General features: G+C 36.6%; 9 protein-coding genes and 1 non-coding gene across 13 annotated transcripts in view; 8 read left to right on the forward strand and 2 right to left on the reverse strand.

Moving 5' to 3' along the window:
- Positions 1-7192: 7192 nt before the first annotated feature.
- On the forward strand, positions 7193-11803 carry LOC118486613. The gene is made up of 2 exons (XM_035983177.1): positions 7193-7814; positions 11481-11803. The coding sequence occupies exons 1-2, from the start codon at positions 7193-7195 to the stop codon at positions 11801-11803; spliced, it is 945 nt and encodes a 314-aa protein (XP_035839070.1).
- A 16080-nt stretch (positions 11804-27883) lies between these two features.
- On the forward strand, positions 27884-28500 carry LOC110905097 (stamen-specific protein FIL1). Its single transcript, XM_022150976.2, has 2 exons — positions 27884-28181; positions 28283-28500. The coding sequence occupies exons 1-2, from the start codon at positions 27923-27925 to the stop codon at positions 28288-28290; spliced, it is 267 nt and encodes an 88-aa protein (XP_022006668.1). The 5' UTR covers positions 27884-27922; the 3' UTR covers positions 28291-28500.
- An 855-nt stretch (positions 28501-29355) lies between these two features.
- LOC110906309 lies at positions 29356-32831 on the forward strand. 4 transcript variants are annotated; one of them, XM_035983579.1, is made up of 5 exons: positions 29363-29919; positions 30695-30750; positions 31227-31269; positions 31374-31423; positions 32015-32828. In XM_035983579.1, exons 1-5 carry the CDS (start codon positions 29787-29789, stop codon positions 32033-32035), a joined length of 303 nt encoding a protein of 100 aa, XP_035839472.1. In that variant the 5' UTR covers positions 29363-29786; the 3' UTR covers positions 32036-32828. The 4 variants fall into 4 exon arrangements, with proteins under 4 accessions (XP_035839470.1, XP_035839471.1, XP_035839472.1 ...); XM_035983580.1 differs by having other exon boundaries at positions 29366-29919; positions 31384-31423; XM_035983577.1 differs by having other exon boundaries at positions 29356-29919; positions 31374-32831.
- A 2433-nt stretch (positions 32832-35264) lies between these two features.
- Positions 35265-35382, forward strand: LOC118486843. The gene has a single exon (XR_004880011.1). It is a non-coding gene; the product is annotated as a U5 spliceosomal RNA (small nuclear RNA).
- A 4362-nt stretch (positions 35383-39744) lies between these two features.
- LOC110905096 (protein IQ-DOMAIN 31) lies at positions 39745-43765 on the forward strand. Its single transcript, XM_022150975.2, has 3 exons — positions 39745-40127; positions 42823-43026; positions 43120-43765. The coding sequence occupies exons 1-3, from the start codon at positions 39807-39809 to the stop codon at positions 43606-43608; spliced, it is 1014 nt and encodes a 337-aa protein (XP_022006667.1). The 5' UTR covers positions 39745-39806; the 3' UTR covers positions 43609-43765.
- Positions 43766-44788: 1023 nt separating this feature from the next.
- On the forward strand, positions 44789-45160 carry LOC110907885 (glucosamine 6-phosphate N-acetyltransferase-like; the record flags this gene model as incomplete). The annotated part of the gene is made up of 1 exon (XM_022152805.2): positions 44789-45160. A coding segment is annotated over one exon (372 nt), but the record flags the coding sequence as incomplete, so codon positions are not given.
- Positions 45161-49453: 4293 nt separating this feature from the next.
- Positions 49454-63233, forward strand: LOC110905094 (cleavage and polyadenylation specificity factor subunit 2). Its single transcript, XM_022150974.2, has 18 exons — positions 49454-49714; positions 49895-50063; positions 52707-52803; positions 52882-53008; positions 54727-54842; positions 54971-55065; positions 55594-55745; positions 55827-55884; positions 56392-56499; positions 56590-56833; positions 59048-59229; positions 59796-59888; positions 61362-61460; positions 61547-61678; positions 61763-61807; positions 61891-62058; positions 62195-62269; positions 62913-63233. The coding sequence occupies exons 1-18, from the start codon at positions 49566-49568 to the stop codon at positions 63012-63014; spliced, it is 2211 nt and encodes a 736-aa protein (XP_022006666.1). The 5' UTR covers positions 49454-49565; the 3' UTR covers positions 63015-63233.
- A 37175-nt stretch (positions 63234-100408) lies between these two features.
- LOC110907888 (secreted RxLR effector protein 161-like) lies at positions 100409-101134 on the reverse strand. Its single transcript, XM_035983178.1, has one exon. It carries the CDS (start codon positions 101132-101134, stop codon positions 100409-100411), a length of 726 nt encoding a protein of 241 aa, XP_035839071.1.
- Positions 101135-121124: 19990 nt separating this feature from the next.
- On the forward strand, positions 121125-124969 carry LOC110907887 (homeobox-leucine zipper protein ROC4). The gene is made up of 6 exons (XM_022152807.1): positions 121125-121186; positions 122852-123353; positions 123453-123551; positions 123759-123953; positions 124018-124521; positions 124616-124969. Exons 1-6 carry the CDS (start codon positions 121125-121127, stop codon positions 124967-124969), a joined length of 1716 nt encoding a protein of 571 aa, XP_022008499.1.
- An 18598-nt stretch (positions 124970-143567) lies between these two features.
- The window catches only part of LOC110907896 (uncharacterized mitochondrial protein AtMg00810-like), a 945-nt gene continuing 333 nt past the window's right edge, over positions 143568-144179 (reverse strand). The window contains exon 1 of the mRNA XM_022152815.1: positions 143568-144179. This exon is cut by the window's right edge and continues 333 nt beyond it. Coding sequence (XP_022008507.1) covers positions 143568-144179 — 612 coding nt within the window.

The following is a 144179-nucleotide window of genomic DNA, read 5'->3' on the forward strand; positions in this document are numbered from 1 at the left end:
GTGTGTTCAATGTTTAGTTCCTTGAACCATCGTTCGAGATCATCTGCTGCAAAATTTGTGCCATTGTCGGTGATGATTCGGAGTGGAAGGCCGAAACGGCATATGATTTGTTCCCAGATAAATCGTTTAACGACTGCCGATGTGGTTGACGCAAGTGCTTTTGCTTCTACCCACTTGGTAAAGTAATCAACCGCGACGATGATGAACTTGACTGCCCCTGGTGCTTCTGGGAAGGGGCCCACCATGTCTATGCCCCATTGTTGAAAGGGCCATGCGGTTGTTACTGGCACCAACTCGTTTTTTGGACGCATGGTTTTTGGTGCATGCCGTTGGCAGCCGCTGCATTTTCTTAATTCTTTCACGGCATTGAGGTGCATTCCGGGCCAGTAGTAACCGGCGTTCATTACTTTAGCCACTACCATGCGTGGCCCGGCGTGGATGCCGCAGATGCCCTCATGTACTTCCCGGATCAGATAATTTGCGTCGTCGGCGTCGACACATCTTAGCAGAGGGCCGAGATATGACTTTCGGTACAATATCCCGTCCGCCATTTGATAATGTTCTGATTTATACTGGATTTTCCGCGCCTCGGCTTTATTTTCTGGGAGTATCCCGGACTGTAAGTACATGATGATGGGTGTCATCCAGGACGTGGCTCCTGTTTGGATTACGCTGACTTCTCGGAGTGGAACAGACGGGTTGCTTAAAACTTCTATGCGTACGTCTTTGGCTAGGTGCTGAAAACTTGTTGACGCAAGCTTGCTTAAGGCGTCTGCCGGCTTGTTTTCGCTGCGGTTTATGTGGTGCACCTTGTAAGAATAGAAAGTTTGCAGCAACGTCTTTGCTTGGTTGAGATAGAGTGCCATTATGTCGCCCTTGGCTTCGTATTGACCGTTGATTTGGCCCGCCACTAGCATGGAGTCCACATGTGCCTCAATATGTCGGACTCCCATTTTGATTGCTAAGCGCAAGCCGGCCAGGAAGGCTTCATATTCTGCTTCGTTATTTGTGCTCTTGAAGTCTAGACGTATGGCGTAGGTGAACTCGTTTTTGTCAGGGCTCACTAGCCGTAGCCCCGCGCCTGCCCCATCTTCGTTGGACGCACCGTCAGTATACAGCATCCATGGTTCTTCGGTTTGTTTTTTCTCCGCTTTCTCCATCGCCTTACACTCTCTGTCTTTGTCATCGGGGACTTCCGTCATGAAGTCTGCCAAAACTTGGCCTTTTATCGACGGTCGTGGTCTGAAGACTACGTTGTGTCCCCCTAGCTCTATCGCCCATTTGGCCAACCTTCCTGATATTTCCGGCCTTGCTAGGATATTCCCAATATTGTAATTTGTTAACACGTGGATGACGTGATTGGCGAAATATCGGCGTAGCCTTCTTGACGCGTGAATCAGTGCAAGGACAAGCTTTTCCATGATTGCGTACCTTGTTTCTGGGTCGGTTAGGGTTCTGGACACATAATACACAGGTGTTTGGACACCTTGTCGATCAACCAGCAATACGGCACCTACGGCCCTGTCGGAAGCTGAGAGGTACAAAACCAAAGGTTCTCCTTTGTTTGGTGCGGTTAGAGTTGGCAGCTTGATGAGACAGTCTTTCATCTCGCGGAACGCATTTTCTGCTTCCGGAGTCCATTGGAATTGGGTTTTCTTCATGCAGTTTCGCAAGGTCTTGATGAATGGGAAGGATTTTGCCGCGTGGTTTGCTAGGAATCGATTGAGGGCTGCCAATCGTCCTGCGAGCTTTTGCATATCTTTGATGCTTGCTGGTGAAGGCATCCTCTCTATGGCCTGGACCTTTTCTGGGTTCACCTTAAAACCATCTTTGGTGACTATGAAGCCCAGAAACTTTCCTTCCTCCATTCCAAATGAGCACTTTGCTGGATTCAGTTTGATGCTCACGCTGCGCAGCGTGTTGAGGGTTTTCTGAATATTTACCAGCATCGCGCTCTCCTCCCTGCTCATGATTACCAAATCGTCCATGTATACCTCGATGTATTTACCGATGGCGTCACTAAATGTTTCGTTCATCAACCGTTGATACGTAGCACCTGCATTCTTTAAGCCGAACGACATCTTGGTGTAGCAGTATAGCCCCGTTGGCGTGCGGAATGCGGTTTTATCCTCGTCTTGAACAGCCATCTGGACCTGGTGGTATCCCTTGTAGCAATCCAGAAAACATTTCCACCGGAACGTTGCCAAAGAATCTATTTTCTCGTCTATGTCTGGCAACGCATAGCAGTCACGGGGGCATGCTTTGTTCAGATCCTTGTAGTCGACGCACATTCGCCAACTACCATTCGGTTTCTTTACCATAACTGGGCTTGCCACCCACGTTTGGTACCGGACTTCCCTGATGATTCCTGCGTTTAGCAGTTCTAACACTTGTTCTTTCATTGCATCGTGTTTGATGTCCCCCAGGTGTCGTTTGGCATGCACTACTGGCTTCGCATCCTCTGAAACGTTTAGCCGGTGTTCCGCTATGTGCCGTGGAACACCAACCATATCGGCCGGTGTCCAGGCGAACACGTCCATGTTGTCATGCAGTAATTTCTTCAGCGCCGCACGCGTTAGGTCAGACATTGCGGGTCCCAGGGTGACCGTTTGTTCTGGGTATGCACTATTCAATACCCATTTTTCTGCCTCTCTGCGCGGTGCGGGCTTGCTTGCTTTTGCCGGACTGATTTCGTCTGTTGCTAGCACCTCCTTGCTTGCATATATCAATGCAATGCCTGTTTCGGTTGGAAAGCCTATGGCAGAATGTGGTGCGGAACAGATCATACTGAAATCTCCTTGGGATTCTCGTCCTAAGAGGATGTCGTGTCGTGAATGTGCCGGTAGCACCATGAATGTGACTTCTTCAGTTCTTGAATTTCTCCCATCAGAAAGTAATACTGGGAAAGATATTTGTCCTAGGGGAAAGACGGCCTCGTTGCAGAATCCAGTTAATGGGTAGTCAACTGGTTCCAGGCGCGCCTTATCCTCTTGGTCGAATTGGTTGAAGCACTGTTCATATATGATGTCTGCGGTGCTTCCGGGATCAATAAAGATGTAATCTGTTTGATAGTGGCCGATTACCCCTGGAATGACTATTGGCCGCTTTTCTCTTGGACCTCCCCTGACAATTGGGAACACTACTTGCTTCTCGCGCCATGAATCATCCTGCGCGCGTTTGTTATAGTTTTTTCTTGGTCGCCGTGGTCCTCCTTGCACCATATGAGTTTCTAGCTTTCTGAGCTTCTTGTTGTCTGGACCTTCATCTCTTCGTTGTATCTGGCGGTAATCGCGCTTTCCTCCTTTGACTAAGTGACCGAGCTTTCCGTCTCTTAGAGCTCTTTCAATTTCTTGCTTTAAGCTAAAGCAATCGTCGGTCAAGTGGCCCGTATCTTTGTGGAATTCACAGAAGAGATTTGGGTCTTGACCCCTTTTGTTGCGCATCTGCAAGGGTGGTTTGAATTGATGGTTCTCTGTAGCTAAGACTTCAGAAGGTGTTTTGGTTAGTGGAGTCCACTGCTTTTCTCTGTTTTCGCGCTTTACTTCTTTTCGATGGGCTATCTGATTGATCGTATGGCGCGCGTCGTCCCGCGGGGGACTTCTTTCTCTGTTCCCAGAAGCCCTCCAGGGTTGATTTCTACCCCTTCTGTTGTTTCGATCGTGATGGTTGTGTGCGCGCTGACGGTGATCGTCACCGGTCAGTTGCCTATCTGTCTGCGCAATGGTCTTGGCCGCTTCAATGAAGGTTTCCCAGTCTTTGGGTCCTCCGTCGCGCCCTTTGATTCTTTTAACCAGATCGTCGCATTTGACTGCTCGCATGAAGTGTGCGCGCATCATCTTTTCCGGTATGTCTCCGATTTCCAAACATTCTTTGTTGTACCTCGTAATAAAATCCTCTACGCTTTCGTAGTCTTTTCTGTATATGTTCAAACAATCCCCTGGGTCTCTGGCGTGTCTTCGCTGTTGAGAAAAGTGTGCTAAGAATTTTTCTCGGAAGTCGACCCATGATTTGATTTTTCCAGCTGGTAAATTGTCGAACCAGATGCGTGCCGCACCAACGAAAGTTTGAGCGAACAAGTGACACCATGTTGGTAGGTTCCAACCACCTGTTGCTCCTGCGCCTTTGAACACCTGGAGGTGATCGTCTGGGTCCGTCAGCCCGTTGTATTTACCTACGTTGTGGGGTAACTTTGTTTTATCGATGGCTGCGCACGCGATTTCTGAAATGAATTTTGAGTTTTCTGCCATGTCCTCAGGACGATAGCTCAAAGTGTAATCGTGCTCTGCTTTGGGGTTGTACCCCGCGCGCTTGGTTGGTTTGTATGCCTCGTGCTCTGGAGGAAGTCTGCTGAACACTGTGGATTCTGCCTTGTACGTTGGGTCGTCTTCCTCCTCTTCCCATTCTGTGTTCATGTTACGTGCGCCCAAACGGGTCTGGATTGGTTTTCGGTGCAGGGTGGAGTTTTGCACGAAATTACTCTCTGTTTCAGCATAAGTGTCGCGCGTGTCTTGCACACTGGGTCTTCTTATATTCTGCACTGGCCCTCTTTCTGGACGTAAGTTCCATGCGTTGGTCTGCTGAGCCGTGTGTGTGCTCAGAGACCTTGGCTGCGGAGTTGCAAATGTTGTTTGGTTGGCCTGTGCTTGGAGCAGAGCTTGCTGTGCGCTAAGTTGCGTGTAAACTAAGTTTATGGACGCCATTTGTTCGGCGTACCAGGAGGCTAGAGTTTTTCCTTCTGGTAGCCCTAAGAGTGCAGAGTAATTGAGTTGTGCTTGTTCTGATGGCACCGAAGGGCCTGGCCCATGGCTTACAGTCTGCATCGGCGGTGGGGTTTGATGTAGCATCCCCGTTGGAGGTTGGAGAGCAGCCCCGTTTGTGGTTTGAGTGATGATTCTTGTTGGTGTTTGGAAAATGGGTCCAGTTGTGGTCTGGCTAGCAGCCCTGGACGCACTTCCAAAAATGGACGGAAACTCGTTGTTCAGCTGACCTTCTTGGATGGTCTCGTTCCTTTGACCGCGTTGGACGTGTGCCGTGTCCGAAACGAGTTCAAAAGAAGAGATTTCTCCGTCAGCTGGGTGTGAATGATTCTGGTCTGCCATTTTTCACGAGTGTTTTCTAAAAGAGAGAAAGAGGTGAGAGTGGTCTTGCAAAAAAGCGGATGGCGCCAATGTTGAAACAATGGTTAACACAAGGATAACCAAGAGGGTCGTTTCACGTATGGGGTTCAACCTCTTCTCTTGCTCGTGCCAAAGGCCTAAGATCTGCAAAACAGTAAACACCGTTAGTCTCGTTAAGAGGGGAAAAGGGGGTTTTCCCTCTTAACCAGGCTCCGGCGTGAGAATAAGTACTGCTCTGAGATGAATAAAACAGTGTGTGTATAGAGTGAGTAAAGAGCTAAGATCCTTCACCTGAATGATGAAGGGTCCTATTTATAGCCGGATGGTGAAGAAGGAGGAAGCAGCTGTGCCAGCTGTGGGCGTGCGCCAGCTGTCCGACCAAGGGGAATATCCTCTTGGTCTGCTCTGTCGCGAAGGGTGTAGTGGTACACGTGGCGTCCTTCTATTCGCTTACGCTGGATACCTCGTACTGGTTGCGTCAGACTTGCTCCCTGGATTGTCGCAGGCCTATGTGGCCTTCTCTCAATGGTGACACGTGTTGTCCTTTATGTTGGACGAAGCATCTTTGATGCCAGCTATGGACCGCCTAGACATCTTCTGGAAGCTTCTAGAAGGTCTTGGTGACATGGATGCCTTGTGTGCACAAAAAGTGGTGTGGTCCCTGCCATGTAGGCAGGGAATTGGGACCATACCTCTTCATATTCTATCTATTTTCAATCTAACTTTCCATGATGCGAATATCACTTCGTTTCTCAGCTTTCATATGGCCCAACAAGAAATCGGAATAAGCGCATGGATAGATTGTTTCTTGATGGTCAACCCTATTACGGACCCGTGTGTTTTCATCAAATCTGGAAGTGGGATCCGAATACAGCCACATGAGGGATGTCACACCCATTCAAATATGTTAATTTTCTTCGAAACCCAATTATTCCATTGGAATTTATATCATTGGGTAGTAATCACATTGGAGGATAGTAATTAGTGTAATGACTACACCAAGAAATTAAATCATTTACATGGATTTGTTGGCTTCGAAGAGACGCTTCAAATTTTATAATATTAGACCCCCCCCCACCCCCGCGCGCGCGCCCATATTAAGAGGTAAGAATTCAAATCGACATCGACTGTGGTGAAGAGCCATCAACACACGGTGCCAAAGTCTGTTTTTCTCTACCTTAAATCTGTTGGCAGTAATTCCCGACTCATCACAAGTCGGTGATGTGAAAAGGGTGACAAAAGAGTTCAAGTCACAAGTCGGTGAACTTGAGGGATCAATGTTGACAAGTTGGTCATAATTGGTTAAGTTTCCTAATTATATTAGACCATGTGTAGTGGTGAACTAACATAATGCCCCCACCATGGGGCATTATCCGACACATGGCATCCTAGTCAGCGTTGGGGCATTATAGCAAAAGTGGCGTAGTGGGGCATTATCCAATAATGCCCCTTCCGATCAATAAACAATTATTTTATAGAGAAAAGAAAAAAAAATGGCACTACACTTGGAAGTCTCCCATTGGCCCATGCATTTGACCCATGCACATGCATTTGACCCATCCATATTAAAACGCCCAGCTTGCCTCCAATTTAGCGTGATTTTTAAAACGCCCGGCTTCAATTTGCTTGGGGTTCACGTACAGAAGAAGAAACATAATCTTGTGTTTTTTTAATTTTACTTTTGTGACTTTTCTCACAATTGGAGAAGGTTTCCTTTACGTGGTCACTAGAACAAAAAAGGTTTGGTTTTATATTTTATTAAGTTGAGAGAAAAAAGACAAGACTAGAGAGAAACCGAGTTATGGTTTGAGAGTCTGTAATCAATTTTGAGTTATTTTCTGATTAATAAGATTGAGAGTTATTCGATCTAAATTCTCTTCTTCATCTTTTCAGTTCGGTTTAATTATCGACTGGGACTTGAATTGGTGAAAAGAACTTAGTTGGTTTTTTTTATTATTTGGGTTGAATAAGCGGGTTCAATTCAAGTTTAATTTTTATTCGGTTTTCGAGAGGTATTCGTGACCGGGTTTCTGTGAGCAAAACGCGTTCGTTTCTGAAAAGTTGTTCAGAAATCAATGACGGACGGGAACAGACCACCACCGGTTGTGGTTAAGGATCAAAGTACCACAACTTTACAGTGTCCAATGTTAACCGAAACAAATTACAACATCTGGGCGATTCGTATCAAGGCAGTATTCAAGGTTCATGGAATACAGCAAGCTTTAGAACCAGGCGAAAAGGAGGTAGATGCCAAAAAGGATGACATGGCAGTTGCACTTCTACTTCAAGCAATACCCGAAGAGCTCGTGTTTCAAGTAGCTCAGTTTCAGACTGCAAAGGAAATCTGGGAAGCGTTGAAGACACGGTATGTTGGGGTTGAACGGGTTCGAGAGGCAAAGCTTGAGCAACTGGAAAATGAGTTCGAATCCTTGAAGATGAAAGAAACAGAGACAGTTGATTCTTTCGCGGGCATGATATGTCAGTTGGTTACCAAAGCAGCCAGTTTGGGAACCACCTATGAAAACAAAAAGCTAACCAGAAAGCTATTAGGCTCTGTTCCAACAAAGTATGTTCCAATTGTAGCTTCAATTGAACAATTTGCAGATTTGAAGACTATGACGTTTCAGGAAGCGATCGGTAGACTGAAGACATTCGAAGACAGGATTAAGGGTATCGAGTCTTTAGCAGAAAATCAAGGTAATCTAATGTTTGCCAATGGTGAGTCATCCTCGAAATCCAAATCCTATGAAAATACGCGAGGGCGTGGGCGATGCGGTTCAAGTTACCGAGGTAGACGTCAAGTGTCACACCCCGATTTCCACGTGTCTCACCGGTGGGCCCGGTGGGGGATTACCGTGACGATGTTGGCAACAATATAGTCAAACCACACAATTATATAATGCACAGCGGAAGCATAATTTAAATATATAATTTCAACCTCTGATTGTAATATCAAAATGTATTACAGAAGTTGAATATCCACAGTGGATCGTAAATACAGATAAAGTATTGTTCCATCAGATACTGCAATCAAGCTTGCGAGGCTTATCCCGACGCTAGGGAGCTAATACCAGCCAATTACGTTTAGGTACCTGCACTTAATCTTTTTGGGGAAAATACGTCAGTTTACACTGGTAAATACATTCAACTGACACATTTGAAAATGTTTATTAAAATTGATTTGAATGCACAAGGCACAAACTCTTTTATAACTTGGGAAAATTCATAATGAAATCTTGTGAACGTTTTACATGTTCTTTTATGCGTTCAGTAGCCCGGGTCGTGCCGGGTTAAAGATTTATAGACACACCACGTTTGCGTAAAACCGTAGTATGAAAACCAACGGCTACGTCTTTTAGTTTTAATGTCGACACTTTATACCGGGTGTACGCCTACACCGGGATGTCGATGGTCGTGGCCATTTCGTAAAATGATGCCGAGGATATCCGGGACAACGGTCATTAAACCCCCCAAAGGCTTATAAGCAACAAAACTGTTTAAATGAGCCGATCATATTATTTAGTTATCCACCTAAGCGATGGACGAATATAGTGCTCAATCAAGCGGTATTAATATACCGTAACCCAAGCCCATATAGGGGAAATAAGTCAAAAGTATTTACCTTTGCAAGTATTAATCCTTAATTTAGATCAAGTCACCGATAGCTTTTACTGGGGCTCCTAATCTGGAACGAAGGTTTTAATTAACCTCTTGGAATCCTAACGGTCCTTGTATTAGCCGTAGCTTAAACCGGTTGATTCCGATATATAGATATGGTTAATTCGCACGAAGAGGCGAAAACCGAGAATGGAGTATGATTTGGACCCAACAAGTTCAGAGACTTGTTTTATATGGGTTTATAGCTCATACTCTGGATTTTGGGGTTCAAATAATATAATTTGACCCATATCGGCTATTGCACGAAAGCTAGTTCCGTGGGCCGTACCGTGTGCGCAAATAGGCGAAACGGTTAACCATAAGAGTCGTACGCTTATTTCCTAAGTCAATATGCCTTAAAAGTATTTTGGTATCAGTAGGATACCTTCCGTAATGCCCGTAACGAGTTTAAGTTTATATTATGCCCCGTAGGGGCTTTTCGGTCATTTTAAAGACTTTTAAAAGGGATTTTCGAGTTCTACAGGGAATCTGAGTTTCCCGAACAGCTTATAAAGCTTAAAATACTTTATTTATTATTTAAAACCAGTGGCAATTGGATTCGGGTCAAAAGACCTTGTAGAACTCCCGTTTTGGCCAAAAAGGGCATATTCGGTATTTACCGAACCGTAGCCATAACCGCAGGTTATGAGCAAGGTAAAAATTATTAAAAATCTTTAAAATTCCCAAAATATTATTTTACCACAGTGGGTAAAAGTTTTGGTGACGAAAACTTGGTTTAGATGGGCGTTATGCTAATTGCGCCGTTAATTACAAAATTTTCTTAAAAGTGCGCCTTTTAGCATAACTCTCATTCTAGACCTCGGATTGACGTGAAACTTTAGGGACATGCTTATAATTTAATAAGCAAGTTTTTGGTCCGTTCACGTGTCCGAAATACTCGTTTTAATTTTAAAAGGCCGTTACGGTCAACTTTTAGGCGAATGACGGAATGCGCTAAAGACTCGGATAACTCATGAACCGACCACAGAGGCTTATACCAACATGTGACCTGGTCCTAAGAGAGTCCTAGGGTATATTTATACCTCACTAAAACGGGTCAGAACTGAAGTCAAAGCAAAAGTCAAACTTTTGCGACTTTCGGCTCCGAACCGGTTCTATATAGCAAATGATCGATTCAAACGAGCGCAAACAGGTTTATATACTTATTATCATGTTTTATGATTGTCAAAACAGGTTTCATAACGTATACATTACAGATTATGCATAAATCGCTAAAATAGCTTTCTGTTGACTTTTTAACCGCACGTTTGACTCGGCATTTGACATAGTTAGAGTGGTGATCAGGGGGAACCATTTTAGAGGTTTATTACCCACATAAATACCAACTCATAACCACTTTTGATTCGTCATAAGACTGAACCATTTGCAAGATATTGTAATGACAACCGCTAGTTACGACGGTTGCGTTTATGAGCCATAACTAAGGAAATGTGACACCACAAAGGGTTAGATCACTTACAGAGGTTGTGTTCTTGCTTATGGAGCAGAAGAAAAGCTAGAGAGCTCCTTAGAATGATCAGATAGTGTGTTTTGAGTGTGATGAAGGTTATGAGCCAAAGAGGCCTATTTATAGTCACACAAGACCCTCAAGATCATTACACAACATGCTAACTGATCATGGATCATGGGCAGGTGTCCCTAAGGGGTATGGGTCGTGTAGGGGGCACCCATGCTGCCATAATTGATCAAATGATCGTTCAAGAGCTCAAAAGTCAAGAAAACATCAACTTTCTGCATCTGGGCACTTTACGCGACCCGCATGGACATTCCATGCTTCTTTTACGCGGGTCGCCTAAAGTTCATATAACAGACGCGTTATTTAAGAGGCTCGCGGCCCGCCTCAACTAATGCTTAAACTTCACGCGGGTCGCCTAAGGTTAAGATTTCAGGATTTTTAAATCTTTTTGTAATGATTACAGAATCGGGCCATTAATAACGAAATCTTTCGTAATGATTCACCTGGCCTTTCGGTTCTGAAGGGGTAACTTTGCGGTTTGGCCCTCGGTTATTTACCGATAGGGGCCTCATGTTAATTACCCGCATTATTAAGTCCCCGGTTTATTTATTTAATTATTCTGAAAGCCTTAACTTTCATTGTTGACGCTTTTAACCCTTCTTCTACGAATTCGATCGTAATTTTCTCGTTTCATATCGAAACTTCGCGAAATTCATATATATTATTTTAGTGAGGGTATAATACCGTTACAAAGTCTTTGGAACGTTAAAGGGTCACTCAGAGGTATTATTAAACATGTTGACACAGTTAACCCCTGTAGTTTGTAATCTCTCACTTTCTTCCGCGTTTTGTTTTTGTACGATCTATAATTTATTCGTTTGAAGGTTTAGGCATTATTTAGGGATACTATCCAGTATATTTACCCTTGTTGACATTTATAACCCTCGAATTTATATACTTTCAAGGTTTGTCAAAATTAGTCCTTTATTTATTATAGATGCCACGTGTAAACAAATGACACGTGTTAACACATCATTGGACACAAAAATTCGAGGTGTTACATCAAGACTGGGATGATGAGGACCAAGATGGAAGTCAAAGCCGAGATGGTCAAGATCATGGGTCAAAACAAACGGGTCAAAGAAGAACCAATGATCGCCAGAAAGGAAGGAAAGATAGATCACAGGTTCAGTGTTACCGTTGTGATAAATTTGGTCACTTCGCGTCAGGATGTCCAGATCGTATGAAGAAACAAGATGAAGCTAACTTAGCTAAAAACGATGATTTTGATCCATCATTATTCATGATGAGATGTGATCAAGAGACGGTTTTTCTAAATGAAGAATGGGTGAATCCAAAGCGTTTCGAGACTGAGCCAATGGAGAAAGACACTTGGTATCTCGACAACGGAGCATCGAATCACATGACGGGTAATCGAGCTTATTTCTTTGAACTTAATGAACGTGTCACGGGAAAGGTGAAGTTTGGAGATGGATCTTGTATTGACATACGGGGAAAGGGATCGGTATTACTTGAAGGGAAAACGGGGTAGAAGCGCCTGTTAACCGATGTTTACTACATACCGAGTTTGCAAAGCAATATCATTAGTCTTGGTCAAGCAACGGAAGGTGGATGCGACATTCACATGAAACGTGATTTGCTAACCATTCATGATGATACAGGAAAGCTTATGATGAAGGTGATAAGGACCAAGAACCGTTTGTACAAGATCAACCTCAAGATAGCAAGTTCCAGTACACAAGATAACATGACTGGAATAAAGAATTTTGCGGGTAGGGATCTACAAAGAGGTGAACTGAAAGATGATACGGCAAGTACGAGTCAGAATCTTCTCAAAGATCTAAGTTTAATGAAGAAACCCAAAATTCAAAGTCCAAAGAAAAATGTTCAAGAATTCAAAGAAAAGGTTAAGCAAGGGATTCAAACCCAAGGAGATACATTTAATGATCCAAGAGAGCGGGTGTTTGCTCAAGATCGCAGCCGAGTCAATGGTGGTGCGAGTTCTTATGACCAAAGGACGAGTCTTGGAAAAAGGACTAGTCGAGTACAAGGTCGCAAGAATGTTCGAGCTAGGAAGGAGCCGAAAAACACAGCTAGAGATCAAGATGAGTTCTATGAGAATCAAGACAAAGAAGACATGTTGGAGCCTACCTATTTCGAGTCGGAAATTAAGGGGGTGATTGTTGGCGGTAATTCCCGACTCATCACAATTCGGTGATGTGAAAAGGGTGACAAAATGTAACACCTCGAAATTTTGGGTCCAATAATGTGTTAACACGTGTCATAAGTTTACACGTGGCATTAAATATTAAATAAAGGACTAAAGTTGACAAACCTTGAAAGTATGTAAATTCGAGGGTTATAAATGTCAACGAAGGGTAAATATATGGTATAGTAACCCTAAACGATGCTCGTACCTTCGAACGAATAAATCATGGATCGTACGGAAGCGAAACGCGGAAGAAAGTGAGAGATTACAAGCTGCAGGGGTTAATTGTGTCAACATGTTTAATTATACCTCTGAGTGACCCTTTGACGTACCCGAGGCTTTGTAACAGTTAAATACGCTCACTAGAATGTACTGTATAAATTCCGCGAAGTTTCGTTTTAAAACGAGAAAGTTACGATCAAATTCGTACGAGAGGGGTTAAAAGCGTCAACAATGAAAGTTAAGGCTTTCCAAATAATTAACAAACTAACCGGGGACTTAACAATGCGGGTAAATAACACGAGGCCTTAGTTGTAAATAATCGAGGGCCAAATCGCAAAGTTACCACCTAAATCGATCGCGCATGCACGAAGCATGTCTTCTAGCGTTTGGATAGTACGCTCACTTTGACCGTCCGTCTGTGGATGGTAAGCCGTACTAAAGTTTAAACGCGTGCCCAAAGATTGCTGGAAACTCTTCCAGAAGTGAGATGTGTATCTAGTATCCCTGTCGGAGATAATAGACACAGGTATGCCGTGTAAGGCTACAATCTTATCAACATAAAGTTGGGCTAACATATCGGAGCTATACGTCTCCTTGATGGGTAGAAAATGAGCTGATTTAGTCAGCCTATCGACTATGACCCATATGGTATCGTTTCCTTTCCTGGTTTTGGGTAACTTGGTTATGAAGTCCATAGTTACGCATTCCCACTTCCACTCGGGAAGTTCAGGCTGTTGTAGCAAGCCAGACGGCTTTTGGTGCTCAGCTTTGACTTGAGCACAAGTCAAGCACTTTGCTACATGGGCGGCTACAGACTTTTTCAAGCCTGTCCACCAATAATTTGCCTTTAAGTCTTGGTACATCTTATCAGCACCAGGATGGACTGAGTATTTGGAACTATGGGCTTCCTGGAGAACAACATCACGTAGTCCTCCGTAAACTGGAACCCATATACGTCCATTCAGTCTTAGGATTCCATCCTTGCTAAGAGTCAACTGCTCCTCAGTTACTCCCAGCTTTTCATTTGGATAATTAGCTTCCAACACAGCCTCTCGCTGTGCAGCCAAAATCCTTTCAATCAAATTATTTTTAACTTCAATGCTCTTGGCATTGATTCGAATGGGTTTTACCCTTTCTTTCCTGCTCAATGCATCGGCGACTACATTCGCCTTACCGGGATGGTACCTGATTTCACAGTCATAATCATTCAGGGTTTCCATCCAACGGCGTTGTCTCATGTTCAACTCCTTCTGGTTGAACAGGTGCTGAAGGCTTTTGTGATCTGAATAAATCACAAATTTAATACCATAAAGGTAGTGCCTCCACAACTTAAGTGCAAATACAACGGCACCCAACTCCAAATCATGGGTGGTGTAATTCTTTTCATGCACCTTTAATTGCCTTGAAGCATAGGCAATCACCTTGCCCTTCTGCATAAGCACACACCCCATGCCTGTATGTGATGCATCGCAGTAAACTACGAATTCATCTGTACCCTCAGGTAATGTCAACACAGGTGCGTTGCTTAGCTTTTGCTTCAGTATTTCGAAGGACTCTTGCTGCTTCGGGCCCCAAATGTACTTTTCTTTCTTCTTGGTCAAGGAAGTCAAGGGCGCAGCAATCCTTGAAAAATTTGCAATAAATCTCCGGTAATATCCTGCTAATCCCAGGAAACTACGGATTTCGGTAGGCGTCTTTGGCTCTTGCCAGTTCATGACTGCCTCCACCTTAGCGGGATCCACTTGGATACCACGCTCACTCACAACGTGTCCTAAAAATTGAACCTCTCTTAGCCAGAATTCACATTTCGAGAATTTGGCGTAGAGTTTCTCACGTTGTAGTAATTCGAGAATGCAACGAAGATGCTTCTCGTGGTCATCTTGGCTTTTAGAATAGATCAGGATATCGTCTATGAAGACTATGACGAATTTATCTAGATACGGCTTGCACACACGATTCATGAGATCCATGAACGCAGCCGGTGCATTTGTGAGCCCAAAAGGCATCACTAGGAACTCGTAATGACCATAGCGAGTCCTAAATGCAGTCTTGTGTACATCTTCATCTCTGACCCTTAATTGATGATAGCCCGACCTTAAGTCGATCTTGGAGAAGTAGCTTGCTCCTTGCAGCTGATCGAATAGATCATCGATCCTTGGTAAAGGATATCTATTCTTTATGGTAACTTTATTTAGTTCTCTATAGTTGATGCACAACCGCATCGATCCGTCCTTCTTCTTTACAAATAGGACAGGTGCTCCCCAGGGAGATGAACTAGGTCTGATAAAACCTTTCGTCAGCAGTTCATCCAACTGGCTCCTTAGTTCTTTCATTTCCGTTGGCGCTAATCTGTAAGGTGCTCTGGCTATCGGAGCTGCTCCAGGAATGATGTCAATTCTGAACTCCACTTGTCTATCTGGTGGCAAACCAGGTAGTTCTTCAGGAAAAACCTCGGGGTATTCAGAAATGACAGGAAGATCCTCGATCTTCGGCTTTGGTTCTTCAATTATCACCTGAGCCATGTAAATTACACAGCCTCTGTTCAAACACCTTGAAGCTTTCAGCATAGATACGTCTTCGGGCAATCCGTAATGCGTATCCCCACGAATGGTAAGAGATTCACCACTCGGAGTCTTTAAAACTATTTGTCTCTTGCCGCAAATGATTTGGGCCTGGTTATGGGATAACCAGTCCATGCCTAGCACGATGTCAAAACCCGCAAGTTTGAAAGGAAGTAGAGATAAAGGAAAAGAATGGTTCCTAATGGACATTTCACATCCTTCTAGTACGGTAGAGACGGTTTCTATCGTGACGTCTGCCAATTCTACTTCGTAATTTACGTCTAAGGTTTTGATTGGCATATTTAGTAGTTGGCAAAATTTCTGGTCTACAAAGGACTTGTCAGCGCCAGAATCGAACAGTACTCTTGCAAATATATTATTTACGAGAAAAGTACCTGTAAGCACATTGTCGTCCTTGACCGCTTCCTTTGCATCCAAGCGAAAAACTCTCGCATTTGTCTTCTTAGTCTCTTCCGCCTTCTTGGCATACTTCGGGCAATTACTCTTTATGTGCCCCTTCTCGTTACAATTATAGCAGGTTGCGTCCTTTATCTTTTTGCACTCCACTGTCTTATGCTCCTTGGACTTGCATAGCCCACAGGGTGGAGTTCTTTGTTGCGACTGCGAACCAGACGCAAACCTACACTTTCCGGAGTGAGGTTTCTTGCAGACCTTGCAGTGAGGTCTTCCATCAGCTTGCCCCTCTTTCTTTGCCTCCGACCCTCTTTTGCCCTCACCGTTTCCACGGTGCTTTTTACCGGACTTTCGTGAGGTCTCATCCTCACGCTTTCGCTTTTCAGCCTCCTTGCTCCTTTGTGCCCTCAGACGGACAGCATCAAGTGTAAGAGACAAGGAGAGGTCAGTAACTGACCTGAAGGTCGTTGGCCTAGAGGCCTTTACACTGGCCTTAATCGCCGGTTCTAAGCCCCCAATGAATCGGGCAATTCTTCGTGGTTCTGGTGTCACCAGATATGGCACCAGGCGTGACATAGTGTTAAAACTTGTCAGATATGCTTGACAATCCAGGTTTGTCATCACTAGTGAGACAAAATCTGCCTCAATCTTCTCAACCTCGTGCTGAGGGCAGTAGTTTTCTTTTATGAGGGTAATAAACTCCCCCCATGACATTTTGTACAAGGCAGACTTACCTGAAGCCTGCACCAGAGCTCTCCACCACGCCAGGGCCTCGCCCTTGAATGACTGGGACACAAACTTAACCACGTCCCTCTCAGCGCACCCGCTGATGTCCACAATCGTGTCCATCTCGTCCAGCCAGGTGATACAGTCAACCGCACCTTTCTCCCCTGTAAATTCACGGGGCTTACATGATACAAAGTATTTGTAGGTGCAACCCTTAGCACTGGACGCATCGGTATATTCTCTATCGCGGTGAACGCTGTGCTCAGTAGACGAGTGCTTGTCGTCATCTTTCTTGGGTTCAGAGGGTGGTTTGGAGTGTGTCTTTGGTTTAGAGGGTGGTTTTGACACAGATCTACCTTGAGACTCAGTATTTTGACGATCAATAGCTGCCTGGACAGCATTGTTGATCAGAGCCTTTAGCTGTGCGCCTGTCAAATGTACTGACGCATTGTCATAGTCATCTTCGTTTGTGTGGCTGTTCTCTCCATTGGGATCCGCCATTGTAACTTGAATCTGTTACAGAAGATAACAAAATTTTAATTTAGGAGATTATTATATGATTGTCTTTTATGACAATTTGTCAACCATGGTACAGAGACCATATTCGGTTAACTTATTAACTCATTTCATTAAATATTAGGATTTGAATAGATCCTATTTTAACTATATAAATAGTACTGGCGGCATAAAGCCTAATCATGATGATGTTTTATAATGTTAGCCGAGATTTCATAGAATCAAAGGCATAGAGAGTTGAACCGTAGTTCTTTTATCTCTTTCTGACAGAGAGTCATAGACTACTACTGCCTTTTGTCTTATAAGACAATTATTATGGCCCATAGGCACTACACCTCTAATGGATGTCTTAATATGGTTGGCCCGTAGGCACTACATCACTAATGGACGTTTTGATAATATTGGCCCGTAGGCACTACATCACTAATGGATGTTTTAATAATTCTGGCCCGTAGGCACTGCATCACTAATGGATGTTTTAATAATTCTGGCCCGTAGGCACTGCATCACTAATGGATGTTTTAATAATACTGGCCCGTAGGCACTGCATCACTAATGGATGTTTTTATAATATTGGCCCGTAGGCACTGCATCGCTAAATGGATGTCTTTATAATACTGGCCCGTAGGCATTGCATCGCTAAATGGATGTCTTTATAATACTGGCCCGTAGGCATTGCATCCCTAAATGGATGTCTTTATAGTACTGGCCCGTAGGCATTGCATCACTAAATGGATGTCTTTATAATATTGATCACCTTCATTGGTGATTTAACCCACGATTTATATATCATTTAGTTGGGTTTTGAAATCCTCAAAGGATTATTGTATAAGAATGACGTGCGTGATTTTAACGAATCACATCTGCCATGAATGTTAACATGCGTACAGAGGTTAACAGGGAATCAGAATCTTTTCAGCTAGGTCGTACCATCTTGACTGATCTTAAAAGACCCCAAGCTAGGTTTCACCCCCTTAAGATTCTTTATTTAGGCAGATCAATGTAAAAGGAATGGTTTTGATTTATTTTTATATATATTAAAACAAAACTCATAACATACATTCCGAAATTTCAAATACAATTACATATTGCCCTAAACGGGTCTTTCAAATAATACATACCTCCATAGGGGTTTTAAAATAAGTGACAAGTCCACGCAGGGACTAATACAAGGTAGGTGTCCATGCAAGGACTAAATATAAGTCCACGTAGGGACTGAAATACTATAAGTTGTCCACACAGGGACTTATTTCAAAATAGAAATTACATTCGTACTACTATTAAGGGCTAGTGGTCACGTTTCTTCTTTTTGCCCTTTAGTAGATTCGCCAAGCCCTTGAGAAATCCTCGGTGGCTTTTCTTTTCTTCCTCGAACTCTCTCTCCACACGATCTAGTCGATGGAGTATTTCTTCCTGTTCAGGAGGAGAAAATCGTGGTTGTGGCGCTTGATGCGGAACTGGAGGTCTGGGAGGTATTGGATACCCATGAGCTGAGTAATCCGGTGGTCCCATGTTTCCATGTGGCTCCGTCAGGGTAGCGCGCATTATATCTAGCCGACACCACATATGGGTCGCGCTCATAGCCGTAGTTGTATTGTGCTTGCGACGGTTCAAACGGGTTGTAAGCCGTTGGACCTGTGTAAGCTGGTATGGGTTGGTCATACCCAAATGGTGGCGAATTTCGTGCAGTAGGTGCGGAGTTCGCCTCCTGTATAGGACTTGAAGGTCCTTCTTCATGTAGTGGCGGATAGTGGCTACTACTAGAATGTCGAGGAGTGCTGAAGTGGTTACCCCCTCCTCCTCGTGTAGACATACGAGCATTGGTCCTCCTACGCCTCGGCGGATCAGGTATTAATGGTTGTGCCGGTGGCGGAGGTGGTGGCGTAACTGCCTCAAAGCGTGAATCCTCAGAGGGATCCTGTGGATGTCTCGGTTGCGATGTCTGATGAGATGGTGTGTTGTACCACTCATGTCGGTCAAACAAGGCCATAAAGCTGTCTGGGCCTTGATACTGCGGACCATGATATGAAGATCCATCAGATACTTCTATCGGATGCGTGGGCGTACCACGAGCTGGTTCAGTTGGATCCTCATCTTCCTCCATGGGATCTTCAGAAAAGTGGTCTTGTGGTCCTAGTGGAACAAAACCTGAAGGTTCCTGTATGTAGTCAGCCGGATTGAACTGACCTATGAAGTACGGACTAGGGTCGTCGTAGTTTCGGTGGGATACCGAACGTTGTAGAGGTATGAAGGAAGGTTGTGGGTTGTTGGGATTATTTTCTGAGTCTGGCCCAAAGGAGTGCCGGTAGGATGGCGTCGAGCTGTGCGAAGTGGAATGCCTCGCTGGTTCGTAAAGATCTCTTCGTCGTTGTGGCTCTTCGCTCCGTGTCATCGAAGGATGTCTTGTACCAGATGGTCCAGCTTCTTGATCGTGATGTGTCACGATTTCTCCTCGGCCTCTTCGTCCCCTTCCTCTTCCTCGGAATATAACAGGTGGCATTTTCCTGCTCCAAAACTTATCAAAAATCAATTGAAAATAAAGACAAAAAGGAGTAATAATCCGAATTTGTCCTAAGTTCTTGTCTAGACTCAAGTATGTGCAATTGTGTTATTGAGATTAAACACATTAGGGTAGTGTTTAATTCACTCAATGTTGGCTCTGATACCAACCTGTCACACCCCGATTTCCACGTGTCTCACCGGTGGGCCCGGTGGGGGATTACCGTGACGATGTTGGCAACAATATAGTCAAACCACACAATTATATAATGCACAGCGGAAGCATAATTTAAATATATAATTTCAACCTCTGATTGTAATATCAAAATGTATTACAGAAGTTGAATATCCACAGTGGATCGTAAATACAGATAAAGTATTGTTCCATCAGATACTGCAATCAAGCTTGCGAGGCTTATCCCGACGCTAGGGAGCTAATACCAGCCAATTACGTTTAGGTACCTGCACTTAATCTTTTTGGGGAAAATACGTCAGTTTACACTGGTAAATACATTCAACTGACACATTTGAAAATGTTTATTAAAATTGATTTGAATGCACAAGCACAAACTCTTTTATAACTTGGGAAAATTCATAATGAAATCTTGTGAACGTTTTACATGTTCTTTTATGCGTTCAGTAGCCCGGGTCGTGCCGGGTTAAAGATTTATAGACACACCACGTTTGCGTAAAACCGTAGTATGAAAACCAACGGCTACGTCTTTTAGTTTTAATGTCGACACTTTATACCGGGTGTACGCCTACACCGGGATGTCGATGGTCGTGGCCATTTCGTAAAATGATGCCGAGGATATCCGGGACAACGGTCATTAAACCCCCCAAAGGCTTATAAGCAACAAAACTGTTTAAATGAGCCGATCATATTATTTAGTTATCCACCTAAGCGATGGACGAATATAGTGCTCAATCAAGCGGTATTAATATACCGTAACCCAAGCCCATATAGGGGAAATAAGTCAAAAGTATTTACCTTTGCAAGTATTAATCCTTAATTTAGATCAAGTCACCGATAGCTTTTACTGGGGCTCCTAATCTGGAACGAAGGTTTTAATTAACCTCTTGGAATCCTAACGGTCCTTGTATTAGCCGTAGCTTAAACCGGTTGATTCCGATATATAGATATGGTTAATTCGCACGAAGAGGCGAAAACCGAGAATGGAGTATGATTTGGACCCAACAAGTTCAGAGACTTGTTTTATATGGGTTTATAGCTCATACTCTGGATTTTGGGGTTCAAATAATATAATTTGACCCATATCGGCTATTGCACGAAAGCTAGTTCCGTGGGCCGTACCGTGTGCGCAAATAGGCGAAACGGTTAACCATAAGAGTCGTACGCTTATTTCCTAAGTCACTATGCCTTAAAAGTATTATGGTATCAGTAGGATACCTTCCGTAATGCCCGTAACGAGTTTAAGTTTATATTATGCCCCGTAGGGGCTTTTCGGTCATTTTAAAGACTTTTAAAAGGGATTTTCGAGTTCTACAGGGAATCTGAGTTTCCCGAACAGCTTATAAAGCTTAAAATACTTTATTTATTATTTAAAACCAGTGGCAATTGGATTCGGGTCAAAAGACCTTGTAGAACTCCCGTTTTGGCCAAAAAGGGCATATTCGGTATTTACCGAACCGTAGCCATAACCGCAGGTTATGAGCAAGGTAAAAATTATTAAAAATCTTTAAAATTCCCAAAATATTATTTTACCACAGTGGGTAAAAGTTTTGGTGACGAAAACTTGGTTTAGATGGGCGTTATGCTAATTGCGCCGTTAATTACAAAATTTTCTTAAAAGTGCGCCTTTTAGCATAACTCTCATTCTAGACCTCGGATTGACGTGAAACTTTAGGGACATGCTTATAATTTAATAAGCAAGGTTTTGGTCCGTTCACGTGTCCGAAATACTCGTTTTAATTTTAAAAGGCCGTTACGGTCAACTTTTAGGCGAATGACGGAATGCGCTAAAGACTCGGATAACTCATGAACCGACCACAGAGGCTTATACCAACATGTGACCTGGTCCTAAGAGAGTCCTAGGGTATATTTATACCTCACTAAAACGGGTCAGAACTGAAGTCAAAGCAAAAGTCAAACTTTTGCGACTTTCGGCTCCGAACCGGTTCTATATAGCAAATGATCGATTCAAACGAGCGCAAACAGGTTTATATACTTATTATCATGTTTTATGATTGTCAAAACAGGTTTCATAACGTATACATTACAGATTATGCATAAATCGCTAAAATAGCTTTCTGTTGACTTTTTAACCGCACGTTTGACTCGGCATTTGACATAGTTAGAGTGGTGATCAGGGGGAACCATTTTAGAGGTTTATTACCCACATAAATACCAACTCATAACCACTTTTGATTCGTCATAAGACTGAACCATTTGCAAGATATTGTAATGACAACCGCTAGTTACGACGGTTGCGTTTATGAGCCATAACTAAGGAAATGTGACACCACAAAGGGTTAGATCACTTACAGAGGTTGTGTTCTTGCTTATGGAGCAGAAGAAAAGCTAGAGAGCTCCTTAGAATGATCAGATAGTGTGTTTTGAGTGTGATGAAGGTTATGAGCCAAAGAGGCCTATTTATAGTCACACAAGACCCTCAAGATCATTACACAACATGCTAACTGATCATGGATCATGGGCAGGTGTCCCTAAGGGGTATGGGTCGTGTAGGGGGCACCCATGCTGCCATAATTGATCAAATGATCGTTCAAGAACTCAAAAGTCAAGAAAACATCAACTTTCTGCATCTGGGCACTTTACGCGACCCGCATGGACATTCCATGCTTCTTTTACGCGGGTCGCCTAAAGTTCATATAACAGACGCGTTATTTAAGAGGCTCGCGGCCCGCCTCAACTAATGCTTAAACTTCACGCGGGTCGCCTAAGGTTAAGATTTCAGGATTTTTAAATCTTTTTGTAATGATTACAGAATCGGGCCATTAATAACGAAATCTTTCGTAATGATTCACCTGGCCTTTCGGTTCTGAAGGGGTAACTTTGCGGTTTGGCCCTCGGTTATTTACCGATAGGGGCCTCATGTTAATTACCCGCATTATTAAGTCCCCGGTTTATTTATTTAATTATTCTGAAAGCCTTAACTTTCATTGTTGACGCTTTTAACCCTTCTTCTACGAATTCGATCGTAATTTTCTCGTTTCATATCGAAACTTCGCGAAATTCATATATATTATTTTAGTGAGGGTATAATACCGTTACAAAGTCTTTGGAACGTTAAAGGGTCACTCAGAGGTATTATTAAACATGTTGACACAGTTAACCCCTGTAGTTTGTAATCTCTCACTTTCTTCCGCGTTTTGTTTTTGTACGATCTATAATTTATTCGTTTGAAGGTTTAGGCATTATTTAGGGATACTATCCAGTATATTTACCCTTGTTGACATTTATAACCCTCGAATTTATATACTTTCAAGGTTTGTCAAAATTAGTCCTTTATTTATTATAGATGCCACGTGTAAACAAATGACACGTGTTAACACATCATTGGACACAAAAATTCGAGGTGTTACATCAAGACTGGGATGATGAGGACCAAGATGGAAGTCAAAGCCGAGATGGTCAAGATCATGGGTCAAAACAAACGGGTCAAAGAAGAACCAATGATCGCCAGAAAGGAAGGAAAGATAGATCACAGGTTCAGTGTTACCGTTGTGATAAATTTGGTCACTTCGCGTCAGGATGTCCAGATCGTATGAAGAAACAAGATGAAGCTAACTTAGCTAAAAACGATGATTTTGATCCATCATTATTCATGATGAGATGTGATCAAGAGACGGTTTTTCTAAATGAAGAATGGGTGAATCCAAAGCGTTTCGAGACTGAGCCAATGGAGAAAGACACTTGGTATCTCGACAACGGAGCATCGAATCACATGACGGGTAATCGAGCTTATTTCTTTGAACTTAATGAACGTGTCACGGGAAAGGTGAAGTTTGGAGATGGATCTTGTATTGACATACGGGGAAAGGGATCGGTATTACTTGAAGGGAAAACGGGGTAGAAGCGCCTGTTAACCGATGTTTACTACATACCGAGTTTGCAAAGCAATATCATTAGTCTTGGTCAAGCAACGGAAGGTGGATGCGACATTCACATGAAACGTGATTTGCTAACCATTCATGATGATACAGGAAAGCTTATGATGAAGGTGATAAGGACCAAGAACCGTTTGTACAAGATCAACCTCAAGATAGCAAGTTCCAGTACACAAGATAACATGACTGGAATAAAGAATTTTGCGGGTAGGGATCTACAAAGAGGTGAACTGAAAGATGATACGGCAAGTACGAGTCAGAATCTTCTCAAAGATCTAAGTTTAATGAAGAAACCCAAAATTCAAAGTCCAAAGAAAAATGTTCAAGAATTCAAAGAAAAGGTTAAGCAAGGGATTCAAACCCAAGGAGATACATTTAATGATCCAAGAGAGCGGGTGTTTGCTCAAGATCGCAGCCGAGTCAATGGTGGTGCGAGTTCTTATGACCAAAGGACGAGTCTTGGAAAAAGGACTAGTCGAGTACAAGGTCGCAAGAATGTTCGAGCTAGGAAGGAGCCGAAAAACACAGCTAGAGATCAAGATGAGTTCTATGAGAATCAAGACAAAGAAGACATGTTGGAGCCTACCTATTTCGAGTCGGAAATTAAGGGGGTGATTGTTGGCGGTAATTCCCGACTCATCACAATTCGGTGATGTGAAAAGGGTGACAAAATGTAACACCTCGAAATTTTGGGTCCAATAATGTGTTAACACGTGTCATAAGTTTACACGTGGCATTAAATATTAAATAAAGGACTAAAGTTGACAAACCTTGAAAGTATGTAAATTCGAGGGTTATAAATGTCAACGAAGGGTAAATATATGGTATAGTAACCCTAAACGATGCTCGTACCTTCGAACGAATAAATCATGGATCGTACGGAAGCGAAACGCGGAAGAAAGTGAGAGATTACAAGCTGCAGGGGTTAATTGTGTCAACATGTTTAATTATACCTCTGAGTGACCCTTTGACGTACCCGAGGCTTTGTAACAGTTAAATACGCTCACTAGAATGTACTGTATAAATTCCGCGAAGTTTCGTTTTAAAACGAGAAAGTTACGATCAAATTCGTACGAGAGGGGTTAAAAGCGTCAACAATGAAAGTTAAGGCTTTCCAAATAATTAACAAACTAACCGGGGACTTAACAATGCGGGTAAATAACACGAGGCCTTAGTTGTAAATAATCGAGGGCCAAATCGCAAAGTTACCCCTTCAAAACCCGAAAGGTCAAGTTAATAATTACTAAAGATTTCATTATTAATTACTAAAGATTTTGTTAATTATTACCAAGATTTAGTCATGATTATAAAAGATTCAAAAATCTTGAAAAATAAATCTAACGCGGGCCGCGTAAAGATTGCGCATAAGTTAACGCGGGCCGCGAGCCTTCTGTAATTACGCGTTTGGTTATGAGAACTCAGGCGACCCGCGTACAAGAGGCATAAAACTTTCACGCGGGCCGCGTCAGGCGCCCAGATGCAGAAACATGCTTAACTTGGCTGTTCAGCCTTCTAAACGCCATGAGATGCATTTAAATCCTTCCAATTGACCCCTAAACAACCCCTAAGCATTAGGAACACATGTTGGAAGGTTGTGGTTAGTTGGGGGACTTGTGTGTCAAAAGTTGTGGTGAAACTTTACTATAAAAGGCCATGTTAAGTTCATAAATGAATCACAACTCAAAACACACCTCCTGATCATTCCTAGAGCTCTCAAGCTGTTCTTCTAACTTCCTAAGTCATGCATAAGCTTCTGTAAGTTGCCTAACCCTTTTGTGGTTTAGTTTTTCCATAGTTTTAGCCAAAAGTCAATCCGTCGTAACTAACGATTGACTTTGCGATAAATCACCAATGGTTCAGTAAATTGTCGAATCAAAAGTAGTTATGTGTTGGTATTTATGTGGGTAATAAACCCCTAAAAGGGTTCCCTCTGATCACCACTCTAACTAGCTCAAATGTCGAGTCAAACGCCTACTTAAAAAGTCAACGGAAAGCCGTTTTTGAGAATCTTGCATAATCTGTAATGTATATGCTATGAAACGGAAAGCCGTTTTTCTAAATAGATAACCACTTTTAGATGGTTTTAATGATCGGGCCAATTGGATATACGATTCATATTAGCCCTTATTTTAATACCCAGATATATAAAAGGTAGCACTCCCTTTGGCACTCGAGAATGGAAGGCAGATTAACCAATTCCGTGTCCGCCACCCATACTCCATATAAGCATGACTTCTTATTGTTGATTTTCAATCCAGATGCAAAGGGAAAACATCTCATAAGTCGTGAGATACTCCTTGCGTTATAAGCCAACCATTCTCCCACTATGAGCACATCGTTTGCAAACACTAGATGAGATAAACAAGGGCCGCCCTACGCCTACGGTAGGGAGATGCCATGAATAGTGCAAACATGTACCGCACTTGACACAAAGGATGAGAAAGCTTCTATTGCTAAAATAAAGACACAAGGGATCTCCAACAAAGAGCTTCTAACCTAACAATATCAAGATGTATGGGTGAGCAAATTAACTGTCATAACCGATAACCGAATCATAACCGATATTAACTGACATAACTGATAGTTATGGTTATGAAGCTTTGGTTAACTGAATCCGAAGCGAACTTGTAATGTTAAGTCTATATAATGGATCTATTTTTTATAGTAAGCATGTTGATATTTTTTTTTTACTAAGATAAAGGTATGTTAGTAACAAAATAATCTTAATGTAGATGTTCTTTATTTTGATGAAGAATTGAGGTGTTATAATCGTATAAATCATCTGTATAATAACGAGTGCATAATCAATATATTTAAGTTGATGGTTTTACACAATTTGATCAATGAGCATCACTTTCAGTTAGGGATGCAAACGAGCCGAGTAGCTCGCGAGATCGGCTCGAGAAAAAGCTCGAAACGGACTGAGTCTTATCAGCCTCAGCCGAGCTTGAGCCTAAAATAAAGCTCATTTATTTATCGAGCCCGAGCTAGAGCCTAGCCTCCGAAGTTCATCAAGCCCTATCGAGCCTTAGTGTGATATTAGTATTTATTAATATTTAATAACATTTATCCTTTATATAAAGTTGTCCGGGAAACGAGCCGAGCTTATTTAAACTTGTTTACAAGCCAAGCGCGAACCTAAAAATGAGCTTGTTTTGTAAAGCGAGCCCGAGCTTCACTTATCGAGCTCGCGGGGCTAAACGAGTCTATCATTTATATGATTTTTATTTAATGTAATAATTAATAGATAATAAATGAGCAGAGCTCGAGCTTGAGAAACTACCAACAAGCCGAGCTCGAGCTCTCCTAAGTTAATCGAGCTCGAACCTGGTCAAGCTCGGGCTCAGCTCGACTCGTTTGCACCCCCCTACTTTCAGTGCATTTGGATATGAGAGGCGGAAAACCAAAAAAGACCAAAGCTAACATGTCCAAACTGGCACACCCCTATTTACTCCAACCTTTATTGGCACACCCCTATAAAGTTAAAGACATTGAGACCAATTAAACTCAAAAACACTCGGCAGGGAAGATGTTAATGATTCAATTTGATAGTTTTATTTAAGGTCAAACTATTAGTACCGTCTTTTAAACTATCTAAACAAAAACCAAACAGTGACGAACTTGCTGCCGAACCAAACCAAACCAAACTTTATGAATGGTTCCGTTTAACAGTCTAAATTTATAGTCATTAAATAAACAAATTCAAAAAATGTAGGAGAATAATTATTTCCTAATGGAAATGGTTTTTGTATGCCTCGTTAAGACCATAATGACCCACACGTAAGTTAGGTATAGCATGAGGGCCCAAACCTGACCCATACGTATTTCTCTTAATCTTATGGGCCCACCCAAAAAGGTATGGTGCATGCATAATCAAATATGCTAATTTTCCAACATATTGTTGGTTTAGCATTAGCTAATAATCAATACGTAAGATATATTTGACCATATATATATATACTGTAAAGCAGTTTTAAAAAATATTTTGCTCATAAATTTACGTGTTAAATAGATATTTGTCGATGGCTCTTAGCTTAGTGGCACATTCTGTTTATCCTCACCCAAGTGGTGTGGGTTTGAGTCCTAAAAAATAAGTAGTAGGTGAATTCTAGAAGTATATATTACAGGGCGTGTGTATTCGCCGTTTGATTAATAACAACACCATAAGTACAAATAGTGGTCTTCCCTAAATAATGTGTGTTTAAAAATATGTGATACTTAATACTAATTTTTAACACTCAAAGGATCTTGTGGGTGAAAAACAATTTGGATCAAAGGTATGGATTAAATGACCTCCAAAATCGATTAGGTGATTCATGCAAATATGCATAATTCGGCCTATTTTCTACTATAAAATAATGGAGCAAAGGGTTAAATATAAGCAATATATATTATATAGTGTAGTTAATTAGCCATGGGTGCATCTCGGATCAGCCAAGTGATATTGGTTTCGTTAATAGTAGCTCTTGTGGCTCGAACCCATGGTCAAACATGTCCCAACCAACTCGGTACTCTGAACGTGTGTGCACCCTTTGTGGTGCCTGGTTCCACAGACGCGACCCCTAGCTCAGAGTGTTGTTTGGCTCTTCAGTCAGTTGATCGTGATTGTCTTTGTAACACCGTTCGTATTGCAACTACTCTCCCTACGCAATGCAACTTTCCGGTTACTTGCGGTAATTGTAACAATCCCTTGCCTTTAATTTGTGAATATTATGCATGTATGAAACTTGTATTCTTTTTTTATTTTTATATTATATCTTTTAATGGTATGCAGGAAATTGAAGTGGATACGAAGGGAGGAGAGGGGGCAAGAGGCCAAGAGTTGGTTATCAGCTAATTTCACTTGAGTTTTTTTAATTTGTTTTTGGTTTGTCGTTTGTAAGTTGAAAATGGGAGAATTAGTCAAGCAATGGAGGAAATTAACTAATTTAGTGTATAATGGCCCAAAAAGCAAAACCAACTATGAATAAAAAAATGTTATGGTTTGTTTTATTCTTTTTCCAATCCAACAAATCTTGTATGTATATTACCTTTATTTACAACAAATCTTGTATGTATATCACCTTTATTTATTAAGAAAAAATAAACACTTTAAACCAATTAGATAAAACTATTATAAAAGGTTGATAGAGTCGGTATTATCATTAGTATTACGAAAGTGTATTTTTAACTTACAAGTTTTATAAAAATGACTTTTTTAAATTGTTTGTAATTCACTAATTTCGTGTAATTTAAACCATTAAAAAAGTTACTTGTTATGTTCTACGAAGAATGGGTCACAATAATCACCCCTAGTTGTGAGTTTAATCCGATTGTTAGTTGTTCGTACTTGTATGTTTAAGCATGCCTGTATATGTATTATAGTTTTTGTATATTTTTTTATGTAACTTTGAACGTATAGTAATGTTCTTCTAATGTAATAGTAATGTATTTAAAATCGTATCTGTAAAATAAAACGAGTAGACATATTAAATATGCTAATTACATACAATAAAATTAGATTAGAAACTCGTGTATTACAACGGTTGAATAAAAAGATGTATTATGTAGTTAGTAAAAGATTTAAAAATTATAAATCAACATTTTGAGATAAGATATATTTACAAAGTAAGAGATAAAATACGAAGGAGTGAAATAAAAAAAATTGGTCTCATACAATTGTGACATGTTACGCAACCAGTTACTTAATTATGTATAGGTTAAACTGATTATCAAACGTTAATTTGGATAATGTGAATTTATATAGATAAAGTACCAAAAAACAAGTTGCACTTACAAACATAAGTATTTAAGTGGGAGGGTGAAAAATATATGAAAGGTTAAAATCTATTATCTATATTAAAACAATACATTTTGGTGCCACTTGGCATAATTTTAATCCTCTAATTGCCACCTGTCCTCTCTACAGCTTCTAACTTTACAAAATCCCGCTCAAACTAAAACCCTAAATCAAAACACGCGTAGATGTTTCTGTTCCTTCTCCTACAATCTTCTTTCCCCACCCCTTCATCCGCTCTTTTTGCTGAACATCAATTAATCAAAGATTGATACAAATTCTGGGCTTTCCATAATTTTCAAATCAGTTTCCTTTTAATCTTAATTCCAATTACAAACCCTATGCCAAACGATTTCACCATCAATCTTTCTATCAATTGTTTTCTTCAAACCTAGAATTGATTGTTATTTGTTGAGGCTTGATCTAGGGCTCGAATAGATGATTCAGATCTGTATTTCTCTGCTATGAAGGAACCGCAGAGTTCTACAACGAATCTTCAGGTATGTGGGAGAACATATGGGGAGAAAACATGCATCACGGATATTATAACTCCGACGACGTCGTTGAACTCTCCGATCACCGTTCTGCTCAGATCCGTATGATTGAACAAGCCCTAACGTTCGCCTCTGTTTCAGGTAGTTATCAGTTGATTTATTCTGTCATAGTTTAATTGAATCTGACGGTTTAGAACTTTTAGATTTGTATAGATGAAATTATGAAAAGCGGCTTCTGAAAGGAGTTTTTGATGTTTCGATGCGGTTTTTGAGTTTTATAGTTTGTACTCACTTTTTCTGAATGATTTTATTTCATATTAGTTTCGATGGTGCTATAGTTGATTGTGAATGATTTTATGTCCTATTAGTTTTATAGTTTGTACTCACTTTTTCTGAATGTTTTTATTTCCTATTAGTTTCGATGGTGCTATAGTTGATTATGTGCTCATTATAAGATTTGTAATTGTTACTTAGGTTTTTGAGAACTAAGTTTGAGTTATAGATGATCTACATAAAAGTGAATTACACGGGCTAAATAAATGTGAATTTATATACTAAATAATTATTACACATCTTAGTCAGAACATCATCGTTGAATACATGTTGCTTATGAAGAGATAATGTGTCTTTTGGCATATATGGATTTTCAATTTCTATTCAAGATGTGAAAGCGTGTAAAACATATATTTTCATATAACCATGTTAAACGAGCGGACATCTTTCACCCGTCAAGTAAGCAGACATGAGCAAAGGAAACAATTACTGTCATTGTCTCTATTGCCTTAACATAACTGACAAACGATCTATTTGTGTGATAGTATGCGTCATTAACTTATAATATTTATATCAATTCATATATGTGGATATTGTAATCTTTGCCTGGTGTTGATTGGCATAACTTCCGACCGTCTGATAGGGTTATTGCGGTACAAGTGGTCGGACATGGAGCAGAAGAGGGTTGAGGCAAACAAGGTAAGTTTTCATCAACGATCTTTGGAATCTCGGATTCTTGAAGCTTCTGTTTTAGTCGTATCTCCTCTGTTTTCCGTTATTATTTTAGTTAAATTTAGGTTTACATCAGATGTCCATTCAGTTATCATTTTCCTCCTAAACGGGTCGAATGAGTTAATTCTACTAAACAGGCCCAATGGGACAGTATTCTTAAACGAGTCAACTTGGTCAGCTTTAATGAGCTGATGATGTTTGATAAAAGTCTCATACATGTATTATTTTTCAATAATTTCATTACATATTGAGCTTTTTTTAACAACGTCAAGCCTTCAACAAAAGCACACATAATATAACTTTTCCTCTAATAAAATGACTTTTTAGTTGAACCATTTAGTATGCATTTTAATTATTGCTATTGCTACCCATATAAATATCTCAATCGTATGCATTGAAAATTTTGACTTGGCATGGAGACTAATAAAAAAATGTTTATGTAGTTGGCTTCAGAAAAGAAGACGAAATTCAAGTCTGAATTTAAGCGTAAGATCCCTATCTCTTATTCAGTTTTGGTGTTTAGCTTCTCATGCATATAATACGTTAAGTCTACTTCAATGTTATCATATGTGACTCTCAGTGCAACTTAGTTTTCCGCAGGTATTGTAAGCTATACTGCTACCAAGGTGCTGACAGTGAAGTATGTTCCCAATTTCATTCTGAACTCTACATCTCGACCTGTACCTCTTATGCCCAACCCTGTTATGACCATTACCAAAATGACAATTTTCTAATACAAAATGTCCTGGCTCGAACCCGTAAATATAAATTTTAGCTAACAAGTCAGAATGACCTCTTTTGGGGCAAAAACACACTATTTATTTAACGGGCCAATAGTTATTCATTTTTCGAATACTGCAACAAAACTATGAGTTAACCTTTTTAGTAAATGGGTCAAAAACAGTTCTTAGTGAATGGGTCAAAATCATCACTTTTGTCAAAGTGCTTTGTGTTTTGACCTGAACCAATAAAGCATGTACACTTTTTCTTTCGCGTCTGTACAGATTTGAGTATCAATACGGCTCAGGTCAAAACGAGTTTTAATTGGATTTGGTTACACATATGAACGGGTTCAAGTCATTATATGTTTGTGTCATAACGGGTCAACTCAAAAACGGGTTGTTTTGGTAAAGGTCGACACAGGTTTTTGGGTCGGTATTGGTCGGTCATTATCATATACTAAATATTAAACTTTGATAAAGATAAAAACTAATGAAATAAAATTGGTAAGGCTATAAAAGTTGAAGCTTAGACCAAGTGTTTGATCTTTGTCATCAACTGGTCACTGTATTTCCAAGAAGTCAATTTGCAACCAACAAGAAATTCATGAAGATCCACGTTTACTTTTTATCTATTGGTTGAGTATTTTTTTATTATTTTTTACTGTACTTTTTTTCTTTATATAAAAAATGTAAGGATTTTTATGGGATGAAATGATCATTTAGAAAAAGTTTGTGGGAAAGTTTGTAAGCATTGCTAATGTGTGAGATAACTATGAATCCACGTTTACTTTTTATCTATTGGTTGAGTATTTTTTTATTATTTTTTACTGTACTTTTTTTCTTTATATAAAAAATGTAAGGATTTTTATGGGATGAAATGATCATTTAGAAAAAGTTTGTGGGAAAGTTTGTAAGCATTGCTAATGTGTGAGATAACTATGGAGGTTTAGTTGGGTGCATCTGAGATGTTCCAAGGGTTTTTAGCAGGACTCTAAATTATATTTTTGAAACTGACCATATAAGGTGGTAATGTTTTGCACTTAGTATATATATTCACTCAAGTGTTTAGCTAAGCAGTCAATAGCGGTGCTATAGCGGTTAGCGGACCTCAAGGTGTGTAGCGGTCCAAATAGCGGTGGCCTATAGCGGTTCCACTATTAGCGGCGCTAAATACCGCTATAGCGGTGCTGTGGCGGTACTATAGCGGTGCTATAGCGGTGGCCTATAGCGGTTATAGCAGTAACAGTATTTGATTGTGTTAATTCTTAAATTAAATACTTCAAAGTTACTATTAATATTTGATTTGCAACAGGTTTTTTATAATAGAATGATATTACTATGAATTTTGATGTTACTATTAATATTTTTCAAAGATATATTTATATATATATAAAAATACATAAATTATGCATGGTATAAAAATTATCGCTATATCACCGCTATACCACCGCTATAACCTATATATCATATAGCGGACCTTGACCGCTATTCGATTTTGGATCACTATAACTGCATAGGTGTTTAGTTTGTTTTTTAAACATTTTTGTTAAGTATATTGATAAGTTAAAAATTGCATTGATATGATTAACAATATTCTAAATATGAAACGCAGATTGAAAGTGAACTCAAAGTGTATATTAATACATAAAACTTCCAAATATTTGACCTTTTTTTCCCATTATGTCTCACCTGAAGGCCACCTTCTGATAGTGAGTTACTATGAACCAATATCGATATATATTTAACTAATACAGATTACTTTTAGTGTCTTATTTTCTACTCTTTGTAGTTAGCTTTAGCTCTATTTAAGCCGTATTTATTTTGTAGTTCGTTTATATACCGCCATCAGCCCGATGGCAATGGGTAGTTTAATCATCAGAACTTCGAAGAACCTTCGCACCCTTAAAAAACCTAAATGCATCAGGTGTGGCAACGACACTGTTCCAGGAGGTCCAGTTCGTTATCTTTGAATTCAATTAGTAAATTTGGTTTTAGATGTAATTTTTTTATGAGTTTAGCTCTTAGTCTTTGAACTATGTAGAGGGTGATGAATATTTGTTAAAAGTTCCTCTCATCTAGAAAAAAATTGAAGAAAATTCTCAGGCTTCAAATTTAGTGGAAGGTGATGGTGATACTAATGGTATAAATGCAGTTTCTTTTAAAAGCAAGTTGAAGAAACGAGCCTCGACTGTCACTGTCTCAGTTGCAGAAAACAATCGTGTACATGGTTGAACCCGAGCCCATATAACAAAGTGCTAAAAGGAGCGTGCATTGGTAACAAACTTATTTTTTGTGGACTTTTTATACAGGTACTACTTCAACAACTTTTGCAAGAGAATAGGCACGAGCCGAAGTGAGATATATATTACATGCATCCTTGGGTGTTTAACCAATCCGATTAGCTTCTTTTGATACATCAAAGCTATATATTTAATTAGTTTCCATTTTAGTTTAAGCATTCTTAATGTTTTCCACATTAGCCAAAAGGTGTTGTTAGACGTCTAGGTTAAATCTCAAATGATAAAAACAAACTTTATTGATTTAGCTGAAATACGAGATGGTTATTTTTTGTAGTTTTTAAATATATGCTACTTTTTCTTCCGGCGACTTGACGAGTGACTACGTTTGGTTGGATTTTTAGCTCACAAAGATCGTTTATTAATAAAACGAGTCTGAGTAATCATGATATAGAGAAAGAAGATGCAAGACATGGGGATAAGAAACACGTGGTGTATTTAAAAAATCTTTAATGATTTTTAATTTTTTTTTGTATTTCTTTTTTGGTTCATTGTTATTTAACTTATGACTACACTAAGAAAATGAAATTCCCTGCAACTCAAGGATCAATGGAATGGCATCTGTAGCACCAACCTTCAGACTAATCACTAATGTGCATAGGCACCATTATTAGGGGTGAGCATGGTGCGGTTCGGTTATTACCTATAACCGAAACCATAACCGCACATTGCGGTTATCAAAAAATCATAACCGTTCGGTTTCGGTTAATGCAGTTTCGGTTAATCGGTTATTGCGGTTAATGCGGTTTCGGTTCGGTTATAGGTCGGTTATTTTCATTGTTTCTAGTGTTGAACTTTAAATGGGCCAATAAGGTTGGGTCATGGTTAGTGTAAAATGTAATGGGCCAATAAGGTTGGGTCATGGTTAAAAGTTAAAACATTCAAATACTTCACCAAAGATACATATAGATTAGGCCATGGTTAAGCATTTAAATACAAACTTAAAGACTTATGGTGCTACGGATTTGGCTATTTTAAAATATTCGGTTCGGTTCGGTTATGAAAATAAGAATAACCATAACCGAACCGCAAAAATCGGTTATTAAAAATATAAATAACCAACCCTTCGGTTATTTCGGTTATCGGTTATTTCGGTTCGGTTTTTTCGGTTATTTCGGTTACGGTTCGGTTAATTCGGTTGTATGCTCACCCCTAACCATTATTATAACATAGAAGCTCATGATTTTTTTGAGCATCTTACAGTGTTATTTTTAGCTACATGTATCACTTATGTTATCATCTGATTATGCCATGATGTACAGGGTTGAAAAGAACAACAAAGAGGCTGCTATCAAAGTTATTGATTTGGAAGAATCATGAGTGAAGAAAGGTAGAGGCCTGGAGGCTTGAAAACCGGAAAAATTAGTATTTGTTGTTTATCCCTCATAGGTTGGTTGGATACTAAACTTAGAAGTGAAACCCAATATGTAAGACAAACAGGTAGGGGTCTTGAAAAGCAAGCAGCCACGCAGTGAGCACAAAACGAACTATTCTTTCGCCTTTTGCTATAGAATACCGTGTGCTCGCTACTTCAAGTGACATGCACCTACTTTTGGGAGTCCCTTCTTTTATTAGAAGGCTTCAACTAGAGATGCGTAATGGTTCCGGATACCGGTTCAGAACCAATACTAAATTTACCGAACCGACCTGATTTTTGGTACTGGTTTTTACATCAAATGTGGTGTATAAAGAAATCTCTAATTACTTGTGATTTTTGCGTTGCTTTCTTTTTTCATTTCATTGTAGTTTACTAATTTCATTAGTACTTAAACGTTTATTTCTGTCAAAGGATTATTTCAACAATTTTAAATTATATATTTGTATGTTAGTCCACCCGCAAAATTCGCGGGTTCTAAAACTATTAAGTGTATTACAAATTCAGCTAAATAATGTTTACAAATGTCTCCTTAAATTGGAATGGGATGGTAACTTATTGCATATTAGGCAACTTATATGTATATTTTAGCATAAATAAATCTAATTTTAAGTTGATACACCATGAGTTTTCATATATTCAAGCGTAAAATATAGTGGTATGTTGTGATTTAGGTTCGACATGCTTCATCAATGCTTTATGTTACCTTTTCATTCTAAAGTTTTGTTTGGTGCTTTAATATTTGGTCTAGAAGGTATCAATCTGGCGACCCTTAGACGTGAAGCCTAACTTTGGAAAGACCTAGAACAAAAATGATGATCTACATGGGCTTCAATGCCAGTAGATATTATATGTTTTTGTTAAGCCACCCGCGAAACTCGCGGGATCTTAGGCTAGTAAGATCATATATATATATGAAGGCAGATATGACATTAGGGGATGGATCATGAGAAAACTAATTTAAATGAGAAAACCAAAAAACTAATTCAAAAAGCCTAAAAACATACCAATTTTTTTACATTTGTTTTATAAAAAATCGCTATATTTTATGCATGGAAAAAAAATTTCAAAAAAAAAAATAAAAAAAATATTTTTTTTGTTGTATTACACGTGCACTATTACGGATATAGTGCACATGTGTAGTATACATATAATGCACATGTGGAGTACAACAATTTTTTTTTTTAAATTTTTTTATATATAAAAAATAGCGATTTTTTATAAAAAAATTGTAAAAAAATGGTATGTTTTTTAGCTTTTTTTAGGCTTTTTTAGTTAGTTTTCTAGTTTTCTCGTTTACATGTAGTTTTCTCATGATCCTCTCCCTATGACATTATACTATCATTTGTTGGACCGCTACTCTTCAGCGTCGCGGTTAAAAGATTATTAACAAAAAGGGTGGATCATAGCAACAATTTCATCATGGACTGGTGCAAATGGCTTCCTCTTAAATACAATATTGATGAATCTCCGGGATGGGTAGAAATAGAAAGGGATTCTCAATGCGTGGTGCGCAGAGTTGGGGAGGATTCCTACGGCGTCAGCTCTAAGTTATAGAGACATTGCTATTGAAGACTTGGCTTGCCCGTTGTGTGGTTGCGGTGATAAAAATATTGAACATCTTTTCACAGCTTGTTTGTTTGCTTCTATTCTTTGGCAGCATATTAGTTCGTGGTGCCGGGTTACGAATTTTTTCGTGTTCCCCTTCAGGGACGTTCTCGAGCTTCATAATCATGTGGGATTGTCCGAGCTGGCGAAAGGCGTGTTCCAAGGGATTGTTGTTTTAGGGTGTTGGAGTTTATGGCGCGCTAGGAACAAGTTAAAGTTCAAAGATAAGACCCTAGAAAATGTTGTAAAAATCGCGACTAGTCGGCGATTAATCGCTAGTCGGCCAGTAACTGATTAATTTTTTGTTAATCAGTCAATTAATCGCTAGTCAGCCTAGTCGGCCAGCCAAAAATCAGCGATTTCGGCCAGCGGCAAAAAACCTGTATATTCCGGCCAGTTTCCAAACAATCCATGTGAATTTAAACAATTAATCTTGTATACTTAAAAAATGAATTGAGTAAGAGTTAAAACCGAACTACTTAAAATATTTACCTAAAAAATGTGTATATGTATACATAAAACTAAAAATTACATATAAAAAAACCCGATCCGATTAATTCCGATTAATGCTGAGTAGTCGCCAGCCCCCCACCTCACCGGCCGACTAGCGACTAGCGAGTTCTCCAACATCGGCCTATACAAGACATTATTGTCGAAGTGAAGTCGTTAGGGGTATTTATGGGTGAATAATAGATCGATTCTAAAGTCCTTGTCATGGTCGAATTGGTGTAATTTTGTAATTATGTAGTTATGCTCTTGTGGCCGCCCCGGTTTGTGGGTTAGATGGTTCTAACGAAGGTTACGTTAAAAAAAAAAAAAAAAAAAAGCTCTCTGTAAGACAACATTAATTTTATGTAATCATTAAAGATAGTTAATGAATGTGTTCATAAGTCTTTGACTTTTGCTTATATGCCGATGTGAAACATTTCCGATTCTTTTGGTCAATGGTCCATCCAAGATGAACACAAAGTCTAAATTCGATAGATCATGTACACATATGCTTTACACATGGGTAAAACTAGACCGGTCGGACAAATTTTTCAACGTCGTCGTTTTATATATTAATAAGTGGGTTGCGATTTGTGTTGGGTGTGGCAGACAACAAATGAACAAATCTTGGAGGTGGTTATGTCACAACAGACTAGTAGACGATGGAACCTTAGGCAGCAGTAGGCTACCATGGACAACAGGTTACACACAGCCAGGGGCGTACCCACCCCAAGCCTCGGGTGGACGGACGCACCCTTTAATAAAATAATTTTTAGTGTTATTTTTTGCGAGAAATTTCGACCGCACCCATTGGAAATTTTCACCCGCACCCCTTAAAATAGCTAGTGGCAAAGCAAATACGACTATCTGTCGGTTTTGTACATGTCGGGTTAGAAAGGTAACACTTTATGGCCTAAAAACTTGGATTACCAAGACCTTGATGCAAAAATACCATCTTTATATGCAAATATAAAACATTGTTGTGACAAACATGTGTAATCCAAGGAGGGACTTTAACAAGAGAAACTTGACTATACGAGTCGAGAACTATCATCAGTGGCGGTGCCGAGGGTGTGCGGAGAGGACCACCGCACAAGGCCAGTGATTTCGAGGGGTAGGTGTTTAGAAAAAATCCGATATTTATATGCTATTTTTTTAAATACTATACACATATCAACTTCAAGATAGGCTCATTTACAAAACATTTTTTATGGTTTAGAAGTTAGTCCGTTGGCATTAGGTTTAGTGAGCCCAATAACCATTTGATTTTAAAAAATATTAATAATAAAACATCACGGAATGACACATTTTTTCGAGTTCGAACATGGTACATGAATTCTTAGAGCCGTCACTGTTTCTAAGAGAACTTTTTCAGCAATGAAATTTGAACGTGTAATTATGTCGGTAAAAGTATTGTTTTGTAGAACTTGGTATAATGGAATTGAGGAGTGTATGAAAAACGTGATCAAGATTCAAGTAAAAGAAGAATCTGGTTTTGTAAAATCATGGTCCGTGGATTTGTGGGAAGGAATCACAACATTATGTTAAATTACGGAAAAGAGAAGAAGGTAAAGTTAGGGATAATTTGTGTGAAACATGACAAAGTATCAAAATTTAAGAAAAAAAAAATTAACTCGATAAAACATACTGAAAGGTTTAATAAGATGAAACTTGAAAGCCACTTAAATATCTTACGATTATTTATTTAACAAGTTATATTATTATTGTATTCCTATAATATTTGTAAGCACCTAAAATAATTTTTTTTTTTATCAATTTAGAGAAAACAAAATAAAAAATTAATCCAACTCATCACCTGCATTCAATTTATAATCGGGTCCTACTGTTGACTTAATTATTTTTTTTTCATATCTTTACGATAGTGACTCAAAAAATTAGTTTATTTCTGTTTTTTTTTATGTAATTAACTATTTTAAAAATGAAATCTGAATACTACACCTTCTAGATAAAAGCATTAAATCCAAATGTCATTAAATTTATAAATTCTATTATTTTACTCATAATAAAATAAACATAGATAATACAAACAATGACAAAATTATTAAAGCCATTAGTTTACTGAAATTAACCACTACTTATTTATTTTTTCCATTATAAAATCCATTATAAAAATATGACGTTTTTTTGATTTCATTACCCTTTTTATTGAAACGTTAGCCCTATATATGGTAGTCTAACATTTCAGTTTCTTTAAACAGTCAAAGAGTAACTAATGTTGCAAACTTTGCCATTAAGTGTTTTGAGTCGGTGGCAATGAAACAAAACATTTACAAAAACAAATGTTTTTAACTTTAATACTTTTGTTAGGTTTTTTTAAGCCGTGTGGACCCACATTTCATCTGTCAAAAGTCATCCTTTTTTTTAAACAAAAAACTGGGCCCCAAAATTTGAACTACCGCCCAAAAACTTCATTGTACGAGTGCGCGTTTAAAAGCCGCCTCAATGCTCCCCTCACTCCTATTTTTCTGTACTTTTGTTAACCAAACATATTGAAGCCGCCGGTGATGATAAATGGGTAAAACAACGAGGTGGCTCCGCTCTCTTTTCGCCGGTAAAAAGTCTGTTTCCAGAAAACAACTACCGGAAAACCAACCATCATGTGCTGGTGTGGGTTTGTATTCAAAATCAGGAGATGACAACAAACATGCTATAGCAGTGGCGGCTGCCACGGCTGCGGTAGCCGAGGCGGCGCTGGCGGCGGCTCATGCGGCAGCGGAGGTTGTAAGACTGACAAGTGGTGGTGGTGTTGGTGGTAACAGGGGGTTTTACGACGCTGAGCGGCTGAAGGGTGTGGCGGCTGTGAAGATACAAGCGGCATTTCGGGCTTACTTGGTAAATGTTTTAATTTAATTTTATTATTTATTCATTTTTAAACTAAGTCCCTATAGTTCTACTTTTACTTTATAAGTTAGACCGAGTGTTGTCGATTAACGTCTTTATGCCAAATCTGCATAAGGTGGTTAAAAACCCGAGCGTCATGTCAATGGGGACGCTATTAATATCCACCGCTTTAATTAGAAAGAAAGCGAGGAAGAAGGCGAGACCCACTCAAATTTAACCAATTACATTGTTCTTTTTTAATATGATTGTTTTAATAAATGCATTACACCTATTTATCGGGTGTTTAGTTACTGCTTAAATTTCTATGTGGCAGTAACGTGACGGTGATGTGACAGTGGTTTACTTAATCGACAACACATAGGCTAACCGGAATCGAACCTTGTTCTTCTCCCAATCTGATTTTACTTAATTATCCTTGTAAAGTTTGAATTTTTCAATAAAGTTGAAAACGAAAGGATGTGGTCCAACTTAGCTTTAATAAATTTTGTAATTAACACGAAGAATCTGCATTGATTTTACACATTGGTCCCGCCACTTCACTCATTGGTGGTAGAGCCCCTCTGGCATTTTTTTAATTTCTATTTTGGACACATTCTTATATAAACTACTTTCTATGTATTTGTAGACATACTAATCTGACATAGTGACACACTCACACCCACTAAAATATTTCAATTACTTTATTTTATAATATATGCTACATGACAAAGGATAGTAATTTATTTTATAACAGTCTCTTACAATTTTAGGAGTTAGGATTCCCGTGTAAAATTAAGAAACAAATTCTAAAATGGTATTTTTTATAAAAAAAAATAAGAAGTTAATAATTTTTATACTTTTATTATATGGACGTGCATGTAAATGCTTATAACAACTTTTGAATATTTTAGTAGTTCACTTTATTGGTAACGGGAGTACTAGCAAACCTTGACCAAGAAAGTTGCTTTGCTTATACATAAGAGAAGTAGTTGCTAAAGCAATTCTTAATTATTACGGGTTTTTTTAGCTTTTTACAGTTTCTTTTTCAAAATTGTTTTTTAGTACTTTTATATATTGTATGTTAATAATTTTTCAAGGTTGAGCTACATTTAATTATTATTTATTTATTATAATATTATATATAATAGTATTTATCTTGCAATCATATAATTTATATATTAAACAAAGATTATTACTTTTATGTTCTATGTAGTTAATATTGGTGATATATCGGTTACCAGTCCCATATAAACATCGGTGTCAAAGATCCATACCGATATTATCGGCTATATGATATTGACTGATATAACCGATATTTGACTGATATATCACCGATATTTGACTGAATTGTTAGTGTTAAATTGCACGATATTAAAATTACCAATATCTCACTGAGATAACCTATATCTCAAATATCGGCCCTTGACCGATATCCGATATTTTACCGCATTAACTGCATAGCTGTTTTGTCCTGCGAGTACAATCAAGCTCGGTATGTGAAGGTGAAGTTCATGCTCGAGTTTGTTTAAGCCTCACTTCCTTCGAGCTTTTAGAGAGCCGATCTTGAATTGTTCATGAGCGGCTTGGAGTGTTTACACCTCTAATTTTAGTAAAGTTCATATTAAAATATTAGCATGTACAATTTGTTACATTTTTTAAATATGTTTTTTTTGCATATATCTGTCTTTTGATAAATGACCTTTATGTACTGTTTTTACATTTTACTGCTCGTTTGCTCATGTTTAAGGTAAAAACACTTGGATAAAAATAAGCCAGGAAGACAAAAAAATCAAAACCATTTTAAAAAGTATACAAAATATAAATATTTAAAACGACAAAAATGTTATCTTTTAAAAAGATAAGAAGACAAAATTAAAAAGATTAAACCAATTTTATAAAGACAAAGAAAAGATAAAACCAATTTTGAAATATCTTTTCATGATATAAAAGATTAAAAAGTATAATTAGAATAGAATGATTGAAATGAAAAGAGGATTAGAACCCTTTATGCTTTAACTTGTGGGCCACTTATATAATCCATTTACCAAACTATTGTCTCACACAATTCTTTTTGAGAAAATTATGAAAATAGCCAAAGGTCAGGGTTGACTTACGAAAATAGTCACCTCATGCGTCTTTGGAGTGGCGCATCACGGATTCAAATGCGTGGGATGCGTCTGGAAACAATGGGATGCGTCTTTGGAGCGAAACCCAATAGAAAATGGACATGTGGCGGCATACTCCTCCAAGGGGTCAGACAGACTCCTCTAAGGGGTCAGACAGACTCCTCCAATGAGTCAGGCAGACTCCTCCGAGTGTGAGATCTAAGGCGTCAGGCCTGACCCCTTGGAAGAGTCTGCCTGACCCCTTGGAAGAGTCTGCCGCCATGTGTCCATTTTCTATTGGGTTTCGCTCCAAAGACGCATCCCAAGACTTCCAGATGCATCCCACGCATTTGAATCCGTGATGCGCCACTCCAATGACGAATGAGGTGGCTATTTTCGTAATTCAACCCTGGTCTTGGCAATTTCGTAATTTTCTCATTCTTTTTCCTAGCCTAACTTCAAACTCATTGACCCTTTAATCTCTTTTTTGAACCTCCAACTTTTTATACTAATCACCTTCATAGTTAAATTGTAAAACCATATTTATTACATTCTTTGACATGTTAATTATTACATATACCTGTTACATATGTAATCTGTAGGCTAGGAAAGCATTGAGGGCACTTAAAGCATTGGTGAAACTTCAAGCACTTGTACGAGGACACATTGTGCGAAAACAGAGCGCAGACATGCTTCGACGAATGCAAGCCATGGCCCGTCTCCAGGCTCAGGCACTCGCTAACCGGGCTTACTTGTCATCGTCACCACATTCAAGCATCAAGTCCTCTCGGTCCCACCGCCATCCTGTGAGTAAAATATTTAACAAGCTTGATTTTGTAACATATATCCGAGTTTTATACTTTTATATATTCTTACTTGAGTATAATGTGAATACGCAGCGATCTATTTCGATGTCAAACTTTAAAGATTCTTTTGGCCAAGAACGACAGCATCGTAACGGGCCAAACTGGTTAGAGAACTGGATGGAAGATAACTCTTGGACGAGTAACTGTGACGATAAAAGTGATAAGATTCTTGAAGTGGATACTTGGAAGCCAAGAAATAGCTCCACTCCAACTAAACCAATTAAACATAAAAAACCGAGTGTGGCCCGAGTTGCAAGCGACATCTCCTCATTTGAGTCAGATTGGGGGAGAGAGAAACCAGCCCGACCAAAGTCTGCATCCTCCAGGCGTAGCCGAAGCCCATTTGCTCCATCTGATCGGGCTGAATACCCACAGGCCCCATTGGGCTACTACCCGAGCCACCCTAACTACATGGCCAACACAGAGTCATCTCAAGCGAGGGTGCGGTCATTCAGTGCTCCAAGGCAGAGACGATATTCGGGTCATTCAGATACCAAGTCTGAGAGAAGTTTCCGTAAGTAGGGTGGTTAACGGTTAACCAAAATGGCGTGCGTTGGTTTGGTTTTGACATTATGGTTGGTGTCTTGTATAGTAACCTTAATTGTGATATGGGTTTAACGTGTTTGTTTTATTGTTTTTGATTTGGGTGATGTAAATAGACGGTATATTTATTAACTAAGTGTTGTTTTGATAACGTCAACTAGTATTATTTTGATTACAAATGTTAGCTAACTACACAAACGAGTTAAGGACAGTTTATGGAGACCGGGCTTAGAACTAGGGCTGTTCATGAGCTGAGCCGAGCCGAGCCAGGCCAAGCTCGGGCTCGGCTCGATTATAAACCGAGCTGGCTCGGCTCGGCTCGGATTTGAAACCAAGCTGAAAATCTAAGCTCGGGCTCGGCTCGGCTTGGTTTGGCTTGATTTTATAAAAAAACTAATATATACCTCTTAAAATTTAATAGCCTAAAATATTATTCAATAATTTAAAAGAATATATTCAAAATAAGTTCAACATAATACAATTCAAACCAAAATCAAGTTTAACAACGTAAAATAAGTTTTAATTTCAATAAAATACAATATTAGTTCATTAGTATGGTAATCAATCTTCAAATATGCCATAAATATCAAATTACAAACCTATATACATGTAAATAATGATCAGTTTTTTGTAATATATTATAATATATTACAAACCTATATACATGTAAATAATAATCAGTTTTTTGTAAGATATGTTAAAAATAATTCGAGCTAAACCGAGCCGAGCTACAAAGCGAGCCGAACCGAGCCAGCTCGGCTCGTTACGAGCCGAGCCGAGCCGAGCTAGGCTCACTTTCTAACCGAGCCGAGCCGGCTCGGCTCACTTTTAAACCGAGCCAAATCGAGCGAGCTTTTTCCGAGCTAAATCCGAGCGAGCTTCGAGCGAGCTCCGAGCCGCGAGCTTTTTGAACAGCCCTATTTAGAATTTTTTAAACCTTCATCCTTTACCATCTCTTATAACCTTAGGGCCGGTTTAACCTAGAGATGGTTCAATATGTAGGGGGGGGGGTAGTTGCACGGACCTCCCATCCGCCGGAGTATTGCAACTCCGCAAGCTAGCATCACCAGAAGAACATTCCAGTCCATTAATAATCTGTAAAAGTTCATATTATACCATTAAGCGCTAAACAGCAAAATAGTAAAACTAGCATGAATGATTTGAAAAACGATTCGAAGAATTCAAATCATACGGTGATGATCATGTCATATGTGTGATTGAAGACGTCGCGTCATCAAAGATTGTTGCAACTGGAAGTGTGTTCATAGAAAAGAAATTTGTAAGAAACTGTGGGAAAGTTGGACATATCGAAGATGTTGTGGTTGATTCGAGTGCTAGAGGGTTGCAGTTAGGGAAAAAAGTTGTCGGTTTTCTTGCTGATCATGCTCGTTTGACGGGTTGCTATAAAATTTTTGTTATGTTGATTTATATTATCGTTCACCTTTGTTTTCTTACAAGTGTCATCAAACAGGGTTCGAGGTTTTATTGTTTTATCGGTTCATCCATCTTAAAACTTCATGTTAAAAATTAAAATTAGTTTAATAATTAACAAACATATAAATCGTAGAAAAATACACAAAAACAAAACTGTGCACAAAACATTTTAAGTTTGAACTAGAAGACTGTTTTCACTTTTGACCCACTTGAACTGTTTTCACTTCACATTAATAAATACTTTATTTAAGCAGTTTTTTGCATAAATAGGGGAGTTGAACCCCATAAATAGGGGAGTTGAACCCCAAAGGATAGGTCAGGAAAATAAATATGCAACCTTATATGTATATGGGATAGTTCAGGAAAATAAATATCAACCTTATATGTATACGGCAATAAAAATAAAGTAGAACTACCCCTGTTCAAATTCTATCAAACTTTTATGTCCATGTGGTTTGCACCGTTCGTTACGGACCTACGCGCGTTACGGACGACTTCGACTAATAATAAAAATATTATATGTTTACGACTTCTTACGTTTCGACGCTCGTTACGGACCTACGCGCGTTACGGACGACTTCAACTAATATTAGTCGGAGTCGTCCGGTCGAAGTCGTCTGTAACGCGCGTAGGTCCGTAACGAGCGTCGAGAAACGTAAGAAGTCGTAAATATGTAATATTTTTATTATTAGTCGAAGTCGTCCGTAACGCGCGTAGGTCCGTAACGAGCGTCGAGAAACGTAAGAAGTCGTAAATATATAATATTTTTATTATTAGTCGAAGTCGTCCGTAACGCACGTAGGTCCGTAACGAGCGTCGAGCAACGTAAGAAGTCGTAAATATATAATATTTTTATTATTAGTCGAAGTCGTCCGTAACGCGCGTAGGTCCGTAACGAGCGTCAAGCGTAAGAAGTCGTAAATATATAATATTTTTACTATTAGTCGAAGTCGTCCATAACGCGCGTAGGTCCGTAACGAGCGTCGAAACGTAAGAATCGTAAATATATAATATTTTTATTATTAGTGGAAGTCGTCCGTAATGCGCGTAGGTCCGTAACGAGCGTCGATTCCGTAACAAGTCGTAAATAGATAATATTTTTATTATTAGTCGAAGTCGTCCGTAACGCGCGTAGTTCCGTAACGAGCGTCGAAACGTAAGAAGTCGTAAATATATAATATTTTTATTATTAGTCGAAGTCGTCCGTAACGCGCATAGGTCCGTAACGAGCGTCGATTCCGTAACAAGTCATAAATATATAATATTTTTATTATTAGTCGAAGTCGTCCGTAATGCGCGTAGGTCCGTAACGATCGTCGAAAAGTAAGAAGTCGTAAATATATAATAGTTTTTTTATTAAGTCGAAGTCGCCCGTAACGCGCGTAGGTCCGTAACGAGCGTCGAAATGTAACAAGTCGTAAATATATAATAGTTTTTTTTTAATTTAGTCGAAGTTGTCCGTAACGCGCGTACGTACGTAATGAGCGTCGAAACGTAAGAAGTCGTAGATATATAATAGTTTTTTATCTAGTCAAAGTCGTCCGTAACACGCGTAGGTCCGTAACGAGCGTCGAAACATAACACGTCGTAAATATATAATATTTTTATTATTAGTCGAAGTCGTCCGTAACGCGCGTAGGTCCGTAACGAGTGTTGATTCCGTAACAAGTCGTAAATATATAATATTTTTATTATTAGTCGAAGTCGTCCGTTACGCGCGTAGGTCCGTAACGAGCGCCGATTCCGTAACAAGTCGTAAATATATAATATTTTTATTATTAGTCGAAGTCGTCCGTAACGCGCGTAGGTCCGTAACGAGCGTCGAAACGTAAGAAGTCGTAAATATATAATATTTTTTTATTATTTGTCGAAGTTGTCCGTAACGCGCGTAGGTCCGTAACGAGCGTCGAAACGTAAGAAGTCGTAAATATATGATATTTTTATTATTAGTCGAAGTTGTCTGTATTTAAGGTATTGGATGCAAACAGCGAACTTTTATACTTCTTACTTTGAAACAGCGGACTTTTATACATCTTACTTTGAAACAGCGGACTTATATAACGTATTGGATCCAAACAGCGAACTTAAATAATGTGTTAGTTTGAAACAGCGGTCTTCAGATAACAGCGAGAACAAACAGAAATCAGAATTGTCCTAGGGGTATATCTATATATGTACATAGTGATGCAGGCTCGATTACGTACGTACGTATATGGCTATCTTTTTACTCGGTGGAAAGAGTGGAGGTATTAAACTTGTTCCTTGGGCTTTGACTTTATGATCAGGTCAACTTTTTCTGCATTTATCCCAAGTATCATATATGTGTCGGGTACAGCCTGAGATTTGAAGTAACGTCTTTTTTTTTGTAATTCATATTTAATGATATGTTATAAATCACGAGAGACGTCTACCATTAAACTAATACGCTTGGCAGTGTCTGAACCAGTGGAATAACACTCCAAGATGTACAACAGCTAGAATCAGTTTAAAAAGAAAATGCGTTGTCACCTGTAAAAAAACAAAACATTAAGGCTATCGCTACATTTTAGAAGACGTTTGACCCGTTTGGCCTCTTAAGACCTGTTTCCTTTCAACTGTTTTCTTAAATGCTAACCATGGCCCTACGGGCAATGGTTATTGGTTAACACTAATTTTTACAACAACAAAAAAAAAATCTCTTTTAAATTTATAATAATAATTATTCAACCATGGTCAGCAACTCATATAAACTTTTATTAACCATCAAAAGTCATTTTTTTTACCCAGCCACCTATAATTGGTTATCATAAGTTAGTTGTTAACCACAGCCCTTAGAGCTATTATAGCCTAGTGGTATCTTGGTGGTGGGATAAGGCTTATGACCATTAGGTCATGGGTTCGATTCCCACAAAGGGGGTTTTTCCTATTTATTGGGTTTCCTTCTGAATTGGTGTATAGGCATTACTAGGTTATTTCCCGTGTGACACACGGGTGTAACAAATAAAACTTGTATAAACTTTAAAGCTATAAGTAATTGAGTTTACACATAAATTCAATAACTGAGATACATAAAAATTATTAAAATTAAGGCACGGACTCAATAAGAATATAAATATATTAAGATAATATACAACGAACTCATAAATTTATAAATATTGTTTTACTGGTAAATGGTGTTGCCCCGTGTTTTATTTTGTAGATCATACGTAACAGATTTCGAAAAATTTGATGATGATATCTTGTTAGAATTTGTTGTTTTAGGTATCATATATTAGATCTATGACAATCCAATAATAGCTTTTTAAATTTAGGCATCTCGATAGCGTTGGTATAAGCATTGTCAGGGGTATAAACTACAAGAAATAAGTTCTTCTTTTGAAAAATAGTCATAATAACTATTTATTTAGGCGGGAAAAGACAATTGAGATCGCCCCATAAACCGTTTTACTTTGTTATACATATATATATTATTAATATTAATAGAAAACATTATAAATTCTTTCATAACATATACATCCGAAAAAAGTTTCCAAGTCTTCTAAATATTGAAATAATATACATCCGAAAAAAGTTTCCAAGTCTTCTAAATATTAAAATAAATAAAAATAATATGATATTATCGGTAAACTTTAATTTCTAATTGAACATGAATATTAAGTCTTCTAAATGTTGAATAAATGGGTAAATTCAAAATAATCGACTTTCAATAATACATATTTTTTAATTTAATATAATCAATAATTTTAGTATTATATAATAATGATTAGATTTGATTTAATATTATCTTTTAGTTGAGAATTGATAATCAACATTTATCCTCAAAATTGTAAATTATTTAATTTAATAAGAAAACAAAAATATAGATAGTCTCAATGAATGACAAGTGTCCCATAATTGGTTTCTTTTATTATATAGTATAGATTGCCTAGTGGAGATGGATATGATCGGGTGGTTCTGCTGGTGGCACGATGATACTCCAGTGGTCCGTCAGTGATCCAAATTTGCCGTTAAAAAAAAAAAAAGAGCTATTGTTAGCAATTCTATGCTATTTTGTTAACATAGCCAACTTTGGTTCCACAACTTGGCTCCTCAACTTTAGTAATAACATATTTAGCCACTCAACCTTAATAATGATATGTTTAGTCCCTCAACCTTAATAATGATATGTTTAGCCCCTCAACTTTGGTAATGAGATACTTAGCCCTTCAACTTTAATAACTACATATTTAGCCCCTCAACTTTAATAAGATTTCCTTTTTTTGATTTTCATTATTTACCCTTACACTTTATTATAGTTACTATTTAGACATATGCTTATTTTTATCTATTTAAACGTCATAAAAAAAATTTAAATATCAAGAAAGAGTAAGTTATTATAAATTATAAAGTTATTTAATTTATACACTGTGCCGAGCCTTCTAAACAACTTCAGGTTTCCTTTATCTGCGATTTTGATACAAAAGAAAACCTAAACAGAGGGAGCCTCTAAAACCCTCCTCTTGTTGCTCCGGCCGGTGAATGCGATGGGAACTTCCGTTCAGGTGACCCCACTGTGTGGAGTATACAATGAAAACCCTTTATCATACCTTGTCTCCATTGATTCCTTCAACATTCTTATCGATTGTGGCTGGAACGATCACTTCGATCCCTCCCTCCTTCAACCTCTCTCCAGGTACATTTCTCTCTCTAAAATTATACTTATATGATGATTTATCTAGGGTTTAGTACTTGAGAATTGAGCAGGCTCTCCCAACCAAAAATGTATTCTTGTAGAAAAAAGAGACTCATTATCGTATTGTGGTGGTGTTTAAACTTACTTACACATAGATTGTATGGTTGATTTATGTTGCAGGGTTGCTTCGACAATAGATGCTGTGTTGTTGTCACATTCAGATACACTGCATCTTGGTGCTTTACCCTATGCCATGAAACAGTTTGGACTTTCTGCTCCTGTTTATGCTACAGAACCGGTTTTCAGATTAGGGCTTTTAACTATGTATGATCACTATCTTTCCCGCAAGGTGAAACATCGCTCCCTTCACTTTTATATTTTATTTTTTTACTAATGGTGTCCAACTCACACATATAACAAAGTAATGTCATGATTCATGAACATCTTCCTGATCTGCAAGTTATTGCAACATACTGTTTATTACTTTTAACTAGAGGTGGCAAAATGGGCGGGTTGGTTGTCGGATCAGAACGGGTTTGGGTTAGGATGGACAGATTAGAAAAGGATCAGGATGAGTTTGGGTTAGGATGGGTTGGGTTATTCATAAAACAAAGTAGCTTGTCATTAATGGTTGTAGCTTATCGCTGAAGTGATGATTTATGAGTCTCCGTCTCAAAAAACAAATTTCAAACCAGAGCTTGTCTGCCATTTCCAGTCACCAAAATCTTATTAGCTGTAAACACACCACACGCATTCATGGTGATCTTCTTCCTTTTCCCCTTCTTTTTTACAAACTCCGGCAACACCGCCGCCGTCGGACGCTGCACCAATCGTTCTTCTCATTGGACTCACCCGCTGTACCTCCGTCGTCATCATCTAAGATATCGTTTACCCCTAACCCAACCACCACCGCATCCCCGCCGGCTGACCAGCCATTTTCTCTCAAACTTCCATCTCCGCCGTCGTCTTCTTTCCCTGCCTATGCAGTTAATGCGGAAAAATATCGGTTATCGGTCAAGGACTGATATATGAGATATCGTTTATCGCGGTGAGATATCGGTGAGATATCGGTAATTTCTAATATCATGCATAAATATATATATTTATATTTATATTCATATCTAGAGCCTATATATATACTAGAAGTCTAATATCATGCATAAATATATATATTTATATATATACAAGAGGTGGTAGAAAGTCTAGGTGTGGGAATGAAAGTCTCAAAAGGTGGTAAATACTTTGTCCCACATTGGTGTGGGAACAAAGTGAGTGGGTGTTTATAAGGTAAAGCATTTACTACTCCATTGTAGCTTTATGACATGTTTTACCACAAGTCCTACCCGCGCGCGCAGGGTGGGGGGGGGGGTGCAAAAAAATGGGTTTCTGAGCTGGAAATTTGGTTGAACTCGTGCGTGCCCGCGCATCCTGCGGACACGAATGCCAGCTCCGAGGCAGTTTTTACACCATATTTAACTTCGTTTTTTTTGCTGAAATCCAAAATTTTTATACAAAATTGGCCCCGCCGAGATATCGCCGAGACAACCGATACGGTTTTGCAAGATATCGGCCGATATTTCGGTGTTGACCACCGATATTATGGTTGACCGATATATGACCGATATCGTTGACCGATATTTTGGTGAGGGGCCGATAACCGAGATATCGCCGAGATTAACTGCATAGTTCCCTGCTAATATTCCTTCCATCAATCGTCCCAATTCTTCATAATCAAAACCGGTTTCATCTAAATTAACTGCGACTGGGGTTACTCTGATTATTGCTCCCGGAATAGACAAATAGTAGTGACAGTTCGTTGTTTATTTGAAAATTCAGAAGCGGAGAAGGTGTGATCTGGTTCTACCGATTTTAGCAATGAAAACCCATCCTGACCCATTGTGTAAAATATTACAGCCCATCCTGACCCGTTTAATTCTTTTCTCACTTTTAAAGTTGCCTACTTTAACCCATTTAAGAATACCCATCAAATTTTATAATCCACCCATATAGACCATAGTTATCAAAAGCGTGCGCTTTTGGCGCCTAGGCGTTTTTTCTGGGCGATTCCCAGTAATTGCGCCTTTGATTCCTAGCTAATTATAGCGCAGCCTAAATCCTATTGATATTTAATATTTTTCTTTATTAAGTCGTAATATCCCCTTTTTCTGCAGTATTTATAGGGATTTTACTAACAAATGATATCACTAAAGATCAAAATCTCGTTTAGTAATATTCAGTTTGTATTAATTCGTAAATTCCACTTTTTCTGCAGTATTTATAGGGCTTTACTGCAGTAATTTTTGCTTACTCTTTTATTACTTTAATGAACTATTTGTTTTCGAATATTAACATGTTGGTTTTGAGTATTTTGTTATCTGAAACTTTTTAAATGGAGTATGAACATTTTTGTTTTGGTTTTGAGTACTTTATTGCTTTAATGAACTTTTTTATTTTTTTTTATTTAAGTGCGCTTTTTTCTTCTCATGCCCATGCTTTTTTTGCGCCTATCGCCTAGGCCCTAAGCGGAGCCTAAGCGCCTTGAGACCTTGAGTGCGCTTCACGCCTTTGATAACTATGATATAGACCCAATAGTAGATGTTTGGGTTTACTTTGCCAGGCATACTTTTAACTACAAGCAGATCTGCAGCTTATCGCCGCTGCTGTTGTTCCGATTCTGTTCAGCAGCCTGTCACATCTGCAGTTCTGATTGGAACAATGCTTCAGTCACTGTCGGAGATTATTTTTTGGACTTTGTTTAATATAATTTTATTTTTAATATTATTTTTTTTTGCCGTACCCGTATCTTGTATTTTTGAATTTTGCCGTTTCCCGTACCCGTATCGTCCCCGTACCCCAATTCCGTACCCGTATCCATGCTACATAGGTAGTAACACATTCTATTACGATTATGTCTCACCTTATAGAAATAACTGATTGATATAAACGTAAACTATGATAACTGTGTTTCTAACTGTATCCATAATATCTGCAGCAAGTATCCGAGTTTGATTTGTTCACATTGGATGATATTGATTCTGCTTTCCAAAATATGACGAGATTAACCTACTCTCAGAATTGTCATTTATCCGGTGAGAATTTTTCTTACTCATCATTCAGTTTTAAGTCCACCTTACATTTATTTTATTGATTCAGTGAACTTATTTCAGGAAAAGGGGAGGGTATTGTGATTGCACCTCATGTTGCTGGTCATCTTTTGGGCGGTACCGTTTGGAAAATAACGAAAGATGGAGAAGATGTTATATATGCTGTTGACTTTAATCATCGCAAAGAGAGGTATTCCCTATACCAACTGCAAATATATTGAACTAGTGGGATTTTCCGCCGCAAACGATATTAGTTTGATTCGTTATGGTATCAACACCCTCTGTAGCTTGGTTTAAAAAAGCGCGAAGCGCTCCGAAGCGTTTTGGTTCCAAAAGCTTTAAGCGAAGCTTCAAGCGCGAAGCGAGAGCTTCACGTATACGAAGCGCTCAAAATTAAAATAAAAAAAAATAAGTATTGTACACATCAATATGACCTATTCTACTTGTTAATCAATAACAAACACAAAAACATGATTAAGAAACACACTTAACACATAAAAAACATAGTTAAAACATAAATTAAAGTCGAAACACACTTAGGGTAAAGAAACAGGCCTCATTTAACCCTAGTTAAAGACTGTTGGGCTTAAAAAATGGCCCAAATGTGACCTGATTGGGCTGAAGCGTCGCTTCAAACCATCATCGCTTCGCGCTTAAAGCTCGCTTCACAGCGCTTCACGTAATGTAACGCTTCAGACCAAAAAAAGCGATGTTTCCAGCGCTTCAGCGCTTCACGCTTAAAGCTCGCTTTAAGCGCGCTTTTTTAAACACAGCTCTGTAGTTTCCGAATAACTGTATCATTGTATAGCTTTAACTCACTTTTTGATGCACTGAATAATTACCTATACGGCTATACCCAAGTTAAAGTTGTAATGCCTCCTGTATCTTTTTAAGCATCTTACCAATGTCAGGTTGTTAATCTGTCTGCAATTGTGTAGTTAGATGTGTTCATAATGGGGAAAAAATATAAAAAAACTTTGTATGTTAATCCTATTTTTTATTTATATTTTTTAACATAAACATTTGATTATCTATAATACTATAACCCACTTTTAAACCACATGTTCAATACATAGATATTTGCATTTTCATTTTCATTTTCATTTCAAACCTTAAATTGACACATTAACCCATCATCTTGTCCTTATCCCACCGGAGACAGAAAGATTAGAAGCTTATGGTTCTCAGGCGAGATCAACAATCGTCGGACGGCTACCGGCGACGGCAATACTCTTACCGAGCTCCACTGACAGCGGTTATACCCTCACCACTGCTCGCCTCGGGACTCCTCCACTCGTCTTCATCACGATCGGCGACAACAGTGGACCAGTGGTGACTAACAGGCACAGCCCAGCTCCAGGGTGAGACATCGCCAAGCCCAGGTTCTCTGTTTACCAAAATTATCGCATTACCAAGCATCTGTCATCCTCCGCCGCACTTCCATCTCGCTCCATATTCCTCCTCGTATCACATTACTAACTGTTCACCAAAATCATAGCATTACCAAGCATCTGTCATCCTCCGCCGCACTTCCATCTCGCTCCATATTCCTCCTCGTATCACATTACTAACTGTTTCCGCTTCTAAAAAACTTGACCGTCTCAACATCTGAAACGTCCTGTCGGACTCCAACCCCAACCCACCTTCAGCTTCGGTTGTTGCCGGGCAGAAAGATAGAGACGTGGTGGCTGGATGTTCGTTCCCCCATGTCTAGGCCCCGTAACCCCAAAACGGAGAATCATCTTGTCGTAAAAAAATGGAATACCATGTGCTTAAGTTATGACTGACAGATGTAGGTCATAAAACTTGGAAACTTGAACTGTAGCTAAGAGCAGACGTAAATTTTATATATTGTATAATTACATTTCCCGATGCATAATGTTCTTACTTGCTGATTTTTTTTTTCAGGCATTTAAATGGAACAGTTTTGGAGTCTTTTGTTCGTCCTGCAGTTCTTATAACAGATGCATATAATGCTTTGAGTAATCAGCCTTCTAGACGTCAAAGAGATCAGGAATTTTTAGGTATTTTTTTTTACTGAAATATGCAGTCTGAAAAAATATGTTTCATTTAGGTATTTGTGTGCACCGAAATTTGCAAGCCGATTCTTATAACATTAACAGTCATATTTTTGCGTGTCTTGAAAATTTAGAGGCTATATTAAACACTCTACGAGGCAACGGGAATGTCTTGTTGCCTGTGGATACTGCTGGACGAGTACTGGAACTGCTTTTGATACTCGAACAGGTTAGTCTGCATAAAAAGTTACATGTTTTCACTCATGGGTACTTTGAAGATTTTAATATCTATTTTACTTGTTATTTTTAAATAGAGTAAACTGCCATTTTGGTCCCTGAGGTTTGGTCACTTTTGCCATTTTAGTCCAAAACTCAAATATTTTGCATCTGGGTCCCTGTGGTTTAAGTTCTATTGCCATTTTGGTCCAAAAATGAAATCAGGTCATATCTGTCTTATAAAATCCTGCAATTTTGTCCTTTTCCTCAGGGGCAAATCAGGTCATATTTGTCTTATAAAATATGGTATTTATTTATTAAAAAGAAATGATCATTTTGCCCCTGCGGAAAAGGACACAATAGCAGGATTTTATAAGACAAATATGACCTGATTTCATTTTGGACCAAAATGGCAATAAAACTGAAACCACAGGGACCCAGATGCAAAAAGTTTGAGTTTTGGACTAAAGTGGAAAAAGTGACCAAACCACAGAGACCAAAATGGCACTTTACTCTTTTAAATACTTTTTTATTGTTGCAGTACTGGGAACAACATCATTTGACCTTTCCCATCTTCTTTCTCACGTACGTGTCATCAAGCACAATTGATTACGTCAAGAGTTTCCTTGAATGGATGAGTGATTCAATAGCAAAGTCCTTTGAGCACACTCGCGATAACGCTTTTCTTCTAAAGTAATAGCTTTTTTTCCGGTGTAATATTTCTACCAGCTTATATCGATATGAAGTTAATGGAGTTTATATATTTGTTTGCAGACATGTTACTCTTTTGATCAACAAGAGTGAACTAGAAAATGCGCCAGAGGGCCCAAAGGTAACAAGTTTAATCCACTTTCATTATTTAGGGAAAATTACAAGTTTTGTCCTTTATCTTAATACCACTTATCAGACGTTGTCCTTTTTAACGAATTTTGACAAGTTTTGCCATTTACAAGGAATTTTGTTGCACGTTTTGTCCTTTAGGCTTAACACAATTTGATTTTCTTGTTAAATCTTGTCACCCAAGAGTATTTTAGTCTTTTTACCCATTTATTTCAAGAGTCAACCCTAAAATATTTCGTTTTATTCTTTTAAATAATATTAAATAAATGTGTAAAAAGACTAAAATACCCTTGGGTGACAAGATTTAACAAGAAAATCTAACTGAGTTAAGCCTAAAGGACAAAACGTGCAACAAAATTCCTTGTAAAGGGCAAAACTTATCAAAATTCGTTAAAAAGGACACCGCCTGATAAGTGGTATCAAGATAAAGGACAAAACTTGTAATTTTTCCCATTATTTAATTACATTTACGGCGATATTGACTGCATTACTTTTTTAGATTGTTCTAGCTTCAATGGCCAGTTTAGAAGTGGGATTTTCACATGACATATTTGTGGAATGGGCTGCTGATGTAAGAAATCTCGTTCTTTTTACCGAAAGGGGCCAGGTACGTTCTGCACTGCATAGTAACTTTTATCTTTTGTGTTTTACGTTGTACAAGAAACATGATTTTATCACTTACAGTTGTATTTTTTAGTTTGGTACTCGTGCAAGAATGCTTCAATCAGATCCACCTCCCAAAGCGGTAAAAGTTACCCTATCGAAAAGAGTGCCGTTGGTTGGGGAGGAGTTAGCTGCATATGAAGAAGAGCAAGAAAAGATTAAAAAAGAGGAGGCTTTAAAAGCCACTCTTGTCAAAGAAGAGGAATCGAAAGCTGTGGTTGGTGCTGATGTCAGTAAATCCGACCCAATGCTCATTGATGGCCATGCAAAAGTCGATGGTAATTTTATCTCTCTCTCTCTCTCTTTTTTTTTTTTTTTTTAATATTTTGTTCTATTGAGTTTGTGTTACCATTTTGAGGTCTTTGTTTGAAGATAATCGATGGATAAAACGTTAAATATGAGATTATGACCTAGGGGCTAGGGTTAAGCGCAAGACATCGAAACGAACTTTGTACTTTTTCTGTATTTTAGCAATTTTAGCAACCGACCTTACATTAGGTACAAAGGGAAAAGATCAAATAGGAAGTTAATTTTGGCTAGGAAGGATAGGAAGCCATAGGATTATGACATGTGGCAAATTTTAAAATAAAGAGAAAGGGTATTTTAGTCAATCTCATCATTTCTTCTTCCTTCTTCTCCCCAGTTACTTCAAAACCCACCATTTTCAAAACCCACTATCTCCAACCTTTTCTTCACTTGCTATCTCAATAATCACTACATTATAGTGTGATTTTCGTCATCAATCAATGATTCAACCACCCGATCAACGTGTTCTTCAGCTTTTTTCGAAGAAAACCCAGTTAAATTTCATTCAGAATCTCGTTTTTTCTGGTGATTTTGAAGATAATCACTCGATTTGTTCGATTCAATTACTGATAAGTGTTTCTATCATTCAAATTTCGTCAATTGACGAAGAAACCGGCTTCGATCCATGTAAGAAATTCTTTAATTTCATTTTCATGATCTGGGTTTTTATTTAGTCATTGCGTTTTACGATCTTGGCGGCGGCAGCCCCTGGTGGCGGGGTCCCAGGGGCGGCAGCCCCTGGCGGGTCCAAGGGGCAGAGCGTACTAAAAACGCATCAGAAAAATTAATTTTCCAGAAATTGGCTCATTTCGAAGACAGTAATTCGTAGACAATTCAGACAGTTCACAGTCACAGACAGTTCCCAGACAGTTTTATGTGTCCATTGCGTTTTAGAAAAAAACACATTTTTAAGTGTTTTTAGTCATTGCGTTTTAGGTAAAACATATTTTTTAGGTGTTTTCAGTCCATTGCGTTTTAGAATGAGTCATTTTTAAGTGTTTTCTGGCCATTGCGTTTTACAAATAAGACATTTCTTTGTGTTTTTGGTGCATTGCGTTTTAGGTAAAACACTTTTTTATGTGTTTTCAGTCCATTGCGTTTTAGAAAACAGACATTTTAAGTGTTTTCTGGCCATTGCGTTTTACAAATAAGACATTTCTTTGTGTTTTTGGTGCATTGCGTTTTAGGTAAAACACATTTTTATGTGTTTTCTGGCCATTGCGTTTTACAAATAAGACATTTCTTTGTGTTTTCTGGCCATTGCGTTTTACAAATAAGTCATTTCTTTGTGTTTTTGGTGCATTGCGTTTTAGAAAAATGTCATTTTTTAGTTTTTTTTTTCATTGCGTTTTACGTAACTGATGGTTTTTTCTATTGCGTTTTACGCAACTGGGTTTTAATTTTTTTTTTTTAAATATAGCAATAGTATACTCGTTTTAAAGATAAAAAAACGCTCGTTTTTTTGGTGCAATTTTTATAAAAAAATAATGTCGTATGAAAGAGTTATTAACGTTTAAAAAATGGGGGGAAATTGGAGGAGAGAGAAACTATTGGCTTGGATTGACTAGAAGGCCCTTGAACAAACTCACGCGCCTCTTTTCTTCCTTTCAATTTCCCTGATTTAATCTTAGCCCTTGATTAACTTAATGGATGGTCAAGATCACTTCCTAGCCAAATAAACTTCCTATTGTATCTCCACCCTAGGTACAAATTAGAAACCAAATTTTCTTTTATTACTCATTTTAGCAACAAAGTTACATTAAATTACCGGTTGTACCATTGTAGCAACGAGTAACCTGCTCAGCGGGTAGAAAGTCATTGTTTTGCTGTTTATTTTTCAAAAAAAAAAAGATGAGGTATCTTATTTGTCATATTAGTGTATATGTATATGCCACATGGCATTGTATTCAGCATTTTTGTATACATTCAACCAGTGCTAATATACATGTAAGCATTAAACGTAAGTTCGGTTTCTAAATTGTCTAATGTTTAACATGATTAGTAAACCATATCGTTGAGATATTAATCCGGTTTTTTGAATAAGACATTTTAGGAGGTTGTTAGCATTTGAATAAAGCTATTATAGTTTCAGATTTGGTATCGTCTTTCCTTTCGAATTCGAATTACTGCAAACGTGATTTATTTTTATTCAATTTTATTTATTGGATGGCAATTGGTTATCGCAGCTGGCGGGGTGCGCGGGGAAGCATATCGTGATGTATTAGTAGATGGATTTGTTCCACCCTCGAGTGTTGCCCCAATGTTCCCGTTTTATGATAACACTTCGGAATGGGATGATTTTGGTGAAGTAATTAATCCAGATGATTATGTAATCAAGGATGAAGATATGGACATGGGATCTATGCCTGTAAGTTTAGTTTCATTTCATTTCATGTAAAGTTTTACCTAGGCGTGCAAACGAGCCGAGCCGAGCCCGAGCTCGACCAGGTCGAGCTCGAGCTCGTTTAACATATGCTCGGCTCGATTCGAGCTTTATTTCTAAAGCTTGAGCTCGGCTCGCAGGTAATTTTTCAAGCTCGAGCTCAGCTCGGGCTCGACTCGTTTAGTATTTATTAATTAATTTTTATTAATTATAATTATTGTTTTACATATAATTTAGTTATTTTTTATATTTATATAAATGGTATGTTTAATATATTAATACAAAATATATAAAAAGAAAGCTCGTTAAGGCTCGCGAGCCGGCTCGAGCTCGATAAGCGAAGCTCGGGCTCGGGCTCGTTTACTAAACGAGCTTGTTTTTAGGCTCGGGCTCGAGCTCGAGCTTGTTTAAGCTCGGCTCGTTCGAGCTTTTTTTCGAGCCGAGCTCGAGTAGCTCGCGAGTAGCTCGGCTCATTTGCACCCCTAGTACTTTTACCCCTTTTATGTATATATAGAAGTGTTTGTAATATACATTTACTTTGATGAGATTAGGTGGGTGGAGATCTTGATGGAAAACTCGATGAAAACACTGCTAGTTTGATGCTTGATACAACCCCATCAAAAGTTGTATCTTCTGAACTTACCGTAAGTTCTTTCACATGAATTTTACCAGCAAGAAATTATTTTGCAGGCAATGATAAGTTGACTTTTGCCATTAATTATTATTCAACTTACGTTTATTATCTTATACTAGGTTTAAACAAATTCGCCGCAATGCGGCGAATTTTTTTTAATTTAGTATGTGTTTACATGTGTTTTGAAATCACTACGAGCGCGTTGCGAACGGAACCACTGACAAGAATAAAAAGAAAATGTAGAAAAAAACACTAAAAGATAACCGAAAGAAAATCAACCAAAAAAGTTGTATGGTAACGATGTTGTTGTTCGTATGAAACCCGTGATCAGAGATGAGCAAATGATACTGGGTACTGGCACCGAATTTCCCGAACCAAAAGATCTTAAGTACCAATTCGGTACCGACTTTTGGCGTTCTTGGTACCGGTTCGCTACTGTTTTTTACTTTCATATACTGGTACCGTAACCGGTATTTTCGGTATCGGTTGGCACCGAGCTCATCCCTACCATTGGAAAAAAAGAAATCATAAAAAGTTGAAGAAAATCAACCAAAAAAGTTGTACGATACCGTTGTTCGTACGTTACCCGTGATCAGGGATGAGCAAATGGTACCGCGTAGCAGTACCGACTTTTCCGAACTAAAAGATTTTCAATATCAATTCTGTACCAACTTTTGGCGTTTTCTGTACCAAGCTAGTGCCGGTTTTTACCTTCATGTACAGACACCGGACAGGACCGTACCGGTATATTTTATACCGGTTGACACCAAGCTTATCCCAACCCTAATACAAAAAAAAATTAAAGTTAAGAAATATATGAAAATTAGGGGTGCAAACGAGCCGAGCCGAGCCCGAGCTCGACCAGGCTCGAGCTCGAGCTCGTTTGTATTTTCTCAAGCTCGAGCTCGGCTCGTTTATTATCTATTAATTAGTATTTTAAATAAAAATAATATAAGTAATAGACTTTTTAGGCTCACGAGCTCGATAAGTGAAGCTCGGGCTCGGGCTCGTATACTAAATAAGCTTATTTTTAGGTTCGAGGTTGGCTTGTAAACAAGTTTAAATAAGCTCGGCTCGACTCGGCTTGTTTACACCAAGGCTCGATAAGGCTCAACGAGCCTAACGAGCTTCACATGCGAGGCTCGAGCTCGGGCTCGATAAACAAACGAGCTTTGTTTTAGGCTCAAGCTCGGCTCGGGCTCGATAAGGCTCGGCTCGTTTCGAGCTTTTTCTCGAGCCGATCTCGAGTAGCTCGCGAGCCGCTCGGCCCGTTTGCACCCCTAATGAAAATGTATTTAATTTAAAAAGTAAGAAAATAGTTATTGGTACAATAGTAAAATAATAAAAGTATTTAAAAAACTATATATTACTATTATTATAATAATAAAGCACTATTCATTACGTTATGTTTTTAATATATGTATAATGTATAATATATGTATAATATAATATAAATGTATAATTAGTATTTTGTCTGCCTCAGGTCCAAGTCAAATGCTCATTGGTTTACATGGATTTTGAAGGGCGGTCTGACGGTCGATCGATCAAATCAATTCTTTCTCATGTTGCCCCTTTGAAACTTGTATGAGTTTTTTTCTTTTTTTTTCTAGCAAATTATTTTCTGCAATTGTTGTTGAACTGTTAAGATATTAACGTCTTCTTTATTAGGTGCTGGTGCATGGATCCGCAGAGGCTACGGAACATCTGAAGCAACACTGTCTGAAACATGTCTGTCCTCATGTATATGCTCCTCAGATCGAAGAAACAATTGACGTCACATCAGATTTGTGTGCATATAAGGTACGTAAAAAGTTCGATAGCATATTGTTTTGCACAATTTATCGTCGAATCGACATTTGATTGGTTTGTTGTTGTCGAAAATAGGTGCAACTCTCTGAGAAACTGATGAGCAATGTTCTTTTTAAGAAGGTTAGGCTATTATTAGAATAATATAGTTTTTATGATCATTTCAGATAATAAAAACTATGCATTTTGACCCGTTTTCACTACAGCTTGGAGATTATGAAATAGCATGGATTGATTCTGAGATCGAGAAAACAGAGAGTGGCACGTTGTCTTCACTTCCCCTTTCAACAACAGCTCCTCCTCACAAATCGGTACTTGTCGGTGATCTAAAAATGGCGGACTTTAAGCAGTTTCTCTCCGGAAAGGGTATTCAGGTAATTTCTTCTCTTTCGCTTGCAGTACAATCATCCGCATCTTACGAGTTATGACATCTTTCAAACTTACAGTTTATGACCATCCATAATGGTGGCTGATAACTCATATTATGCATGTATCGATAAACCATTTCAGGTTGAATTTTCGGGCGGGGCCCTACGATGTGGGGAGTATGTGACACTGAGGAAAGTCGGCGATGCTAGTCAAAAGGTGTGTATTAAGAATATTAATTAAAGTTTTATGTTTTAGTTATATATCATAGGCAAATTGGAAAATAATAATCCCATCTTTCTGAAATTGGCTGATAATAATCCCAAGTCAGTTATTAGCCAATAATAATCCGACCTTGTCTAATTTTTTTGTAAAATAGACCGCCGTAAAATAAGCTTAAAGGAGTGAAGTTTTTTTTCCAAATTACAAACCGATGTTTTAGGGCTTTTGATCAGAACGAGGATGCGAGTCGATTGATGTAAAACTTACCTCGAAATTGTGTTCGAAATGGCTTGAATTTTGTTAATTGGAAGTTAAACACCCGAATTGAAGCACCGTTTTCGTGGGTTGGGGGCAGTATTTTGAGGTAAGTTTTACATCAATCGACTCGTATCCTCGTTCTGATCAAAAGCCCTAAAACATCGGTTTGTAATTCAAAAAAAAAAAAAAAAAAACTTAACTCCGTTAAGCTATTTTAACGGCGGAGTATTTTACAAAAAAATTGGACGAGGTCGGATTATTATTGGCTAATAACTGACTTTGGATTATTATCGGCCAATTTCAGAAAGATGGGATTATTATTTTCCAATTTGCCTATATCATAAACCCGTTCACTTTCTTAATTGTCAATTCTGTGGAGTAGGGTGGTGCTGCTGCGATCCAACAAATAGTTATCGAAGGTCCGTTATGTGAGGAGTATTACAAGATTAGAGAATACCTCTATTCACAGTTTTACTCGCTTTAAGTTAGAATTAAGGGTTTATGTTGTAATTGGCTCGTGGGGCCTTGTAACATTTTAATGACACTGCAAACAGCATCTTGAAGTTGAGCCTCTTTTCGGCTTCGAGCCCTGGTTGGTAATTTACATTGGCCAGTTGGCCCGAACTGGTCTGTTTAGCTAGACCCGTTTGCGGGTTCAACAAGAAATGGTTTAGTATCATATTATTATTACTTTTACATTTTATGTTCTTTAAAGATTTAAATTTTCAGGGTGTTACGTATCCTCGAATTTTCTTTCAATTGTTCAAATATATAAAAGAGTAAACTGCCAAAATCGTCCCTGAGGTTCGGGCATGTTTGCCTTTTTTTATCAAAAAAAACTTTTTTTGTACAATTGTCTTCACTTTTGGGATTTTTTGTCATTTTCATCTAAACATCTAATTTGCTTTATTTTTCTATCAAATATTTGGATGAAAATAGCAAAAAATCCTAAAAATGAAGAACTATATGGTACAAAAAAGATTTTTTTAATGTAAATGACAAACATGCCTAAATCTTAGGGATGATTTTGGTAATTTACTCTATATAAAAAAAAAAAAGAAAAAAAAGTGAATAATTTGAGGAGATATATAGAACATGATGTTAATTTTGAAATGTAAAAGTAATAGATATTTTTTTTTTTTTTTTGAACGGCCAACAAACTCAATCCCGAGTACTCTCGGGGCACCCACTGGACAAACGGAGTACTCCGAGAGTAACCCGAGTCCACCACCAATTCCGGGGAAAACCCGGTAACCCACCCGCCCGTAGGCACGACGGTGAAATTACCAGTAAAACCCGTTTGGCTCAAGGATCCAACCCAGGTTTCCCTGGGTCTCCTATCATTGCCCACCAATGCCTCACTCTGCACCAAGTGGGAGTCGAACTTGCATCTCTCAAGAGAAATGCAAGCCCTCCACCACTTGATCTAGAGATCATTGGCAAAAGTAATAGATATTTAAATGAAAATAACAAGGAGACCGTTAAAAGCCGGCTGCCTTAGTTATTGAGAGAATCAGAAGAAACTGATCTTGCAAGATTTTGCTTCATCTTTAACCCGTTTAGAAATGTATCAAACCCAATGTTTTAAATACCGGTATGAACCGGCCGGTTATACCAGTTAAACCGGATATCAGATACGAGTTCGGTACGATAAAGGCCGGTATGTCTTATGTATCTGCGGTAAATCCGGTTCTACTGGTTCAAACCATTGAACCGGTTTGCATTATCTTAAAATTTGATTTCTTAATTTTAATAAAATACAATATTAAAGTAATATTGATCTTCCATATTTCCGATAATTAACCTAGTGTCTTATATTCCAATATTTCGTCGTCGTTGAAATTGTAATTCACCTCGTACAATGCAACATTGTTTATAACAAATAAAAATATTATTAAAATGCTTAGTAATTTACAATAGAAATAGTTGTTTTTAGATAAAACTATGACCAGTTACATAAATCCTACTTGAGATTGGATTGTTTTTTAGATGAATTTGTATTTTATGAAATTTATAGGGTTAACTAGTAACCCGATTCAATCGCCTGATACAACCCGGTTCAACCGGTTGAACTATTTTAGAGCACAACCTGGTATGACTTAAAAATCGGTTTTTAAAACATTGATCAAACCACCTCTTCGTACAAATTGCACTAGAGGGAGTTTTAAATTAATTTGTACTTTAACCTTCTAATTCCAATTACATATGAACTTATATTAACACATGTTTTAATTCAGATTTAGGGCCCTCTAGTAGACCACTCTATGTTAACAAGCACCCATATTTTGAGTCGAGTGTTAAGCTAAGTCTATTGAGCGGTAGTACAATATCCCAACATTTACATAAACATAAGGTAATAAAAAGTTACATGGTCACAATTATGATTCAATTCAGATTAGCACATGTGTTATTTTAGATTAACACATGTGTTAATATAGTTCACCATATGTGTTAATATAGACGTTAATATGTGTTAATATAAACTAACACATGTGTTGGTAAAAATTGTACTAGAGGGACTTTTAAGTTAAGTCTATTGAGGGTAGTTCAATGTTACACAAAAAACATAAACATAAAAAAATCACATATTAATTTGCACTTTAACTTCTAATTTCAATTAAATGTGAATGTATACATTAACACATGTTTTAATTTAGATTTAACAATTTCGAGTGGTAGACCACTATATGTTAATTACTAACACCAGTAAAAATAAATTGAGTTTAGGTAAAGGACATAACATGTTAGAGTTTCTAAACATAAAGTAGATTTTATGTAATTTTCAAAGACAAAGTACATATTTTGCAATATGATGTAAAGATAAAGGACGATTTTTGTAATTTACTCTTTAAACAAAGTCCATCAAGGGGTACTGCAATATTCTTGCATAAGAAAATCTTCTCATTCATACTTTGCCAAATTACATGAAAACATAAGGTAGACAGACAACAAGCTGCGTCACCACCCCTTTCTGAATTGCAAACTCTAATCTACCAAAGACAAATCCCTGCCCCTTTGAGGCTGAACAATTGCTGTGGATGACCCGTTGGACCCTGGTCAAGAATTGGATAGCTTCTGCCGCTAGTGAGCCAAATGTGTCAAAGGCAAAAGGAAACATGATGGTTCTCTACACAAGCTTTAGCGTGCTTATCAACTTTCTTCGATTCTGCCTTTCTTGCTGCTTGTCCAGCTACAAACCCATTTTCCCTTAAACCAACCAGAGGGGAAACCCCCGTGAGGTCCACACAAGCATGTTTCCCCTAGCCCAACGAAGACAAACAGATCCACTGGTCGCAGAGTAGACCTCCCTTCCATAGGGTCCGTAAGGAAATTCACAGGAGCCTCTTTCTTAGCCGAAATCCCAGCTCTTCTCATGATGTCCTACAAAACATCCCGCACCCATTCATGCCGATATTTGAGCCCCGGGAGGTCTTTACAATGCACTGCATGCTCTCCGTATTTATCCATACAAACTTTACGGCATATCGGGCAGGTTTCATCTTCTGGGTACATAGGGATCATCAGCCGGTATTTAAGGATGGCTCTGTATTCTACTGCTGACATATATTGTCCTAGCCCCTCAATTGGGATAACGGTAAAAAAATCCTGAGCATGGGAACCCTTTAGGCACTCCAACACCGGGTTCTGGCGAGATGACAAATAAAAAGTTTCTCCCAGTCTTTGAGCGATTTTGCTAAACACAGCATTCACCAAAGTTTTTTACGCGTTCGAGCGCCTGCAGATAATCCCAGTCGAGCCCGACAACCCCATTGTTTCGAAGGATATGATCCTGTAGTTCCCAAGACTGAGCTCTGGACGCCACAAAAGCATAAATCCCAACATCTCGAGCTGAGATGAGGCCCAAACCACCTAGACGCATTGGCAGAGATGCCAGACGCCATTGGAGGTCACCAAAGAAGGGGCCACCACCCACGACTATGTCTTCTATAGCCTCCCGGATGCCATTATCAAACCGAGATGCCGCATCCACTATCAAATGGGGTTGACAAGTCCGCAACCCAAAAAGTATCACCTTAGCAGAAGGAGTTCACATTGGGGGTGCCTAAGACAGGGCAAGAGTTTCTTGAGGTCAACTGCCCCCGAGGCCCGCCACCTTGCCAACTCACCAATAAAGCTATGGTCACGGCTAACAGCTCCACCAAGGAGCTTAACCCCCCTCTCTGGTGTGCCAATCCCTCTTGGGAAAATCCCGTCCTGAACTTTCCGCCCATCACATGTCGACCAAAAAACCTCTGTTTTCTTAATGTTGAAGTAAAGCCCTAGAGATGGCCCCTCCTCGTTGATGATGTCTAAGGCTATAGCAACCTCAGTCGCATTGCCCATAATCGTCTTATCATCCAAGTACCAAGCATGAAACGAGAGGTTACAGCGGTCCTGCACCCGGAGAATTAGGGGGTGTAAGGCAAGGGCAAAGAGAAGGGGCCCCAAGGGATCCCCTTGTTACACTCCGGTAGTAGCCTCAATACACTCATTACCAAGATACAACCGAGCAGGCTAGGCGTAAAAGAATTGGACCCACCGATAGATTGATGGGCATTACTGATGAACCTTTTTAAGGAAGGTTGTGAGGTCGACCGTGTTGAATGCATTGGAGAAGTCCACAGTAAGCAAGGCCAAGGAACCATCCTCGGGTTTGCTAAAGACCATTACTGAAGTTGTCAACCTATGACTTGGAGGATCCTGCCTTAAGGTGTTGACTAAGTTTGTTGCCTCGACCTCCTTACCCCTTTATTGAAACGCGATAAAAGAATTCGACCTATTGCTGTGGGGGTATCTGACGAAGGTTGGTTTCCTAGGTGACAATGAAGAAGGTTGGGAAAAACATGGCCAGTACTTGAGGGACTTTCAATTTACATAAACATAAGGAAATCAAAATCAACTCGGTCACAATCATGTTTTAATTCAGACTAACACATGTGTTAACCCAAATTATACTAGAGGGAGTCTTAAGTTTAGTCAATTGAAGGGTGTTTCAATGTCTCACCATCAACTTTCATAAAAGAAAATCTAAAATTAATTTGTACTCAACCAAATTTCAATTACATATGAATTATACATTAACATATATTTTAATTCATATTTAACGCCTTCAAGTAGACAACCCTATGTTAACAAACAAACACATTTTCGAGTGGAGTTTTTAAGTTAAGTCCATCAAAGGGTAGTACAATGTCCCAACATTTACATAAACGTAAGCTAATAAAAGCTACTTTGTCACAATTATGTTTTAATTTAAATTAACACATGTGTTAATATAGACTAACACGTGTTAATCCAAATTGTACTAGAGGGAGTTTTTAGGTTAAGTGAGTTAAGTCCATAGAAGGGTAGTTTAATGTCCCACCATCAATATAAACATAAGAGATTCACAAATTAGCTTGTAGTTTAACCTTATAATTCCAATTACATGTGAACATATACATTAACACATGCTTTAATTCAGATTTAACACCCTCAAGCAGAGCACTCTATGTTACTTAACACCCACATTTTGATTGGAGTTTTAAGCTAAGTCCATCGAGGGGTAGTACAATATCCCAACATAGCACATGTTTTAATTTAGATTAACACATGTGTTACTATAGAGTAACAGTAACACATGTGTTACTGTGTTACATGTGTTATTTTTATATTGAGTAAAATGCCCGGATAGTCCTGTGGTTTTGTAAAATAACACATATAGTCCAAAACTTTTGGAAATTACACCGGTGCTCCCTATGGTTTAACAGTTTGTTACTCGGATAGTCCCTAGAGTGGATGTCTGTTAGTTTTTCTCCGTTAAGTCTATCTGAAATTACTTATTTACCCCTCTCTTTAAAAAATAAAAAAAAAACAAATATGGATTATTAAAAGTCTGGGGTCCACCTTATTCACCCCTCCCTTATTCAATCACCGCCTCCACTGCCTCCAACCACCGTCTCCACTACCTCCAACCACCGCCTGCATCCCCCACCATCTCCACCACCACTCACTTCCACCCACCATTACAAATATAAATCACCATTAAAAACCTACCCCATCTTCAACCTCACCCACCTTCTTAATCAACAACCACAGAATCCAAATTACTTTTATCAGCTGCAACTACATTATCAACATATGAAGAAAAACCATTTTCATTACCTGAATTTGACGAAACAAGAACCCTAGACCTCTTCTTCGGTCCTCTCCCAACCCTAGATGGCTTCAGATACGAAGACTGATCCACCGTACGGACTCCATCTGCATCCACAAGAGTAACAGTCAACTCCGACAAATCAATTTCTTCAAAATCATCGTCGTCGTAACCGATCTTGAACAATCCCGATTCGGAATCGTATGATTTCACAACTCCCGAAAAAACCCAAATCCTTCGAACTCTTTCCTCACGGTTCGTCCGACAAACTCCATTTCTTCCAAGAATCAACCCTCATAGGTTCACAATTCTAGCTATTCGGAACAGTCCCGATTCGAAATCGTATGATTTGTACTATCAACAAGTTTCTCTCTCTAGAAGTGGATGAATAAAGAATTCTCACTCTAGAAACTGGAAAGGGGAAATCACGATTTAGCTATATTTTTTAAAGGGATGGGTAAATAAGTAATTTCAGATGGACTTAATGGAGAAAACTAATGGACATCCACCCCCGGGACTATCCGAGTAACAAACTGTCCAAAAAAACCCCAAATCCTTCGAACTCTTTCCTCACGGTTCGTCCAACAAACTCCATTTCTTCCAAGAATCAACCCTCATAGGTTCACAATTCTAGCTATCTGGAACAGTCCCGATGATCGTATGATTTGTACTATCAACAAGTTTCTCTCTCTAGAAGTGGATGAATACAGAATTCTCGCTCTAGAAACTGGAAGGGGGAAATCGCGATTTAGCTATATTTTTTAAAGGGAGGGGTAAATAAGTAATTTTAGACGGACTTAACGGAGAAAACTAATGGACATCAACTGCAGGGACTATCCGAGTAACAAATTGTCAAACCACAGGGAGCATTGGTGTAATTTCCAAAAGTTGGGGACTATAGGTGTTATTTTACATAACCACAGAGACTATCCGGGCATTCTACTCTTTTATATTTATTTTTTATAATTCTCATTCTTAGGGATCAAATCTAATCTGTAAAATAGAACAATTTATATATGATAAAATTTAAACTGAATGAACAGTAATTTATAATTAAATTAAAATTAGAATTAGAATTAGAATTAGATTAGAATTAATTAAAATTAGAATGGAATGAATAGTAACATAATTAAGAGATGAGCAAATGCTATCGGGTATAGGTACCGGTCTCAAATTTACCAAACCGGTGTATTTTCGGTACCGGTTCTGCATAGGTATTCACCGGTTTTTACCTTCAAATATCGGTGCCGTACCAGTGCCGACCGGTACCGAACCGTACCATACTAGGTATATTCGGTACCGGTACCCACTTTCGGGGATTTCGGTAATGGTATTTTCGGTACCGGTTGGTACCGAGCTCATCAAATCATGTACCAACGCATCAATGCAAGTAATTGCACCGTTTAAATTACTTTTCATACACACAGTAAGTAAACTGTATTTCATTTGAATGAGGTTTTATATACACAACAACTTATTTTGCTTTCTTTTTTGTCTTTTTCTGTAATGAATGAATTGTAGCATGTAAAATTAACTTGGATATTTAGAATATTGATGAGCAAATCGTATCAAATCCTGTAAACGAACCGGTATCGTATCGGTACCAAATTTACTATACCATATCATTTTCGGTACCAATTTGGTACCCACCTTTTGGCGTTTTCAGAATCGTTACTTTCGGTTCAACACCGGTCTAGCACCATACCTGTATTTATTGATTTTTACCTTCAAATACCATACCGTATTGTACCGAGCATTTTCGGTGCCGGTACCTAATTTTGATGATTTTCCGAATCGGTACTTTCACTGCCGTTACCGGTACCGAGCTCATCCATATTTTAACGTGTTAGCACCGTAACTGAACTGAAAACAACCGAATTTCCAACGTGTAGGACGTGTGGGTCCTATTATTATATATTAGGTTATTTAAAATCGTTTTTTTATGACGGAGTGACTATCCTTACCACATCATTTTATTTATGTTTTGATATTCGGTATCTGTTTGCCGTTGCTGAGATGCCTTTTGTAGTCATTGGGTCCCGCCGCAACGCGCGGGCAGAAAATAACTAGTTTATATATAAAAATACACTATACGATTTATAATGTAATTTTTTCTCTAGATATTTTAATCAAATCATACCGAATAAAACTATGATATCTAAGCATTTAATACACCACAATATACCGCACACACAGAAGATAATAACCCTCTCTATATATTAACATCAATCCTTAAACGGACAATATTAAATACCGAGTCTCCTTACCCTAAAAGCAAAGTGCATTTCGTCGCCGACTATTCCATAACATTCCCCCAATTTTAACCGAGTTCTTTTTTCTTTTCGCATAACTCGTTACCCTAACAACAACGTTCCTTTCGCCGTCACCCATTCCATAACATTCCACCATCTTTTACTAAGTTCTTTTTTCTTCTAACAAACACAATCATCCAACAATGGGTTCCTTAAGCAAATGTGGTAATTCACGATCGGGTACTCCGGATAATTTCCCAATCAGGTTATCGATCTCCTCTTCCCATATAATTCTATATGTATATTGTTCACTGATTAATAGATTAACATTTTGGCTTTGATTCATTGTTAGTAACATATCAAAGTTACCTTGAATTTCTTTGCTGATTAATAGATTAACTCACGGTTTGTTTGAAGCTCGCTTGAAAAAAACTTGAAAAAAGCTCAGTTGTAAATTAGTTGGCTCAGCTCATGAATTTGCGAGCTGACTCGAATTATTTTATTTTATAAAAATTAATTTAATTTAAATGTGTTAAAATAAAAAAATATGCGAGAGGGGTTGAAGTGTTAACATTTAAAATTTAGTTAATCAATAACATATAAAAATATAAAAAAATAAACAAAAACTATACATGTAATACTTTTAATGCACTATGCCTTTAGGTCTTTAAATTATTAGAAAAATGATATTAATTTTTTTATGTTATCAATATTTGTAAAAAAAATAATATGAAAAAAAATAAAAAAATTAATGAGCCGCCTCGATTTTGTCTCGAGCAAGCTCGAACATTTTACAAGTCGAGCTCGACTTTTCAGCTCGATTAAATAAACAAGTCAAGCCGAGCCAACTCGTTTAAACTCGAGATCAACCTGGCTCGGCTCGACTTGGCTCGATTACAACCTATCTAAATGTGCAAAAAGTATATTATATATATATTTTTTGAACGGTGAACGTTATGTATAAGGTTACCATACTCTCTAAATCAGAGAGCCCCGTATTACCCCATTTTGGTCAGACTATGTTGGCTTAACCCACGCTGGCTTCAAAGTTTGGTTTTTTTGGGTGTTCCCCCGGGAAACCATACCACCAGCTGCCACTTGACAGTTGTTGTGCCACCACAAGAGTAGAACTCTCTGGCGTAACACACAGTGGGACGAAAACCCGGCTGTGCTCGGGAATCGAACTGACAACCTCACACAAGGCCTAGTCCAAATCCTTCGTTGCCTATATCCACCCCAATACAACACAAGTGAGAATTAAACTTTTGAGTGTACATAAAAAAACCCAAACCTATATATGTTTTTGGAGATCTAATCAATGCTTTATTTTCATGTTTTTAACCTCATCATCACCATAAATAGATCTCCGATAAGAGTTGCAACTTTAAATTTGACCATACAATAACTGAATAACAACTGGTCATAAATTACTTTGAACGAATTTAAGAGATATTAACACAACATCATTAATAAAGTTAAAAAAAAATTAATAAAGTTAAAAATATAAGAAACGATCACATTTTGCTATATTTTATTGATTCCATTAAGAAAAAGTTTTTTTTAGTTGTTTATTACTTACTTCGTTATGATATCTTCAAAACCACAACTCCTTTTAACAAAATTTATTCATAGTATTATTTTACTTTCCAAAAAAAAATTAAAAATAACATTTTTTTTTTGTTTTATTACAATTTATAAGGGCCAATGAAGAAGTAATTGCACAACAAGAGCAAGAGCGCCATGAAAATGAGATTCTAAAGCAACAAAATGAAGAACTCAGGCTTCAGAATTTGGCAATGAAAGAATTTCTAAAGAACCCACACAAATCCATTTTTGAACACAAAATCTGTATCGAGAATGCGCGATTGAAAGAGAAGATTCGTGCCATGACTATTCAATATAATCAATCTTATGGGCTAAACGAGACCCGAATGGGCATAGACATGGCCATTCAAACCAAAAGTTATCTTAAGCTAGCACCATATGCAATGGATGAGCTCTTTAAGCTTGGCGCGCTCAATGATCCACTTTGGAATAAAAGCACCCACGGCCAAGGAGAAACACTTGATTTTAATTTATATGAATGGGCTTTTCCGTCTTGTCTTGGCCCGAAACCACATGGATTTGTATCCGAGGCTTCACGGGCTAAAGGGGTCATACCCATGGCTACTTCAGACTTTGTTGAAGCATTATTCAATGTGGTAACTATTCCTTAAGTCTTTCTTAGAAGATTAAACAAAGTTTTCTTTAACTTATATGAAAACTAACACAACATGATTTGGTATATTAATTATTTACAGGATCGATGGCGAGACATGTTTGGGGGAATGATCGGAAGGTGTACTACGAAAGTGATTTCTAATGGCGCTAGAGGTTCAAGAAATGGTGCTCTACTGCTTGTAAGCCTTGTTTTATCCCCTCAAAACAAATAAATAAATGTACCCATTAAAATCTCACTCGTAACAAAAGCTACTAGTGGATAAATAAAAAAATTGGTCCCATTAAGAGTGACCCTAACTTTAAAACCCCCATGCATTTTTTTTTACATTTATGCCCTCAATGTTATTGAAATAAGCAAATGCTTAAAGATCAAAATTTTATGCAGATGAAAGTTGAAATTCAAGTCATTTCTTCCTTCGTGCCGGTTCGAGTCCTAAATTTTATTCGATACATCAACAAACACGCAGAGGGGCTATGGGCTGTGGTTGATTACTCCGTTGATTTTGGAACGGACAGACGGTTAACAAGAAGGTGTCCATCTGGTTGTATTCTACAAGCTATGCCAAATGGGTTCACAAAGGTATAGTCATTTATATTGCATAGTTATGTCTAACTATGTGTTGAAAGATGTTGGACTTTTCATTCATTTGGGTTATGTTATTTATTCTGTTGGGCCGCTTGCTATAATATTGTAAGTGGGCCTGTTCATGTGGGCTTATTGTTACTAATCATTGAGTTTGTTTGGTTTGTTATATGATCAGATATTTTGGAGGGTGCTAATTGTAAGTTGCAGGGGTTTAGATGGATATCTTGATTCTTCATGGTGCAAAGTGTATCTGTTGATCAACTGGGATATAAAAGCTACTCTCTCTCTCATTCGTTCATTATTCACCTCCAATTATTGTTACAACTTCTCTGTATAGATCTAGGGTTTGTTCGTTCTTTCTTCGTTGTATCCTGGCTTCTCTCATCTGTTGGAGAGATTTGTGAAGATTGTTGGTATAGATGATCATCTGTGGATGATCATCAACATTGGTTGTATCGTTCCATCTGTTTAGATCTTACATTTGTAAGATCACTGGGTTATTGGGGGGGCAAAGTTTTGGTTTGGGTTAAATAAGAGTTTTGTCACCGTTTTGTCGCTAGATCTGTGTTTATATTCTTTTTGTTGTTATATTCATCTTCAACCATGATTGTTAACATGGTATCAGAGCTTGAAGGCTCTTTTACCCAGATCTAAGTCTTCCGCTGTTAGATCTTGTATAGATTTGTGCTGATTTTTTGTTTTTTGTTTGTGTAGATCTGTGTTGCTTTGTTGTCTGATCTTGGGAGTTTAAAGGTGTGGATCTTGACACTGTTCTTGGGATTCGTGTGAAGGCTGTGTTGGTCTTTGAAACCCTAGAAGGTTTCAAGGCAAACTAACCAGTGTTTACTCTCTTGTTCTTGGTGTTGACTTGTAACCCTAGAAGGTTACAGTCTTCATCGTGTGTGAAGATTTTGCACCCACTGTGAGATCTTTCTTTTCTCTGTAGTTAGTTTACTGCTTTTGTTGGTTGATTAGTTGAAGTCGGGGTAGTGAGGACCGGCACCATTGTTGCTTGTTATTGTTTGTTCATTGTTTGTCTGTCGTGTGGTTTTCTCTCTTAGGGTTTGGCTCCTGTATTAAGACTTGTTCAGGCACTATAAGTGATGAACCTGAAATCTGGACACTGATACAGCTTCGCCATAGTGTGTTGTATATCTGTTTTGTCTGTTGCTTTGGTTGTGTGTATTATCTGTCTTCTTGATTGTGTGTGTTATCATGGTTCAGCCAGAACCAAGTGCTAGCACATCTCAGACCTTGATAGGTAAACTGGATATTGGAGATCCTCTTTATCTACATCCAAGTGATTCTAGTGCTCTTACTATTGTTAGTGTTAAATTGAAGGGTACTGAAAATTATGCTGTGTGGTCTGCATCTATGAAACTTGCTTTAGAAGCAAAAAATAAGTTTGGTTTTATAAATGGAAAGTGTGAAAAATCCACTGAGGATTCTGTGCTTGCTAGTCAGTGGGATAGATGTAATTCTGTGGTGTTAACTTGGCTTTTAAACTCTGTGTCTGAGGAACTTTTCTTAGGTCAAGTTTTTTCTAGTTTAGCTTCAGAGGTTTGGGAGGATTTGAAAGAGACCTATGACAAGATAGATGGTTCTGTGGTTTCTAGGGAGGAATCACATAGGTTAACTAGTAGTGGATCTAAGAGTCAAAGTGTTTCTTATGTGGCTAGGTCTAATCAATCTAATCAAAACACATCTAGGAAAAACTTTAGAGGACCTAATTCAAGTTTAAAATGTACCCATTCTAACATGATAGGTCATACAGTTGATAGGTGTTTTGAAATAATTGGTTATCCTCCTGGGATGAAAAAGAGAAGTAATGGGTCTTTTGGTAGAAACAGTGGTAATAATACTAGTAGGTCTAGTATGTCTTCTGGTCCTTCTAGTTCTGCTATGTCTGCATTACCTTTTACTCCAGAACAGATTGCAAAGTTGATGAGTTTAGTTGGTGAAAAACCTGATGGGGATCAGGAGAAGTCCAATATGGGAGGTATGTCTGCTTGTGTATCTGGGTTTCTTAGTTGTTCTAGCAGTGTGTGTTTTGATCATGAGTATAATTGGGTTGTTGATTCGGGTGCTAATCAACACATGATTAAAAATGACAAGGATATGTTTAATTGTATTGATGTGTCTGAGTGTGGGTTAAAGGTTGGTCATCCTAATGGGACAAGTGTTAGTGTGTTAAAAATTGGAGATCTTAGGCTGATTAACAATGTCATTATAAAAGATGTGTTTTATGTTCCTGGATATAGTGTCAATCTTTTGTCTGTACATAAGCTAGCCAAAGATAATAAAATAGCTGTCTTGTTTAATGAGGATAACTGTATGTTACAGGATTTGAGGTCAAAGAAAATTCTGGTGATTGGTAGACAAGAGAACGGGTTATATTTTGTTGGTAAAAATGGTAATTTTGCTAACTTGTGTTTTAATAGTTCTATTAGGTCTGATCTTTGGCATAGTAGGTTGGGTCACCCTTCTGATCAGGTTTTGGCTGTGTTAAAAGATAGTTTGGATGTTAAAAGTGTTGAGCATAGTCCTTGTGAGGTTTGTCACAGGTCAAAACAAGTTAGAGTCCCTTTTCCTTTGAGTGAACATAAATCAAAGGAATTAGGGGATCTAATACATTTGGACTTGTGGGGACCTTATAAGGTGTCTAGCTATGAAGGTTATAAATATTTTTTAACTGTTGTTGATGATTTTACTAGAACTGTTTGGTGTTATATGCTTAAAAATAAAGTTGAAGTTTTTGAAAACTTGAAGTATTTTTATGAACTTGTGTTAACACAGTTTAAAAAGAAAGTTAAGATGTTTAGAAGTGATAATGGTACGGAGTTTATAAATAGTCAAATGAATATGTTTTGTAAACAGAAGGGTATTATTCATTAGACTTCATGCTCATATACCCCACAACAAAATGGGGTAGTTGAGCGTAAGCACAGACATCTTTTAAATATAGCCAGAACTTTAATGTTTCAGAGTGGCCTACCTTTGAGATTTTGGAGTGATTGTGTTCTAACTGCTGTATATATCATTAACAGGCTGCCATCTTCTGTGTTAAGTGGGAAAAGTCCTTATGAGCTTATGTTTGGTTTTAGACCCTCTCTGTCTCATTTTAGGAATTTTGGGTGTCTTTGTTTCAGTACTATTTTAAATGAACCTGATAAATTTGCTTATCATGCTGATAAGTGTGTTTTAATAGGGTATTCTAATGTGAAAAAAGGTTATAAACTTTGGAGTATAGATGAGAAAAAGGTTTTTTTCTCTAGAGATGTCAAATTTTATGAACATGTGTATCCTTTTAAGTCTAAACAGATTAATGATGATGTTATTGTTGATAACAGTTTAAACTTGATAAATTTTTTTGATCAAAATGAAACAAATTCACCTGAGTTTTCTTTAACTCCCAGTGATGAAGAGGGTACTACTGATTCTCACGACACAGTCAGTGATGATCAGCAGCCAGGTCCCTCTACATCTGGCACTCCTGGTCTAAGTAGTTCAGGTCATAACTTAGGTTCTAGTGTAGAAGGTAGTAGTAGAAGGGAATCTGGCAGGGCAGAGGACACTGCTGTGTCGACTGATGAGATCAGCCCATCTGAGGGAAATCTAGAAGGTCTTAGACGATCTTCTAGAAATGTGTCTATACCTAAAAAATTCCAGGATTTTGTGTTGAATAGTAATGTAAAACATGATATTAATAAAGTTGTGAATTATGCTTGTCTATCTGCTGACAATGTGAGCTTTATTAGTAAACTAAGTAAGTCAACTGAACCCAGCTGTTATAATGAGGCTTCAAAGGATTCTAAGTGGGTTGAGGCAATGAACCTTGAAATGGAAGCCTTAATGCGGAATAACACTTGGGAACTTGTTGATTTACCTAGTGGTAGGAAACCCATTGGTTGTAAATGGGTTTACAAGATTAAGTACAGGTCTAATGGTGAGATTGAGCGCTATAAAGCGAGGTTAGTTGCTAAAGGGTATAACCAACGAGAAGGGATTGACTTTGGTGAAACCTTTTCACCAGTTGTCAAGATGGTTACTATAAGGTGTGTTTTGAGCTTGGCTGTTCAGTATAGTTGGTCATTATACCAATTAGATATAAATAATGCGTTCTTATATGGCTCAATTTCAGAAGATGTATATATGTCTCTTCCTGAAGGTTATTATAGCAAAAATGAGTCTAAGGTTTGTAAACTAGTTAAATCTTTGTATGGGCTGAAACAGGCCCCTAGAAAGTGGAATGAAAAGCTAACTGATATTTTGCTTGGTATAGGGTTTGTTCAAAGTTCTTGTGATCATTCATTGTATGTTTTATCTAAGCCCTCTGTGTTTGTTGTGTTGCTTGTGTATGTTGATGACATTATTGTAACTGGTAATGATGATTTGGAGATTAGCAAAGTAAAAACTTTACTTAGTAATAATTTTCAAATTAAAGACCTGGGAATACTTAAGTATTTTCTTGGTTTAGAGGTTGTGTATGATAAAAGTGGGCTGTGTTTGAATCAGCGTAAATACTGTTTGGAACTGTTAGCTGAATTTGGGTATCTTGGTTGCAAACCTGTAAATACTCCAATAGAGTTGAGTCATATTGTGAATAAAAGGGCTGATAGTGATAGGACTGAGTTGGTAGATGTTACCAATTATCAAAAATTGATTGGTAAGTTAATCTATTTGTCTATTACTCGTCCTGACATTAGTTATGCTGTGCAGTACTTAAGTCAATTTATGCATAAACCATTGACTGCTCATCTGAAAATTGCTTTAAGACTGTTACGATATCTAAAGCTTAGTCCAGGAAGTGGTTTAGTGTTCAAAAAGAGTAGTGTTTTTGATCTGTCATGTTATGCGGATTCTGATTGGGCTAAGTGTGTAGATACACGTAAGTCTGTCACTGGTTTCTGCATATTTTTGGGTGAAAACCTTGTTTCGTGGAAAAGCAAAAAGCAATCCACTGTTTCAAGGTCAACCGGAGAGGCTGAGTATCGTGCCATGTGCTCAGCCACATGTGAACTTGTGTGGATTGTGAATGTGTTAAATGAGTTGAATGTTAAGTGTAGACTTCCAATTCAGCTGTTTTGTGATAGTAATGCAGCTATGTCAATAGCTGCAAATCCTGTGTTTCATGAGCGTACAAAGCACTTTGAGATTGATTTATATTTTCTGAGAGAAAAGGTATCAAATGGTTTCATTGTTACAAATAAATTTGAGTCTGAGGATCAACTGGCAGACATCTTTACAAAGGGGTTAAGTGTTACCCAACATAATGACTTTTGTGTTAAGTTGGGGATGTTAGACTTGTTTAAACCCAATTGAATGAAGGGGGAGTGTTGAAAGATGTTGGACTTTTCATTCATTTGGGTTATGTTATTTATTCTGTTGGGCCGCTTGCTATAATATTGTAAGTGGGCCTGTTCATGTGGGCTTATTGTTACTAATCATTGAGTTTGTTTGGTTTGTTATATGATCAGATATTTTGGAGGGTGCTAATTGTAAGTTGCAGGGGTTTAGATGGATATCTTGATTCTTCATGGTGCAAAGTGTATCTGTTGATCAACTGGGATATAAAAGCTACTCTCTCTCTCATTCGTTCATTATTCACCTCCAATTATTGTTACAACTTCTCTGTATAGATCTAGGGTTTGTTCGTTCTTTCTTCGTTGTATCCTGGCTTCTCTCATCTGTTGGAGAGATTTGTGAAGATTGTTGGTATAGATGATCATCTGTGGATGATCATCAACATTGGTTGTATCGTTCCATCTGTTTAGATCTTACATTTGTAAGATCACTGGGTTATTGGGGGGCAAAGTTTTGGTCTGGGTTAAATAAGAGTTTTGTCACCGTTTTGTCGCTAGATCTGTGTTTATATTCTTGTTTGTTGTTATATTCATCTTCAACCATGATTGTTAACACTATGATTTAACTTGTAACGAATATGTGTAGGTTACATGGATTGAACATACAGAATACGACGAACAACTGATCCACGAAAACTATCGTGGGTTAATTAGATCAGGCGTGGGCTTTGGTGCACAAAGATGGGTTAGTGCACTTTTGGGGCAATGTAAATGCATAGCTCCCAACCTGTTTGAAAGTACAACACGATGCTTACGAAGTCTAGCACAGCGCATGAGGCGTATGTTCTGTGCTACTGTTTGTTTGACTGGCTGGGAACGATGGAATTTGGTTGCGAATGTACCAGGAATACCAAGGATCATGGCGCGCATGTACAATGATTTTCAGGGAGTATCGGGAGTAGTCATGAGTGCCACCCATTCGGTATGGATAGCAGCAAATCATCGACACTTGTTTGAAATGATGTTGATAAAAGAGTTGAGGAGCGTGTGGGACGGGTTATGCCATACGATTGCTACTCGGGACATGTATAGTTTCCCTTTGAGCCAAGATGAAGCCAACTTTAACTGCGTCTCGATTCTAGATTCGAATGTGAGTTTACAAAGTTACTTTCTATTTAGTCTTAAGTATTATATATAATGATATAATGAAATGCTTATGTTTGTTCAAACTTTTGCCTGTATAGACACTACAGGCTGGAGTGAATCAACCGCTTAAGGTATTGCAAGAGGCTTCGAGTGATACGACGGGATCACTCATTGTTTACGCAATTGTGGATACCCCCACCGTAGCTCTAGTGATGCACGGGGGAGATTCGTCGCGAGTGGGTCTCTTGCCAATAGGGTTGAGTATAGTCCCTTACCATGGGGAAAGTGGTGAAGGTGGATCCATGGTGACTGTGGGGTTCCATAGGTTGCTACGAAATCAAGTTCTCTCAAACATCACAGTGGAAAATATCAACACATTGAACAGATTGGTGGCAGAGACAGTTCAGGGATTAAAAATGTTGGTTGATCCACTCAATGAGGAGGGTATGTGAGTGGTTGAATCCAGGATTAGGATTTAGGGTGTAGGGTTAGTGTCGGGTTCATACACCATTGCTTAGAGTCGGTTCGGGCATCCGCTGTTGTGTCATTTGTACTTGGGCTCTATAGATTTTTAATTTCCAACTTTAAATTAAATCTGGCTAGTTGTTTTATACTTTTATGTTGTATGAGATCGAGTTTTTATTTTCATTTCAAAGGATTGACTTTTACATCACATATGCAAGTTTTGATATTAATGCGTAAATGAATTTAGCTTTTAGCAAAACAAGGCTTGTTGAAGTCGTCCGTTGCGGCGAAACGAAACAAATAATAATGTAAAACAAACATTATTTTAAAATGAATGTTGTTTGAAAGTTAAACCGTCATAATCGATTCAGTTCATTATTGTACCATTTTACAATTCCATTTATACTGAAAGGTCGAGAGAAAAAAAGAAGAAATACGTACTTAAGTTCATTGAAAAAGTTAACGAGCTTAGCTTATTAAATAAACTAGTTTTCTACTATCGCCGCGTTGCGGCGAATGTCTTTTGTTATTTAGTCTGTGTTTACATGTGTTTTAAAATCACTACGAACGGGTTGCGCATGGAAACCACTGACAAGAACAAAAAGAAAATATAGAAAAAAACACTAAAAGATAACCAAAAGAAAATCAACCAAAAAGTTGTAAGGTAATAATGTTGTTCGTATGAAACCTGCGGTCAGAGATGAGCAAATGATACTGGGTACCGGTACCGAATTTCCCGAACCGAAAGATCTTAAGTACCAATTCGGTACGACTTTTGGCGTTCTGGTACCGGTTTGCTACCGTTTTTTACCTTCATATACCGGTACCGTAACTGGTATTTTCGGTACCAGTACCGATTCGGTATTGGTTGGCACCGAGCTCATCCCTACCCCTGAAACTAAAAAAAGAAATCATTAAAAGTTGAAGAAAATAAACAAAAAAAGTTGCATGATACCGTTGTTGTTCGTACGACACCCATTATCAGGGATGAGCAAATGGTACCGGGTAGTAGTACCGAATTTCCCGAAATAAAAGATTTTCAAAATCAATTCGATACCGACTTTTGGTATTTTCTGTACCAGACTGGTGTCGGCTTTTACCTTCATGTACCGATAACCGTACTGGTTTTCAACACCAGTACCGATTAACACAAACTTATCTAACTTAAAAAGTAAAAAGATAATAAAAACATTAAAAAAAAACTATATATTAATATAGTCTTGTCTACTTTTGTACTGTTCAAAAGATCCTTTTATACTGTTCAAAAGATCCTTTTATTAATATATAGGTCAATATCAAATTAAATTAAATGATAAAGGTAGGTCAATATCAAATTAAATTAAATGATAAAGGTGATATGGTTTAAAAAAGGAAAAAATGATTTGAAAAAAAAAAGAAATATTAAATATGAAGGAAATATAACTAAAATAAAAAAAGAAAAACCATAATCTAAAAAAAAAAAATTAAAAAATGTGAAGGGCCATGTACTATTCATGGCCCTTTACCAATAATATATACTAAGTTTGTTGATGTCATATATTGCAACGAAAAGAGCAAATTATAATGTAAAACAATGTTATTTGAAAAGTTTGAAAATGAAACATTTGTTTAGTAAGTTTAGCTGTCAGAACTGGTTCAGTTTATCATCGTTCCGTAAAACGATACCAACTAAATATTCTATTTTGAATACAATTTCATTTTTATCAAAACTCATACCGAAATGTCGCGAGAAAAAAATTAAAAAACTATGTACTTAAGTTTTTAGAGAAAAAAACTAATTAATGTAAGCTATTAAAGAAATATTAAATTAATTAATAAAGAAAATATGATTTAATAAAAGACAAATATCATTCAAAGTATAAAATAAATGATAAAGGAAATATAGATATAAAAAAGGAAAAAAAATAAAAATATTGTAGAAAGTAAAAGTAAATACAATAATAAATTATTACAATATTTAAGTAAAAGATATTTAAAAACAACTGTATATTATTGTAAATTTAAAATCACTATTCATGTTTTTTCATAAATTAAAATCACTATTCATGTTTTTCGCAAATAATACATAATATATAATAGGTTTGTGGTCGTCGCGCGTTGCGGTGAAACATAGAAAATGATAATGTAAAACAAATGTAATTTGAAAATGAAACATGTTGTTTACAAAGTCAAACCGTTAGAATTAGTTCAGTTTATCATCGTACCGTAAAACGATACCAACTAAATACTCTATTTTGAATACAACTTCATTTTTTACAAAACTTAATACTCTATTTTGAATATAACTTCATTTTTAACAAACTTATACAGGAATGTCACGAGAAAAAAATAAACACAACTACGTACTTAATTTTTTAGAGAAAAAAATTAACTAACATAAGCAAAATCAATTTAATAAATACCGGTATTGATATATATATATATATATATATATATTGTTTGGTCTCGGTTCGGTTTGGTTTTGTATGAAGTGACACAATATCCGTCTTCTATAAAATTTATATCACAATGTTGAAAAAACATAAACATAGAACATATCTTATTAGAAAAAATATCAAATACATGATGAATAAAGTGCTATAAAAATTAAGATGATTACTTAAAAAATACATTCACTATTCATGGACACTTTATATTTATTTGGTGAAAAAAATAATATAAAAAAATTAAAACAATTACTTAAAAATTTGCATTCACTATTTATACCCATTTTCAAATTATATTAAATAAATAAATAAATAAATAAATAATATATAATAATAAAATAATAATATAATATAATATAATATAATATAATATAATATAATATAATATAATATAATATAATATAATATAATATAATATAATATAATATAATATAATATAATATAATATAATATAATATAATATAATATAATATAATATAATATAATATAATATAATATAATATAATATAATATAATATAATATAATATAATATAATATAATATAATATAATATAATATAATATAATATAATATAATATAATATAATATAATATAATATAATATAATATAATATAATATAATATAATATAATATAATATAATATAGAGTAAACTTCCGTTTTGCTCCCTGTGGTTTGGTCACTTTAACGGTTTTGCCCCAAACCTTTAAAAATAGTCATTTTCCTCCAATAGTTTGCTAATGTTTTTTCTATTTTGCTCCCCGCCTCTAACTCCATCCAAATTGTATGTTTTTCCATTTAATAGTCATTTTCCTCTAATAGTTTGCTATGGTTTTTCTATTTTGTTCCCTACGGGGAGCAAAATGGAAAAACATACAATTTGGATGGAGTTAGAGGCGGGGAGCAAAATGGAAAAAACCATAGCAAACTATTGGAGGAAAATGGCTATTTTTAAATGTTTTGGGCAAAATCGTTAAAGTGACCAAACCACAGGGAGCAAAACGAAAGTTTACTCTATAATATAGGTAAGGTTACTGTAAAAATGACATATTTTGTACAAAGTGTAAGAATTTAATGTAAGCATGGTGTTTTATATTTTAGGTATGGTGTTTATATTCTTTTGATATGGTATAATATAGAAAAACATTAAACACAACAATTTATAACACAACCATATGTATTCAAGGCATTTAATTTAAAACACATTACTTTAATTCTTTGTATGGTCTTTTAGATTTCATGCCTATAATACATTTAATTGTGCTTTAAATTGTCAATGATCTCTAGATCAAGTGGTGGAGGGCTTGCATTTCTCTTGAGAGTTGCAGGTTCGACTCCCACTTGGTGCAGAGTGAGGCACTGGTGGGCAATGATAGGAGACCCAGGGAAACCTGGGTTGGATCCTTGAGCCAAACGGGTTTTACCGGTAATTTCACTGTCGTGCCTACGGGCGGGTGGGTTACCGGGTTTTCCCCGGAATTGGTGGTGGACTCGGGTTACTCTCGGAGTACTCCGTTTGTCCAGTGGGTGCCCCGAGAGTGCTCGGGATTGAGTTTGTTGGCCGTTCAAAAAAAAAAATTGTGCTTTAATTTGTTATGTTTGGTGTTTTTCTATATAATACCATACCAAAAGAATATAAAACATTATATCTAAAATTTAAAACACCATGCCTATACAAACTTCTTACACTTTATACGAAAAAATGTCCGTCACACAATGTGTGTTCAGTTTAAGTAAATATCATTTTACAAATTTAAAACTCGATCTCATGTTATCAATGATCACCTAAATACAAGGTTGTACAAGTCTCACCTAGGCTCCGAGTACTCCCTGAGTACTCGCTACAAGGTTGGCTGCCGAGGCCCGAATACTGTTCACCTAAGCTGATTACTCCCCAAGTAATCTCCTCCTAAGCCGAGTACTTCCCGAGTACTCTCAAATCCGACTAGTGAGTGCCTAGCGACTTTTGCAACTATGCCTAAATATCACTTCAAAAATACCACACATCAGGTAGCCTTCATATCCATGCCATCCTACATCTGGAGCATACCTAAAGTTAACATGATTTACATATTAAAAGTTTCTAATTGAGTGACTTTTAGTTTGATAGGCATCTTTACAACTTTAACATGCATTATAACCTATCATTTCCTAACATGATGTGACATAACATAGCATAACATATCGTAATGTAACCTAACAATATATCATCATTCCATTTCATTAGCCAAAGTTATGGTGTTCATAGGTGATCGTCATCAGTCCCTTCCCTTAGCGCGAAGCTGCCCTGTTTATGAGCGATCAAATCACTTCATTTCGTTAGTCGAAGCTATCGTCCATTATAAGTGTCGTCATCATTCCATTCTGTTGGTCAACGTTATTATGTTCAATCGTAACATAAATAACACATATCCTGATACCATCAACCACCATTAACGTCTGTCCATACATAACATAACATAGCATAGCATAGCATAGCATAGCATAGCATAGCATAGCATAGCATAGCATAGCATAGCATAGCATAGCATAGCATAGCATAGCATAGCATAGCATAGCATAACATAACATAACATAACATAACATAACATGAATTTCATCTACTTTAATTACCACCCACGGTACTGTCAACCCGACTTGTGGTCATGTTACTACTCACAATGTAGTAACAAATTTTGTATATAAAACCCCAACATACCGACGATAATTGTAGAATACAAATACTCAATCACTGTTTAATATAATGTTAATCATATGAGGTTTTGTAAAAACAGTTGCAAAAAGGTTTACAAAAAGGAGATTACTCACATTGCTGTCTTAGGGTTTCCTTTAAGAGTTCCTGGTGATTATCTATTAATTACACAAATGCACACGCGTTAGTATAATAACCCAATATTTACATTAGTAATACCCTCCCCGAGACGGTATTCCAACGACTACGTCGGGCAGAACCTCGACAGCCGTTACGAAACCCTGGATCAATCGGGCAGCGTATCTAATACGTAACCGTGGTTATGATACTTACAACGAGGCAGGGTTTCGTTAATTAGGGGGGGGGGTATTATACCCGGAAATTACTTCAACTATTCAGAATTTTAGAGAGAAAGTTGATTGTGGGACGACCTCTATATATAATGCTGATCTCGGACTCCTTCGCAGCCCGCATAAGCCGAAGGATGATCCTTCATGGCCCGTGACGTAGGTCTGTAGGGCCTAGTTTCGTCGAATCACCTAACCTAGCTTCTTCGGGTGTCCTGCCACGTGGCGGGCTAGGGTTTCGTCGTTTGGCCTCTCGCTCGCGCCCCGCGTAGACCTAGGGGTGGTCTTACACGGCCCGCCAGAGACCATTTATTTCTGTTTTTATTTAATTTTAATAAAAATAACAGTATTATACGGGGTGTAATTTAGGACGTATTGGGATATTTTAATTATTTTTAGGGTGTCGAAAATATTTTGAGGGTTGTTATAACAACCGAGTCTTTTGACCATTAACCCACGTCCCCTTTTCTCGGTTAGCGCACTTATATGAAATCATACCCATTACCCGGTTATAATACCGTCGCCACTACTTATGCAACCATTCCGTATTAACATAAATCCTCATTTTGACCCGTTTTGTCTACTTAGCGGAAACCTTCACTTCTATATAACCAAACCTTATTAGACTTCGATTATCATACTTAAATAACTAGCACTTAACCTTGCTTAAATAAACTAAGAAGTGATTCGGAAATCACTTACTTAATACTACTTACTTGATATCATCATCAGTAATACATTTCATCACAACTTCTAACAATTATCATACAATTAATCTCTTTTCCTACTAAAGAGGGAGTCCGGAAGTTTACTTACCTCGTGCGTCCGAGTTCGTGCATAGCTTCCGTGTTTACCTTTGACCCGTTGCCCTTCCATGCTTGTGTCCATGTTGACATGACTCCTAACCGTACATGTCGTCACATTCATAACACAATTAGCATACATACACTCATTCATTCGGCTTTCAGATCATGCAATGTTTGACTTTCGTTAGTCTATTAGCGCATAAATAAGATATGTATCATCATACTTCATTACCATCATGCATGACACATAAATTGGCTAGTACATAACACATAAGTTCTTGCATACAAATTTTACCTTCTAACTTCACTTAGACATTTCATCATACACTTGGTGTGCATACTACTTTCTAAGCACATAGTACAAGTAGTTTAAGCATGTTCTTCCCAATTTCATCTCATGAACCGTTTTATTCAAGCAAGATCACATTGTCATCAATTCTACTTCATGTTTACTATCAAAACCTATCACATAACATCTTGTGCATCAACATAATCATAATATCAACATTCACATGCTCATCATAATCATTCTCATACTCATACACATGGGTTTCATTCTAAATCACCAAGATAACTAAAATTCAGCCATGATTCAACTTAAACATGATAACATTAGCAAGCATACAACTCATACCCACTCTACTCTACGTGGGTTTTCACTTCCAACATTGATTAGTCGATTTTTTAGCTTACATAATGTCCTAGATGGTGATCCTAGTTCAATATCATTCTAATTCCATATAAACTCATGGATTTTCTTGAACCCTAACATATTCAAGTTCATCAAAATGTCAAATTCTTCGTACCTTAAGCTTTAGTAAGTCTAGATGATCAAGAAATCACTAACATGCATGAGCAATGGCCATGATTAGGGCTTCAATTGGCTGAATTTGTGTGATTAGAAGGGTTCCCCTTCTTCTCTGGCTCTGGCGTCGAACACATACACACACACACACCTGATGTGTGTGTGTTTTATTTTTTATTTCATTTTTATTAATTTAACTTTCCTGACATGTCACCTTTAGCCCCTTAAGTTTAGTGTAGTAATTGTTTAGTCACAAAACTTTACTACTATTATCTAACTTGTATTGGTAACCAAGTTAAATAACATAGTTGTCACATTTTATTTCATATTCCATGAAATCATATTAGTGAGTTAAACATTTGGGTTTTTGGGCGTTACAAAGATAAATAATTTGGATCCTTTACACATTTTTATATTCGGAAACATTTATAACATCTAACTCGGACCCTATGTAATCAATCACACATGGGAAACTCGGACAACACTAACTAAATCCAAACATATACTCGGATAATTATCAATACTTCGGACTCATATATACATACAAACTCAGAATTATGAATATCATATATGTAAGCTCGGACACCCGTTTTCATTTACATAAACTCGGGACTTGTCAACAAAACTCAGACTCATCAAGTCCACTTAAACTTAGATTCATATCAACACAAGAACTCGGGCTCACATCAAGTAAATCCATACCATTTAATATCGACTTAAACCCGACCCACTTATAATGACATAAACCCAGACCCCCCTTTCTTTTTATAAGGAACTCGGATATAAAAAGAATATTATTTACATAATTCGGCAATAACATGTTACCTCCTAAGCTCGGAAACATCATACACTACGCATAGCTTCAGAAGAATCCATTTAAACCTCTTAAACTCGGAAAATATGTCATAACTCAGAAACATGTATTTGTTAATAAGTTTAGAACATACACTTGTTACTAACTCGGAACATGTAATTTTCAATACCACGGACTTTGTGAACAAAGTCAGACCAAACCCTATTCGCACAGAAGCACGAAACGAACAAATAATAATGTAACCGTTACAGATGATCAACCAAAACTTAATCTCAACAATCAACAGTGCTACGAATCAAAACAACAATATGCAGTTTAACCTGTCAATAACATTCTAAAATCAGACAAACAACCACCCATTCACCAGGCATGATTTTACATTCATCAGGTATGATCAACTTAATCACAGAACAATTATTTTGATCACTAGGGTTTGCATGAAATCAAAAGAACAAAGATACAACGTATAACATAAACACTTACCTTAGTTTGATTTTAGAGTTTGTTCTTGAAGAATTGAAAGATCAAGGATTGCTGATGGTGTGTGAACTTATGTTGCCAGAAATAATTAGAGAGATGATTAGAGAGTTGCAACTGCCTTGCAGTGAGATTGTGAAGGATGTTTAGGGTTTTGTGTTTTATTATAAATTCCCTAATATCCATAAGACACCCTTAATTATATAATTTTTCACATAAAGGACACCACATCTAGTAATCTACAATTAAAGCATATAATTCACGTATTTGTCATGCAACGCAAGTTTCGTATAACCCGTTCGTTTATAATTGTTATTCGAGTCAGTCACCAACGTTCGAGAATGAACTTGTATGTGTATTTCGGTAATTCCCCGAATTACCAATGTAGACTCATTTAACTAACTATAGTTAAATGTTGTGTGTTCCGGTAATTCCCCGAGTTACCAAAGTAGACTCATTTAACTAACCATAGTTAAATGTAGTGCTATGAATGTATGACTAAACTAACTGTGGTTAGGTTAAAGTATTAACCTGAAATTAGGGGTTATCACATCTAAGCATATCAAAATACAAGTGTCGTCACCGAATAGCCAACAAGTGTTAGGGTTAGAATATCACCGGCGTTAATCACATATCACGGGATTCTACCCCTAACACTTGTAGTTAGAGAGTTTAACGTACTAGTCTGCGGTGCAGGTGTTGAGAGATCGCCGACAATCAGAGATATTTGTAGGGAAAGCGGTAACTGCAAGACATTCAGAAAAATAACGGAGAAAAATAAATATGAAGGAACAAAGAACCCTTTACAGTTTCCGGTATTAAAAAACCTCATTATTGGGATCTTTTAAGCAACATGGTCCGAGTATCAGTTGAACTTCAATCGCCATTCAAGAGTCTCAATTAAAGTCTCTAAACTTCTTAAATACTGATGATGATGGCGATGAATTGGAGCAGGGTGAAATCCCTAAATTAACCCTAAAGCGTTTTAAAACTTTACACAATGTCTCAGTTTAGCCCCTCTAACATGGCTTGCTCTCTCTTGTACATGGTGCTTCAAAATTTATACGCGTGGTATACGGGTAGAAAACCTAGTTTCTTTAATAAAGTAGTATAGATATAGATATAATACTAATATAATTTCCGTTAGACTTTTAGAGCATTACTTGTACACTGAAAATACAACAAAACATTTATATTGTGTAATGTTTACCGAATATTATAATTAAAAAACACTAAAATCAAAGTATGATTTTTTTCCTCTAGTGTTTCAATATACTATGGTATACCGCGCTCACAGCAGATTATAACCTAAACATAAACGCTCTGTATATTAGTGTCAGTCAGCAAATGAAAAATGCATCTGATTGTGAGTCTCGTTACCTCAAGAACAAAGTTTCTTTCATTGTTATTTATTCTATAACATTCCACTCATTGTAATGCAATCAAATTGATCTTTTGTCTTCTCTCAAACACATTAGGTGATATCTTTCTTCTCATAAACGTTACCAAAGCCCTTTGACATCCTAATGGAGAGTTTAACAAAGGCTTTTCTATCTCAATATGGTATTTCACATTGAAATACTTGGGTTCATCTCTTCAGGTTATCGATCTCATTCTTCACGTATCATTTACATATATATATATATATATATATATATATATATATATATTGATGCAAGACGACTATCATAATCTAGATTTACATTTTGGCTTCCATTTATTGTTAATAACAAATCAAAGTTATAACTACTTTCCTGGATTACCTGTTGATAACATATCAAAGTTATCTAATAGCGGATCTGTAGAACATGTGTTATATTTCACATTTTATATATCACAAAAAGTGTATTGTTATGCTTGTTGCTAATAAATATTGATCTTCACATGAAGTTAATATCAAAGTTATATAAAAATTTAAGAATCAAGAAACCTTAAAATTTGTAATACAAACTAAATTAATAAATTCTATGATGACTCATAACATCTCAAATTATTTTAATCTTTTACCAAATCTTTAAAATTAAGTTTTAGTTCATTGTAAATTTGTTAAATCTTTGGGCTAACATTATTCACATTATTTAGTTGTTGTTATTACATTTAATATATTTATCTACATTTTAATATTGTATTTGATTCATATTGAAAATTTTAAAACTTCTAGAAAAATTATTTCTTATTAAGATTACAAATGTAAAACCAATGGTATATATTATTATGGGCCAACTTTATATATATAAAAGTAATCAAGGAAAAAATTAGGTTTCAACAACTTTTATGAAAATGAATTATTTTGATAAGATGATAGAAAGACAAATTTAAATCCAATTTACGTTTTTTTTTCTTTACAAGTAATAACTAAACATTACAATATAGACATAGTATTGTACATGGTTAATGAAAAAAGGATATAATATAATGAATTTAATAGTTAATTATAAATGTTCTAAATTTTTATTATAATTCATTGATTTATGCTATAGTAATATCATTATTAGTTATATTTTTCTAAATTTTATGTGTTGATATTGATTTTTTTTTCTTTAGCATCTTAACAAATTGGGTTTTTCTTTAAAACTTATTACAACATAGCGTTTTTGAATCAAAAATTTATGTACAGGTTGAAACATGATAATTGACTTGTACATCAATATATAAAAGTAGTTGATTATGTTATGAGAACTATAAAGAAGATAAATAATTTTAATAAAATGATAAAGGAAAAATAATCAAAATCAGCATGCAATAAATTAGAAAATTTTGTAAAGATATGTAATAATGGGATTTCCATGACATAAACAAATGACGAATAGTCGAAATTAGAACGATTATAGTCAATCAAATTCCTTTTATATTTTATTTTTTCTATTAACTACATGATAATATATTTTTTTTTATTTTAATGAATTACCATTTTAACTGCAAAATTTTATTTTCAACTACTTTAATAAATTACTATTTTAATTGCAAATTTTCATTTATTTGTAGGAACACAAAAGATTAAGTTGTTTATACATTAAAGTTAAATTTAACAAAAAATACCCAAAATAAAGTAAATATGACCACATACATGAATTCAATTTTGAGTAAGATGATTAATTATACAATAAAAGTAAATGCAACACGATATACTTTGAATTTATCTCATAATGTTTTCTAAGATTTAATTATTGTAATGTTTTTATTATTTGTATCAACTACATCCATTATACATATATACATACATTATACATATATAAATATGAATTTATCACATAATGTTTTCAGAGATTTAATCAATGTTTTATTTTTTATTGTTTGTATCAACTACATACATTATACTTACAAATATAATTTTCTAAAAATTACTGCATTTGAATTGGTCAATTATATATATAAATGAAAAAAATGAATTTATACATGATTAACTTTAAATCATATAATAGTATTAGATAGTATCATTAACACTAAAAAAAATAAAAATATAGACTTTATTTTATTTCTCCTAAAAGATTCATGGTAACTATTATATGAGATTTGTTTTACACTTACATGTTTGACTAATTGGGTTGGGTCAAATGCAATGATATTATGAAACGGGATCTATTTTCATAGTGAGGGAGTTGTTAGAATTTCATTTTTGTGTGAAAATCATGAAAAAAAAAATCTCAATTTTAAAATTGGAAAAAAAGAATTGAAAGATGATTTATTACATGTTTTTATAATCACCCCTAAAGATACAACAATGTTCCATTTCGTTCCTCTTCCCTTGCTTATATATAGGTCTTTCATTCACATCACTAACACACAATTCATCCTAGAGTCTCACTTGTTGGTTAATAGGTTTTTAGGAGACAACTCCTTCCTTGATCGACTAATCCCAACAAGTGATAAAGTACCCTCTATGTATGTGTTTTATTTTGTATTTTGTAATTCTTCTTTTAGATTTGTTTGTTAACTATAAATTTGAGTTTGCCTTTGAGCATACCATTATACGTATTTCTATTTCAACTTTGATGCAATGATTGACTATAGTCAATCGTTTTTTAACTGTATTGAAATTGCATAAGTTAACTATAAAAGTTGACTACATTTTTTTTTTGTTATAAAACATATAGAATAATTTATTATTTCACAAGCGATGTTAAGCTTTTTTGAGCATACCATTGTTCGTATTTTAATTTCAACTTTGATGCAATGATTGACTATAGTCAGTCGTTTCTGTATTGAAATTGCATAAGTTAACTATAAAAGTTGACTACATTTAAAAAAACACATGACATAATTTACTATGTCACAAGGGGTGTTAAGCTTTTTTGCATTGAAATCGGAAAATAGAGAGACATAAGAATTCAGGCTGCTTTTTTCGAATCAAGTTACGGGTTGTTGGGTTTCAAACTCAACCAGTTCTAAAATTCAAATAAGGAATACTCGAAATAAAACTCTAATCCTCTTCGGTCTCGCTGCTACATTTTACGTTTTTTTTTCCTCATAATTTGCTCCGTTCGAATTAACATGAATCAAGTTTGTTTTGCAATCTAAATTGTGCTCATTCCAAATTCTTGAATTGGAAACACATATTCGGTTAACCCAAGGAACCCAAAATCCGATTTGACAAACACCCGACTTATTACTTTTTGTTGTTAAATTGAATACCCCATGATAAAAAAATGAGGTTTAATTATAATATGTTTGGAATTAGTTTCGTATAGATTTGAAATGATATATATATATATATATATATATATATATATTATATAATTTGTTTTCATTCTATAACTGAAAAGGAAATACCATTAAGTCTGAGTTATTTATTATAAGATCTTCAAAAAAATAAATTCTTTTACAATATTATATATATAATGTGTTTTCACATTTTTTACATTTATCCCCTCAATGTTATTGAAATAAGAAAATGCTTAGAGATCAAAATTTCAGGCAGATGAAAGCTGAAATTCAAGTCATTTCTTCCACTGTGCCGGTTCGAGTCCTAAATTGTATTTGATATGCCAAACAACAAGCAGAGGGGCTATGGGTTGTGGTTGATTACTCTGTTGATTTTGGAATGGACAGACGGTTAATAAGAAGGTGTCCTTCTGGTTGTATTCTACATGCTATGCCAAATGGGTTCACAAAGGTATAGTCATAAGCAATTCATTATATCATTATATATAATAGTTAAGACTAAATAGAAAGTAACTTTGTAAACTCACATCCGAATCTAGAATCGAGACGCAGTTAAAGTTGGCTTCATCATGGCTCAAAGGGAAACAGAACATGTCCCGAGTAGCAATCGTGTTGCAAAACAAGTCCCACACGCTCCTCAACTCTTTTATCAACATTATTTCAAACAAGTGTCGATGATTTGCTGCTATCCATACCAAATGGGAGGCACTCATGACTACTCCTTATAGTTCCAGAAAACCATTTCACATGTGCGCCATGATCCTTGGTCTTCCTGGTGCATTCGTAACCAAATTCCATCGTTCCCCACCAGTCAAACAAACAGTAGCACATAACATACGCCGCATGCCCTGTGCTAGACTTCGTAAGCATCGTCTTATACTTGCAAACAGGTTGGGACTAGGTGATGTCATGGAAACTATGCATTTACATTGCCCCAAAAGTGCACTAACCCATCTTTGTGCACCAAAGCCCACGCCTGATCTAATTATCCACGATAGTTTTCGTGGATCAGTTGTCCGTCGTATTCTGTATGTTCAATCCACGTAACATACACATATTTGTTACAAGTTAAATAATAGTTAGACGAATATGTGTAGGTTACGTGGATTGAACATACAGAATAAGACGAACAACTTATCCACAATTGTGGGTTAATTAGATCAGGTGTGGGCTTTGGTGCACAAAGATGGATTAGTGCACTTTTGGGGCAATGTAAATGCATAGTTTCCATGATATCACCTAGTCCCAACCTGTTTGCAAGTATAAGACGATGCTTACGAAGTCTAGCACAGGGCATGCGGCGTATGTCCTGTGCTATTGTTTGTTTGACTGGTGGGGAACGATGGAAATTGGTTACGAATGCACCAGGAAGACCAAGGATCATGGCGCGCATGTGCACTGATTTTCTGGAACTATCAGGAGTAGTCATGAGTGCCACCCATTCGGTATGGATAGCAGAAAATCATCGAACCTTGTTTGAAATGATGTTGATAAAAGAGTTGAGGAGCGTGTGGGACTTGTTATGCAATACGATTGCTACTCGGGACATGTTCTGTTTCCCTTTGAGCCAAGATGAAGCCAACTTTAACTGCGTCTCGATTCTAGATTTGGATGTGAGTTTACAAAGTTACTTTCTATTTAGTCTTAACTATTATATATAATGATATAATGAAATGCTTATGACTATACCTTTGTGAACCCATTTGGCATACCATGTAGAATACAACCAGATGGACACCTTCTTGTTAACCGTCTGTCCATTCCAAAATCAATGGAGTAATCAACCACAACCCATAGCCCCTCTGCTTGTTGTTTGGCATATCGAATACAATTTAAGACTCGAACCGGCACGGAGGAAGAAATGACTTGATTTCAGCTTTCATCTGCCTGAAATTTTGATCTTTAAGCATTTGCTTATTTCAATAACATTGAGGGGATAAATGTAAAAAAAATGTGAAAACACATTATATATATAATATTGTAAAAGAATTTATATTTTTGAAGATTTTATAATAAATAACTCAGACCTTAATGGTAGTTCCTTTTCAGTTATAGAATGAAAACAAGTTATATATATATATATATATATATATATATATATATATATATATATATATATCATTTCAAATCTATACGCAACTAGTTCCAAACATATTATAATTAAACCTCATTTTTTTATCATGGGGTATTCAATTTAACAACAAAAAGTTATAAGTCGGGTGTTTATCAAATTCGTCTAACTATTATTTAACTTGTAACTAATATGTGTATGTTACGTGGATTGAAATATGTGTATGTTACGTGGATTGAACATACAGAATACGACGGACAACTGATCCACGAAAACTATCATGGGTAAATTAGATCAGGTGTGGGCTTTGGTGCACAAAAATGGGTTAGTGCACTTTTGGGGCAATGGGAATGCATAGTTTCCATGACATCACCTAGTCCCAACATCTTTGCAAGTACAAGACGATGCTTACGAAGTCTAGCACAACGCATGAGGCGTATGTTATGTGCTACTGTTTGTTTGACTGGTGGGAACGATGGAATTTGGTTGCCAATGCACCAGGAAGACCAAGGATCATGGTGCGCATGTGCACTGATTTTCAGGAACTATCAGGAGTAGTCATGAGTGCCACCCATTCGGTATGGATAACAGCAAATCATCAACACTTGTTTGAAATGATGTTGATAAAAGAGTTGAGGAGCGTGTGGGACTTGTTATGCCATATGATTGCTACTCGGGATATGTTCTCTTTCCCTTTGAGCCAAGATGAAGCCAACTTTAACTACGTCTCGATTCTAAATTCGGATGTGAGTTTACAAAGTTACTTTCTATTTAGTCTTAACTAATATACCATGAAATGCTTATGTTTCTTCAAACTTTTGCATGTAGAGACACTACATGCTGGAGAGAATCAACCAGTTATGGTATTGCAAGAGGCTTCGAGTGATACGCCTGGGTCACTCATTGTTTACTCAACTATTAATACCCCGACCGTAGCGCTGGTGATGCACGGGGGAGATTCGTCGAGAGTGGGTCTCTTGACAACATGGTTGAGTATTGTCCCTTACCATGGGGAAAGTGGTCAAAGTGGATCCATGGTGGGGTTCCATATGTTGCTACCAAATCAAGTTATCTCAAACATCACAATGGAAAATATCAGCATATTAAATAGATTGGTAGCCCGGACAGTTGACAGTTTGGGGATTAAAAATGTTGGTTGATCCACTCAATGATGAGGGTATGTGAGTGGTTGAATCCTGGATTAAGATTTATGGTCTAGGGTTAGTGTCAGGTTCCAGAACCGACAATATACACCATTGCTTAGAGTCGGTTCAGGCATCCACTGTTGTGTCATTTGTACTTGGCTCTATAGATTTTTATTTTCCAACTTTAAATCTTGCTAGTTGTTTTACATTTTTTTGTGTTGTATGATAGTTTTTATTTTCATTTCAAATGATTGACTTTTACATCACATATACGAGTTTTGATATTAATGCGTAAATGAACTTAGTTTTAAAAAAAACTAGGCTCGTTGAAGTTGTGCGTTGAGACGAAACGAAGCAAGTGATAATGTAAAGTAAACGTTATTTTAAAATGAATGTTGTTGTTTTGTTACAAATAATATAATATATGCTATATTATAAGGTCATTCATATAATATACTTTTTTATTTATTATTCTCATATATTGTTGAGTGTTGTAACAGGTAGGGCTTATATACAACTTGTTCTGTACTTTGAGGACTGCGATCATTTCTGTTGGTTGTTGGAGGGCTTGAGTGAAACTTTTCACTCCAACTTGTATAAAAAGAGTGAACCAGTGTTCACTGTGCATTATTGTTAGTTGTTAGTCTGTTCATTCTCTCTTTTTTGTTGGTTAGGGTTTGTTAGAGATTTCTTGGTGTTGATCCTGCGAGATCTGTATTTCTTCTTCGTTGTTGTTGTATTCAATTGATGGTTTGATTAGTTGATTGTATTGAACATTTGTTCATAAAGATCTTACTGATTCACAGTAAGATCTTGGGTATTCGGGGGTATTTTTTGGTTTGAGTTAAATAACATTTTACGTCACGTTTTGTTGCTGTTTCTTGTTGTCCTGGGTTGATTATACCATTCTTAACATGTTTGAAAGTTAAACCATCATAATCGATTCAGTTCATTATTGTACCATTTTACAATTCCAAATAAATACTCTATTCTGAATACAAATTCGATTTTAGCAATATTTATACTGAAATGTTGAGAGAGGAAAAAAGAAGCAAAACTATGTACTTAAGTTTATTGAAAAAGTTAATGAACTTAAGTTATTAGATAAATATCAAATTAAATGATAAAGGTGATATGGTTTAAAAAAAGGAAAAAATGATATGAAAAAAAAGAAGGAAATATAAATTATGAAGGAAATATAACTAAAATAAAAAAGAAAAACCATAATTTAATCATGGCCCTTCACAAGTAATATATATAGGTTTGTTGTTGTCGCAAGTTGTAGTGAAACATAGCAAATCATAATGTAAACAGGGGCGGACCCAAAGTCAGCCCAAGGTGGGCGGGCGCACCCCCGGGGAAAAAAAAAATTAGTGCTAAGTTCCGTCGAAAATCTCGTCCGCACCCCTTGGAATTTTTCGACCGCACCCCTTGAAATTTTTCTTCCGCACCCCTTAGGTAAAAGGTGTTATCAATTTATATTTTAAATTTTTTTAGTAAACTTTTATTTAAAAAAAAAATACTACCTAAATTATACAACTTTTAATACCTAACTAACTAAACCCAAATACTCATACCTTTACCCACTTATAATTCCTAACTAGCTAGCCCACTAAGTCTTAGCCCATTAACCAAACCTAACAATATTTCAAACTATAATAAAATAATTAAAGCCCAAAACCTTTAGAAATTCTCTCCCGTTCTCTCTCTCTCTTGCGTCCCTGCACTGCCAATGAACAACATCGCCCAGCGACAACAGTCCAGCAGCTGGCGACCACCGTAATCAGCCAACATACCACCGTCGTTCGACACCAAATCTAACCGGAATCCGAACACGGGTAAGTTTCTTTCTTATTTTGATGATTTTGGTTGATACTATAAGAGAAAAAAGGGTAATAAAGTTGTTAAATAGGTTTGAAATTTTGTGTGTTTTGACGTTGTTTATGGTTGTTTAGATGATTTTTAGATTGATTATGTTATTTATATATTTTTAGGGGGATTACAACTTACATTATGATTTCTATGGCTTGAATAGTTAAAAATTAAAATTGAAACTTTATGTTATGGAGCGATGAACTTATGTTATCTAGAGAAAGAATTGCTTAAGAAATTAGCTTTAAATGATGTTTTGGAAAGATTTCAAAAAATGAAAACCCGTAGGGCGTTGTCGTTTTAATTATGTTTGTAACAAGGTTTGACATGTTTTTTTATTATTATATAAATTTAGTTTAATATTCGTTTGTTTTACATGACCCGACCCGACCCGATACGAACCGATTTTTTTACTTATATACCTACGGGCCTAAAATTTTTAAATATGTGCCGCACCCCCATGAAAAAATTCCTGGGTCCGCCACTGAATGTAAAACAAATGTTATTTGAAAATTTTGAAAATGAAGCATTTGTTTAGAAAGTCAAACTGTCATAATTGATGCACTTTATCATCGTACCGTAGATACCAACTAAGTACTCTATTTTGAATACAACTTCATTTTTAACAAAACTTATACCTGAATGTCACGAGAAAAAAAAATAAAAACAACTATGTACTTAAGTTTTTAAAGAAAAACATCTACAAATGTAAGCTATTAAAGAAATATTAAATTAATTAATAAAGAAAATATGATTTAATAAAAGAAAAAAATTTATAAAAAGATAAAATAAATTATAAAAGAAATATAGATTTAAAAAAGGAAAAAAATATGTTAAAAAGTAAAAGTAAATATAATAATAAAGTATTACAATATTTAAGCAAAAATATTAAAAAAAAACTATATATTATTATAAATTTAAGATCACTATTCATGTTTCTTCGTAAATAATGTATACTAGGTTTGTGGTCGTCGCGCGTTTCGATGAAATATAGCAAATGATAATGTAAAACAAATGTAATTTGGAAATGAAACATGTTGTTTACAAAGTCAAACCGTCAGAATTGTTTAGTTTATCATCATACTGTAACATGATACAAACTGAATACTCTATTTTGAATACAACTTTAATTTTTAACAAAACTTATCCAGGAATGTCACGAGAAAAAAATAACTAACATAAGCTATTCAAAGAAATATTAAACTAAATTGATAAAGGAAACATGATTTAAAAAGAAAAAAAATATTAAATACTGAAAATAAATCATAAAGAAAATATAGGTTTAAAAAAGGAAAAAAAATGAAAATACGTTAAAAGGTAAAAGTAAATATAATAAAAAGTACTATAATATTTAAAAAAAAAACTATATAATATTGTAAATTTAAAATCACTATTCATGTTCCTTCATAGACAATATATACTAGGTTTGTTTACGTCACGCGTTGCAGCGAAACGAAGCAAATGATAATGTTAAACAAACGTTATTTGAAAATGAAGCATGTTGTTTAGTAAAGCCAAATCGTCATAATCGGTTCAGATCATCATTGTCCCGTTGTAAAAGGATACCAAATAAATACTCTATTGTGAATAAACTTCATTTTTAACAACACTTTATATTAGAATGTCCAGGGAAAAAACTAAGCAAAGCTACGTACTTAGGTTTTTAGAAAACAAATTTTACTGGGTGTTGCCCTTTGGGAGAAACCAATGTCTTCTAGAAGTTTCCTGATCCAAAGAACTTCGCTTAACCCTCGAGCTACGCCTCTGAACTCTGCTTCTGCACTCGACAGAGCGACCACCTTCTGTTTCTTACTCCTCCAGGTAACAAGGTTTCCACCAACCAAGGAGAAGTACCCTGATGTTGACCTTCGATTTCCCTTATCTCCTGCCCAGTCGATGTCAGTGTAGAGCTCAACATTTAAATTTCCATTTGCTTTGAACAACACTCCATGGCCTGCGGTTCCCTTTAGATACCTTAGAATTCTCTGAGCAGCTTCCATGTGAGCAACTTGCGGTTGGTGCATAAACTGACTTACCACTCCAACAGCATAAGCTATATCAGGGCGAGTGTGGGAGAGATAAATTAATTTGCCCACGAGCCGTTGATATCTCTCTTTGTCTGCAAGCTCGCCATTAAGTTCCATGTAAAGATTGTGGTTCACCACCATTGGCATATCTACTGGTTTACAATCAATTAAACCAGTTTCCGCCAGGAGATCAAGGACATACTTCTTTTGGCAGATGAAAATCCCCCGTTTAGACCTGAGAACTTCTATTCCGAGGAAATACTTAAGATTCCCAAGGTATTTCATTTCAAAATTTGAAAACAAATTCTTTTCCAGCCGTGCTATCTCTTCCACATCATTTTCGGTGACAATCATGTCGTCTACATATATGACCAGGCAAGTTACGAGGCCGTTTCTTCTTTTGAGGAACAGGGTATGATCAACGTTACTTTGGTAATACCCGTATTCTTTCATGGCCAAGTGAACTTTCCAAACCAGGCCCGAGGTGACTGTTTTAGCCCGTATAGAGACTTTTTCAACCGACAAACCACCCCATCTTTAACATCCCCTGAAAAACCTGGAGGTGCTTCCATGTAGACTTCTTCCGCTAGGTCTCCATGGAAAATGCATTTGTAACATCAAACTGATGGAGAGGCCAATTCTTATTTGCTACCACGGAGGAGAGGACTCTGATGGTGTCCATTTTTACAACCGGAGAAAACGTCTCAGAGTAATCGATCCCATACGTCTGAGTGTACTGTACCCTTTGGCTACAAGTCAAGCTTTGTATCTTCCAATAGACCCATCTGGTTTATACTTAATTGAATACACCCAACGACAGCCAACTGTTTTCTTTCCTTTTGGGAGAATACACTTTTCCCACGTATTGTTTTTCATAAGAGCTTGCATCTCTATTTCCATTGCTTCTTTCCAGTTCTTCTTACCTTGTGCTTCCTTTACAGAGCCAGGTATTTGTTTGGAGTATAGAGAGGTGACAAATGCTTTCAAACTGTTAGATAAGTTCCCATTAACTATATTAGCTACAGGATACCTTGAGGTTCTGGTTTCCCTCTCTGGCGAGTACCATTTTGGAGGGACCCCTCTATTGGCTCTAGGAGGGAGAGGGTATCTTCCGGTTGTCTCTACTGCAACTGATTCCACATGTTCAACGTGTCACACCCCTATTTTCCACGTGTCACCGGTGGGCCCGGTGGGGAGTATCGTGACGTAGTTGATATCATCATAGTCAAACAACACAAATTTAAAATGCACAGCGGAAGCAAAAAGATAGATTTATTTCAATCGAATAATTATTGTAATATTAAGTATCACAACAGTTGAAATAGATCCACAGGCGGATCAAAAGAAAAGGAAACTTGTTCAACAGATTTATTGCATCCAAGCTTGCGAGACTCTAAGAGATGCTAAGGAGAGGCCAACCTATTACGCGTAATACCTGCACTTAACCTTTTTGGGAAAATACGTCAGTTTACACTGGTAAATACAATTTAACTGACTCATTTTGAAAATGTTTAAAATTGATTTGAATGCACATGGCACAAAAAGATTTTTATAACTTGGGATAATTATTTGAATATAATACTTGTAAAGAATTACATGTTTGTTATGAGTTCAGTTTGCCCGGTTCGTGCCGGGTTAAAGATTAATAGACACACCACATGATATAGTCCCGCGGCGGGAAACCAGCGGTTATACCTTAATAAATGTAAATGCACTGACGGGTGTACGCCTACACCAGTGTGCTAAGGTCGTGGCCATTCTATGAATGATGCCAAAGATATCCGGGACATGGTCATTAAACTCCCAAAGGCGTAAAACAAACCAAACAAATTTTTAAACGGGTCATCTTGATAATACTTAACCCCCAATCGATTAAGGTCAAATGCCCGACCAAGCTGTATTTTATATACCGTACCCCAAGCCCGTATAAGGGAAAATAAGTTAAAAGTATTTACCTGAGGAAGTATAGTCACAATAAGCAAGTGCAAATATATTTTACTGGATCTCCTATTCTGGAACGAAGGTTTATAATAACCTATTAGAATCCTAACGGGTCTTTAATTTAGCCTAAGCTTAGACCGGTTAGTTTTAAAGCAAGAATACGGTTCAAACGCATAATAAAGCGAAGACCGGTTTAGAATGTGGTTTTGACCCGACAAGCTTTCATGCTTGTTTAATATGGGTAACTTAAACACATTCTAGATTTTGAGACAATAATGATATGGTTTGACCTGTTTCGGCTAAAATGTGTAAACTAGTTACATAAGCCGATCCGAACGCGGAAAGTGCGTAACGAGTAACCATATGAATCATATACAAGTTCCCTGAGTTAATATGCACTAAAATATGTTGTGACATCAGTAAGATATCTCCTATTATGCCCAAAATGATGTAAAACTCAAACTATGCCTTATAAGGGCATTTTGGTCATTTTAAAGGGTATAAAAGAGTTTAATTAGTAACCTGAGTTACAGGTCTGAATAAATCAGTAAATATACTCATTTTAATGGGTTATAACAGTAAGGTATCATGTATATGTGAAATTTATTAATTATAACCATACTATGCACCGAAGGGGCATTTTGGTAATTTCACATAAGCCTAAAAGGTCAAAACTGGAAATCTGAGTTTAAAACCTTTGTTTACTGTTATAATATAAAAATTTACTGAATATATCAGTAGGTATCAAACCTTATATATATAAACTAGTTTTGATACATACTATGTCGTTAAAACGCTTAAAAAGGCGATTTAGTGCCATTTCCGGGTTTTGTATAGAAAGCTGATATTTTTAAAATTTCAGAAGGCTCAAAATAAGTTATTTACTATATTAGATCAGTAGAAAAAGGTTTGAGGTCAAAAGGATTTATAAAACTCATTTTATAGCCCAAAAGAGCAAAACCGACAATAACCGAAATAAGCTTAAAACTATAAGTTATGCTCAGCCTAAAAATAAATAAAAATCTCCAAAAATCCCAAAATATTATTTTATATTAGTAGGCAAAAAGTTTTGTATAAAAATATGGGTTTAGTTAGGCTATATGCTAATTATGCCATTTATTTACTAAAAAGGCTTCTAATTACGCTAATGAGCATAACTCTAAATCTAGACCTCAAACTGATATCAAATTTTGGGTACAAGTTTATAAATCAGTAGCAAATGTTCCTACTCTTTTACTTTTTCAAAAATCACATTTTAAGGTGACAAGGGCATAATAGTCAACAAATGAGGCAATTAGCGGAAACATGCATATGATTCGGATATCTAATGAACCAAGTTGTATAATCACATAGGGTTATACTAACATATAAATAGGTCCAAAAGAAGCTCTAAGGCAATCCTAAACTTGGCTTAAGCGGGTCAGAACTGAAAGTCAAAGCATAAGTCAAACTATGCGACTTTCGGTTCCAAACCGAGCCTAAACTGAAAATTGTCGAGTTGAACATGTTTAGACATGTTCTTATATTAATTACCAAGTTATATTAATGATAAAACAGGTTGCATGAATCCTACATTGCTAATTATGCATTAATTTGAAAATAAGCATTCTGTTGACTTTTTAAAGTAAGCTTTGACCCGACAATTGACATAGCTAGAGTGGGAATCAGAAGGTACCCTTTTAAGGGTTTATTACCCACATAATTACCTACTTATAGGTATTTTTAATTCGAGATTTGACTGGATAATTATAGCTTAATCTCAAAGTCAAACCTTAATTACGACGGTTTGACTTTTAGCTAATTAACTAAGCTAAACTAAATTAAAAAGGATTAGGAACACTTACAACGGTCCTAAGTATGATTAGGGACTTTAGGAAAATTGATTGCTGTCCAGAGAGCTCCAGAGCAATGTTGCATTTGTGTTTGAATGAGCAAGTGAAAGTTGCAACATGAAGAACCCTTTATATAGTGAACAACATTGCATGATCTTCTTACACATAAGTCTAGGACCGAAACCAGATGTTTCCATGTGTCCCTAAAATGCCAAAATACCAGTTACAAGTCCCTGAATTTGAAAACCACTTAAGTTAGGCGGTGGAACTGGCTGAACAGGCAGCTGTCCATTTTCTGCTGCCAGCGACAGGCTTACGGACCGTAAGCGAAAATCCTTGCGGTCCGTATCCACCTCTTACGAACCGTAAGCCTAGGTGGTTGCGGTCCGTAACCGAACCTGGTCTGATGCGCCCAAACATGATTCTTGCGGACCGTATGCTTAACCGGATGCGGTCCGTAACCGATCCTTGCGGACCGTAAGCTTTAAGCCATACGGTCCGTAACCAATGACCAGAATCTAAAATTTTGCAAACTTTCAAGTTTTGACCATGCAACTTTGTAAACTCCGAATCTCATGCTATCCTTTTCAGTTGAGGGTCCCTTTGCTCAGCCCTTGCATGCTTTGCATGCACTTACATGTTTTGGATCTTGTAGGAGGTTTGAAATTGTCGGAAAACAACAAGAATTCATAATAGACATGAATTTATTCAAGTTCAATTCTTTCTAATCAAGAATCTAAACTCCGAATGTTATAGTAATATTTTTAAGGATCCAATTTTCCATATAAAAATGGAATTTTATTTATTTAGGAATAACCGGCTAATATATATTAGATGTTTATCATAATGATTTAAGGATCTTGGGATTTATAACTTGGATCGCTCAGAGGTATTTTAATAACATGTCGCCCTTCATAAATCCTACCATACATCTTTTATTTGATCCGGGTTCCTGACACGTTTGTCTTACATGACACGTGTCTTTATTTTATTGGGTATGATTTTGCGAGGTGTTACATCCTCACCCCCTTAAAAGAAATCTCGACCTCGAGATTTACTGAAACAATTGAGGGTATTTTTCTTTCATTGTGGACTCTAACTCCCATGTATATTCGGGACCTCTACGGGCATCCCACTTCACCTTGACAATAGGCACATGCTTCATTTGAAGCTTCTTTACCTGTGGATCCTCAATCGACAAAGGTTTTTCCACAAATTTCAAGCTCTCATCTATGTGCACATCCGTGTGTGGTATGACTAGCGATTCATCAGCTAGACATTTCTTCAGATTGCAGACGTGGAACACATTGTAAATACCACTGAGCTCTTTAGGTAAGTTTAACTTATAAGCCACTGTTCCTACACATTCGATGACCTCGAATGGTCCTATATATCTTGGGCTTAACTTACCTTTCCTACCAAATCGCATCACCCCTTTCCAGGGTGATACCTTAAGCAGAACTTTATCACCAACCTCGAACTTCAGAGGTTTTCGCCTTTTATTCGCATAACTTTTCTGCCTATCCCTGGCAGCTTTCAGGCGGTCACGAATCTGGACAATCTTGTCCGTCGTTTCAAAGACTAGGTCAGGACCTGATAACTGAGCTTCTCCTACTTCTGCCCAACAAATAGGCGTTCTGCATTTTCTACCATATAATGCCTCAAAAGGCGCAGCCTGAATGCTGGTATGATAGTTATCATTATAGGAGAACTCAACCAAGGGTAGATGCTTATCCCAACTACCACCTAAATCAATCACACATGCACAAAGCATGTCTTCCTGGGTTTGAACGGTACGCTCGCTCTGCCCATCCGTCTGAGGATGGTAAGCCGTACTGAAGTTTAAGCGCGTGCCCAAGGACTGTTGGAAACTTTTCCAAAAGTGTGACGTGTATCTGGTATCTCTGTCAGAGATAATAGCCATTGGTACTCCATGCAGGGATACAATCTTATCAACATACAGTTGGGCTAACATGTCAGAACTATAAGTTTCCTTAATAGGTAGGAAATGTGCTGACTTAGTCAGTCTATCTACTATCACCCATATAGTATCATTTCCTTTCTTTGTCTTAGGTAACTTGGTGATGAAATCCATCGTCACCATTTCCCATTTCCAAGTGGGAATTTCAGGCTGTTGTAGCAAACCTGACGGCTTCTGATGTTCAGCTTTGACTTGCGCAGACGTCAAACATTTAGCCACATAGGCAGCTATAGACTTCTTCAAGCCTATCCACCAATAGTTCGCCTTCAAATCCTGGTACATCTTATTAGCTCCAGGATGAACGGAATATTTGGAGCTGTGGGCTTCCTGAAGGATGACGTCCCCAAGTCCTCCATAAACAGGAACCCATATTCTTCCATTTAATCTCAGGATTTCGTCCTTGCCATAGGATAACTGTTCTTCAGTTACTCCTAGCTTTTCATCAGGATAGTTAGCTTCCAACACAGCTTCCTTCTGTGCAGCTAACAACCTTTCATTCAAACTGTTTTTGATCTTAATGCTCTTGGCATTGATTCTTATTGGCTTCACTCTTTCCTTTCTACTTAAGGCATCAGCGACTACATTTGCCTTGCCTGGATGGTATCTTATTTCACAATCATAATCATTCAAAGTTTCGATCCAACGTCGCTGCCTCATGTTTAAATCCTTCTGATTAAACAGATTCTGAAGGCTTTTGTGATCAGAATAGATTACACACTTAGTTCCATACAGGTAATGCCTCCACAGCTTTAGTGCGAATACAACGGCACCCAGCTCCAAGTCATGGGTGGTGTAGTTCTTCTCGTGCACCTTTAACTGGCGCGAAGCATAGGCAATGACCTTGCCTTTCTGCATAAGCACACATCCCATCCCGGTGTGTGATGCATCACAATAAACTACAAACTCATCAATTCCTTCAGGCAATGTCAGCACTGGCGCGTTGCTTAACTTCTGCTTCAAAATATCGAAGGATTCTTGCTGCTTAGGCCCCCAATCAAACTTGCTATTCTTGCGAGTGAGTAAAGTCAGGGGTGCTGCAATTCTTGAGAAGTTTTCAATGAATCGCCTGTAGTATCCTGCTAGTCCTAAGAAACTGCGAATCTCCGTAGGCGTCTTCGGCTCTTGCCAGTTCATGATAGCTTCAATCTTGGCGAGATCTAATTGGATACCACGCTCACTCACAACATGTCCAAGGAATTGGACTTCTCGAAGCCAGAATTCACACTTAGAAAATTTGGCATAGAGCTTTTCTTGATGGAGCAGTTTCAGAATACAATGGAGATGATTCTCGTGGTCAGCTTGGCTCTTTGAGTAAATGAGGATGTCATCGATGAAGACGATGACAAATTTATCCAGATAAGGCTTGCAGACGCGATTCATGAGATCCATGAATGCGGCAGGTGCATTAGTGAGCCCAATAGGCATCACTAGGAACTCGTAATTGCCATAGCGAGTCCTAAATGCAGTCTTGTGTACATCATCATCTTTAACCTTCAATTGATGATAGCCCGCCCTCAGATCAATCTTGGAAAAGTAGCTTGCTCCTTGTAACTGATCGAATATGTCATCGATCCTGGGTAAAGGATACCTATTCTTGATAGTGACCTTATTAAGCTCACGGTAATCGATACACAAACGCATCGACCCATCTTTCTTCTTGACAAACAAGATTGGCGCTCCCCATGGAGACGAGCTAGGTCTAATGAAACCTTTGGCTAGCAAATCATCTAACTGCGTCCTCAATTCCTTCATTTATGTTGGTGCCAACCTATAAGGTGCTCTTGCAATCGGCGCTGCTCCTGGGATGATGTCGATTCTGAACTCTACTTGTCTATCTGGTGGCAAACCAGGTAGTTCTTCCGGGAAAACTTCGGTGTATTCAGAAATGACTGGAATATCTTCAATCTTGGGTTTCTGCTCATCAATGGTCACTTGTGCCATATAAATGACACAACCTTTCTTCAGGCACCTAGATGCCTTGAGCATGGACACTTGCTCTGGTAACCCGTACTGGGTATCTCCCTGAATGGTAAGTGGCTCTCCAGACGGTGTCTTGATCACCACATGCTTCCTATTGCATACAATCTGGGCTTGGTTATACGATAACCAATCCATGCCTATTACTATATCGAAACTGGCTAGTTTAAACGGAAGCAGGGACAAAGGAAAAGAATGGTTCCTAATGGATATGAAACATCCATCTAAAACGGTTGATGCGGTTTCTATGGTTCCATCAGCTAATTCCACTTCATATTTCACATTTAATGCTTTAACAGGCAATTTTAATAATTCACAAAACTTATTATCTACGAACGACTTATCAGCTCCTGAATCAAAAAGTACTCTTGCGTAGACATCATTAATTAGGAAGGTACCTGTTATCACATTGTCGTCCTGAACAGCTTCCTTCGCATCCATGCGGAAGACCCTTGCATTGGTCTTCTTTCCTTCCTCAGCTTTCTTTGCAAACTTTGGGCAATTTGTCTTAATGTGCCCTTTTTCATTGTAACTATAGCACGTTGCATCTTTGATCTTCTTACAATCTAGGGTCCTGTGCTCAGAAGATTTGCAAATCCCACATGTCTTTGACTGAGACTGGGATTTCGACTCAAACCTGCACCTCCCAAAATGGTGCTTCTTACAAACTTTACATTTGGGCTTATCACCCGATTGATGACCGTCTTTCTTAGATCCGGACCCCTTCTTGTGGTCATTGTTTCCCTTGTGCTTCTTATCTGATCGTCGTGAGTTGTCATCCTCACGCTTCCTTTTCTCAGTGTTAGTGTTCCTCAGCGATCTCCGCCTGACCGCGTCCAGTGTGAGAGACAAGGATATATCAGCTACGGACCTGAAAGTAGCTGGTCTTGAGGCCTTCATGCTTGCCTTTATCTCTAGGGCTAAACCCCCAATGAAACGAGCTATTCTTTTGGGTTATGGGGTCACCAGGTATGGAACCAATCTTGACATAGTATTAAAGCTCTTAAGGTAAGCTTGACAGTCAAGGTTCTTCATAACCAACGATAAGAAATCAGACTCGATCTTTTCCACCTCATGTTGTGGGCAGTAGTTTTCCTTGATAAGAGTGACAAATTGATCCCATGTCATATTATACAGTGAAATCTTCCTGGTAGCTTGAATCAACGATCTCCACCAGGCTAGGGCCTCACCCTTGAAAGACTGGGATACAAACTTCATGATATCCCTTTCAGCACATCCACTAATATCTACCACAGTGTCCATCTCATCCAACCAAGTCATGCAATCCACTGCCCCTTTCTCCCCAGTGAAATCCCAGGGTTTGCACGAAATAAAGTATTTATATGTGCAACCTTTGGCACGTGGTGCATTATCAAATATTATCTTCTTGGAGGGAATACTGTTTTGGTTTGAAGAATGTCGATCATCATCATTCTTCGATTCCTCTTTCTTAGGCTTAGGTTGGATAGAGGGTGGCTTGCTGTGAGCTTCAGAATGAGTCTTAGGCTTGGAATGTGGTGTAGATAGGGTCCTACTTCGAGTCCCACTAGACTCACTGTTCTGCCGATCTAAAGCCCTTGTAACAGCATTATCAACTAGTGCTTGCAGCTCTGCACCAGTCAGCTGTATCCTAGCATTCTCGTGGTTTTCCACCGGATGACTGTTTACCTCATCCGACCCAGCCATGTAGCTTCAATTGCTATATATAGGAAATAATGGACAAGGTTTTATTTAGAAGCTTTTACAGTATTTTATGATTTATTTAACCATGGTTTTAATAGCCATTTTGGTTAATTTGTTAATTATTCATGTATTCAGGACCTTTATTATAATCCTATATTTTAATTTAATAATAGCACAAAAGGGCATAGTCATAGAGACAAATTTAATATATAAACCAAGACTTTTACGGAGTCAAGGTATTAAGGCTTTAATCAAAGTTTATTGCCTTATTCTAGACAGGGAGTTATAAGCTACCACTGTCTTTAGTCCAAAAAGGACATTAGTTTTAGCCCGTAGGCACTTCATCCTTAAGGGATGGTTATATAATTAAGGGAATTTAAAATAACCCAATTAAAAGATGACCTATGTGATTTTATCGTATCACAGTTTGTCAGAAATGTTAACATGCATTCAGATGTTAACAAGAATTGGAATCTTTTGTGTAGGTTCTACCGTCTTGGCCATATCTGCAACGATATATAGGCTAGGTTTTACCTTTAAGATTCTTTTAATAATTTACGCAGAACAATCCTAAATTGAGATGTTAATATGGATCTGAATCTAATTATGGAACTACTATCTTGGCTCTGTCTTATGACGACACATGGCTAGGTTTTGTCCTTTTTAGATTTTGCCATTTTAATATAATGGTAGATCTTTTAATAATAAAAATATTTTCATTTATTTTATGTTTTATGTTTTTGCACATAATTTTAATAATAAGCAAAATGAAAATTTAAATTAAACATCTCATTAATAATCCAACAAGTACATTTTTGCCCTAAACGGGACTTCTACAAAATAACATGCCCACGCAGGGGCGAAACAAACAACAAACCCACGCAGGGGTTAACAAAAGACATGCCCACGCAGGGGCAGAGTACAAAAAGACAAGCCCACACAGGGGCTGAATACTGAAACAAAAGTCCACGCAGGGACTTGATTACAACTAAATAAAATAAATAAACAAAGGTCTTCAATGACCCCTTCTTTTGGACTTCCCCTTGAGTAGGTCTGACAGACCCTTGAAGAAGCCTTGACGTTCCCTGCGGTCTTCTCGAACTTCTTGCTCAACTTGGTTCAACCTATCGAGAACCTCTTGTTGGCGTTCTGGCGGGATCAGTTGCGGCTGCGGCGGCTGATACAGAGGTTGAGGAGGTGGCGGACGCTGGTACCCATAAGTTGGGTAACCAGTGGTCCAAAGACCACCATAGGGTCCCTCTGGGTGACGAGCATTGTAGTCCCACGCCTCCTGGTACGGGTCCACATTGGCATAATTGTAGCTGTTGTGGCCTGGTAGCTCGAACGGGTTATATGCCGCCGAACCGGCATATGCAGGGATTGGGTTATCAAAACCCAATGGTGGCACCGCAGGTGCAGAGTTTGCTTCTGAGACGGGGTTTGATGGTCCCCCCATCTGCGGGTCTTCTTCTTCTTGGAGTGGCGGATAGTGGCTGCCACTCGAGGGCTGAGGAGTGCTGATGCAGACTCCTCCTCGCACGGACATCCGCGCGTTTGATCTTCTCCGCCTCGGTGGTTCCGGAAGCGGCTGCTCCACTGGTGGTAGTGGTGGCGGAGTGACTGCCACAAATCAGGAATCCTCGGAAGGATCCTGCTGCTGCTGCTGCTGTTGCTGGTACAGAGACGAGTGTTCAGAGGGCGTAAAATACCAGTCCCACTAGTTAAACCTCGCCTGGTAGCTATCCGGATCGCGGTAAGGCGATCCATGAAACGAGGACCCATCCGAGATCTCGATGGGATGGTTTGGGGTCCCGGTTGCAGGCTCCACGGGATCCGTATCTTCATCCATGTCGTTATCACCCGAAAAATGATCTTCGGGTCCTAGTGGGTTGAAACCCACAGGTTCTTGAATATAATTAGCCGGGTTGAACCGGCTCTGAAAAGCAGGGGTAGGATCACCGAACGAATGGTGCGAGTTTGATCGCTGCAGTGGTATGAAGGATGCTTGGGGGTTGTTGGGCTCGTTTTCAGACTGAGGCCCAAATGAGTGAAAGTAGGATGGTGAGGAGCTTAGGGAGACAGATCGCCTCCCGGGCTCGATATATGTCCTCCAGGGCTCCTGAGGACTCGTGCTCATGGTGATCGAAGGTGTACGCCGGTGAGAAGGCCCTCATGGTCATGGCTAGTGAATGGAGCCTTACCTCGTCCTCGTCTCATCCTGGGCGGCATTCTTAAATCTGCAAATATAATTAAAGATAACAACAGGAATATACAAAATAAAAGACAAAATAAAACAAAAACAGAATTTGTCCTATGTTCTTTGTCTAGACTCGGAACTCGAGGAATGTGCAATTTGTGCACTGAGATTAAACACAAAAGGCTAGTGTTTAATTCACTCAGTGTTGGCTCTGATACCAACATATCACACCCCTATTTTCCACGTGTCACCGGTGGGCCCGGTGGAGAGTATCGTGACGTAGTTGATATCATCATAGTCAAACAACACAAATTTAAAATGCACAGCGGAAGCAAAAAGATAGATTTATTTCAACCGAATAATTATTGTAATATTAAGTATCACAACAGTTGAAATAGATCCACAGGCGGAGCAAAAGAAAAGGAAACTTGTTCAACAGATTTATTGCATCCAAGCTTGCGAGACTCTAAGAGATGCTAAGGAGAGGCCAGCCTATTACGCGTAGTACCTGCACTAAACCTTTTTGGGAAAATACGTCAGTTTAAACTGGTAAATACAATTTAACTGACTCATTTTGAAAATGTTTAAAATTGATTTGAATGCACATGGAACAAAAAGATTTTTATAACTTGGGATAATTATTTGAATATAATACTTGTAAAGAATTACATGTTTGTTATGCGTTCAGTTTGCCCGGTTCGTGCCGGGTTAAAGATTAATAGACACACCACATGATATAGTCCCGCGGCGGGAAACCAGCGGTTATACCTTAATAAATGTAAATGCACTGACGGGTGTACGCCTACACCAGTGTGCTAAGGTCGTGGCCATTCTATGAATGATGCCAAGGATATCCGGGACATGGTCATTAAACTCCCAAAGGCGTAAAACAAACAAAACAAATTTTTAAACGGGTCATCTTGATAATACTTAACCACCAATCGATTAAGGTCAAACGCCCGACCAAGCGGTATTTTATATACCGTACCCCAAGCCCGTATAAGGGAAAATAAGTTAAAAGTATTTACCTGAGCAAGCATAGTCACAATAAGCAAGTGCAAATATCTTTTACTGGATCTCCTATTCTGAAACGAAGGTTTATAATAACCTATTAGAATCTTAACGGGTCTTTAATTTAGCCTAAGCTTAGACCGGTTAGTTTTAAAGAAAGAATACGGTTCAAACGCATAATACAGCGAAGACCGGTTTAGAATGTGGTTTTGACCCGACAAGCTTGCATGCTTGTTTAATATGGGTAACTTAAACACATTCTGGATTTTGAGACAATAATGATATGGTTTGACCCGTTTCGCCTAAAATGTGTAAACTAGTTACATAAGCCGATCCGAACACGGAAAGTGCGTAACGAGTAACCATGTGAATCATATACAAGTTCCCTGAGTTAATATGCACTAAAATATGTTGTGACATCAGTAAGATATCTCCTATTATGCCCAAAAGGATTTAAAACTCAAACTATGCCTTATAAGGGCATTTTGGTCATTTTAAAGGGTATAAAAGAGTTTAATTAGTCACCTGAGTTACAGGTCTGAATAAATCAGTAAATATACTCATTTTAATGGGTTGCAACAGTAAGGTATCATATATATGTGAAATTTATTAATTATAACCATACTATGCACCGAAGGGGCATTTTGGTAATTTCAGATAAGCCTAAAAGGTCAAAACTGGAAATCTGAGTTTAAAACCTTTGTTTACTGTTATAATATAAAAATTTACTGAATATATCAGTAGGTATCAAACCTTATATATATAAACTAGTTTTGATACATACTATGTCGTTAAAACGCTTAAAAAGGCGATTTAGAGCCATTTCCGAGTTTTGTATAGAAAGCTGATATTTTTAAAATTCTAGAAGGCTCAAAATAAGTTATTTACTATATTAGATCAGTAGAAAAAAGTTTGAGGTCAAAAGGATTTATAAAACTCATTTTATAGCCCAAAAGGGCAAAACCGACAATAACCGAAATAAGCTTAAAACTCTAAGTTATGCTCAGCCTAAAAATAAATAAAAATCTCCAAAAATCCCAAAATATTATTTTATATCAGTAGGCAAAAAGTTTTGTATAAAAATTTGGGTTTAGTTAGGCTATATGCTAATTATGCCATTTATTTACTAAAAAGGCTTCTAATTACGCTAATGAGCATAACTCTAAATCTAGACCTCAAACTGATATCAAATTTTGGGTATAAGTTTATAAATCAGTAGCAAATGTTCCTACTCTTTTACTTTTTCAAAAATCACATTTTAAGGTGACAAGGGCATAATAGCCAACAATTAGGCAATTAGCGGAAACATGCATATGATTCGGATATCTAATGAACCAAGTTGTATAATCACATAGGTTTATACTAACATATAAATAGGTCCAAAAGAAGCTCTAAGGCAATCCTAAACTTGGCTTAAACGGGTCAGAACTGAAAGTCAAAGCATAAGTCAAACTATGCGACTTTCGGTTCCAAACCGAGCCTAAACTGAAAATTGTCGAGTTGAACATGTTTAGACATGTTCTTATATTAATTACCAAGTTATATTAATGATAAAACAGGTTGCATGAATCCTACATTGCTAATTATGCATTAATTTGAAAATAAGCATTATGTTGACTTTTTAAAGTAAGCTTTGACCCGACAATTGACATAGCTAGAATGGGAATCAGAAGGTACCCTTTTAAGGGTTTATTATCCACATAATTACCTACTTATAGGTATTTTTAATTCGAGATTTGACTGGATAATTATAGCTTAATCTCGAAGTCAAACGTTAATTACGACGGTTTGACTTTTAGCTAATTAACTAAGCTAAACTAAATTAAAAAGGATTAGGAACACTTACAATGGTCCTAAGTATGATTAGGGACTTTAGGAAAATTGATTGTTGTCCAGAGAGCTCCAGAGCAATGTTGCAATTGTGTTTGAATGAGCAAGTGAAAGTTGCAACATGAAGAACCTTTTATATAGTGAACAACATTGCATGATCTTCTTACACATAAGTGTAGGACCAAAACCAGATGTTTCCTTGTGTCCCTAAAATGCCAAAATACCAGTTACAAGTATCTGAATTCGAAAACCACTTAAGTAAGGCGGTGGAACTGGCTGAACAGGCAGCTGCCCATTTTCTGCTGCCAGTGACAGGCTTACGGACCGTAAGCGAAAAGCCTTGCGGTCCGTATCCACCTCTTACGGACCGTAAGCCTAGGTGGTTGCGGTCCGTAACCGAACCTAGTCTGATGCGCCCAGACATGATTCTTGCGGACCGTATGCTTAACCGGATGCGGTCCGTAACCGATCCTTGCGGACCGTAAGCTTTAAGCCATACGGTTCGTAACCGATGACCAGAATCCAAAATTTTGCCAACTTTCAAGTTTTGACCATGCAACTTTGTAAACTCCGAATCTCATGCTATCCTTTTCAGTTGAGGATCCCTTTGCTCAGCCCTTGCATGCTTTGCATGCACTTACATGTTTTGGATCTTGTGGGAGGTTTGAAATTGTCAGAAAACAACAAGAATTCATAATGGACATGAATTTATTCAAGTTCAATTCTTTCTAATCAAGAATCTAAACTCCGAATGTTATAGTAATATTTTTAAGGATCCAATTTTCCATATAAAAATGGAATTTTATTTATTTAGGAATAACCGGCTAAATATATATTAGATGTTTATCATAATGATTTAAGGATCTTGGGATTTATAACTTGGGTCGCTCAGAGGTATTTTAATAACATGTCGCCCTTCATAAATCCTACCATACATCTTTTATTTGATCCGGGTTCCTGACACGTTTGTCTTACATGACACGTGTCTTTATTTTATTGGGTATGATTTTGCAGGTGTTACACAACGACTTGTTCAACCTCTTCCAAGTCTGGTTCGCCCTGTTCCACATCTGGTTCAGCCTGTGGAGTAGGTTCTGTTGTTGTTGGTTCTATGTGTTCCCATGTTGTCTCATGGTTATAAAATGTAGAACCTCTAGGGTCCTCAGTATTTCTTACCTCAGGTATCACGTTGGATGGACTTTCTTCAGTGGTATTGTGCTCCGCAGATTGTGTGGCTGTGTTTGAAGGACCCGCAGTACTGTGATGATTTTCTGTTATTACTTCTTTAGATGAGGGAAGTTGGGTAAGCCAACTCAGGGTGTCTATAGCTTCGTTCTCCCCCTGACCACTGAGTTGGGTGTCATAAAAGTATTTTGTTTCAAGAAAGTCAACGTTCATTATGGTGAACATTTGATGAGTTTTTGGATTATAACACCGGTAACCTATTTGGTCGATCCCATAGCCGACAAATACACATTTCTCAGCACATGGGCCGAGCTTGTTCCGGTTGATTTTGGGTATGTGGACAAATGCGGTACACCCGAAGATTCGAGGTTCAAGCGTAAGAGGATGGGGAATACTGGCAAACTTAGACAGACAATCTAAAGGAGTTTTAAATTTAAGAGCTTTTGTGGGAAGCCGATTCAGGAGACACACAGAGGTTGCAACTGCCTCCGGCCAGAAAGATTTAGGAACCTGGGATTCGATTAAAAGGGCTCGAGTCATTTCAAGAATAATATAGTTTTTCCGTTCGGAAACACCGTTTTGTTCGGGGGTATGAGAACAAGAGGTTTGATGAATTAATCCTTTGGTTTTAAAGAATTGTTTCATGGGTGTATTGATTAACTCTCCCCCATTGTCGGATCGAAGGATTTGAATTTGAGTTCGAAATTGAGTTTGAATCATAACATAAAACGTGATAAATTTTTCGTAAACTTCGGATTTGTTTTCTAAAAAATATACCCATGTCATGCGAGTGCAATCATCCACGAATAGTATGAAGTACCGTAGACCCTGCCCCCCATCACAGGAGCAGGAGCCCACAATCAGAATGGATTAGTGAAAATGGTGAAGCAACTTTCGTATTGCTAGGTTTAAATGGTTGTCGATGGATTTTGGCACGAAGACATGTTTCACAATCTATTTTCCCATTTGAAGGGAAGAGTTTTGGAAACAAAAGGTGCGAATAACCATTGGATGGGTGTCCCAGACGTCTGTGCCATAGCGAGGCTTCTCGATTTTCGGTTCCATGTGCCAACATCACAGTACCCTGTTGAGCCACTTCATCCACGTAGTACAATCCTTGGCGCTCAGTACCACGTCCAATAATCACACCCGTCCTGATATCCTATAGAAGGCAGAAAGTAGGATGCATTAGTACCATGCAATTTAACTCTTTGGTAATATGACTAATTGAGAGCAGTTTGTGCGATAATGATGGAACATAAAGACAATTTGATAATTTCATAGTTGGTGAAATCTCAATTGTTCCTCCTCCTTTCACTTGCATCGTTCCATTGTTTGCAGTATGGATTTGGGTTTTTTGAGGATTGCACATTGACCGTATGTCTAACGGTTCAAACGTCATGGTGTCAGTGGCACCAGAATCGAATATCCAAGAACTGTTTTTTCCATGGTTGATTTCCATTTTTTTGAGCTTTGGCGAAAAAGGAATTGACGAAGAAAAGAGCCGAGAAAACCTAGCCGAGGAACCAACTCTATATAAGGTTAATAGGATTCAATCAGTCAAGCTGCACTATAATGATAGCCGCGACCAATATCAGACCTACTAAGCAATCGAGAAGAGGAACCGGCTCGCAACAGATCCAAAGGGCCAAACAGAACCGAATCCCAGAAGCGAATGGAAGGATTGAAATATTGACTTAGGGTGAGAGGTCAAGCTGGGAGAGATAGCAACCTCGCACACTAAGCCTGTCTTCTCCTCTTCGTCGAGCCACCGGCGACCGGAGAAAGGAATGTTTGTGGGAATGAATGTTCGTGGGAATGTGGAATAGTCGTGGATAAAAGGAACAGGTGGTACCAAGGAATTGTTCGTGTATGATTCTTCGTAATAGGATTGATTAAGGTTTTTTTATTATAACCTAACATTGGTTAACATGGCTCAAAGTCAAGACTCCTGTAAAACTTGGTAGGCTTTAATGCTTTTCACGGCCCAAAGTTAAAATTCACAAAATTTCGCTGGGCTTATGATCTTTGCAAAAAAAAAAAAAAAAATGCTCCAAACTTTGTCCAAAGTTTTGTGGTCACGTGTCTGATGTATGCTTTCTTTACTATTCATTTTTTATTTGTTCACTTCCCCCACACAATATTATAGCAACTTTCGTCTATGATCCAAACACTGACGAAGAATCAAAGGTTCGTGGTCGCTATACACTGACGAAGAATCAAAGGCTCGTGGTCGCTTTACACTGACGAAGAATCAAACAAGGGCGAAGAATCAAACAGAAGGTTCGTGGTCAACGCTGGGCGAAGAATCAAACAAGAAAAATTGTAGATGATGAGTCGTGTTTCTGGTGTGCGGTTGGTTTTAGGGCTTTGCGGATAAGGATGGATGTGGCGGCTGCTGCTGTTGTTGTTTTTTGATACGGATTGGGCGAAGAATCAAAGGCGACAGGTTTGATGTTCAATTTCGGTTTTGGTTTTTTTCTGGTTTGATTTTGATTTTTGTTGTGATTGATTGTAGAAGATGAACAAGATGTTTCACGGATCAAAACTCTGCTCTGATACCATGTTGTTTGGTATAGAGAAAAATACTGTGGTTGGGAATTTTTGTATTGAATTGAATGTACCAAATTAGGGTTATACAAAGATGGTGTTTATATAGTCCACCATATTACACATTAGCCCCTATACTATTTGTTTCCTTCTTTCCGACATTAATGTTGGTGGCTGCTTGTTTGTTTAGAGAGAGAGAGAGAGAGATCAAAGTTTATGAGAGAGAGAGAGTCAAAGAGAAAGGAAAAAGGTATTTATATTTGATCTTATTTTCTTTTATTTATATTATAAATATAAATAATTAAGTAAAAAGACTAAACTGCCCTTAAGTGAATAAAGTTAACTGAAAATTCTAACCTTGTTAGTGCTAAAGGACGTAGGTTGTAATGGGTTTTCCAAATAAAGGATTGTGACTATAATTATCGAAGTTAAAGGTTATCCATTGCAATATGATACAAACATAAAGGACGAAAACTGTAATTTACCCTATGGATTATTAAAAGTGTGGGGCCTACCTTATTCACCCCTCCCTTATTCAACCACCGCCTCCACTGCCTCCAACCACCGTCTCCACTGCCTCCAACCACCGCCTGCATCCCCCATCGTCTCCACCACCACCACTTCCACCCACCATTACAAATATAAATCACCATTAAAAACCTACCCCACCCTCAACCTCACCCACTTTCTTAATCAATAACCACAGAATCCAAATTACTTTTATCAGCTACAACTACATTACCAACAGATGAAGAAAACCCATTTTCATTACCTGAATTTGAGGAAACAAGAACCCTAGACCTCTTCTTCGGTCTTCTCCCAACCCTAGATGGCTTCAGATACAAAGACTTATCCACCGTACGGACTCCATCTGCATCCACAAGAGTAACAGTCAACTCCGACAAATCAATTTCTTCAGAATCACTGTCGTCGTAACCGATCTGGAACAATCCCGATTCGGAATCGTATGATTTCACAACTCCCGAAAAAACCCCAAATCCATCGAACTCTTTCCTCTCGGTTCGTCCGACAAACTCCATTTCTTCCAAGAATCAACCCTCATAGGTTCATAATTCTAGCTATCCGGAACAGTCCCGATTCAGAATCGTATGATTTGTACTATCAACAAGTTTCTCTCTCTAGAAGTGGATGAATACAGAATTCTCGCTCTAGAAACTGGAAGGGGGAAATCGCGATTTAGCTATATTTTTTAAAGGGAGGGGTAAATAAGTAATTTCAGATGGACTGAACGGAGAAAACTAACGGACATCCACTCTAGGGACTATCCGAGTAATAAACTGTCCCAAAAAACCCCAAATCCTTCGAACTATTTCCTCACGGTTCGTCCAACAAACTCCATTTCTTCCGAGAATCAACCCTCATAGGTTCACAATTCTAGCTATCCGGAACAGTCCCGATGATCGTATGATTTGTACTATCAACAAGTTTCTCTCTCTAGAAGCGGATGAATACAGAATTCTCGCTCTAGAAACTGGAAGGGGGAAATCGCGATTTATCTATATTTTTTAAAGGGAGAGGTAAATAAGTAATTTCAGATGGACTTAACAGAGAAAACTAACGGACATCGACTCAAGGGACTATCCGAGTAACAAATTGTCAAACCATAGGGAGCACCGGTGTAATTTCCAAAAGTTGGGGACTATAGGTGTTATTTTTTACAAAACCACAGAGACTATCCGGGCATTTTACTCTTTTATATTTGTTTTTTTATAATTCTCATTCTTAGGGATCAAATCTGTAAAATAGAACAATTTATATATAAAATACACTATACGATTTATAATGTAATTTTTTTCTCTAGATATTTTAATCAAATCATACCGAATAAAACTATGATATCTAATCATTTAATACACTACAATATACCGCGCACACAGAAGATAATAACCCTCTCTATATATTAACATCAATCCTTAAACGGACAATATTAAATACCGAGTCTCCTTACCCAAAAAGCAAAGTGCATTTCGTCGCCGACTATTCCATAACATTCCCCCAATTTTAACCGAGTTATTTTTTCTTTTCGCACAACTCGTTACCCTAACAACAACGTTCCTTTCACCGCCGTCCATTCCATAACATTCCACCATCTTTTACTAAGTTCTTTTTTCTTCTAACAAACACAATCATCCAACAATGGGTTCCTTAAGCAAATGTGGTAATTCACGATCGGGTACTCCAGATAATTTCCCAATCAGGTTATCGATCTCTTCTTCCCATATAATTCTATATGTATATTGTTCACTGATTAATAGATTAACATTTTGGCTTTGATTCATTGTTAGTAACATATCAAAGTTACCTTGAATTTCTTTGCTGATTAATAGATTAACTCATGGTTTGTTTGAAACTTGCTTGAAAAAAACTTGAAAAAAGCTCAGTTGTAAATTAGTCGGCTCAGCTCATGGATTTGCGAGCCGACTCAAATTATTATTTTTTTTTTTATAAAAATTAATTTAATTTAAATGTGTTAAAATAAAAAATATGTGAGAAGAGTTGAAGTGTTAGCATTTTAAATTTAGTTAATCAATAACATATAAAAATATAAAAAAATAAACAAAAAATATACATATAATACTTTTAATGCATTATGTCTTTAGGACTTTAAAATATTAGAAAAATGATATTAATTTTTTTATGTTATCTATATTCGTAAAAAATAATAAGAAAAATAAAAAAATTAATGAGCCGCCTCGATTTGTCTCGAGCTAGCACAAACATTTTACAAGTCGAGCTCGATTTTTCAGCTCGATTAAATAAACAAGCCAAGCCGAGTCAACTCGTTTAAACTCGAGATCAACCTGGCTCGGCTCGACTTGGCTCGATTACAACTTATCTAAATGTGCAAAAAGTATATTATATATATATATATATATATTTTTTGAATGGTGAACTTTATGTATAAGGTTACCATACTCTTCAAATCGGAGAGCCCCATATTGCTCCACTTTGGTCAGACTATGTTGGCTTAACCGGGCCCACTCTGGCTTCAAAGTTTGGCTTTTTTGGGCGTTCCCCCGGGAAACCATACCACCAGTTGCCACTTGACAGTCGTTGTGCCACCACAAGAGGAGAACTCTCTGGCGTAACACACAGTGGGACGAAAACCCGGTTGGGCTCGGGAATCAAACTGACAACCTCACACAAGGCCTAGTCCAAATCCTTCATTACCTATATCCAACCCAATACAATCCAAATGAAAATTGAACATGAGTCTCCATTAGAAAACCCAACCCAATATATGTTTATGGAGATCTAAGCGATGCTTTATTTTCATGTTTTTAACCTCATCATCACCATAAATAGATCTCCGATAAGAGTTGCAACTTAAAATTTTTTTAGTGAACGGTGACTTTCTTTTTTGAGTGATTCAATGTCACACCGCCTAAATGGCAGGCCTAGTCAAGATCTGTCCAGACTACGTTGTCTTAATCGGACCCGCACTGGTTTAATCAGACTTGGTTACGAAGTTAAAAAGAGATATTACTTTGAACTGGTCATAAATTACTTTGAACGCATTTAAGAGATATTAACACAACATCATTAATAAAGTTAAAAATCTTTCAACTTTGAACGCATTTAAGAGATATTAACACAACATCATTAATAAAGTTAAAAATCTTTCAAAAAAAAAATTAATAAAGTTAAAAAAATTAATAAAGTTAAAAATATAAGAAACGATCACATTTTGCTATATTTTATTGATTCCCTTAAGAAAAAGTGTTTTTTTTTTTAGTGTTATGATATCTTCAAAACCACAACTCCTTTTTATAAAATTTATTCATAGTATTATTTTACTTTCCAAAAAAAAAAATAAAAAATAACATTACTTTTTCTTTTTTTGTTTTATAACAATTTATAAGGGCCAATGAAGAAGTAGTTGCACAACAAGAGCAAGAGCGCCATGAAAATGAGATTCTGAAGCAACAAAATGAAGAACTCAGGCTTCAGAATTTGGCAATGAAAGAATTTCTAAAGAACCCACACAAATCCATTTTTGAACACAAAATCTGTATCGAGAATGCGCGATTGAAAGAGAAGATTCATGCCATGACTATTCAATATAATCAATCTTATGGGCTAAACGAGACCCGAATGGGCATAGACATGGCCATTCAAACCAAAAGTTATCTTAAGCTAGCACCATATGCAATGGATGAGCTCTTTAAGCTTGGCGCGCTCAATGATCCACTTTGGAATAAAAGCACCCACGGCCAAGGAGAAACACTTGATTTTAAGTTATATGAATGGGCTTTTCCGCCTTGTCTTGGCCCGAAACCACATGGATTTGTATCCGAGGCTTCACGGGCTAAAGGGGTCATACCCATGGCTACTTCAGACTTTGTAGAAGCATTATTCAATGCGGTAACTATTCCTTGAGTCTTTGTTAGAAGATTAAACAAAGTTTTCTTTAACTTATATGAAAACTAACACAACATGATTTGGTATATTAATTATTTACAGGATCGATGGCGAGACATGTTTGGGGGAATGATCGGAAGGTGTACTACGAAAGTGATTTCTAATGGCGCTAGAGGTTCAAGAAATGGTGCTCTACTGCTTGTAAGCCTTGTTTTATCCCTCAAAACAAATAAATAAATGTACCCATTAAAATCTCACTCGTAACAAAAGCTACTAGTGGATAAATAAAAAAATTGGTCCCATTAAGAGTGACCCTAACTTTAAAACCCCCATGCATTTTTTTTTTTACATTTATGCCCTCAATGTTATTGAAATAAGCAAATGCTTAAAGATCAAAATTTTATGCAGATGAAAGCTGAAATTCAAGTCTTTTCTTCCTTCGTGCCGGTTCGAGTCCTAAATTTTATTCGATACGTCAACAAACACGCAGAGGGGCTATGGGTTGTGGTTGATTACTCCGTTGATTTTGGAACGGACAGACGGTTAACAAGAAGGTGTCCATCTGGCTGTATTCTACAATCTATGCCAAATGGGTGCACAAAGGTATAGTCATTTGTATTGCATAGTTATGTCTAACTATGATTTAACTTGTAACGAACATGTGTAGGTTACGTGGATTGAACATACAGAATATGACGAACAACTGATCCACGAAAACTATCGTGGGTTAATTAGATCAGGCGTGGGCTTTGGTGCACAAAGATGGGTTAGTGCACTTTTGGGGCAATGTAAATGCATAGCTCCCAACCTGTTTGAAAGTACAACACGATGCTTACGAAGTCTAGCACAGCGCATGAGGCGTATGTTCTGTGCTACTGTTTGTTTGACTGGCTGGGAACGATGGAATTTGGTTGCGAATGTACCAGGAAGACCAAGGATAATGGCGCGCATGTACAATAATTTTCAGGGAGTATCAGGAGTAGTCATGAGTGCCACCCATTCGGTATGGATAGCAGCAAATCATCGACACTTGTTTGAAATGATGTTGATAAAAGATTTGAGGAGCGTGTGGGACGTGTTATGCCATACGATTGCTACCCGGGACATGTATAGTTTCCCTTTGAGCCAAGATGAAGCCAACTTTAACTGCGTCTCGATTCTAGATTCGAATGTGAGTTTACAAAGTTACTTTCTATTTAGTCTTAAGTATTATATATAATGATATAATGAAATGCTTATGTTTGTTCAAACTTTTGCATGTATAGACACTACAGGCTGGAGTGAATCAACCGCTTAAGGTATTGCAAGAGGCTTCGAGTGATACGACGGGATCACTCATTGTTTACGCAATTGTGGATACCCCCACCGTAGCTCTAGTGATGCAGGGGGGAGATTCGTCGCGAGTGGGTCTCTTGCCAATAGGGTTGAGTATAGTCCCTTACCATGGGGAAAGTGGTGAAAGTGGATCCATGGTGACTGTGGGGTTCCATAGGTTGCTACGAAATCAAGTTATCTCAAACATCACAGTGGAAAATATCAACACATTGAACAGATTGGTGGCACAGACAGTTCAGGGATTAAAAATGTTGGTTGATCCACTCAATGAGGAGGGTATGTGAGTGGTTGAATCCAGGATTAGGATTTAGGGTGTAGGGTTAGTGTCGGGTTCATACACCATTGCTTAGAGTCGGTTCGGGCATCCGCTGTTGTGTCATTTGTACTTGGGCCCTATAGATTTTTATTTTCCAACTTTAAATTAAATCTGGCTAGTTGTTTTATACTTTTATGTTGTATGAGATCGAGTTTTTATTTTCATTTCAAAGGATTGACTTTTACATCACATATGCAAGTTTTGATATTAATGCGTAAATGAATTTAGCTTTTAGCAAAACAAGGCTTGTTGAAGTCGTCCGTTGCGGCGAAACGAAACAAATGATAATGTAAAACAAACATTATAATGTTGTTTGAAAGTTAAACCGTCATAATCGATTCAGTTCATTATTGTACCATTTTACAATTCCATTTATACTGAAAGGTCGAGAGAAAAAAAGAAGAAATACGTACTTAAGTTCATTGAAAAAGTTAACGAGCTTAGCTTATTAAATAAACTAGTTTTCAACTATCGCCGCGTTGCGGCGAATGTCTTTTGTTATTTAGTCTGTGTTTACATGTGTTTTAAAATCACTACGAACGGGTTGCGCATGGAAACCACTGACAAGAATAAAAAGAAAATATAGAAAAAAAACACTAAAAGATAACCAAAAGAAAATCAACCAAAAAGTTGTAAGGTAATAATGTTGTTCGTATGAAACCTGCGGTCAGAGATGAGCAAATGATACTGGGTACCGGTACCGAATTTCCCGAACCGAAAGATCTTAAGTACCAATTCGGTACGACTTTTGGCGTTCTGATACCGGTTTGCTACCGTTTTTTACCTTCATATACCGGTACCGTAACTGGTATTTTCGGTACCAGTACCGATTCGGTATTGGTTGGCACCGAGCTCATCCCTACCCCTGAAACTAAAAAAAGAAATCATTAAAAGTTGAAGAAAATAAACAAAAAAAGTTGCATGATACCGTTGTTGTTCGTACGACACCCGTTATCAGGGATGAGCAAATGGTACCGGGTAGTAGTACCGAATTTCCCGAAATAAAAGATTTTCAAAATCAATTCGATACCGACTTTTGGTGTTTTCTGTACCAGACTGGTGTCGCCTTTTACCTTCATGTACCGATAACCGTACTGGTTTTCAACACCAGTACCGATTAACACAAACTTATCTAACTTAAAAAGTAAAAAGATAATAAAAACATTAAAAAAAACTATATATTAATATAGTCTTGTCTACTTTTGTACTGTTCAAAAGATCCTTTTATACTGTTCAAAAGATCCTTTTATACTGTTCAAAAGATCCTTTTATTAATATATAGGTCAATATCAAATTAAATTAAATGATAAAGGTGATATGGTTTAAAAAAGGAAAAAATGATTTGAAAAAAAAGAAATATTAAATATGAAGCAAATATAACTAAAATAAAAAAAGAAAAACCATAATCTAAAAAAAAAATTAAAAAATGTGAAGGGCCATGTACTATTCATGGCCCTTTACCAATAATATATACTAAGTTTGTTGATGTCATATATTGCAACGAAACAGAGCAAATTATAATGTAAAACAATGTTATTTGAAAAGTTTGAAAATGAAACATTTGTTTAGTAAGTTTAGCTGTTAGAACTGGTTCAGTTTATCATCGTTCCGTAAAACGATACCAACTAAATATTCTATTTTGAATACAATTTCATTTTTAACAAAACTCATACCGAAATGTCGCGAGAAAAAAATTAAAAAACTATGTACTTAAGTTTTTAGAGAAAAAAACCAATTAATGTAAGCTATTAAAGAAATATTAAATTAATTAATAGAGAAAATATGATTTAATAAAAGACAAAAATCATTCAAAGTATAAAATAAATGATAAAGGAAATATAGATATAAAAAAGGAAAAAAAATAAAAATATTGTAGAAAGTAAAAGTAAATACAATAATAAATTATTACAATATTTAAGTAAAAGATATTTAAAAACAACTGTATATTATTGTAAATTTAAAATCATTATTCATGTTTTTTCATAAATTAAAATCACTATTCATGTTTTTCGCAAATAATACATAATATATAATAGGTTTGTGGTCGTCGCGCGTTGTGGTGAAACATAGAAAATGATAATGTAAAACAAATGTAATTTGAAAATGAAACATGTTGTTTACAAAGTCAAACCGTTAGAATTGGTTCAGTTTATCATCGTACCGTAAAACGATACCAACTAAATACTCTATTTTGAATACAACTTCATTTTTTACAAAACTTAATACTCTATTTTGAATATAACTTCATTTTTAACAAACTTATACAGGAATGTCACGAGAAAAAAATAAACACAACTACGTACTTAATTTTTTAGAGAAAAAAATTAACTAACATAAGCAAAATCAATTTAATAAATACCGGTATTGATATATATATATATATATATATATATATATATATATATATATATTGTTTGGTCTCGGTTCGGTTTGGTTTTGTATGAAGTGACACAATATCCGTCTTCTATAAAATTTATATCACAATGTTGAAAAAACATAAACATAGAACATATCTTATTAGAAAAAATATCAAATACATGATGAATAAAGTGCTATTAAAATTAAGATGATTACTTAAAAAGTACATTCACTATTCATGGACACTTTATATTTATTTGGTGAAAAAAATAATATAAAAAAAATTAAAACAATTACTTAAAAATTTGCATTCACTATTTATACCCATTTTCAAATTATATTAAATAAATAAATAAATAAATAAATAATATATAATAATAAAATAATAAAATAATATAATAAATATAATAAATATAATATAATATAATATAATATAATATAATATAATATAATATAATATAATATAATATAATATAATATAATATAATATAATATAATATAATATAATATAATATAATATAATATAATATAATATAATATAATATAATATAATATAATATAATATAATATAATATAATATAATATAATATAATATAATATAATATAATATAATATAATATAATATAATATAATATAATATAATATAATATAGAGTAAACTTCCGTTTTGCTCCCTGTGGTTTGGTCACTTTAACGGTTTTGCCCCAAACCTTTAAAAATAGTCATTTTCCTCCAATAGTTTGCTATGGTTTTTTCTATTTTGCTCCCCGCCTCTAACTCCATCCAAATTGTATGTTTTTCCATTTAATAGTCATTTTCCTCTAATAGTTTGCTATGGTTTTTCTATTTTGTTCCCTACGGGGAGCAAAATGGAAAAACATACAATTTGGATGGAGTTAGAGGCGGGGAGCAAAATGGAAAAAACCATAGCAAACTATTGGAGGAAAATGGCTATTTTTAAATGTTTTGGGCAAAATCGTTAAAGTGACCAAACCACAGCAAAACGAAAGTTTACTCTATAATATAGGTAAGGTTACTGTAAAAATGACATATTTTGTACAAAGTGTAAGAATTTAATGTAAGCATGGTGTTTTATATTTTAGGTATGGTGTTTATATTCTTTTGATATGGTATAATATAGAAAAACATTAAACACAACAATTTATAACACAATCATATGTATTCAAGGCATTTAATTTAAAACACATTACTTTAATTCTTTGTATGGTCTTTTAGATTTCATGCCTATAATACATTTAATTGTGCTTTAAATTATCAATGATCTCTAGATCAAGTGGTGGAGGGCTTGCATTTCTCTTGAGAGTTGCAGGTTCGACTCCCACTTGGTGCAGAGTTAGGCACTGGTGGGCAATGATAGAAGACACAGGGAAACCTGGGTTGGATCCTTGAGCCAAACAGGTTTTACCGGTAATTTCACTGTCGTGCCTACGGGCGGGTGGGTTACCGGGTTTTCCCCGGAATTGGTGGTGGACTCGGGTTACTCTCGGAGTACTCCGTTTGTCCAGTGGGTGCCCCGAGAGTGCTCGGGATTGAGTTTGTTGGCCGTTCAAAAAAAAATTGTGCTTTAAATTGTTATGTTTGGTGTTTTTCTATATAATACCATACCAAAAGAATATAAAACATTATATCTAAAATTTAAAACACCATGCCTATACAAACTTCTTACACTTTATACGAAAAAATGTCCGTCACACAATGTGTGTTCAGTTTAAGTAAATATCATTTTACAAATTTAAAACTCGATCTCATGTTATCAATGATCACCTAAATACAAGGTTGTACAAGTCTCACCTAGGCTCCGAGTACTCCCTGAGTACTCACTACAAGGTTGGCTGCCGAGGCCCGAATACTGTTCACCTAGGCTGATTACTCCCCAAGTAATCTCCTCCTAAGCCGAGTACTTTCCGAGTACTCTCAAATCCGACTAGTGAGTGCCTAGCGACTTTTGCAACTATGCCTAAATATCACTTCAAAAATACCACACATCAGGTAGCCTTCATATCCATGCCATCCTACATTTGGAGCATACCTAAAGTTAACATGATTTACATATTAAAAGTTTCTAATTGAGTGACTTTTAGTTTGATAGGCATCTTTACAACTTTAACATGCATTATAACCTATCATTTCCTAACATGATGTGACATAACATAGCATAACATATCGTAATGTAACCTAACAATATATCATCATTCCATTTCATTAGCCAAAGTTATGGTGTTCATAGGTGATCGTCATCAGTCCCTTCCCTTAGCGCGAAGCTGCCCTGTTTATGAGCGATCAAATCACTTCATTTCGTTAGTCGAAGCTATCGTCCATTATAAGTGTCGTCATCATTCCATTCTGTTGGTCAACGTTATTATGTTCAATCGTAACATAAATAACACATATCCTGATACCATCAACCACCATTAACGTCTGTCCATACATAACATAACATAACATAGCATAGCATAGCATAGCATAGCATAGCATAGCATAGCATAGCATAGCATAGCATAGCATAGCATAGCATAGCATAGCATAACATAACATAACATAACATAACATAACATGAATTTCATCTACTTTAATTACCACCCACGGTACTGTCAACCCGACTTGTGGTCATGTTACTACTCACAATGTAGTAACAAATTTTTTATATAAAACCCCAACATACAGACGATAATTGTAGAATACAAATACTCAATCACTGTTTAATATAATGTTAATCATATGAGGTTTTGTAAAAACAGTTGCAAAAAGGTTTACAAAAAGGAGATTACTCACATTGCTATCTTAGGGTTTCCTTTAAGAGTTCCTGGTGATTATCTATTAATCACACAAATGCACACGCGTTAGTATAATAACCCAATATTTACATTAGTAATACCCTCCCCGAGACGGTATTCCAACGACTACGTCGGGCAGAACCTCGACAGCCGTTACGGAACCCTGGATCAATCGGGCAGCGTATCTAATACGTAACCGGGGTTATGATACTTACAACGAGCCAGGGTTTCGTTAATTAGGGGGGGGGTATTATACCCGGAAATTACTTCAACTATTCAGAATTTTAGAGAGAAAGTTGATTGTGGGATGGCCTCTATATATAATGCTGATCTCGGACTCCTTCGCAGCCCGCATAAGCCGAAGGATGATCCTTCATGGCCCGCGACGTAGGTCTGTAGGGCCTAGTTTCGTCGAATCACCTAACCTAGCTTCTTCGGGTGTCCTGCCACGTGGCGGGCTAGGGTTTCGCCGTTTGGCCTCTCGCTCGCGCCCCGCGTAGACCTAGGGGTGGTCTTACGCGGCCCGCCAGAGACCATTTATTTCTGTTTTTATTTAATTTTAATATAAATAACAGTATTATACGGGGTGTAATTTAGGACGTATTGGGATATTTTAATTATTTTTAGGGTGTCGAAAAAATTTTGAGGGTTGTTATAACAACCGAGTCTTTTGACCATTAACCCACGTCCCCTTTTCTCGGTTAGCGCACTTATATGAAATCCTACCCATTACCCGGTTATAATACCGTCGCCACTACTTATGCAACCATTCCGTATTAACATAAATCCTCATTTTGACCCGTTTTGTCTACTTAGCAGAAACCTTCACTTCTATATAACCAAACCTTATTAGACTTCGATTATCATACTTAAATAACTAGCACTTAACCTTGCTTAAATAAACTAAGAAGTGATTCGGAAATCACTTACTTAATACTACTTACTTGATATCATCATCAGTAATACATTTCATCACAACTTCTAACAATTATCATACAATTAATCTCTTTTCCTACTAAAGAGGGAGTCCGGGAGTTTACTTACCTCGTGCGTCCGAGTTCGTGCATAGCTTCCGTGTTTACCTTTGACCCGTTGCCCTTCCATGCTTGTGTCCATGTTGACATGACTCCTAACCGTACATGTCGTCACATTCATAACACAATTAGCATACATACACTCATTCATTCGGCTTTCAGATCATGCAATGTTTGACTTTCGTTAGTCTATTAGCGCATAAATAAGATATGTATCATCATACTTCATTACCATCATGCATGACACATAAATTGGCTAGTACATAACACATAAGTTCTTGCATACAAATTTTACCTTCTAACTTCACTTAGACATTTCATCATACACTTGGTGTGCATACTACTTTCTAAGCACATAGTACAAGTAGTTTAAGCATGTTCTTCCCAATTTCATCTCATGAACCGTTTTATTCAAGCAAGATCACATTGTCATCAATTCTACTTCATGTTTACTATCAAAACCTATCACATAACATCTTGTGCATCAACATAATCATAATATCAACATTCACATGCTCATCATAATCATTCTCATACTCATACACATGGGTTTCATTCTAAATCACCAAGATAACTAAAATTCAGCCATGATTCAACTTAAACATGATAACATTAGCAAGCATACAACTCATACCCACTCTACTCTACGTGGGTTTTCACTTCCAACATTGATTAGTCGATTTTTTAGCGTACATAATGTTCTAGATGGTGATCCTAGTTCAATATCATTCTAATTCCATATAAACTCACGGATTTTCTTGAACCCTAACATATTCAAGTTCATCAAAATGTCAAATTCTTCGTACCTTAAGCTTTAGTAAGTCTAGATGATCAAGAAATCACTAACATGCATGAGCAATGGCCATGATTAGGGCTTCAATTGGCTGAATTTGTGTGATTAGAAGGGTTCCCCTTCTTCTCTGGCTCTGGCGTCGAACACACACACACACACCTGATGTGTGTGTGTTTTATTTTTTATTTCATTTTTATTAATTTAACTTTCCTGACATGTCACCTTTAGCCCCTTAAGTTTAGTGTAGTAATTGTTTAGTCACAAAACTTTACTACTATTATCTAACTTGTATTGGTAACCAAGTTAAATAACATAGTTGTCACATTTTATTTCATATTCCATGAAATCATATTAGTGAGTTAAACATTTGGGTTTTTGGGCGTTACAAAGATAAATAATTTGGATCCTTTACACATTTTTATATTCGGAAACATTTATAACACCTAACTCGGATCCCATGTAATCAATCACACATGGGAAACTCGGACAACACTAACTAAATCCAAACATATACTCGGATAATTATGAATACTTCGGACTCATATATACATACAAACTCAGAATTATGAATATCATATATGTAAGCTCGGACACCCCTTTTCATTTACATAAACTCGGGACTTGTCAACAAAACTCGGACTCATCAAGTCCACTTAAACTTAGATTCATATCAACACAAGAACTCAGGCTCACATCAAGTAAATCCATACCATTTAATATCGACTTAAACCCGACCCACTTATAATAACATAAACCCAGACCCCCCTTTCTTTTTATAAGGAACTCGGATATAAAAAGAATATTATTTACATAATTCGGCAATAACATGTTACCTCCTAAGCTCGGAAACATCATACACTCCGCATAGCTTCAGAAGAATCCATTTAAACCTCTTAAACTCGGAAAATATGTCATAACTCAGAAACATGTATTTGTTAATAAGTTTAGAACATACACTTGTTACTAACTCGGAACATGTAATTTTCAATACCACGGACTTTGTGAACAAAGTCAGACCAAACCCTATTCGCACAGAAGCACGAAACGAACAAATAATAATGTAACCGTTACAGATGATCAACCAAAACTTAATCTCAACAATCAACAGTGCTACGAATCAAAACAACAATATGCAGTTTAACCTGTCAATAACATTCTAAAATCAGACAAACAACCACCCATTCACCAGGCATGATTTTACATTCATCAGGCATGATCAACTTAATCACAGAACAATTATTTTGATCACTAGGGTTTGCATAAAATCAAAAGAACAAAGATACAACGTATAACATAAACACTTACCTTAGTTTGATTTTAGAGTTTGTTCTTGAAGAATTGAAAGATCAAGGATTGCTGATGGTGTGTGAACTTATGTTGCCAGAAATAATTAGAGAGATGATTAGAGAGTTGCAACTGCCTTGCAGTGAGATTGTGAAGGATGTTTAGGGTTTTGTGTTTTATTATAAATTCCCTAATATCCATAAGACACCCTTAATTATATAATTTTTCACATAAAGGACACCACATCTAGTAATCTACAATTAAAGCATATAATTCACGTATTTGTCATGCAACGCAAGTTTCGTATAACCCGTTCGTTTATAATTATTATTATTCGAGTTAGTCACCAACGTTCGAGAATGAACTTGTATGTGTATTTCGGTAATTCCCCGAATTACCAATGTAGACTCATTTAACTAACTATAGTTAAATGTTGTGTGTTCCGGTAATTCCCCGAGTTACCAAAGTAGACTCATTTAACTAAACCATAGTTAAATGTAGTGCTATGAATGTATGACTAAACTAACTGTGGTTAGGTTAAAGTATTAACCTGAAATTAGGGGTTATCACATCTAAGCATATCAAAATACAAGTGTCGTCACCGAATAGCCAACAAGTGTTAGGGTTAGAATATCACCGGCGTTAATCACATATCACGGGATTCTACCCCTAACACTTGTAGTTAGAGAGTTTAACGTACTAGTCTGGGGTGCAGGTGTTGAGAGATCGCCGACAATCAGAGATATTTGTAGGGAAAGCGGTAACTGCAAGACATTCAGAAAAATAACGGAGAAAAATAAATATGAAGGAACAAAGAACCCTTTACAGTTTCCGGTATTAAAAAACCTCATTATTGGGATCTTTTAAGCAACATGGTCCGAGTATCAGTTGAACTTCAATCGCCATTCAAGAGTCTCAATTAAAGTCTCTAAACTTCTTAAATACTGATGATGATGGCGATGAATTGGAGCAGGGTGAAATCCCTAAATTAACCCTAAAGCGTTTTAAAACTTTACACAATGTCTCAGTTTAGCCCCTCTAACATGGCTTGCTCTCTCTTGTACATGTTGCTTCAAAATTTATACGCGTGGTATACGGGTAGAAAACCTAGTTTCTTTAATAAAGTAGTATAGATATAGATATAATACTAATATAATTTCCGTTAGACTTTTAGAGCATTACTTGTACACTGAAAATACAACAAAACATTTATATTGTGTAATGTTTACCGAATATTATAATTAAAAAACACTAAAATCAAAGTATGATTTTTTTCCTCTAGTGTTTCAATATACTATGGTATACCGCGCTCACAGCAGATTATAACCTAAACATAAACGCTCTGTATATTAGTGTCAGTCAGCAAATGAAAAATGCATCCGATTGTGAGTCTCGTTACCTCAAGAACAAAGTTTCTTTCATTGTTATTTATTCTATAACATTCCACTGATTGTAATGCAATCAAATTGATCTTTTGTCTTCTCTCAAACACATTAGGTGATATCTTTCTTCTCATAAACGTTATCAAAGCCCTTTGACATCCTAATGGAGAGTTTAACAAAGGCTTTTCTATCTCAATATGGTATTTCACATTGAAATACTTGGGTTCATCTCTTCAGGTTATCGATCTCATTCTTCACGTATCATTTACATATATATATATATATATATATATATATATATATATATATTGATGCATGACGACTATCATAATCTAGATTTACATTTTGGCTTCCATTTATTGTTAATAACAAATCAAAGTTATAACTACTTTCCTGGATTACCCGTTGATAACATATCAAAGTTATCTAATAGCGGATCTGTAGAACATGTGTTATATTTCACATTTTATATATCACAAAAAGTGTATTGTTATGCTTGTTGCTAATAAATATTGATCTTCACATGAAGTTAATATCAAAGTTACATAAAAATTTAAGAATCCAGAAACCTTAAAATTTGTAATACAAACTAAATTAATAAATTCTATGATGACTCATAACATCTCAAATTATTTTAATCTTTTACCAAATCTTTAAAATTAAGTTTTAGTTCATTGTAAATTTGTTAAATCTTTGGGCTAACATTATTCACATTATTTAGTTGTTGTTATTACATTTAATATATTTATCTACATTTTAATATTGTATTTGATTCATATTGAAAATTTTAAAAATTCTAGGAAAATTATTTCTTATTAAGATTACAAATGTAAAACCAATGGTATATATTATTATGGGCCAACTTTATATATATAAAAGTAATCAAGGAAAAAATTAGGTTTCAACAACTTTTAACTTTTATGAAAATGAATTATTTTGATAAGATGATAGAAAGACAAATTTAAATCCAATTTACGTTTTTTTTTTCTTTACAAGTAATAACTAAACATTACAATATAGTATTGTACATGGTTAATGAAAAAAGGATATAATATAATGAATTTAATAGTTAATTATAAATGTTCTAAATTTTTATTATAATTCATTGATTTATGCTATAGTAATATCATTATTAGTTATATTTTTCTAAATTTTATGTGTTGATATTGATTTTTTTTTCTTTAGCATCTTAACAAATTGGGCTTTTCTTTAAAACTTATTACAACATAGCGTTTTTGAATCAAAAATTTATGTACAGGTTGAAACATGATAATTGACTTGTACATCAATATATAAAAGTAGTTGATTATGTTATGAGAACTATAAAGAAGATAAATAATTTTAATAAAATGATAAAGGGAAAATAATCAAAATCAGCATGCAATAAATTAGAAAATTTTGTAAAGATATGTAATAATGGGATTTCCATGACATAAACAAATAACGAATAGTCAAAATTAGAACGATTATAGTCAATCAAATTCCTTTTATATTTTATTTTTTCTATTAACTACATGATAATATATTTTTCAATTATTTTAATGAATTACCATTTTAACTGCAAATTTTTATTTTCAACTACTTTAATAAATTACCATTTTAATTGCAAATTTTCATTTATTTGTAGGAACACAAAAGATTAAGTTGTTTATACATTAAAGTTAAATTTAACAAAAAATACCCAAAATAAAGTAAATATGACCACATACATGAATTCAATTTTGAGTAAGATGATTAATTATACAAAAAAAGTAAATGCAATACGATATACTTTGAATTTATCTCATAATGTTTTCTAAGATTTAATTAATGTAATGTTTTTATTATTTGTATCAACTACATACATTATACATATATACATACATTATACATATATAAATATGAATTTATCACATAATGTTTTCAGAGATTTAATCAATGTTTTGTTTTTTATTGTTTGTATCAACTACATACATTATACTTACAAATATAATTTTCTAAAAATTACTGCATTTGAATTGGTCAATTATATATATAAATGAAAAAAATGAATTTGTACATGATTAACTTTAAATCATATAATAGTATTAGATAGTATCATTAACACTAAAAAAAATAAAAATATAGACTTTATTTTATTTCTCCTAAAAGATTCATGGTAACTATTATATGAGATTTGTTTTACACTTACATGTTTGACTAATTGGGTTGGGTCAAATGCAATGATATTATGAAACGGGATCTATTTTCATAGTGAGGGAGTTGTTAGAATTTCATTTTTGTGTGAAAATCATGAAAAAAAAATCTCAATTTTAAAATTGGAAAAAAAGAATTGAAAGATGATTTATTACATGTTTTTATAATCACCCCTAAAGATACAACAATGTTCCATTTCGTTCCTCTTCCCTTGCTTATATATAGGTCTTTCATTCACATCACTAACACACAATTCATCCTAGAGTCTCACTTGTTGGTTAAAAGGTTTTTAGGAGACAACTCCTTCCTTGATCGACTAATCCCAACAAGTGATAAAGTACCCTCTATGTATGTGTTTTATTCTGTATTTTGTAATTCTTCTTTTAGATTTGTTTGTTAACTATAAATTTGAGTTTGCCTTTGAGCATACCATTATACGTATTTCTATTTCAACTTTGATGCAATGATTGACTATAGTCAATCGTTTTTTAACTGTATTGAAATTGCATAAGTTAACTATAAAAGTTGACTACATTTTTTTTTGTTATAAAACATATAGAATAATTTATTATTTCACAAGCGATGTTAAGCTTTTTTGAGCATACCATTGTTCGTATTTTAATTTCAACTTTGATGCAATGATTGACTATAGTCAGTCGTTTCTGTATTGAAATTGCATAAGTTAACTATAAAAGTTGACTACATTTAAAAAAACACATGACATAATTTACTATGTCACAAGGGGTGTTAAGCTTTTTTGCATTGAAATCGGAAAATAGAGAGACATAAGAATTCAGGCTGCTTTTTTCGAATCAAGTTACGGGTTGTTGGGTTTCAAAGTCAACCAGTTCTAAAATTCAAATAAGGAATACTCGAAATAAAACTCTAACCCTCTTTGGTCTCGCTGCTACATTTTACGTTTTTTTTTTCCTCTTAATTTGCTCCGTTCGAATTAACATGAATCAAGTTTGTTTTGCAATCTAAATTGTGCTCATTCCAAATTCTTGAATTGGAAACACATATTCGGTTAACCCAAGGAACCCAAAATCTGATTTGACAAACACCCGACTTATTACTTTTTGTTGTTAAATTGAATACCCCATGATAAAAAAAATGAGGTTTAATTATAATATGTTTGGAATTAGTTTCGTATAGATTTGAAATGATATATATATATATATATATATTATATATAATTTGTTTTCATTCTATAACTGAAAAGGAAATACCATTAAGTCTGAGTTATTTATTATAAGATCTTCAAAAAAATAAATTCTTTTACAATATTATATATATAATGTGTTTTCACATTTTTTACATTTATCCCCTCAATGTTATTAAAATAAGAAAATGCTTAGAGATCAAAATTTCAGGCAGATGAAAGCTGAAATTTCCACTGTGCCGGTTCGAGTCCTAAATTGTATTTGATATGCCAAACAACAAGCAGAGGGGCTATGGGTTGTGGTTGATTACTCCGTTGATTTTGGAATGGACAGACGGTTAATAAGAAGGTGTCCTTCTGGTTGTATTCTACATGCTATGCCAAATGGGTTCACAAAGGTATAGTCATAAGCAATTCATTATATCATTATCTATAATAGTTAAGACTAAATAGAAAGTAACTTTGTAAACTCACATCCGAATCTAGAATCGAGACGCAGTTAAAGTTGGCTTCATCTTGGCTCAAAGGGAAACAGAACATGTCCCGAGTAGCAATCGTGTTGCAAAACAAGTCCCACACGCTCCTCAACTCTTTTATCAACATTATTTCAAACAAGTGTCGATGATTTGCTGCTATCCATACCAAATGGGAGGCACTCATGACTACTCCTTATAGTTCCAGAAAACCATTTCACATGTGCGCCATGATCCTTGGTCTTCCTGGTGCATTCGTAACCAAATTCCATCGTTCCCCACCAGTCAAACAAACAGTAGCACATAACATACGCCGCATGCCCTGTGCTAGACTTCGTAAGCATCGTCTTATACTTGCAAACAGGTTGGGACTAGGTGATGTCATGGAAACTATGCATTTACATTGCCCCAAAAGTGCACTAACCCATCTTTGTGCACCAAAGCCCACGCCTGATCTAATTATCCACGATAGTTTTCGTGGATCAGTTGTCCGTCGTATTCTGTATGTTCAATCCACGTAACATACACATATTTGTTACAAGTTAAATAATAGTTAGACGAATATGTGTAGGTTACGTGGATTGAACATACAGAATAAGACGAACAACTTATCCACAATTGTGGGTTAATTAGATCAGGTGTGGGCTTTGGTGCACAAAGATGGATTAGTGCACTTTTGGGGCAATGTAAATGCATAGTTTCCATGACATCACCTAGTCCCAACCTGTTTGCAAGTATAAGACGATGCTTACGAAGTCTAGCACAGGGCATGCGGCGTATGTCCTGTGCTATTGTTTGTTTGACTGGTGGGGAACGATGGAAATTGGTTACGAATGCACCAGGAAGACCAAGTATCATGGCGCGCATGTGCACTGATTTTCTGGAACTATCAGGAGTAGTCATGAGTGCCACCCATTCGGTATGGATAGCAGAAAATCATCGAACCTTGTTTGAAATGATGTTGATAAATGAGATGAGGAGCGTGTGGGACTTGTTATGCAATACGATTGCTACTCGGGACATGTTCTATTTCCCTTTGAGCCAAGATGAAGCCAACTTTAACTGCGTCTCGATTCTAGATTCGGATGTGAGTTTACAAAGTTACTTTCTATTTAGTCTTAACTATTATATATAATGATATAATGAAATGCTTATGACTATACCTTTGTGAACCCATTTGGCATACCATGTAGAATACAACCAGATGGACACCTTCTTGTTAACCGTCTGTCCATTCCAAAATCAATGGAGTAATCAACCACAACCCATAGCCCCTCTGCTTGTTGTTTGGCATATCGAATACAATTTAAGACTCGAACCGGCACGGAGGAAGAAATGACTTGATTTCAGCTTTCATCTGCCTGAAATTTTGATCTTTAAGCATTTGCTTATTTCAATAACATTGAGGGGATAAATGTAAAAAAAATGTGAAAACACATTATATATATAATATTGTAAAAGAATTTATATTTTTGAAGATTTTATAATAAATAACTCAGACTTAATGGTAGTTCCTTTTCAGTTATAGAATGAAAACAAGTTATATATATATATCATTTCAAATCTATACGCAACTAGTTCCAAACATATTATAATTAAACCTCATTTTTTATCATGGGGTATTCAATTTAACAACAAAAAGTTTTAAGTCGGGTGTTTATCAAATTCGTCTAACTATTATTTAACTTGTAACTAATATGTGTATGTTACGTGGATTGAAATATGTGTATGTTACGTGGATTGAACATACAGAATACGACGGACAACTGATCCACGAAAACTATCATGGGTAAATTGGATCAGGTGTGGGCTTTGGTGCACAAAAATGGGTTAGTGCACTTTTGGGGCAATGGGAATGCATAGTTTCCATGACATCACCTAGTCCCAACATCTTTGCAAGTACAAGACGATGCTTACGAAGTCTAGCACAACGCATGAGGCGTATGTTATGTGCTACTGTTTGTTTGACTGGTGGGAACGATGGAATTTGGTTGCCAATGCACCAGGAAGACCAAGGATCATGGTGCGCATGTGCACTGATTTTCAGGAACTATCAGGAGTAGTCATGAGTGCCACCCATTCGGTATGGATAACAGCAAATCATCAACACTTGTTTGAAATGATGTTGATAAAAGAGTTGAGGAGCGTGTGGGACTTGTTATGCCATATGATTGCTACTCGGGATATGTTCTCTTTCCCTTTGAGCCAAGATGAAGCCAACTTTAACTACGTCTCGATTCTAAATTCGGATGTGAGTTTACAAAGTTACTTTCTATTTAGTCTTAACTAATATACCATGAAATGCTTATGTTTCTCTAAACTTTTGCATGTAGAGACACTACATGCTGGAGAGAATCAACCAGTTATGGTATTGCAAGAGGCTTCGAGTGATACGCCTGGGTCACTCATTGTTTACTCAACTATTAATACCCCGACCGTAGCTCTGGTGATGCACGGGGGAGATTCGTCGAGAGTGGGTCTCTTGCCAACATGGTTGAGTATTGTCCCTTACCATGGGGAAAGTGGTCAAAGTGGATCCATGGTGGGGTTCCATATGTTGCTACCAAATCAAGTTATCTCAAACATCACAATGGAAAATATCAGCATATTAAACAGATTGGTAGCCCGGACAGTTGACAGTTTGGGGATTAAAAATGTTGGTTGATCCACTCAATGATGAGGGTATGTGAGTGGTTGAATCCTGGATTAAGATTTATGGTCTAGGGTTAGTGTCAGGTTCCAGAACCGACAATATACACCATTGCTTAGAGTCGGTTCGGGCATCCACTGTTGTGTCATTTGTACTTGGCTCTATAGATTTTTATTTTCCAACTTTAAATCTTGCTAGTTGTTTTATACTTTTATGTTGTATGATAGTTTTTATTTTCATTTCAAATGATTGACTTTTACATCACATATACGAGTTTTGATATTAATGCGTAAATGAACTTAGTTTTAAAAAAAACTAGGCTCGTTGAAGTTGTGCGTTGAGACGGAAACGAAGCAAGTGATAATGTAAAGTAAACGTTATTTTAAAATGAATGTTGTTGTTTTGTTACAAATAATATAATATATGCTATATTATAAGGTCATTCATATAATATACTTTTTTATTTATTATTCTCATATATTGTTGAGTGTTGTAACAGGTAGGGCTTATATACAACTTGTTCTGTACTTTGAGGACTGCGATCATTTCTGTTGGTTGTTGGAGGGCTTGAGTGAAACTTTTCACTCCAACTTGTATAAAAAGAGTGAACCAGTGTTCACTGTGCATTATTGTTAGTTGTTAGTCTGTTCATTCTCTCTTTTTTGTTGGTTAGGGTTTGTTAGAGATTTCTTGGTGTTGATCCTGCGAGTTCTGTATTTCTTCTTCGTTGTTGTTGTATTCAATTGATGGTTTGATTAGTTGATTGTATTGAACATTTGTTCATAAAGATCTTACTGATTCACAGTAAGATCTTGGGTATTCGGGGTTTTTTTTTGGTTTGAGTTAAATAACATTTTACGTCACGTTTTGTTGTTGTTTCTTGTTGTCCTGGGTTGATTATACCATTCTTAACATGTTTGAAAGTTAAACCATCATAATCGATTCAGTTCATTATTGTACCATTTTACAATTCCAAATAAATACTCTATTCTGAATACAAATTCGATTTTAGCAATATTTATACTGAAATGTTGAGAGAGAAAAAAAGAAGCAAAACTATGTACTTAAGTTTATTGAAAAAGTTAATGAACTTAAGTTATTAGATAAATATCAAATTAAATGATAAAGGTGATATTGTTTAAAAAAAGGAAAAAATGATATGAAAAAAAAAGGAAATATAAATTATGAAGGAAATATAACTAAAATAAAAAAGAAAAACCATAATTTAATCATGGCCCTTCACAAGTAATATATATAGGTTTGTTGTTGTCGCAAGTTGTAGTGAAACATAGCATAATGTAAAACAAATGTTATTTGAAAATTTTGAAAATGAAGCATTTGTTTAGAAAGTCAAACTGTCATAATTGATGCACTTTATCATCGTACCGTAGATACCAACTAAGTACTCTATTTTGAATACAACTTCATTTTTAACAAAACTTATACCTGAATGTCACGAGAAAAAAATTAAAAACAACTAACGTACTTAAGTTTTTAAAGAAAAACATCTACAAATGTAAGCTATTAAAGAAATATTAAATTAATTAATAAAGAAAATATGATTTAATAAAAGAAAAAAAATTATAAAAAGATAAAATAAATTATAAAAGAAATATAGATTTAAAAAAGGAAAAAAATATGTTAAAAAGTAAAAGTAAATATAATAATAAAGTATTACAATATTTAAGCAAAAATATTAAAAAAAAACTATATATTATTATAAATTTAAAATCACTATTCATGTTTCTTCGTAAATAATGTATACTAGGTTTGTGGTCGTCGCGCGTTTCGATGAAATATAGCAAATGATAATGTAAAACAAATGTAATTTGGAAATGAAACATGTTGTTTACAAAGTCAAACCGTCAGAATTGTTTAGTTTATCATCATACTGTAACATGATACAAACTAAATACTCTATTTTGAATACAACTTTAATTTTTAACAAAACTTATCCAGGAATGTCACGAGAAAAAAATAACTAACATAAGCTATTCAAAGAAATATTAAACTAAATTGATAAAGGAAACATGATTTAAAAAGAAAAAAAATATTAAATACTGAAAATAAATCATAAAGAAAATATAGGTTTAAAAAAGGAAAAAAAATGAAAATACGTTAAAAGGTAAAAGTAAATATAATAAAAAGTACTATAATATTTAAAAAAAACTATATAATATTGTAAATTTAAAATCACTATTCATGTTCCTTCATAGACAATATATACTAGGTTTGTTTACGTCACGCGTTGCAGCGAAACGAAGCAAATGATAATGTTAAACAAACGTTATTTGAAAATGAAGCATGTTGTTTAGTAAAGCCAAATCGTCATAATCGGTTCAGATCATCATTGTCCCGTTGTAAAAGGATACCAAATAAATACTCTATTGTGAATAAACTTCATTTTTAACAACACTTTATATTAGAATGTCCAGGGAAAAAACTAAGCAAAGCTACGTACTTAGGTTTTTAGAAAACAAATTTTACTGGGTGTTGCCCTTTGGGAGAAACCAATGTCTTCTAGAAGTTTCCTGATCCAAAGAACTTCGCTTAACCCTCGAGCTATGCCTCTGAACTCTGCTTCTGCACTCGACAGAGCGACCACCTTCTGTTTCTTACTCCTCCAGGTAACAAGGTTTCCACCAACCAAGGAGAAGTACCCTGATGTTGACCTTCGATTTCCCTTATCTCCTGCCCAGTCGATGTCAGTGTAGAGCTCAACATTTAAATTTCCATTTGCTTTGAACAACACTCCATGGCCTGCGGTTCCCTTTAGATACCTTAGAATTCTTTGAGCAGCTTCCATGTGAGCAACTTGCGGTTGGTGCATAAACTGACTTACCACTCCAACAGCATAAGCTATATCAGGGCGAGTGTGGGAGAGATAAATTAATTTGCCCACGAGCCGTTGATACCTCTCTTTGTCTGCAAGCTCGCCATTAAGTTCCATGTAAAGATTGTGGTTCACCACCATTGGCATATCTACTGGTTTACAATCAATTAAACCAGTTTCCGCCAGGAGATCAAGGACATACTTCTTTTGGCAGATGAAAATCCCCCGTTTAGACCTGAG

Source organism: Helianthus annuus, chromosome 14 (assembly GCF_002127325.2).
Source record: "Helianthus annuus cultivar XRQ/B chromosome 14, HanXRQr2.0-SUNRISE, whole genome shotgun sequence".
Lineage (NCBI taxonomy): Eukaryota > Viridiplantae > Streptophyta > Magnoliopsida > Asterales > Asteraceae > Helianthus > Helianthus annuus.

What these genes read in the sequence shown, in the direction of transcription:
- LOC118486613 (XM_035983177.1), top strand. Translation starts at nt 7,193, where the DNA reads ATGACGGACGGGAACAGACCACCACCGGTTGTGGTTAAGGATCAAAGT. An exon ending in GTCTTTAGCAGAAAATCAAG is followed by an intron (nt 7,815 to 11,480) that starts GTAATCTAATGT and finishes ACTTCGCGTCAG; the next exon opens with GATGTCCAGATCGTATGAAG.
- LOC110905097 (XM_022150976.2), top strand. Translation starts at nt 27,923, where the DNA reads ATGGGTGCATCTCGGATCAGCCAAGTGATATTGGTTTCGTTAATAGTA.
- LOC110906309 (XM_035983577.1), top strand. Translation starts at nt 29,787, where the DNA reads ATGTGGGAGAACATATGGGGAGAAAACATGCATCACGGATATTATAAC. An exon ending in AGAGGGTTGAGGCAAACAAG is followed by an intron (nt 30,751 to 31,226) that starts GTAAGTTTTCAT and finishes ATGTTTATGTAG; the next exon opens with TTGGCTTCAGAAAAGAAGAC. An exon ending in ATTCAAGTCTGAATTTAAGC is followed by an intron (nt 31,270 to 31,373) that starts GTAAGATCCCTA and finishes AGTGCAACTTAG; the next exon opens with TTTTCCGCAGGTATTGTAAG.
- LOC110905096 (XM_022150975.2), top strand. Translation starts at nt 39,807, where the DNA reads ATGGGTAAAACAACGAGGTGGCTCCGCTCTCTTTTCGCCGGTAAAAAG. An exon ending in CGGCATTTCGGGCTTACTTG is followed by an intron (nt 40,128 to 42,822) that starts GTAAATGTTTTA and finishes TGTAATCTGTAG; the next exon opens with GCTAGGAAAGCATTGAGGGC. An exon ending in CTCGGTCCCACCGCCATCCT is followed by an intron (nt 43,027 to 43,119) that starts GTGAGTAAAATA and finishes GTGAATACGCAG; the next exon opens with CGATCTATTTCGATGTCAAA.
- LOC110905094 (XM_022150974.2), top strand. Translation starts at nt 49,566, where the DNA reads ATGGGAACTTCCGTTCAGGTGACCCCACTGTGTGGAGTATACAATGAA. An exon ending in TTTAATCATCGCAAAGAGAG is followed by an intron (nt 53,009 to 54,726) that starts GTATTCCCTATA and finishes TTTTTTTTTCAG; the next exon opens with GCATTTAAATGGAACAGTTT. An exon ending in GATAACGCTTTTCTTCTAAA is followed by an intron (nt 55,746 to 55,826) that starts GTAATAGCTTTT and finishes ATTTGTTTGCAG; the next exon opens with ACATGTTACTCTTTTGATCA.
- LOC110907888 (XM_035983178.1), bottom strand. Translation starts at nt 101,134, where the DNA reads ATGATTGTCACCGAAAATGATGTGGAAGAGATAGCACGGCTGGAAAAG.
- LOC110907887 (XM_022152807.1), top strand. Translation starts at nt 121,125, where the DNA reads ATGGGTTCCTTAAGCAAATGTGGTAATTCACGATCGGGTACTCCAGAT. An exon ending in TAGAAGCATTATTCAATGCG is followed by an intron (nt 123,354 to 123,452) that starts GTAACTATTCCT and finishes AATTATTTACAG; the next exon opens with GATCGATGGCGAGACATGTT. An exon ending in TCTCGATTCTAGATTCGAAT is followed by an intron (nt 124,522 to 124,615) that starts GTGAGTTTACAA and finishes TTGCATGTATAG; the next exon opens with ACACTACAGGCTGGAGTGAA.